Here is a 119,672-nt window from a genome sequence, read left to right as displayed (position 1 = left end):
CCATGGGTGCAGGTGGAAGTGCAGATGAGAAAGATAATGTTTAACATGTTTTTACAGATTTTATGATAACCAATCCCACAGAACAGAAGAATCTACTTTTGTTGGTGTTACAGCCAATTGGTCAAAGTGGATCTATGAAAAAATGTACCACATGATATGAGAATGAAGAATGGAAAAGAATTTGAGCATTGCTGATGCTGACTCTCACTCGTGGAAAACTGAAGGTGGTAAGAAAATCAAGGGGTTTTAATTGTACATGTAAAAAATTGTATCTGAGGACAGATAGAAGTAAAATTTTCTTCACAGAAATGTTTCATGGTGCAGGAGCAGAAAACATCCAATGGCAAAAAGATAGCCTTTTCAATATATGGTGCTGGTTCAACTGGAGGTCAGCATGCAGGAGAATGTGAATTGATCTATTCTTTTTTTTTTTTTTTTTTTTTTTTTTTTTGTCTTTTTTTTTTTATTTGATATAATTTATTTACATTTCAAATGATTTCCCCTTTTCTAGCCCCCCCCCACTCCCCGAAAGTCCCGTAAGCCCCCTTCTCTTCCCCTGTCCTCCCTCCCACCCCTTCCCAGTTCCCCGTTCTGGTTTTGCCAAATACTGTTTCACTGAGTCTTTCCAGAACCAGGGACCACTCCTGCTTTCTTCTTGTATCTCATTTGATGTGTGGATTATGTTTTGGGTATTCCAGTTTTCTAGGTTAATAACCACTTATTAGTGAGTGCATACCATGATTCACCTTTTGAGTCTGGGTTACCTCACTTAGTATGATGTTCTCTAGCTCCATCCATTTGCCTAAGAATTTCATGAATTCATTGTTTCTAATGGCTGAATAGTACTCCATTGTGTAGATATACCACATTTTTTGTATCCACTCTTCTGTTGAGGGATACCTGGGTTCTTTCCAGCATCTGGCAATTATAAATAGGGCTGCTATGAACATAGTAGAGCATGTATCCTTATTACATGGTGGGGAATCCTCTGGGTATATGCCCAGGAGTGGTATAGCAGGATCTTCTGGAAGTGAGGTGCCCAGTTTTCAGAGGAACCGCCAGACTGCTTTCCAGAGTGGTTGTACCAATTTGCAACCCCACCAGCAGTGGAGGAGTGTTCCTCTTTCTCCGCACCCTCTCCAACACCTGCTGTCTCCTGAATTTTTAATCTTAGCCATTCTGACTGGTGTAAGATGAAATCTTAGGGTTGTTTTGATTTGCATTTCCCTAATGACTAATGAAGTGGAGCATTTTTTAAGATGCTTCTCCGCCATCCGAAGTTCTTCAGGTGAGAATTCTTTGTTTAACTCTGTACCCCATTTTTTAATAGGGTTGTTCGGTTTTCTGGAGTCTAACTTCTTGAGTTCTTTATATATATTGGATATTAGCCCTCTATCTGATGTAGGATTGGTGAAGATCTTTTCCCAATTTGTTGGTTGCCGATCTGTCCTCTTGACGGTGTCCTTTGCCTTACAGAAACTCTGTAACCTTATGAGGTCCCATTTGTCAATTCTTGCTCTTAGAGCATACGCCATTGGTGTTCTGTTCAGAAACTTTCTCCCTGTACCGATGTCCTCAAGGGTCTTCCCCAGTTTCTTTTCTATTAGCTTCAGAGTGTCTGGCTTTATGTGGAGGTCCTTGATCCATTTGGATTTGAGCTTAGTACAAGGAGACAAGGATGGATCAATTCGCATTCTTCTGCATGCTGACCTCCAGTTGAACCAGCACCATTTGTTGAAAAGGCTATCTTTTTTCCATTGGATGTTTTCAGCCTCTTTGTCGAGGATCAAGTGGCCATAGGTGTGTGGGTTCATTTCTGGATCTTCAATCCTGTTCCATTGATCCTCCTGCCTGTCACTGTACCAATACCATGCAGTTTTTAACACTATTGCTCTGTAGTATTGCTTGAGGTCAGGGATACTGATTCCCCCAGATTTTCTTTTGTTGCTGAGAATAGTTTTAGCTATCCTGGGTTTTTTGTTGTTCCAGATGAATTTGATAATTGCTCTTTCTAACTCTGTGAAGAATTGAGTTGGGATTTTGATGGGTATTGCATTGAATCTGTATAGTGCTTTAGGCAAAATGGCCATTTTAACTATATTGATTCTACCGATCCATGAGCATGGGAGGTTTTCCCATTTTTTGAGGTCTTCTTCCATTTCCTTCTTCAGAGTCTTGAAGTTCTTGCCATACAGATCTTTCGCATGTTTGGTAAGAGTCACCCCAAGATACTTTATACTGTTTGTGGCTATTGTGAAGGGGGTCATTTCCCTAATTTCTTTCTCAGCCTGCTTATCCTTTGAGTATAGGAAGGCCACTGATTTGCTTGAGTTGATTTTGTAACCTGCCACTTTGCTGAAGTTGTTTATCAGCTGTAGGAGCTCTCTAGTGGAGTTCTTTGGGTCACTTAGGTAGACGATCATGTCGTCTGCAAATAATGATAGTTTGACTTCCTCCTTTCCAATTTGTATCCCTTTGACCTCCTTATGTTGTCGAATTGCCCGAGCTAGTACCTCAAGTACAATATTGAAAAGATAAGGAGAAAGGGGGCAGCCTTGTCTGGTCCCTGATTTCAGTGGGATTGCTTCAAGTTTCTCTCCGTTTAGTTTGATGCTGGCTACCGGTTTGCTGTATATTGCTTTTACTATGTTTAGGTATGGGCCTTGAATTCCTGTTCTCTCCAAGACTTTAAGCATGAAAGGATGCTGAATTTTGTCAAATGCTTTTTCAGCATCCAATGAAATGACCATATGATTTTGTTCTTTGAGTTTGTTTATGTAGTGGATTGTATTGATGGATTTCCGTATATTGAACCAACCCTGCATTCCCGGGATAAAGCCTACTTGATCATGGTGGATGATCGTTTTGATGTGTTCTTGGATTCGGTTGGCAAGAATTTTGTTGAGTATTTTTGCATCGATGTTCATAAGGGAAATTGGTCTGAAGTTCTCTTTCTTTGTTGGATCTTTGTGTGGCTTTGGTATCAGCGTAATTGTGGCTTCGTAGAAGGAATTGGGTAGTGTTCCTTCTGTTTCTATTTTGTGGAATAGTTTGAAGAGTATTGGTGTTAACTCTTCTTTGAAGGTCTGGTAGAATTCTGCACTGAAACCATCTGGTCCTGTGCTTTTTTTGGTTGGAAGACTTTCTATGACTCCTTCTATTTCTTTAGGCTTTATGGGACTATTTAGATGGTCTAGTTGGTCCTGATTTAATTTTGGTATTTGGTATCTGTCAAGGAAATTGTCCATTTCCTCCAGATTCTCCAGTTGTGTTGAGTACAGGCTCTTGTAGTAGGATCTGATGATTTTTTGGATTTCCTCAGTTTCCGTTGTTATGTCTCCCTTTTCATTTCTAAGTTTGTTAATTTGGATACTTTCTCTGTGCCCTTTGGTCAGTCTGGCTAAGGGTTTATCTATCTTGTTGATTTTCTCAAAGAACCAGCTCCTAGTTTTGTTGATTTTTTGTATGGTTCTCTTTGTTTCTACTTGATTGATTTCGGCCCTGAGTTTGATGATTTCCTGCCTTCTACTCCTCCTGGGTGAAATAGCTTCTTTTTGTTCTAGGGCTTTCAGGTGTGTCATTAAGTTGGTGATGTATGCTCTCTCCATTTTCTTTTTGGAGGCACTCAGGGCTATGAGTTTTCCTCTTAGCACTGCTTTCATTGTGTCCCATAGATTTGGGTATGTTGTGTTTTCATTTTCATTGTGTTCTAAAAAGTCTTTAATTTCTTTCTTTATTTCTTCCTTGACCAAGGTGTCATTGAGTAGAGTATTGTTCAATCTCCACGTGTTTGTGGGTTTTCTGTTGTTTCTGTTGCTATTGAAGACCACTTTTATTCCATAGTGATCAGATAGGAGGCATGGGATTAGTTCTATCTTTTTATATTTGTTGAGGTCTGTCTTGTGACCAATTATATGGTCGATTTTGGAGAAGGTACCATGAGGTGCTGAAAAAAAGGTATATTCTTTTGTTTTAGGATAGAATGTTCTATATATATCAGTTAAATCTAATTGGTCCAAAGCTTCAATTAGTTTCATTGTGTCCTTGTTTAGTTTCTGTTTTCCTGATCGGTCCATTGAGGAAAGTGCAGTGTTGAAGTCACCAACAATTATTGTGTTAGGTGCAATGTGTGCTTTGAGTTTTAATAAAGTTTCTTTTATGAAAGAGGGTGCCCTTGCATTTGGAGCATAGATGTTCAGGATTGAGAGTTCTTCTTGTTGTATTTTTCCTTTGACCAGCAAGAAGTGTCCCTCAGAGTCTCTTTTGATGACTTTGGGTTGAAAGTCAATTTTATCTGATATTAAAATGGCTACTCCAGCTTGTTTCCTGAGACCATTTGCTTGTAAAATTGTCTTCCAGCCTTTTACTCTAAGGTAGTGTTTGTCTTTGACCCTTAGGTGTGTTTCCTGTAAGCAGCAAAATGTAGGGTCCTGTTTACGTATCCAGTCAGTTAGTCTGTGTCTTTTTATTGGGGCATTGAGTCCATTGATGTTAAGAGATATTAAGGAATAGTGATTGTTACTTCCTATCATTTTTGACGTTATTTTTTAAATTTGATTGCTTAACTTATTTGGGTTTGATGAAAGGTTACTATCTTGCTTTTTTCAGGGTGGAGTTTCCCTCCTTGTATTGGTGTTGTCCTCCTATTATCCTTTTTAGGGCTGGGTTTGTGGATAGATATTGGGTGAACTTGGTTTTGTCGTGAAATATCTTAGTTTCTCCATCTATGGTGATTGAGAGTTTTGCTGGATATAGTAGTTTTGGTTGGCATTTGTGTTCTCTTAGAGTCTGCATGAGATCTGCCCAGGACCTTCTAGCCTTCATAGTCTCAGGTGAAAAGTCTGCTGTGATTCTGATAGGTCTTCCTTTATATGTTACTTGGCCTTTTTCTCTTACTGCCTTTAGTATTCTTTCTTTGTTTAGAACATTTGGTGTTTTGATTATTATGTGACGGGAAGTATTTCTGTTCTGGTCCAGTCTGTTTGGAGTTCTGTAGGCTTCTTGTATATTCATGGGCATCTCTCTCTTTAGGTTAGGGAAGTTTTCTTCCATAATTTTATTGAAGATATTTGCTGGCCCTTTAAGTTGTAAATCTTCACTCTCATCTATGCCTATAATCCTTAGGTTTGGTCTTCTCATTGTGTCCTGGATTTCCTGGATATTTTGGGTTACAAGCTTTTTGCACTTTGCATTTTCTTTAACTGTTGAGTCCATGGTTTCTATGGAATCTTCAGCATCTGAGATTCTTTCTTCTATCTCTTGTATTCTGTTGTTGATATTTGCATCTCTGTCCCCTGATTTCTTCCCAAGGCTTTCTATCTCCAAAGTTGTCTCCCTTTGAGTTTTCTTAGTTGTTTCTACTTCTGATTTTAGATCCTGGATGGTTTTGCTTAGCTCCTTCCCTTGCATGTTTGTGTTTTCCTGTAATTCTTTAAGAGATTTTTGTGTTTCCTCTTTCATGAGTTCAGCCTGTTGACCAAAGTTCTCCTGTATTTCTTTAAGAGATTTTTGTGTTTCGTCTTTCATGACCTCAGCCTGTTGAGCAAAGTTCTCCTGTATTTCTTTAAGTGTTTTTTGCATTTCCTCCTTGTTGGCTTTTGTATTCTCCTGGATTTCTTTCAATGATTTTTGTGTTTCCCTTGCAAGGGCTTCTAACTTTTGATCCATTTTCTCCTCAATGACCTTCATGTGTTCCTGTACCAGCATCATGACCAGTGATTTTAAATCCAAATCTTGTTTTACTGGTGTGATGGGGTATCCAGGACTTGCTGGTAGAGGAGAATTTGGTTCAGATGTTGCCATATTGCCTTGATTTCTGTTAGTGACGTTTCTGCGTTTGCCTTTTGCCATCTAGCTCTCACTGGTGTTACTTGGTCTTGTCAGTGCTGGACTCACCAGTGCAAGCTGCCCCTTCCCCGTTGGCCTCTGGTGCACAGCTTACACTCTGCACTGCCTATAGACAGGGTGCTGTTTTCCAGGCTGTTCAGATCCCAAAGCAGGCACCTGAAGGCTCCCGCTGGGGCCCGCAGGATTTATCGGAGCACACCGACTTTTCCCAGCTGGCCGCCCGGAAGCCCCCACTAGCCTCTTGAGGGACCTGGAGATGTGGCGGCCACCCAGGCTGATCTGAAGCGGAGAGATTTGAGCTGGGGGCTTCTGCCTGAGGCCTTGCCCCAGATTGTGTCTGTGGACCAGGTGGAACCCGTGTGCACCCCCAGGGAGCTCCGAAGGTGAATGTTGCTGTGACCTCCCCTGTGCTCCGCTCACTCCGCTGGGCAGCCGATTTCCCCAACCGGGCTGGCGCACACTAGGTTAGCCTTGTCGCCTGGGCCCTGAGTCCAGGCAAACGCCTGGGAGGCCAAGGTCCGAGCAAAGTTCCCCTAGGGCTATGTCTGTTATTTGGGTCCGCCAGGTGACCCGGATGGCGGGCGTGCGCGTCCGCGCTCCGCGAAAGCACCGGGAGAGTCTGTTGTGCTAATAACCTCCTGGGCTGGTTGACACACAGATGGCCCACCAAGCCGCCCAGTTCTTGGGGTCAGTCCTGTGCCTTTTGGGGCCTAGACCCCCGTTTTGTTAGCCTCAGGCTACGCTTGTTAGCAGTCTCTGCCCTCCCGAGCACTCTGGCTCCTGTAGGCAAAATGGCGGCGCGTGCACCGGCCGGGGCAAAAAAAAAAACTCCTGGCTGGGTTGGCGCCCCGATGGCCACTCGAACAGCCCAGGGCCTGGGTGCAGGCCAACGCCCGTCTGGCTCAGACCCCTGCGGTGTTGGGCCTAGGATTATGTTTGTGTACCTCAGTCTGACTGATCTCTGGAGCCCGGGAGAATTGATCTATTCTTAGCTCCTTGTACTAAGCTCAACTCCAAGTGTATCAAGGATCTCCACATAAAACCAGACACACTGAAACTAAAAGAAAAGAAAGTAGGGAAAACCCTTGAGGACATGGGCACAGGGGAAAAGTTCCTGAACAGAACACCAATAGTTTATGCTCTAATATCAAGAATTGACAAATGGGATCTCATAAAATTACAAACTTTCTGTAAGGCAAAGGACACTGTCAAAAGGGCAAAATGGCCACCAACAAATTGGGAAAAGATCTTCACAAGTTCCACATCCAATAGAGGGCTAATATCCAATATATACAAAGAACTCAAGATTAAAAACGGGGTACAGATCTAAACAAAGAATTTTCACCTGAAGAAATTCGGATGGACGAGAAGCACCTTAAGAAATGTTTAACATCAGTAGTCATTAGGGAAATGCAAATCAAAACAACCCTGAGATTTCACCTCACACCACTCAGAATGGCTAAGGTTAAAAACTCAGGAGACAGCAGGTGTTGGCGAGGATGTAGAGAAAGAGGAACACTTCTTCACTGCTGGTGGGATTGCAAGAAGGTACAGCTACTCTGGAAATCAGTCTGGTGATTCCTAAGAAAACTGGACATAACATTTCTGGAGGACCCTGCTATACTTCCCCTGAGCATATACCCAGAGGATTCCCCAGCATGCAATAAGGACACATGCTCCACTATGTTCGGTGCATTAGATTGTTAAGAGTGGTTTTGTCTACTTTAGGTCTCAGACACTCCACTTTAAATATGACTATTTATTCATGTTTGTCAATTACTTTTTATTTTAGGATTCAAACCTTTATATTTATAATAGAGTAATTTGTGTAGTGTGCCTAAATGTTCCTCATCATCTAACAGTATGGAGTTTTGCCCCTGAAAAATGCACAGAGAATGGGAAGGCTGTTATCATGAAAGAGTGTGTGGTACATACATTTTTGGTGCCTCTGTGCCCCATCTGGAGATCTTACCCTGCTTGCCAAGTAACTCAATGTTAAATTGTTTCAGAGTCAGAATAAAAGAGGGTGTGAGGTTACCCTGTGGTTAACTCTTTGAAATGGGCAATTTATAGACTACCTTGATAGATCTTTACCTACTGTGGACATGATTAAAGTTGGGTTAACTGTGTTATTTTGTATATTCTAGGAGACAAATTATATAACGTTGAAATAACATCTTAATGTAAGTGGACTTGTGGAGATTGGGAACTGAAGGAGGAGATTATAGCTGATATATACTAAGGTAGTTGGTTTGACTAAGTGTCTCATCTTGCAGCAATAAAAACAAACTAAAATTTTTATTTCTGCTGAAGTACTTACAAAATTATCAAAAACCAAAAAAAAAAAAAAAATTCGCCAACCTCTCCAAGAAACTCAAAAGCAAGAAATTTCTGGAAATGAGGTGTATATTAAGTTGTATTTTTTTTTATGATGGCACTAGTGTGATATGCTCAGTGGTTTGTGAGCATACTGAGTACAAATTGTCACATAGATATACAATAGGTAAAACTAGGTGAACCTATATTTATACCTTAATCAGAAACATCCTAAATTCTTACATGGCCCAGAGATGATTTCCCTCAGGGCAAGACAGTTTCTGAGAGTTTGGGACATATGCATGTTTCAGGAGGTCAAGTTAGGTGTGTAATGGACATACATTATCTGCAATGTTTCTATACTCAACATCTTTGGTGACTATAGCATGGTTGTGATCACTAGTGCCTCATTTGGAGTGAAGGTGGCTTCCCTCAACAACCTCCATTTTCCTTTTGTGGAAAATACCAGGAATCTTTTAACATTAACTTTTTCAATCCATTGTTTTTCTCTATAGGTATGGAGGTTATTTATTCTTAGTATTTGCTTTTACTAATCATTTTACTTATTTACATTTCAAATGTTATCCTCTTATTTTGTTTCCCCCACCCACTCCCCTTTGCCTCTAAAATCCTGGTCCTCCACCCACCCAATCACTCCTACCTCACCCCTCTAGCATTGTGCTTCTCTGGATCGTCAAACCTCCAGATAACCAAGACCCTCCTCTCCCATTGATAACAAAATGAAGCAGTCCTCTGCTACATATGTTATGGGAGCCATGGAATGGCTCATCTTTACTCTTATTAATGGTTTAGTCTATGGAAGCTCTGAGGGTCTGGTTAATTTATACTTTTGTTCTTCCTATGGGGGTTCAATCTCCTTCAGCTCCTTCAGTCCTTCCTATAACCCTTCCATTGTGGTCCCTGGGTTTAGCCCAATGGTTGACTATATTTGTACCTATCTTACTCAGGTGCTAGTAGAGTCTCTCAGAGGATAGCCATTCTATGTCCCATTTATAAGCACATGTGGACCTCAGCAATAGTGTCAGGGTTTGGGGTCTGAAGGTGGAATGGATTGAAAGGTGGGGCTGTCTCTTGATGGCCCTTCCTTCAGGCTTTGCACCCTATTTGTCCCCACATTTCTTTTAGACAGGGACAACTCCTGCTTAAAAAGTTTCAAATGGGTTTTAAATTAGCACAGAATGTAAAAATTTATGCACCCTATATCCATACACACTTAATTCTCCCTGTCTCTATTGAATGCTTGGATCCAATATCCATACTTGTATGTGCACAGTACATGTGGTTTTAACCGCTTTTGGTGCATGTTTGATGGTGAGTTGTTAAGTATGAGATGATTAAACCATTCTTCCATCATTGGAATGAAATTGAAATGAATGTTATCTAAATCTTGTCACTTTGTTCATTTGCTACTCTCTGATATTTTCTTAGTTTTCTGGTCCTTAACATCTATCTTTGCCTCTTTTACTTTTTCCTCTTGCCTCTTAAATATATTTATCTTGTTCTTCAGTTTTAAATATTCATTCTAGTATGTTCTGTAACAAGCATAAAATGCTTTAGCTTGACTTATCAAGGATATTTTATTCCTTCTTTAATTGTGATCAATATTTTGGTTTTATCTTAACCATGTTCTGCAGCCTTTGATCTTGAGAACATAAATTATGTCTTTCTTTTATTTGTGTGTATATATATATATATATATATATATATATATATATATATATATATAATTTTCTATATTCTTTTTTACATTCCAAATGCTTCCCCCTTTCCCATTTCCTCCCTCCCCATATGTCCCATAAGTTCTCTTCACTCCATCCATTCTCCTATCACTCCCCCTCTCTTTTCTCTGTCCTGGTACTCTCCTACAATGCTGGACCAAGCCTTTCCAGGATCAGGGCCCTCTTCTTCCTTCTTCATGGGAATCATTTGATATGCTAATTGTATCTTCAGTATTCAGAGCTTCTGGGATAATTAATATCCACTTATCAATGATTGCATTCCATGTGTATTCTTTTGTGATTGGGTTACCTCGCATAGGATGATATTTTCCAGTTCCAACCATTTGCCTAAAAAAATTCATGAATTCATTGTTTTTAATTGCTGAGTAGTATTTCATTGTGAAAATATACCACATTTCTGTATCCATTCCTCCACTGAGGGACATCTGTGTTCTTTCCAGCTTCTGGCTATTATAAATAAGGCTGCTATGAACATAGTGGAGCATGTGTCCTTATTGCATGCTGGGGAATCCTCTGGGTATATGCCCAGGAGAGGTATAGCAGGGTCCTCTGGAAGTGTCATGTCCAGTTTCCTGAGGAACCACCAGACTGATTTTCATAGTAGTTGTACTCCACTGCTGGTGGGAATTATGTCTTTCTTAGCCCTCTGGGTTTTCATGGTTTCCATTGAAAACTCAAATATTTTGCTGATGGAGCTGTCTTGATATATGACTTGATCCTTGTTTCTGTGTTATCTGTTTTAACTTAAATATGACATGGTAAGTTTCTGATATTTTCTATGAGATGTTCTTCAGGTACTTTTGTTTTTTCAAGTACATCTCTTTCCTAAGGTTTGGGAAGTTTGCTTTTTTTAAAATTTATTTTCTATATTCTTTGTTTACATTCCAAATGCTTTCCCATTTCCTGTTTCCTCCCTCCCCATATGTCCCATAAACTCTCTTCTCTACACCCATTTCCCAATCACCTCCCTCCCATTTCTGTGTCCTGGTTCTCCCCTACAATGCTGAATCAAGCCTTTCCAGGACCAGGGCCTTCTCCTTCCTTCTTCATGGTATTCATTTGATATGCTAATTGTGTCTTGAGTATTCAGAGCTTCTGTGCTAATTACTATCTACTTATCAGTGATTGCATTCCATGTGTATTCTTTTGTGATTGGGTTACATCACTTAGGATAATATTTTCCAGTTCCAACTATTTGCCTAAAAATTTCATGAATTTATTGTTTTTAATTGCTGAGTAGTATTCCATTGTGTAAATATACCACAATTTCTATATCCATTCCTCCTTTGAGGGACATCTGGGTTCTTTCCAGCTTCTGGCTATTGTAAATAAAGCTGCTATGAACATAGTGGAGCATGTGTCCTTATTGCATGTCAGGGAATCCTCTGTGTATATGCCCAGGAGTGATATAGCAGGCTCCTCCGGAAGTGTCATGCCCAGTTTTCTGAGGAACCGCCAGACTGATTTCCACAGTGGTTGTACCATCTTACAATTCCTCCAGCAGTAGAGGAGTGTTCCTCTTTCTCTACATCCTGGCCAACACCTGCTGTCTCCTGAGTTTTTAACCTTCGCCATTCTGACTGGTGTGAGGTGAAATCTCAGGGTTGTTTTGATTTGAATTTCCCTACTGAGTAATGATGTTGAACATTTCTTAAGGTGCTTCTCTGCCATCCAAATTTCTTGAGGTGAAAATTATTTGATTAGCTCTGTACAGTATTTTTTCATAGGGTTATTTGGTTTTCTGGGTTCTAACTTCTTATGTTTTTTGTATATATTGGATATTAGCCCTCTGTCAGATATAGGGTTGGTGAAGCTCTTTTCCCAGTTTGTTGGTTTCTATTTTGTCCTTTTGACAGTGTCCTTTGCTTTACAGAAACTTTGTAATTTTATGAGGCCCCATTTGTAATTTCTTGACCTTAGAGCATAAGCTATTGTTGTTCTGTTCAGGAACGTTTACCCTGTGCCCATGCCCTCAAAGTTCCCCCCACCCCCCGGTTCTTTTCTATTAGTTTCAGTGTGTATGGTTTTCTGTGGAGGTCCTTGATCCACTAGGAGTTGATTTTAGTACAAGGAGATAAGAATGGGTCAATTCACATTCTCCTGCAGGCTGACGTCCAATTGAACCAGCACCATTTGTTGAAAAGGTTCTTTTTATTACTGGATGTTTTCTGCTCCTTTGTAGAAGATCAAGTGACCACAGGTGTGTGCATTCATTTCTGGGTCTTCAATCCTATTCCATTGTTCCACTTGTCTGTCACTGTACCAATACCATGCAGTTTTAAACACTATTGCTCTGTAGTATTGCTTGAGATTTGGCATACTGATCCCCCCAGATGTACTTTTACTGTTGAGAATAGTTTTAGCTATCCTGGGTGTTGGGATATTCCAGATTAATTTGAGAACTGCTCTTTCTAACTCTATAAAGATCTGAGTTGGGATTTTGATGCGAAAACCACACAAAGATCCAACAAAGAAAGAAAACTTCAGGCCAATTTCCCTTATGAATATTGATGCAAAAATAATAAATAAAATTCTTGCCAACCGAATCGAAGAACACATCTACATGATCATCCGCCATGATCAAGTAGGCTTCATCCTAGGGATGCAGGGTTGGTTCAATATACAGAAATCCATCAATGCAATCCACCACATAAACAAACTCAAGGAAAAAAAACACATGATCATTTCATTAGATGCTGTAGAAAGCATTTGAGAAAATTCAGCATCCTTTCATGCTAAAAGTCTTGGAAAGAACAGGAATATTCAAGGCCCATACCTAAACACAGTTAATGCAACATACAGAAAACCAGTAGCCAATATTAAACTAAATGGAGAGAAACTTGAAACAATCCCACTAAAATCAGGGACTAGACAAGGCTTCCCTCTTTGTCCATATGTTTTCAAAGTAGTACTTGAAGTTCTAGCTAGAGCAATTAGACATCATAAGTAGGTCAAAGGGATCCAAATTGGAATGGAAGAAGTCAAACTATCACTATTTGCAGATGATATGATAGTCTAATTAAGTGACCCAAAAATCTCCACCAGAGAACTCCTACAGCTGATAAACAACTTCAGCAAAGTGGCTAGTTATAAAATCAACTCAAGCAAATCAGTAACCTTCCTATACTCAAAGGATAAGCAGGCTGAGAAAGAAGTTAGGGAAATGACACCCTTCACAATAGCCACAAACAATATAAAGTATCTTGGTATAACTCTATCCCAACAAATAAGAGATCTGTATGACAAGAACTTCAGGTCTCTGAAGAAGGAAATCGAAGAAGACCTCAGAAAATGGAAAAATCTTCCATGCTCGTGGATTGGCAGTATTAATATAGTTAATCTTGCCAAAAGCAATCTACAGATTCAATGCCATCGCCATCAACACCCCAACTCAGTTACTTTTGCTTTTAATGAGACCATTTTGTATGATTTGGCCAGGAATTAAGTTCTTTTCTTTGCTGTATGCTGAAAATCAAAGAGTTTGTTCCTCATCTCCTAAAAACCCTTGCAAATCTTGTCCACCCTCTTTATCAAATTGATAACTAAGCATCACTAAATCATTCTATTCTTATTTTTTGTCTTCCTGCCTCCATTGTTTGTTTTCTACATGATCCATTCTGTGAGGCTTTGTACTGAATTTCATATGTAAGTTGATGAAATTGTTATTTATGTTGTCATTCACTTTTGATTCTCTTTGATATCCCTATCTTTTAAATCAATCTCTACATTATCTCTTTATTTTTAATGTTTCAGAAATCAAACTCTATTTTAATATCCTGAGTCAATGTCCTTACTTCTTTCAGCATTTGGTATTTTTGGGGGGGGAGTACTTTAGAAGATATTGTTGTAGAAATTATTAAATTCTGAACTGGGGCTTTCTATCCTGCATGAGATTAGTTAGGTCCCAGATAAAGACTGCACACAACATTTATTTTTACAATAAGCCTTAAACATTACAAGAGCTGGGCAGTTGCATACTGTCAATGCTATTAGAATCTACTTTCCTAACATCCCTGACTTATTATTTATTACTTACTATGTTTCATCTTGGTTTCTATTTACTACAATTGGACAGCCCTCAGAGTAGCCCTCCTAATCTACATTGTCTTCTCTTCTCTCCTTCTACAAGCACTTCTCTCATGGTATTTTTCCAACCCCATCCCCATGAAACCTAAACCTCACTGATGTCCCTTCTCCCCAGCTATTGGCTGTTGGCATCATTTTACCAATTAGAAATAACTTGGGAATGAGTTCACTTAGCATTCATGTCTATATATCTGGGGCAATCAGTCTTAGGGAGCCAATATTATCATTAGAATACAAGCAGGATCAGGCCAACTACCACAAGATATGCTTATGCTATATAAATACTTTGAACATATTTACAGTCATTTTTGATTTTTAAATTGAGTTATATTTCTTTCTTTTATTTGGAGTATTATGAGCTTAATAATTATTGAAGGAGAATTGATTTTGATTTTCCCGATTTCTTGTGTTTTAGCAATCAAATTTGCCCATCTGAATTTACTTCAATGGTGAAGATTTGTTGTTCCTTTAAATCAGTTAAGTTTTCCTCACTTCATTGGGAACATTCTCAGAATTAAGGACAGTCAAGACTTTAGTGGAGTTGAGGTGGTATTTTCCATTGTCAGACTTGTATGGATGGTGTCAGACTGAGGAGGCTCTGAGTTCTCCACTCAGCCATCCTCAGAGATGTCTTTCATGTTTTCAATACCAATTAATATCCATCTGTAAGAACTCTATGAAAATATAGTAGTTGTTGTCTATGAAACAGTCATTAGACATTCTTTAAGTAGCAATTGATTTAGAGAGCAAGACATACTCAATTCTCTTTGTACTTACATGTAAGATATTTTGATTTGATATAAGCAAGAAAAAAGGAAAAATGTAATCAGATGCAATTCACTGAGAGACTAGTGATTAATACAATGTTTCTTTTAGAAAATAAATGAAGAGAATTACATAGAAAGGACATGGTAAAGACAAGAAAAATATAGGGGAAGAAGTGAAAGTTTTAGTTAAAAGAAGACTAAAATCAGAAAGATAGAGTTGTTTAGTCATACAGTATAAAATGATCTCATCTCTCAGAAAGCCAAGTCCAAGAAACCAGGCCTGTATATGTTTCGAGAAATAAGAGAGGTTATCAAGAGAGGTTTATAAAACAAAGTAATCACTTTGTATGTAAAAGTGAAAAAACCTGGAATATTTATTGATATTGTGTATGATATAAAAAAAGAATAAGGGGAAATGAGGATGGGTGGAGATATTAGAAAAGAAAACCACTTGGCCAGAGTATTGGGCTTTCTCACCACTTGAGGAACCTATGGATTATTTTATGCAAAAGTTCTTCTCCAGAAAATATTTCAGGTTGAGTTTCATCAAATTATTCTTTGGGTCAATAATGTTACTGTGATGGGGCCAGCTATGCTGTTGAGAGCCTTATTGAGGTGCCATGCCACCTGGTAGTTTCCTGAGAAACACTAGCTACCTGTGGAGCAACTGAACCAGATCTGCTGAGAAGCCTTGGGGGTGGGGGAAGGAATTTCCCCTGCCTTTATATTTGGAGCTCCTCCTTAAACTTTGTGACCTTGAACAGCAATGTAGTCTTGGTATCCATCTCTTTTTTGCTGCTTTCGCATAGATTCCCAGCTTCCCTTCCAGGTAACCAATTCGATGTAACTGTGGCAGTTACAATATGGCAGTGTGCAGTGATGGGAATATGATTATTTATGCTTTAATGATTTCATTGTTTTGTAAATAACTTATTCAATTTACATTCCTCTCACTAGCTCTGTCCCAGTCAACTCTCCCATAATCCTTCCACTCACTCCCTCTTCTCTTTCTCACCTGAATAGGTGAAGGACCCCTGGCTATCCCCCCACCCCAGCATATCAAATCTTCAAGGCTAGGCATATCCTCTTCCCACCGTTTGTAGAAAAGGATGCCCAGCTGGGATAACATATCCCATGTGCCAGAAACAACTTTTGGGATTGCCATCTCTCCCGTTGTTCCAAAACCATATGAAGACAAAGCTGCACATCTGCTGCAAATGTGTGGGGAGGCCTAGGTCCAGCTCATGTATGTTCTTTGATTGGTGGTTTCGACTTTGAGAGTCACAAGAGTCCAGGTTAGTTGACTCTTTTTGTCTTCCTGTGGAGTTCCTATCCTCTTTGGGTTCTACAATCCTGCCTCCTGTTCTTCTCTTAGAGTCCCCAATCTCCATCCACAGTTTGGCTCTGGGTGTCTGCATCTGTGTGAGTCAGCTGCTGAGTGGGGCCACTCAGAACAGTACATGATCCTGTCTTAAAGTATAACAAATTATCATTGATAGTGTTAGGCACAGATGCTTGATTATGGGATGGTTTTTGTGGGATGATGGAGCATTTTGGGGTATATGCCCAGGAATAGTATAGCTGCATCTTGAGATTGAACTAATTTGATTTCTGTGAAAACATGAAATTGATTTTCTAAGTTGTTGATCAAGTTTGTATTCTCACCAGGAATGGAGGACTGTCCTGTTTGCTCCAAAATCCTTGCCAGCATGTACTATCTCTTAAGTTTTTTTTTTTTTTGATTTAAGTAATTTTGAAGGGTACAATATGGAATCTCAGAGTTGTTTTGATTTGCTATTCCCTGGTGACTAAGAATTATGAACATTTATTAAATTTCTTCTTGGCCATCTGAAATTCCACAGTTGAGAATACTGTTTAGCTCTGCACCCCATTTTTAAATTGGGATATTTGAGTTGTTGTAATGTAGTCTCTTGTCTGACTTTATAAAATTTGGATATTACCCAAATTCAAGCCTATTCCATGTTTTTTTTCTTTATCAGATTCAGTGTTATGGATTTACATTGAGGTCCTTTGTTCACTTTGAGTGGAGTTTTTGCAGTGTAGTAAATAGGAATTTATTTGCATTATTTTACATGCATTGAATCAGTTTGATCAGTACTACAGATGAAAAAGCACTCATTCTTCATTATGATTTTTTTTGCATTTAGTCAGAAATCACAGAAGGGTGTACAGTTTTCTAATTCTCTAGTTTAACTCCATTAATCAATGTGTTTTTTTATGATAATAACATGCTGCATTGATTCCTACAGGTTATGGCTTTTGTGTCTTACTCATTCTAAAGCCTGGTCCAATGAAACTGCCTCTCTCCCTCTGTCCCTTCTCTTCCTCCTGGGATCCATAATTCTTGGCTTTCCTTTTGCCCAGCAACTGTCTTCCACCATCTTAATTGACATAATCAAGAACCAATTAGGGAACCAGATTTTAGTATCAGATGCTCCCAATACAGGTAGAAAATGAGGAGATGGTTAGATGGTCATGAGAATGAATGTAAATCATCAATCTCCGGGGATGTGTGGTTCGGGTGGCTTGAGGCCATGCCAGAAACCTGTGGATAGGGCAGCTCCCAAGAATCTATTGGAATGCCCTTAGTTATGACTCTTAGCTTTGCGATTATAGAACCAGAAGAGGCTATTCCATATAGCCAGGTAGAAAACCCAATGGAGCTATAGGGAAACCAAACCACCCACAAGAATTTACACCCTAAATTTATTCTGATAAAAAATGTAAGCATGGGGGCTGGATCAGAGACTGGGTTTATGGCCAAGAATTAGTTGGCCCAAATAGAGACCCATGTTATAGGGAAGCCATGAAATAGAGAGTATTAATGATACTCTCCTATGCTTGTAGACACGAACCTACTATGGCTGTTCTCTTAGAGACTACTCTGCAGCAGACTCAGACAGATGCAGAGATCTATAGCCAAGCAGTTGATAGAGCTTGGTGACTCTTCTGGAAGAGCTAGGAAGGATTAAATATTCTGAATGGTATAGGTACTCCACAGGGAGACCAATGTGGTCAACGAACCTGAATCCTTGGGGACTCTCAAAGACTGCACTACCAACAAAAGAATAAACAGGCAAGACCTAGACCCCCATGCACACATATATAGCAGAAATGTAGTTCAGTCTACCTGTGGGTTTCAAACAATTAGAGCAAGGGCTATCCCTAAATCTGTTGCTTGCCTGTGGGATTTGTTCTCATAACTCAGCTCTTGTTTTCTGGCCTCAGTGGGAGAAGCACCTAGCCCTAACTCCACAGAGACTTGATGTTCCAGGGTGAGGTAATACCAGGAGAGAAAGCTTCTCCCTTTCAGAGAATAAGAGGAGTGCGGAAGGGTTAGGGACTCTAGATTGGGGGGTGGGAAGTAGGAGTGGGGCAGCAATCAGGATGCAAAGTGAATAAAAAAGGATAACAATAATGCATTTTGAGAGTGATGCCATATGCCTGTCATCCAAGAAATCAATATGCCCACTCCAGAGGATTCCAGGACTGAATCCAGTTGAATTATATAGTAAGTTCTAGACCTCAAACATGAACACAGCAAGAAAAGTTAGCCCTCCAAACCACAGTAAGTAAATCTTTAAAAACAAGTCACAACTAGTCAAAGAAATTGTTAGTAGAATGCTCAGCCATAAATGGAAATTAAAGATTCTACAATGAAACAATGTTGACAATATTATGGAGAAAACTTTAATCAGTAATAGAAATGAAACATATTGTGCTATCTCTGGAAAAATCGACTTTTGATATAAGAGAACATGGACATTACTGAACAATAATTTTCCTTTCACACATAACAATCAAGCATCTATTAAGACAAAAATGATTGACAAAGGAATATTCAAATAAAGTGTAGAAGGTTAAAGCCATAGTCATCTAAATTTTCTTCTAGGGTAAGTTAAAATCTCAGGTATTTTCCATTCATTTTTTAAAGAACATATCAGAACTTGGGAACAAAATCATCCTTCATTTATGGTTCCATCTCTTGATGTAACTTTCAGCACAATAGGCTTTTCTGAAGAAAGAATCGCTTCCTTACTTAATTTCATGGGAATCTGAAATAATTGAAGAAACACATTGGTAAATTAAATGAATTATCAAATTTCACAGTTTTCTAGAAATAATTTATTATGACCAATAGTGACTTCTTCCTATGTTGTTGCATGTCTGTGACCCTAATATTCAGAAGTAAGAGAGAGGAGGAATATAAAGTTAAGTCTTCCTGAGGTACATAGTATGTTCAAAACCCTGGTGAACCACACAGACCTTCTTCCTGTTTTAACAAAATCTATATAAGTGATTAAATATCACTTCAGTATTGAACATCCTGAATTGCTTATATAGAATATGAAAATATGATTCAGTATTACTTTATATGGATAAGATTAAAGTAATGATATTAAAATGGAAAAAAGAAAATATGATTCGGTCTATTTATCCTTTCACATACAAATTAATTACTTATCCTGTAATAGGCCTAGGGAAAAATTGTAGCAGTGTATCTTCTTATTGGAGGTAAATTTTAAATGAAAATTAGAAGTTTGAACTTGGTAAAGCACGTTTTAGGACAAAAAGTATACATTTTAAAAATATGATATAAAGTTAATTTCCATTTAGTAAAACTGGAAAGACAACCATGAGTCAGGTTTGTACATAGTGAGCACTGTTGTCAGACTCTGCTTCCCAACCATACGTTTACCTATCCCATCTGATACATGTGGGTTCATAATATAGGATGGGACCTTGAGAACTATTAAGGTATTAGTCCCCTGTATCTATTTTGAAATTCCAAGATGGTGCTAAAAGAAAAATTACAGTTATTTTAATTAATTTTAAAATGACATTCTTGTTGGTTTGTGGGACAGGGGTGGACTACAACAGACATATTTTGAGACATATTTGTTATAAAACTCATGAAATTAAACTTGCTGGGCATGTCTTCAATTAAGTTAATGACAATATATTCTTTAGTTCTTCCTCTGAGACATTTCAAGCATGTTTCTAAATGGGACAACTTGCTTTAAACTTTACACAGAATGGGGTTGAGGTTCTGTAAGACCAGATGGCTGACTTCAAGCGGACAGTGCCTTTCAGGAACTATAGACAGATACACACATACATTTTCATACAGAGTTAACATGAAACACACGCTAATATCTTTTCCATACTTGCAGCAGCCATATGGGTCAAGGAATTCAGGAGAACATGGCCCACTGAACAAAGCAGAGCTCATGGGAGCTCACAGAGACTGCAGTGGCCCTCTGCATACATGTCATTTTTTGTGTAGATTGGAGTTTTTGTGTGACTTTTAACAATGTGTGTATGTGTGTCTATGAGTCTTTGGCCTTCTTGTGGGATCCATTTCCTCATACTGAGTTACATCATCAAGAACTGTTTATATATAATCTATTGCATCTTTGTATGCTGTGTTTTGTTGCTATCCCTGGGAGATCTGTTCTTTTATGAAGGCAAATGAATCAGCATTGGATCTGGTAGAGTGAGAAAGCAGAACTAGAAAGAGAGGAGTGAGTGGAGGCTATGGTTGAGATGTGCTTTATGAAAGAACAGAAAGGAGTTGGTCACGTATATAGTGTACATAATTATGAAAATATTCTAACATAGTCAATTACAGTGTAAAATACAAATATACTTGTAATGAAGGAAAAACCACCTATTTTCAATGATATTATCTATAGCCATATAAGGGATACTTTCATTAACTATTTGTCATCTTATAACTTACACTTAAACACAGAATAACTGCCTTAAAAATATGTATATGTATATATATGTATATGTACATGTATATATATATGTATATGATATGTATGTGTATGTGTATGTGTATGTGTATGTATCTATGTATCTATGCATCTAAGTATCTATGTATCTATGTATATATATATGTATCTATGTATATGTGTATGTTTATGTGTATATGTATATATGTATATATATACATATATATGTATATGTGTATATGTATATATGTGTACATGTGTTTATGTGTAAATATGTATATATGTATGTATGTATATTTTTGTACATATGTATATACATATGTACATATATTTATATATGTATGTCTGTCACCTATCTGTCTATCTATCTATCTATCTATCTATCTGTCTATCTATCTATCTATCTATGGGATACATATTCCCAAGTTTATGAAAATGCATGTGAATAAAAAATAAAATTACGTCAAAAAAGAATACATTCTGCCTCACCTGTGTTTCCACACAAGGCTGCACAGAAAAGTTCTGCAAGATTTTGACAACAGCAAGCTTCATGTTAATGAGAGCAAACCTCATGCCAATGCAGTTTCTCGGACCATTTCCAAAAGGCATGTATACATAAGGATTGATTCTGTCCTTATTCTCCTTGCTGAACCTGGTGTCAAAATTAAGCAAGAGCATAAATAATAAAACCAGAAGCACACAAGACTGATATATTTGTAGGTTTCAGTTATAGCCCTCAGACAGAGTCATATACAGGAATTCAGTTTATTCACTATTGTAATAGAGGTAGTGTTGATTTATTATGAGATCAATGTGTTCAATAAATGACATCTGTTTAATACCACTAAGCTACAGGGTGTGTGATTGGTTGGTATATAGATTTCACCTACACAGGAAACAGGAATCAGTCAACTCTATTTTACTCTTCTAATGTGTACTATGTGTAACCTGCCTTTGCCAGAGGCAGGACTAATATTACAAGATCTTAGGCATCAAAAACTTTATGAAAAATGAGAGAACAGTACATGCCTAAATTATTTGACTCCTGACTCAGCTACTACTACCTCAAAAATATTTTTCACATAAGTAGCATTATATGGACTGAGCAGATTTCTTTCATGAATTTATATGTATAGCCATACACTTATATACAAGCAATATTGATTTATGCAAAAAATCATTGAACTTGAAAACGTGTGGGTAGAGATATACAGTAACTTTTGGGTGTGAGAAGTGTAAGAAAAAATGTTATACCTAAAATAAAATCTCAAAATCTCCCTCCGGTCCACTTTGCCTCTTCTGCCTGGCCCTTTCTTCTGGGGCAGAGTGTTAGCTTGGGTGCTCCATTAAAGACCTCATATCCTAACCCATCTGAAAGTACCAGCTGCACTCAGAGCAGCTTAGGACCTCCTACACTCAGAATAGAAGGTCCCACTGAACTCAGAGCAATTGAGGACCCACTGCACTCAGATCACTGGAGGATCCACTGCACTCAGAACAGTTGAGGACCAGCTGCACTCAGAGCAGTTGGACAGCAGCTTGACAGCTCCATTGAAGACCCAAGACCCTAAAGGCCTCCTAGGAAATCTACTGAAGCCAGGGTAACAGATCAGAAGCTTCTCTGCCCCTGTGAAAATTTCCCAGTAGGAAGGTCCCACAGGTGGTTTGCTACAGCTAAGGCTGCAGGTCTACTAGGAGATCTTATGCAACCAATGGACAAAAGAGGCAGAATCCAGACAGCCATCCAGACCCACAAACATCAGGGATATCCAGATAGCAAAAGACAAGTGGAGGACCATAAGCAATGTATCTACCAATCCAACCCTATAGAGAATCCCAGAAGGAAAACCCCAACACATGGAAGGTACCTTTACTAAAGAAAAGACAAAGTATTAATCATCTTATAACAACAAATGAGTGAACCACATGCCCTAATGCCATGTATAAAAATAATGGATAACAGGAACTAATCATGTTCTGTCTTTAATATTTTCAATATTAATTGACTCACCTATAAAAAACATAAGCTAACTGAATGGATATACACACAGGATCCAGGATTTTGGTGAATAAAAGAAATAAATCTCAATAACAAAGACAGACAGTACCTCATTTTAAAAGACTGGCAAATGGTCCCAAGAAAAAAAACTGGTATTGTCATCATAATATCCAAGAAAATGGACTTTTAACCAAAAGTTAAAAAAGTTTAATGAAGAAGGACACTTCATATTCATCGAGGGGAAAATCCACAAAGAGAAATTCTCAATTCTGAACATGTATGCCACAAATGCAAGAGCATCCATATATAACTTTGCTAAAACTCAAAACAGACAAACACCAAACAATAGAGGAGGGAGACTTTAACACCCCACTCTTTCCAACATTACTAAAAGGCTAACTTTCTGCAACTTCTAAATGCACACATGTGTAACTCAATGGGTTCCCATATTTTAGACATGATTCCCATATTTCGGCATGTGTCTAAATATTTCTTCTAGCATAAAGGAAAACTTCAAAGAAACATAAACAGAATGACTTTAATAAAACATTAGTTTCATAATCATTGTAATTGTGCTTGCTCTCTCTGACAAGTGCTAACACACATACATGCATACATCATACAAGAATGCCTCAAAAATAGTGTTGATAAACTATAGAAAGTAACCAGAATTTTATAAAAACTGCATAAACTTGTGGTTTTACTGATTTTAAAATACCCACCCATACTTAGAAATGTATACAATGATATCACTCTATTAAAGAAATCTGTATGAAGGTTTTAAGACTCTAAAACAAAATTTCACCATTTAGAAATATCATTTTTGTTAAGCTAAAGTCCTTTTAGCTTTTTAAAATAATAATTATCTCTTTGTAGTAAGAACAATGCAAATTCAAACATATGTTTAAGATAATATAAATTTCCATCTGTGTGATTACTATAAGAGATTTGCTTAAAGAATTATTATTCTGTTTGTGTATCCATTCACAGAGACATCATACCTTTCAGGACAGAATTTCTCAGGCTCTGGCCAGTATTTGGGATCTCGGTGAAGAACAAAGACAGGTACAACTACTTTTGTATTTTGAGGAATGAACACACCATTGATTTCAGCATCTTTCTTACTGAGTCTGGAATTTCTGACACCAACTGGATATAATCTCAGAGTTTCACTTATTACCATGTCCAGATATTCTAAGTCTACCAGGCAATTATAAGTGGCAGGCGCCTGGGAAGAGAAATAAAATATTTGATGATTTGGGATCTGTAATTAACTTTCATATCAGTATATACAGCACTTCTAAGTTTAGAAACTCCTCATTCAACACATATTAAAGAGTGAATTGAATGTTGATATGACATATTCACAAAAGTCATGTGTTTTGACCAGATAAAGTGCCTTTGAAATGCATGTTGAAGGGATTATATAAGTGATTATATTCAGATAAACTTCTTAGACCTCAAGTTATCAGTTTCTCTTCATACCGCTCTTCTTTTCAGTAATAGTGATTATCATATTATACCAATCTTGCTGAAAATAAATTATCTATCAAGGTCATCATAACTTTTTTAGAGAGGTCATTAATGCAGACTAAGGAAATTTAATGCAGACAGTATCAAATCTCTTTGAAACATCTGAATCAAGCCTTTCTAATGGGAACACATTGTGTGTAAAACCTATTATTAAGTTTAATATTACTATGGGTATGATGATTAATGCCATATTAAACTAGAGTAACATATGACATTATAGTGAAATAACTTCAGCAGGATCTTTTCTGTTTGAAATTCACCATGGTAAAATAAGGTAAAAGTGGACAATAATTGACTGTAAAATTCATATTCTTTCTTGTTTTTTTTTAATTTTCTATATTCTTTGTTTACATTCCGAATGCATTCCCCTTTCCCATTTCCTCCCTCCACATCGTTCTCATACGTCCTCTTCCCTCTGCCCATTTTCCAATCACCCCTCCCATTTCTCTGTTCTGGTACTGTCCTACAGTGCTCAATCAAGTAATTTCAGAACCAGGGCCCTCTCCTTCCTTCTTCTTCTTGGGAATCATTTGATATGCTAATTGTGTCTTGAGAATTCAGAGCTTCTGCGCTAATTAATATCCACTTATCAGTGATTGCATTCCATGTGTATTCTTTTGTGATTTGGTTACCTCACTTAGGATGATATTTTCCAGTTCCAACCATGTGCCTAAGAATAACATGAATTAATTGATTTTAATTGCTGAGTAATATTACATTGTGTAAATATACCACATTTTCTGTATCCATTCCTCCATTGAGGGATATCTGGGTTTTTCTAGCTTCTGGCTATTATAAATAAGGCTGTTATGAACATAGTTGAGCATGTGTCCTTATTACATGCTGGAGAATCCTCTGGATATATGCCCAGGAGTGGTATAACAGGGTCTTCCGGAATTTCCATAGTGGTTGTACCATCTTGCAATCCCACCAGAAGTGGAGTAGTGTTCCTCTTTCTCTACATCCTGGCCAACACCTGCTGTCTCCTGAGTTTTTAAGCTTAGCCATTCTGACTGGTGTGAGGTGAAATCTCAGTGTTGTTTTGATTTGCATTTCCCTAATAATTAATGATGTTGAACATTTGTTAAGGGGCTTCTCAGTCATCTAAAGTTCTTCAGGTAAAATTTCTTTGTTTAGCTCCGTACCCCATATTTTAAATAGGGTTATTTGGTTTTCTGGGGTCTAACTTCTTGAATTCTTTGTATATATAGGATATTAGCCCTCTGTCAGATTTAGGGTTGGTGAAGATCCTTTCCCAATTTGTTGGTTGCCATTTTGTCCTTTTGACAGTGTCCTTTGCCTTCCAGAAATTTGTAGTTTTATGAGGTCACATTTGTTGGAGCAGATGGGCAAAATTTATATTCTACTGAAATTTCTGTTCAACTCCATGCAGAGTTGCTGAAACAGTCTTCCTCTTCTTGCTTCATATAGTGTTCTAACAAATCTTTATGTTTCAACATCTCACAGCCTAGATTTGGCTAAAAAGGATGTGTTAATGGAGAGATTAAGGATTAGTAGATTAGATAGGTTTGTGGATATGTACTGCAGGTTTGTTTTCCTGACTCTCTTGATCGATGTGTCTGGGTCCAAGCAACTGTAAGTAGCATTATTTCATTAGAATATCATATTGGGGTATATGCAAACAGCTATATAATGATCATTCAGTGAGTGTGTTAACCAGCAATTAGCATCATACATGATCCCTGCTGTGCTTATTTAGCTTTGAGTAAGTGCCTTTGTCACAAGAAATGCTATGTGGAGTTGCAAGCACTCCTGACTACAAGTTCTTGTCTTGAGTCCCTGCCTTTTCTCTCCTCAGTGAAAGATTGTCATCAAAAAGTGTACACCAGTCAGAATGGCTAAGATTAAAAATTCAGGAGACAGCAGGTGTTGGAGAGGGTGTGGAGAAAGAGGAACACTCCTCCACTGCTGGTGGGGTTGCAAATTGGCACAACCACTCTGGAAATCAGTCTGGCAGTTCCTCCGAAAACTGGGCACCTCACTTCCAGAAGATCCTGCTATACCACTCCTGGGCATATACCCAGAGGATTCCCCACCATGTAATAAGGATACATGCTCTACTATGTTCATAGCAGCCCTATTTATAATTGCCAGATGCTGGAAAGAACCCAGGTATCCCTCAACAGAAGAGTGGATGCAAAAAATGTGGTATATCTACACAATGGAGTACTATTCAACCATTAGAAACAATGAATTCATGAAATTCTTAGGCAAATGGATGGAGCTAGAGAACATCATACTAAGTGAGGTAACCCAGACTCAAAAGGTGAATCATGGTATGCACTCACTAATAAGTGGTTATTAACCTAGAAAACTGGAATACCCAAAACATAATCCACACATCAAATGAGATACAAGAAGAAAGGAGGAGTGGCCCCTGGTTCTGGAAAGACTCAGTGAAACAGTATTCGGCAAAACCAGAACGGGGAAGTGGGAAGGGGTGGGAGGGAGGACAGGGGAAGAGAAGGGGGCTTACGGGACTATCGGGGAGTGGGGGGGGCTAGAAAAGGGGAAATCATTTGAAATGTAAATAAATTATATCGAATAAAAAAATTAAAAAAAAAGTGTAAGCTGAAATGAGTGGTTTCCTCAACATAGGTGGTTTTGGTCATGGTATTTACCACAAGACAGAATGAAGCAAGAAGAGAAGGTGAGTATGAAACTTGATGATGCTTTGTGTACTTCTAACTGATAACTAGACAGTCTCATATTTCAGATATATCATACTCCATTGCAGTCAGTTTTGGGTAGAGATGTGAAGACAGCTTATGTGATATGTTGCTGCATGTGACACTGGAGCTACCACAATGAGGAGGTCAAAAGATTATGTTGAAAGCTACCATAATTTTCATGTGCATATATAATCATGTGATTGGAGAAAGGAGTTATGGGCAGAATTGCTGCTCAGCTTAGATAAGAAAATGCACAATGGCTGGCTTTTGTATTGTGCTATTGTATCCTGTTCTGTCACATTGGGTTCTTATCTCTTAGAGACTTGATAGTTCCTGAAAGCAGAGAGAGAGAGAGAGAGAGAGAGAGAGAGAGAGAGAGAGAGAGAGAGAGAGAGAGAGAGAGAGAGAGAGAGAGAGAATGAATCTGAAGGAGAGGAAGGGAAGGTGGTGGGGTTGTGAGGAGTAGATGAAGGAGAAACTGTGTTAAGAATGCATAATATGAGAGAAGAATCTATTGTCAATCTAAAAACAGACAAAAAAAGAAAAAGGAATATGTGGTAGATTGTTTTATGTCTTCAGATATTTACTGCTCCGTGGTCTCTGAGCTAGGTTTTTATTTAATTTTCATAGTAGCATCTTCTGAGGCTATTTGTTTTTGAAAAATATAATAAATGTCTTTTTTTTTTAAAAAAGGTAAGATTTCATTGCTGATATCCACGCCAAAGCATGCACAGTAGTAATGCAGCTACCAGGTCACTGTGATTCTAGAGGGATGCCTAAGCAATGAAGGGCACTGTTTTTTCATGCAAAGGACAAAGAGTGGCTTTCTAGTACCAAAATAGTGGATCACAATTACTGTAAATCTAGTTTGGGGGCATCTGCTTTTACCATTTTAGTCACCTCGGACTCTAGGCATGCACATGATGGTAAATATGCATTCAGGCAAAGCAGTTATATGCATTAAGTACAAATTTAAAAGTTAAATGATTATACTTTAAGAGTAGATATTTTGTTCATGCATTTAGAGTGTGTCATTTTGGCAAGAAATAATAGATATTAGAGGATCATTAAAATGTACAATGATTAATTTTCTCCTTGTACACTATTGACTTCCACCTCTCATTTCTCTTCTGCACTTAGATTTTCACTATTGATTTTTACAAGAATCAATGTTTATGATATTTATTATCATTTTCAATATATGTGTGGAAGAAATGTTTCTTGTTGAGGTTTGATCTTTTCTGGTTTTCAGATGCTATCTACTTACCTTATTGGGCAGAACTGCATCAATTTCATGCTGAAGTTTCTTCTGGACATCAGGATGAGTGGCCAGTGCATACATAATAAAGGAAAGAACATTGCTTGTGGTATTATGGCCAGCCAAAACAAATGTTATTGATTGGGCCACAATCTCCAGGTCAGAGAGAGCTAAAATAAGATTAGACATAACAGGTATAGTGGATCATGTTAGGAAGATGGCATAGTCAAAACCACCTCTCTGTATAATTTTGAGAAAATATTAATCATGTTTAGGGCACTGTTCTATGAGAGTAAATAGTAAAATGATACTCGAATAAATGTAAAAATACTATACATTGTACTTATCAGAGAAGGGTCGATAATAATCTCTATGCATAATGATAAGCAAGATGACAATGTACCACATACTGAAAATCTGCAAAAAGTAGAATAGGAAAGAACTGGAATTTTGAGCATATCCACAATCAGATGTGAAGCAAATGTAAACTTAAGGTGTGAGATGAGAAAGTGTGATTAAGAGGAAAGTTTATAGCATTCAGTGCCTTCATAAAGAGATTGGAGTGGCCTTATACAAGTAAGTTAACAGTACACCTGAAATCGCTAGAACAGAAACAAGCTAACATACTCAAATTGGCAGAAATTAATCAAATTCAGCATGGAAATCAACTAGATGGAAACAAAGAGAATGATACAAAGAATCAACAGAACTAGGAGCTGCTTCTGTGAGCCAGTCGACAAGATAGATAAACCTTTAGTCACACAAGATAAGGGTCACAGAGACAGTAACCAAATTGCCAAAATCAGAAATGAAAACAGACACATAACTACAGAACTGACAAAATTAAAAAAGATTCATCCTATCCTAGTACAGAGGCCTGTACACAATAAACTGGAAAATCTAGAAGAAAGAGATGATTTCTAGACAAATACCATACACCAAAGTTAAATAAATATCACACAAACAACCTAACCATTCTCATAACTGCTAGGGAAATTGAAAAAGTTATAAAATACCTCCCAATCCCAATAAAGCCCAGGGCCAGATGATTTTAATGTAGAATACCACCACATTTTCAAAGAAGAGATAATACCAACATTCCTCAAACTATTCCACAAAATAGAAACAAAATAAAAACTAATTCATTCAATGGGGTATGGAGCTAAACAGGAAACTCACAATAGAAAAGTCGCAAATAGATGAGGAGCATTTAAAGAAATATTTAAATTCTTTAGATATCAGAGAAGTGTATGTCAAAATGATCCTTAGATTCCACCCCACTCATTCATATTGTCAGTCAATCATAGTCATTCATATTGGAGTGGGTAATGACTAAAAATTCAAATGGCAGCACATGCTGTCATTCCTCCTGTTGCTGGTGGGAGTGTAAACTGGTACTGCCACATTGGAAATAAATCTGGAGGTTTCTCAGAATACTGGAGATAGATCTACTTAAATACCCAGCTATACCATTCCTGGGCATATACCCAAATGATGGTCTACCACATCACAAGGACATGTGCTCCACTATTTTTGGAGCAGCCTTTTTTATAATAGCAAACAGCTGGAAACAATGCAGATGTGTCTTAATCAAAGAATGCATTCAGAAAAGGTGGCACATTTATATATTGGACAATTATTCAGCTACAAAATTTGAGGCCATCATGAATTCTGTAGGCAAATAGAAAGATCTAGAAAATACCATCCTGAGTTAGGTAACTCAGACACAAAAGTACATACATGGTGTGTACTCACTGATAAGTGGATATTAACCAAAAAGTACAGAATACTCACTATACAACTCAGATTGTAAGGAGTTTAACAAGTAGAAAGGCCCTGGTGAGGGTGCTTCAATCCCACTTAGAATGGGATAGAAAATAATCATGGGAGGCTGAGGGAGTGAGGGATCTGAGTGTTATGGATTGCTATCTGCTTTTTCTGCTTCCTCAAAATGGGTGCATGTACTCAGGTGAAATCTTAATTAGTCAGATGAGGCTAGATCCTGTGATTGGAGAGTGAAATGAGGGCATGGAGCTGAAAGCTTTAGAGAGGGGTGATTAAAAACAGGTCAGTTGAAATGACATGATATGGAGAAGGAAACAATATGGAACCAGAAAGAGAAGAAGATAGAGTTCACCCACGTGTTCTGGAGATGTAGATGGGCTCGGTGCTGTTCTTGTGATCCAATCCCCTGGTGAATAAAGGATCCAATCACTGTGTGAGTAAGTGGGTCATTCGGGTTGGATGGAGGAAGAGAGGAAGCAGGAGAGTTAGGTCCTTTTGGAATGGGTACAGCATATTGGTAAGACATATCTTCTAGAATTTCCCAGTATCATGACAGATCCACAAGAAGTCGCCAGTTGGGGGATTAGATTTTAATAAAGTGTATATGACTAGGTTTTAATTGTTGCACCCAGAGACTGAGTTACCATTGTTTCTCAACTAAGTTTGTGTTGTGTTTTCCTTCTTGCGGTATCTTGTCTGGGTTCAAGAGAGAAACGTAGGGCAGCAAAGCTTGCATTTGGCAGAAGTACACCATAAAGGCCATGGTGGATTTAAAACACAGGATTGGCATAGCAGCAACTTGCTTGTGGGAACTTAATGAGCTATGTGGAGAGATTTTGGAGCTCTGAGTCAGAGTCTTCTCGAGATAAAAACAGGGTAGGGCAGACACACAAGTATGGGAACATGACGGTTCTATTTTTGAAATATTTCCACAACAGGAGAAGACACAAGAAGCCAGGTATTTCATAAATAGGCAATAAGCAGTGTAAGGTACATTTGCTCAATCCAGGTGTGCAGATCATGTTCATATCAATTGAGTTTTGTTTTCTTTGTGTTGGCATTTTGGAGTTGGAGGTTTACTTTTATAAAGCTGGCAGGTGTTTACAAGTCTCTAGTATTATCATTTTATGAAGCCAAGGGTATTTGTGCGAGTGATAGCTGGCTTTCTGTAGACTAGCCATAGATGGTGAATGACCTGGGATGATTGGAATGGCTTGGGAGTAGCTGGGTGAGAGGGAATCATGGGGGCCAGTGAGAGCACCAGTGCGTAGCTTTTTCATGTGGATTGGTTTTCTTAAAACTAGATGTTATATCTGTGTGGGATAGGAGATAGGGAGAGGAAAAGGAGTACATGATCAGGTATGGGTGGTAGAGAAAGTAGAGAAGCCAGAAGAACCAATGGAAATATGCAGTTTTGGAAGGTGGTAAGTTAGGGGGGACCCTCTAAAAAATACCAGAGACCTGGGAAGTGAGAGACTCTCAGGACACATTGGAGGTGACCATAACCAAAATGCCTAACAGTGGGGAGAGGGAACTTGAAGTGTCTACCTCCCCTAGAAAGACAGGGCATCAAGTGGTGGTGGGATGGCATTGATAAGTAACAGTCAAAATATTTGACCCAGAATTTCTTCCATCTAAAGAACTGTAGGGACAAAAATGGAGAAGAGTGTGAAGGAAAGACTGTCAAATGACCAACTTTCAATTCATCTCTTGTAAGAGACACCAAGGCATGACACTAATACTGCTGCTATGATGTGCTCATGAATGGGAGACTGGCATGGTTGTCCTCTAAGAGGCTCTACTAGGAGCTGACTGAGACAGATGCAGGTACTTAAACCTAACCATTGGACTGAAGTCAGGGACCACCATGGTTGAATTAGGGGAAGAATTGAAGAAGCTGTAGTGAAGGGTGACTCCATAGAATGGCCATCAGTCTCAACAAACCTGGACCCCAGTGAGACTGATCCACCAACCAGGAGCATACACAAGCTGGTCTGAGGACCCTAGCATATATAAAGCAAGGGACTGCTTGTTCTGGCTTCAGAAACCAGGAGACAGGGAGGGGAAAATGGGTACATGATCAGGTATGGGGGGAGAGCCTTCAGGCCCAGTGAATGGGAAGGCCTGGGATGGGATACATCCTCTTGGAGGCAAGGAGTAAAAGGGATGTTAACGAGGAACTGTGGGAGGGGGCACTCAGTGTGGAAAAACGACTGGAATGTAAATAGATAAAATAATTTTGAAAAAGAAAATCAAAAGCCTTAAAAGAGATTCTCTCATTCAGTTTATCAAGTGGTGCCTGATATCAGAGCAGTAGTGGGAAATGAAAGTACAATCAGGGATGGCTTTACCAGAAAGAAAATCATACTCAGACTATGCCCTTTGGAGAGATTTGACATCTATGTACTGCTGTTGATTATATGTACATGCCCATGTATATGTACATGTACATGTACATGTATATGTGTATGTATATATATACATGTACATACACACATATGTACATGCATATGTATATTCATTTTGTATCACATTAGATGTGGTCTTGTTTTATGTTGCTTTAATCATACACATACACATACATGCCTTCTGTAATTAGAGATTCTATAGAATATTTATCTTACAGAAATGTTGGATTTTTAAAGACTTTCTGTATCTAAGGAAAGACTATGTTTTTCTGTTATTAAGTTTTTCTATGCCACAGAAGATATACATATACATATATCATTTCTAAGTTTCTGAGATAAAAGAGATTCATGAGATTCAATCCTGATTATTGATCCTTTACATGTATTATTTAATTTGACTTGCAAACATTTTATAGAGAATTTTCACCACAGAGATTTGTACATATATTTCTTGAATTTGGTTTTCAAATATTTTATCTAGAAATTCATGCTTATGTTCACTAAGGAGATTCACCAATAGATCACTTTTGATGAGGTTTGTCTATATTTAGCACCAGTATAATATTCCATTTACAAAAAAAGATTCCTTGAAGTTTTCTTTTATTTTTCATTTTCAGAATACTTCGAATAGTATTTATAAAAATCTCTGAAATTCTAACAGAATACATACTGAAATACTGTCAAATTATTTCTATAACTTTTGTTGACCTGAATTTGTTTAAATTATATATTGCATCTTGACATTACTTTGACATGTCATATACATCTTGAAATACTTTTATTTTATTTTAGATTTTTGAGTTTAGTAGAATTTAAAAATTGAAATTATGGAGAGAGCAGCGGTTCCTCTCAGGGCCAGCCTGAAGTGGATACTCTAGCCTGTGGAGAAGGTGGAATCGCCATCTTTGTCCCCAGCCAGATGAGACAGGCCACCCCTGGTACTGAGCTATCCCGAGTGTAAGACCTCAGGGGATGCAGACAGCTGAGCTGCAGGTTGCCCCCTGCACCTAGGAACTGGGAGAGTAGCAGTACCTCTGAGGGACAGCCAGACTTAAGGCCAGTGCCCTGAGGGATCCCTGCTGCCATCCTTGCATTCTGACAGAGCAGACGGGCAGTACCAGGTTCAGTCCACAGAGACAACCCAAGCATAACATTGCTTGGGGAAGAACACACCAGGGCTCCAACTGCACCCAAGAGGAGGGCAGCACATCAGCAATCTGTGGCAGGGGTAACCCAGCCATCCAGTGTTGTTGAATTAGCCTTATAGGCTCAAAGGAGGTTGAAGCGCCAGCCAGTGACTAGACCAACTAACACCAATGAGAACTAGATGGCAAAAGGCAAATGTAGGAATGTTACTAACAGAAATCAAGGCAATATGGCAGCATCTGAACCCAATTCTCCATTAACGGCAAGTCCAGGATACCCAAAACACCAGAAAAACAAGATTTGGATGTAAAAGCACTGGTCATGATGCTGTTACAGGAACACATGAAGGACATAAATAAATCTCTTAGAGAAATTCGGGAGGAAATGGATCAAATCTTAGAAGCCTTTACAAGGGAAACACAAAAATCATTAAAAGAAATTCAGGATAATATGGGTCAAAAGATATAAGCCAATAAGGAAGAAATGCAAAAATCATTTAAAGAAATACAGTAGAAGTTTAGGCAACAGGCTGAGATCATGAAAGAGGAAACACAAAAATCTCTTAAAGAATTACAGGAAAGCACAAACAAGCAAGTGAAGGAGCTGAAAAAACCATCCAGCATCTAAAAACAGAAGTAGAAACAACTAGGAAATCACAAAGGGAGACAACTATGAAGATAGAAAACCTTGGAAATAAATCAGGGGCCATAGATGTAAATATCAATAACAAAATATAAGAGATAGAAGAAAGAATCTCAGATGCTGAGGGTACCATAGAAACCATGGACTCAAGAGTCAAAGAAATGAAAAATGCAAAAAGCTTGTAACCCAAAACATCCAGGAAATCCAGGACCCAATGAGAAGGCCAAACCTAAGGATCATAGGCATAGATGCGAGTGAATATTTACAACTTAAAGAATCAGCAAATATCTTCAACAAAATTATGGAAGAAAACTTCCCTAACCTAAAGAGAGAGAAGCCCATGAATATACAAGAAGCCTACAGAACTCCAAACAGACTGGACCAGAACAGAAACACCTCCCCTCACATAATAATCAAAACCCAAAATATACTAAACAAAGAAAGAATATTAAAGGCAGTAAGAGGAAAAGGCCAAGCAACATATAAAGGAAGATCTATCAGAATCACACCAGACTTCTCATGAGAGACTATGAAAGCTAGAAAATCCTGGGCAGATCTCATGCAGACTCTAAGAGAACACAAATGCCAGCCAAAACTACTATATCCAGCAAAATTGTCAATCACCGTAGATAGAGAAACCAAGATATTCCATGACAAAACAAAGTTTACCCAATATCTATCCACAAACCCAGCCCTACAAAGGATAATAGGAGGAAAACACCAATACAAGGAGGGAAACTTCACCCTGGAAAAAGCAAGATAGTAACCTTCTTTCATCAAACCCAAAAGAAGATAACCAATCAAATATAAAAAACAACATCAAAAATGACAGGAAGTAATAATCACTATTCTTTACTATCTCTTAACATCAATGGACTCAATTCCCCTATAAAAAGACATAGACTAACAGACTGGTTACGTAAATAGGACCCTACATTTTGCTGCATACAGGAAAAACACATCAGTGTCAAAGACAAACACTACCTTAAAATAAAAGGCTGGAAGATGATTTTACACCAAATGGTCTCAGGAAACAAGCCAGAGTAGCCACTATAATATCAGATAAAATTGACTTTCAACCTAAAGTCATCAAAAGAGACACTGAGGGACACTTCTTGCTGGTCAAAGGAAAAACACACCAAGAAGAACTCTCAATCCTGAATATCTATGCTCCAAATGCAAAAGCACTCTCATTCATAAAAGAAACTTTATTAAAGCTCAAAGCACACATTGCACCTAACACAATAATTGTGGGTGACTTCAACTCTCCACTCTCCTCAATGGACCGATCAAGAAAACAGAAACTAAATAGGGACACAGTGAAACTAATTGGAGCTTTGGACCAATTAGATTTAAGAGATATATATAGAACATTTCATCCTAAAGCAAAAGATTATACCTTTTTCTTAGCACCTCATGGAACCTTCTCCAAAATGGATTATATAATTTGTCACAAGACAGTCCTCAATAAATATAAGAAGATCAAATTAATCCCATGCCTCCTATCATATCAGTATAGAGTAAAAGTGGTCTTCAATAGCAACAAAATCAACAGAAAGCCCACATACACATGGAAATTGACCACTACTCTACTCAATGATACCTTGGTCAAGGAAGAAATACAGAAAGAAATCAAAGACTTCTTAGAATTTAATGAAAATGAAGATACAACATACCCAAATCTATGGGACACAACGAAAGCAGTGCTAAGAGGAAAACACTTAGCCCTGAGTGCCTCCAAAAAGAAAATAGAGAGAGCATACACTAGCAGCTTGACGACACACCTGAATGCCCTGGAACAAGAAGAAACTAATTCACCCAGGAGGAGTAGAAGACAGGAAATCATCAAACACAGTGCTGAAATCAATCAAGTAGAAACAAAGAGAATCATACAAAGAATCAACAAAACCAGGAGCTGGTTGTTTGGAAAAATCAACAAGATAGATAAGCCCTTAGCCAGACTAACCAAGGGGCACAGAGACAGTATCCAAATTAACAAAATTAGAAATGAAAAGGGAGATATAACAACAGAAACTGAGGAAATTAAAAAAATCATCAGATCCTACTACAAAAGCCTATACTCAACACATCTGGAGAATCTGGAGGAAATGGATAGTTTTCTAGACAGATATCAAACACCAAAATAAAACAGGATCAAATAGACCATATAAACAGTCCCATAACCCCTAAAGTGATAAAAGGGGTCATAGAAAGTCTCCCAACCAAAAAAAAGTATGGGGCCAGATGGTTTTAGTGCAGAATTCTATCAAACGAATTTTCAACGAAGTCCTAACACCAATACTCTTCAAACTATTCCACAAAATAGAAACAGAAGGAACACTACCCAACTCGTTTTATGAAACCACAATTATGCTTATACCAAACCCACACAAAGATCCAACTAAGAAAGAGAATTTCAGGCCAATTTCCCTTATGAATATCGATGCAAAATACTAAATAAAATTCTTGCCCACCGAATCCAAGAACACATCAAAACGATCATCCACCATGATCAAGTAGGCTTCATCCCAGGGTTGCAGGTACGGTTCAATATAATGAAATCCATAAATGCTATCCATTACATAAACAAACTCAAAGAAAAAAACCACATGATCATTTCATTAGATGCTGAAAAAGCATTTGACAAAATTCAGCATCCTTTCATGCTAAAAGTCTTGGAAAGGACAGGAATTCAAGGCCCATATTTAAACATAGTAAATGCAATATACAGCAAACCGGTAGCCAACATCAAACTAAATGGAGAAAAACTTGAAGCAATCCCACTAAATTCAGGGACTAGACAAGGCTGCCCTTCTCTCCATATCTTTTCAATATAGTTCTTGAAGTCCTAGCTAGGGCAATTAGACAACATAAGGAAGTCAAAGGGATACACATTGGAAAGGAAGAAGTCAAACTATCACTATTTTCAGATGATATGATAGTATACTTAAGTGACCCTAAAAACTCTACTAGAGAACTCCTACAGCTGATGAAGAACATCAGCAAAGTGGCTGGCTACAAAAATCAACGCAAGAAAATCAGTAGACTTCATATATTCAAAGGACAAGCAGACTGAGAAAGAAATTAGGGAAATGACTCCCTTCACAATACCTACAAACAGCATAAAGTATCTTGGGGTGACTCTAACCAAACAAGTGAAAGACCTATATGACAAGAACTTCAGATCTCTGAAGAAGGAAATCGAAGTTCTCATAAAATGGAAAAATCTTCCATGCTTGTGCATTGGCAGGATTAATATAGTTAAAATGGCCATCTTGCCAAAGGCAATCTACAGATTCAATGCTATCCCCATAAAAATCGCAACCCAGTTCTTCATAGAGCTAGAAAGAGCAATCCTCAAAATCATCTGGAATAACAAAAAACCCAGGATAGCTGAAACTATTCTCAACAGTAAAAGAACTTCAGGGGGATTCAGTATCCCAGACTTTAAACTTTACTATAGAGCAATAGTGATAAAAACTGCATGGTATTGGTACAATATCAGGCAAGCGGATCAATGGAATAGGATTGAAGACCAAGAAATGAACCAACACACCCATGGTCACTTGATCTTCGACAAAGGAGCTGAAAGCATCCAGTGGAAAAAAGATAGTCTTTTCAACAAATGGTGCTGGTTCAATTGGAGGTCAGCATGCAGAAGAATGTGAATTGATCCATTCTATCACCTTGTACTAAGTTCAACTCCAAATGGATCAAGGACCTCCACATAAAACCTGACACACTGAAACTAATCGAAAAGAAACTGGGGAAGACTCTGGAGGACATGGGCACAGGGAAAAGTTCCTGAATAGAACACCAATAGCTTTTGAGCTAAGATCAAGAATTGACAAATGGGACCTCATAAAACTACAAAGTTTCTGTAAGGCAAAGGACACTGTCAAAAGGACAAAACATCAACCAACAGATTGGGAAAGGGTCTTCACCAACCCTAAATCTGACAGAGGGCTAATATCTAATATATACAAAGAACTCAAGAAAGTAGAACCCAGAGAACCAAATAACCCCATTAAAAAGTGGTGAACAGAGCTAAACAAAGAATTTTCACATGAAGAACTTCGGAGAGCTAAGAAACACCTTAAGAAATGTTCAACACCATTAATCATTAGGGAAATGCAAATCATAACAACCCTGAGATTTCACCTCACAACAGTCAGAATGGCTAAGGTCAAAAACTCAGGAGACAGCAGGTGTTGGCGAGGATGTGGAGAAAGAGGAACACTCCTCCACTGCTGGTGGAATTGCAAGATGGTGCAACCACTTTGGAAATCAGTCTGGCGGTTCCTCAGAAAACTGGGCATGACACTTCCTTAGGACCCTGTTATACCACTCCTGGGCATATATCCAGAGGATTCTTCAGCATGCAATAATAACACATGTTCCACTATGTTCATAGCAGCCCTATTTGTAGTAGCCAGAAGCTGGAAAGAACCTAGGTGTCCTTCAATGGAGGAATGGATACAAAAAAATGTGGTATATTTACACAATGGAGTACTATTCAGCCATTAGAAACAATGAATTCACGAAATTCTTAGACAAATGGATGGAGCTGGAGAACATCATACTAAGGGAGGTAACCCAGTCTCAAAAGATCAATCTTGGTATGTACTTGCTGATAAGTGGATATTAGCCTAGAAACTTTGAATACCCAAGACATAATCCACAAATTAAATGATGTCCAAAAAGAATGGAGGAGTGGCCCGTGGTTCTGGAAAGACTCAGTGCAAGAGTATAGGGGAATTCCAGAACAGGGAAGTGGGAAGGGGTAGATGGAGGAACAGGGGGAGGGAAGAGGGCTTAAGGGACTTGTGGGGAGTGGGTACCCAGAAAAGGGGAAATCATTTGAAATGTAAATAAAAATATTCCAATAAAAAAAGATACATACAGACACTTTGGTAAGAGCCAGACTACACAGGCATTATAAATAAAAGAAATTCTACTTAATTTCTTTTAATTAAGTAGAATTTAATTTACTTATTTTAATTTCTAAAAAAGAGAAATAAGGAGAGGGCCCTGATCCTGGAAAGGCCTGGTCCAGCATTGTAGGGGAGTACCAGGACAGAGAAAAAGGAGGGAGGTGATTGGAGTATGGGTGTAGAGAAGGCTTATGGGACATATGTGGATGGGGGAACTGGGAAAAGGGAAAGTGTTTTGGAATGTAAACAAAGAATTTAGAAAATTAAAAAAATAAAAGAATCATCATAAAATTGAAATGTCCTTATGAGTTTATGAAAATTTAAAGGTCTGAAAATCATAGCTATAACAGTAAGTAAAAGAAGAAAGATATAACACAACACATACTTATCTTTGGGACCTTGCTTCTATATATAAATGACTCTAAAGACTCCATTGGATAACTCCTTTCATTGACAAAGAAATTTAGCAAAGTTTTAGGATATAAAGTCAGTGTTTAAAAATCAGTAACATTTTAATAAAATGGCAAAAAAGGATAGAAGTCAGAAAACCAGTTTCATTCATAGTTGCTTCACAAATGTCTTGGAATTAATGTAAGATCATGAAAGACTTGTAAAATAACAACTTTAAGTCACTGGAGAAAGAAAGTATGGAAGACACCAGGAAATAGAAATAACTTCCTGAAGATTTGGTGGCATTAATACTGTGAAATGACCTATAAATAAACAACAATATACAGATTCAGGTAAATCTCTTTCAAAATTCAAATGCAAATTTACCAAACTGAATGGAATTCTAGGCAGCAGAGTCTATGATATACATAGCATATCATAGCAAACCTGCATAGGCAGGTTTAAACATCAAACAACCTATGTCCTTCCCAGGTGTTATTAAGTGTGGCTGCTAAAGCACAGGTCTGCCTGGGAAATGATGACAGCCACAAACATGGATGTAACACAGTGTCTGAACTAAAATATAGCAGACATACAAGACAGAAGTAGAGATTTCTGAATTTTGGTCTTGCTTGGTCTGCACAATAATATCAGGGCAGGACCCTCTGCTGATAGAGCTACTTAAAAACAACAGTCTGGGATAAAAAAATAACACTGATTTTCCATAAACTATTATATAGGTGTTTTATTAATAATAATTAGGAGCATCCTTAGCAATTAAAAATAAAATACAAAGGAAACTTAAATTTGTAATAATATAAATGAATCTTTGTGTATATTTATCCACGTATGCTTATAATTTCAAATTGTAAAATTATGCTTTTATGTTACTAAAAAAACATTTTGCAATAGGAAGGATATATTCTACTGGTCAATGTGCAGAGGTCGAGTGGGGGCACAGTTCTGCTTTTATCCAAGAGAAAAAGAAAAGCTACGCTCACAAGAGCTAATATTGGAAGAATTTCAAGTTACTCTGAGCATCCAGCTTGTTTCCTTGGAATGTGGGGCTCCCACAGGAGACCTAATTGCCACACATGAGAGCTAACTTGATAATGGGTGTCACACTAGTATGAGGGTTCTATAAATATCGGCTTCCACATTAATTCTTCTTTCTTTTGTAGGAGTAAGGAGATTGAACAGAATGAAATTAGAGAAATAAGATTAGATTATTGAATGTAGTCTTGAACTAAAAAATATTTTATAACCATAATACTACATTGGTAGACATCTTTATATTTTGATGCAGAATTGAGGTTTTATTTTGTTACATTTGTACATAATTTTATACATGGATATGGGCTTAAGGTTTTCATTGATATAAATCTCTGAATATTGACAATATTAATTTAGTAACAACAAAATTGACGTATATTTTAATCCTTGTATAGGTACTATGCTTATGTAACTCATTTTAAGAATAAAACGTTTAGTCCTAGTCCTTTTAATATCTAATATTATAAACTGTTAAAGATAATTAATACAAATTAATATTCAGACAGTAAAACAAATGGCCATATCAGTCATTTGTCTAGATCATAAGCGAAATATGCATCCTGAATGAATAGATAATAGGTATCTGGAGACAGGCAATGTTTGCTTGTTCAGATATGTTGTGACTAGATGGATGGTTGTCAAAAGCATTAGATATCCACAGAATATGGCATTTAAAATTATTTTATTATTTAAACATCTATTGATTTTGAGACATGTCTGCTCCTGAAAGTACCCCCATTCTACTCCAAAAAATGATGCATATAAGTAACTTTCATGTGCAGTTGCTGCTGTAGTGACTAACTAGCCACTAGTCAAAAATGCCCTAACTTCATCGGCAGTCAGAATGTTATGCAGATAGTCAGTTGCTAAACTTTGCCCAGACAGGATAAGAAAGTCCTTCATAATTCTTGCTTCACTTAAGGTCTGTCAGAAACGTTGGGTTCAGAAGGCTAAAGGTGGATGTTTCAATGTTATAGAGGCAATATTTGGGACATCCAGGAAGCCAGCTTTCTCTGTCAGCTCCAGCACTTTCTATATATTCAAGTAATACTTATCCTTTCTCAGGTTTTGATGGGGTTGAAGACTAGGAAAGACAAAAAATTAAACTTATGTTGTTTAGCATTAGGAAGATACTTAGGCATAAGATATTTTTAAGTTAATTTAAAAATTAGAATGTAAAATGGTTTAGATGCCAAACTCTAAACTCCCCAGTATAATTAATTGAGTACTTTTGTTCTGAGTTGCCAGACATAAACAGAGTGGACTATTTGAATGTAACTCTTATTTATTTCATGTTTCATAATTGTTCATTCTGTATGTTGTTGATTATTAAAGAGAAAGAGCCTTCTTGCTTAAAGAAAAATGAGAATTTTTGAGGTGTGGTTTTTTTTTGCTATATATTCCAATGCTAACTACTGCTCCCCAAGGCCTGGTCGCTTCTAGGGATGAGAGAAGCTGTACATACAATTTCTCCTTGACCCTTAATTTAAAACTAATGGTTAAATAAAGATGCTGACAGTCAATTGCTGAGTAGAAGTGCCAACATTGGGTTAGGGTTCCCAAGCTTGGGTTCTGAGGAGAACCACAAGGGGAAACAAGGTGGTAAGAGGAGGAATCTACTCTGGAGTACAGTTCAATAGACTCAGGATAGCAAACATGAATCAACAGTGGTGGAATGGCATAGCAGAGATAGTTAGGCCTCAACTGATTGGACAAAAGTCAGCAGGAAAAGTTCTTGTGTGTGCCTCTCTCAAGGAAGTGAAGGTCAGTAAAAACTTGAGACAAAGAAGTGTCACAAATTTTCTCTACATACAAGCCTTTCTAACCGTTGACTCCTATTGACTCTCCCTCTATACATCATGTGTGTTCCATGGATACACATGTTTTACCTCAGTATGTGAGTCTGTCTTAGCAAAACTCTACCTGAGATTATATCAGCTAATATCACTCTGCCAATTTGCCAGAGTCTTCCGAAGTATCAAGAAGTCACCAGCATACCAGTAGAAGTTTTTTGGTGTGTTTCTGTCTATGGAGTCATGACAAATGGAGCTCAACAATTCATGTAAGTTGAAGCAATACTTTCATTAAGGAACAATCCTTCATTACACATCCTTTCACAGGTCTGGTTAACAAAATATCCTTTCACTTTTGTGCACTTCAGGAAAACACTCCTTCATGTGTTTTCCCCAGCAAAACACTATCAGAAATCTGGTGTTCCAAAGAACCCAGAAGTTTCTACTTTAGACATATGCCCAGCACTAGGTCAAATTGAGACTCATTATAAATATTATGGTTGGGTGGTTTTTATCTAGTAACTGAACAAGAAATGGCACAGCAGAATCCCAATGTGAGATTAAATGTTTTCTACTACACATCACTATTTGGTATATTCTCACATTACTCCTCATCCTACTGTAGGGATATTTATGGATATCTAGACTCACCTCTGTCCTATTCCCAAAAGCATAGATGTCCATCAACTGATAAACTAAGATGAAAATACAATACTATACATTGTACATTATAATATCTGTCTTATGAAAACTGAGATTGTAATATTTGATGTAAAATGAGATATGAATGAAGCTTGAAATATTTATTATGCCTTTGATAATATAAACTCAAACAGCAAATTACACTTGACATTCTTTCTCATATATGTATGTTAGCTTTGTTTTTTGGTATGTGTACTTAAATAGGTGTACAACCCAGAAATCTCCTAACTGGTCCTTCGACAGTTTATGGGAAGGAGGACAAATGTATAAGGGCTATAACTGACAAAAGCAACATAATGATACAGAAAATTTTTGGAGCTGGGTAAAACAAAATCATAAAAAATACCACATGTGGTTTATATATATAAATAAAAGCAGTTTAAACTGACTTACCTTTTTACATAGGGACAAAGGCTCTCCTGGACATTCATTCACAAAGGAAGGCTGTGGCCAATAATAGGTAACCTTTTTTTAAAATTTCTGGTTTGCAGGCTCAAAACACTACAGTCTATCACCATTGTCCTTTGTCACACTCCAAAATTGGCAGTACGATTCTATTGCTGAAAGCACTGTATACTGATATTGCATATTAGCATGTAATATTTAATTACATACTAATTAATTATACTAATTAACATAAAGAAATCAAGCTTTTCTGGAAAGTGGAAATTGTATATATACTAGTGAGCTTTCATAATAAAGGATGGTTCTATACTTCCTTGTTGGTAGTGATCAATAGTGTTACCTAGCTGTAAATCATGTGAGGGAAAATAATAACTTGCCTTCTTCCATGATATGTTACTGGTGTAACAGTGACATAATGTTAGGGAAGAACTCAGTCTTTGTCTTTGACCCTATGGGAGAGCCTAGCACTTTTATAGACACAATAATAGACAGTTCCAAATTTTTTCCTTTATTTCTTCCATGTTAATACACCTCTTATCCTTCATTAGAGAACCTTCTTTTTAAAGACAGCTGACAATAGCACAGGGACCCTGAACTGATCAGTATGCATAGAATTGGAAGTCACATGATGCTTAGAAAACTCATTGGGACATTTGCATCACAGTCCCTCCAGCAATAGCTCAATAGCCTAGAGCTTATCCAGGAATAAAGAGAAATTTTGTAGATATCAGAGGTGGTGTATGTCTGCAGCACTTTCTCAAGAAGACAGGATCCTTAGAAACAAGAACTCACAGGAGGTGGGAAGAATATAGGATTCCTGTGCAAGATCATGGCAGACAAAATTCCAGCATGAAAGGGGAGAGATTTTAGTGTGCCACACATAAATGAAAAGTTGATGGAAAGAGATAGATGTTGAGAAATGAAGACCCTTTTTATCCTGAGGAATTAAACCCAGAGATTTTACCCAGTACTGCATTTTCACTCCCATAAATTGTCCTTTATTCATAGTGTACAAGCAGGTGTAAGTGGAGTTGGTAAGATTTGAAAAAAAAGGATATATACTTGGAAAAAATTATGGGAAGATTCAGGATGAAATTTGGGATTGATTTAATCATAACTGTTTATATGCTTGTATAAAATTCCCAAATTTCTTTAGAATACATAGATTTTGAAAATACAAATTTGTGGATGGAATCATAATTGAATTACATGTTCACATCTATATTGATCAAAATATAAGGGATTTTACAGCTATAAATTAAAACAGGCAAACAAGATAGTTATGTAATAAAAGTATGTTTTAATTTATAATCATCAGCTACAATGTATCTACCATTTCAATTGGGATGGTAGTTGTAGACTGTGTATTTTTTCATAATATTGAGAGTATGGGAAATATCTCTGTACATTCTCGTTACTGGTGTTATAAATTAAATTTTTTTCTGTAATTTATAACTTCTGCATCTAATATTTTATAATGCACATTCTAGAATTCCATGGAAAGGACAAATTCATCAAACTCAGAGAACACACCTGATAGAAATAATAATTTAAAAGATAAATTTGCAAAGATGTAAAATCTGTGAGGAAAACAGTAGATATGGCAGAAGGAAACAAGTAAGAAAGAAGTACTATTTGTAAACTGAGCACTACCTTGAAATATAGAATAAGTGATACATTTTGACAATCATGATTATATAGTCACTGTAGTGCTAAAGTATGGAAAAAAATAAAAACAAAAGTAAAAGCAAACCCAAAACTTCCACACCATTTAAATATTAAAGCCAGTGCCACTGGATAAAAGAATGAAGATAAAATTTAACAATCACAGTGTTCCTTTCATCTTTAGTATACTAGATCACTGCAAAAGAAAAAAAATAAAGGTTCCAACTCTCTTACATTGTCAAGTACTTATGCCACCTAAAACCACTGTACATCCTGATTAAATGCCACAGAAGCAGATTTCCTGGAGATGTTTCTAATTCAATGGCTCTGCATGAGGCTGAGAAACAGCATTTGGCTATGCAGTAAATGCATACATCATAAATGAATTTTTGGATAAGAAAGTCATGCTTACAAATGGCTTTAAGATTAATATAAATGTAATACTATTTAAGTATGACTTTCCCTCTAACTCTTCCCATGTCACATTTGCACTTACTTCTAAATCCATGGCCTCCGATTCATTGAGCATCATTGCAACATGCACACAAATGTATAATCATAAACATATTACCTAATGAATTCCCTCAGTGTTATCTGCATGTATTTCTGTCTAGGGCTGATATCTAGATATTGAAAAGCTATCCAAGGGGCTCATTCTTGGGGAAAACTCATTATCTCTGTACCTTGCTATCTAGAGATGAGTTCTCCAGAGATTTCCCTCCCCTATTAGGGACATCAAACTTTATTTTTAACTAATCAGGTCTTTTTTAGGTAACCAGGTTTATGAAACTTCATGCAGGTAGATTCTACCATATATAGAAGGCTCCGTAATCTTAAGAATATGAGCATTCTTATACTGTTGGTTTTAGAAAGTTCCTGAGGCTGCTGCATATAAGATCACATGTCTGGGCTTTTCTGAAACTTAGTAGACTGCCATCTATACTTGAATATCTCTTTATATGTTAAGAAATATCCCCTTATTCTGTGCATATCTTTAATATCCTAATGTATCTTTAGTTACCTGTATGGGAATCATCCACATTTTTGGAAACTTTGCAGTTTATCATCAGCTGAAGAAAATCTACTGGGTTCTGAAAGTAGACAGAAATATCAAATGGAGATATGTGTTTTGGGAGCTTAAAATGGAAATTTAACAATGAACTTAAACAGTATTATGAGGCTATAAATTATTTAATGTAAGAATATAGCTACTGTTGTCTGAATCACTGGTAAATAAAAATACTCATTACATTTTGGAGAACTAGATGTGTACTCTGGTCTAGTATCATGCTGCCATGCCCAACACCTTTTTTTCTCATGGCTTTCTATGATTATGAGCATCTCTAGTTGATGAGCACAAGACTCTGCATGGATGATTAAAGTTCCTTCTCCTGTCATAGAAACTTATTTAGAAAGAAATTCTGCATACAGAATATGTCAATCTCTCATTTCCTTGACATGTTCTTAACCCACATCCCATAATTGTTAATGGCTGTTTGTGACTCTCTTAGAATTCCTGGACTTTATATGATTACCTAAAGATGCTCCAAACCTCAGACTACTAGAAAAACACTGGTGACATCTCAGGCACAATACTGACTCCCAGACATCCTTCTGCTATAATTTTTTTCTGCCAATATGCCTTGTCCAGTATATAGGCTGCATTAGGCAAAACTTGGTTATACAATTGGCAATCCCTATGGTCAAACATTACTGCCCAAGTTCTAGGCAAGCCACAACTAAAACTGAATAGACTAAATTCATCAACTATCTCATAGGGTCTTCTCTGGGGAATGTGTGGCTTTTGACATCATTGCCTTTGAATTGAAAGAAATTTTCACATATTTACCTCTTGGGTATTTTCAAGCCGATATTTTTCGGTCTTCTCTACAAAGTTTTTAAAAAATGTTATAGCATCACTTGGAAATATAGAAATATTTAGTTTATTATATATTCGGTAAAGAAATGGAAAGAGTGCTGTAAAAAAAGAAAAAATATGATGAATATACACAGTCATTTTATTTAATAATGTAAGAATTCAATAATTTTGGTGAAATAAAACTACAGGAAATATTGTGGTAGAAATGAATATAATTATAACATATAGTCTATCATTCTTAAGAGTAATTGAATTTTAAATAAATCACACACTAAGAATTCAGCTCCAGATAGATTCATGGTGGACTTTTGTGAAATTTTAACAGAAAACTTATGTCGACTTTCACATGAATTTCCAAAATGTAGAAAATTAGTTTAAAGTGGAAAATTGTATCTGGGAGCTCCTCCAGTCCTCTTTCTAAAATGAGAACATTTTTTTTTTGGAAAGAATCCTGTATAGAAACATGACTTAAATGTGCCATACATCATCTTATCAGCAAAACATTACCACCTGAATGCAGAAACATGAAATTAATCTTGTTATATAGCAAGATGCATGCTATCTGGTAAGACATGAGAGAGAAAAAATCAAATTACACAGAGTTGGAGTATTAAAAAACTTCAGGGAAAAGAGTATTTTTCATAATTAACGTTCTCAGATAATTAGCAATAGCATAGAATTCCCTTAATTTTATGAAAAATTGTCAATAGAAACTAAGAAGTAACCCAGAAATTGAGGTTCGAAGGATTTATTACTTTCGGGAAAAGGGCTATCGAAGTTTGCTTGCTCTATCTTCACTTCTATTCAGCTATTAGAATCACAAAACAAGAGTTTGAGGCCAAGAAACAATAGTTTGAGAGAAGATTTTATTATTATACCGAATTTGCATAAAAATTAAGAAACAATTGCAGTGTTGGTGAAGAATTGCATACCCTTATACATGCTATCTATGTATGCTATCATGAAGCACCATCCCTCTCTGGGATTGAGGAAAATTTTGATAGTGGGTCAGATATGTCAAGGATTGTATTATCCCTACCACTATTATACCATTTTTGGTCAAAAATCTTCCCCAACACACTTAATACAATATTATCCCATATACTTTTGCACTCATATCTAATACAACAAACAATGCCAATGTGAAGTTTTTAGCAAGAAAACAGTATTTAGAAAATTCTTAAAGTGGTCTCCTCTGTTCTACATCCTCTAGTTCACTATAATTTATTATTCATTGGGGCCTGTAGCCATCTGGTTCAACCCAGAAATACCAGCTATAAATGCAGTCACAAAGGCCAGCAGGGACTATCATGCTAGGCAACACGAGTGACAAACAGATGGATAAAGCCTAGAGTAAGAATACACTCAAGAAAATCTAGGAGAATATGGTACCACTGGAACTCACCTATTCTACTACAGGAACCTCTGGACATTATAACGTACATTAACAGAAAGAAAACAACCTTAAATCCAATCTTATGAAGATGATACAAGCCTTTAAAGAGGAAATAAATGAATCCCATAAAGATATACAGGAAAATAAAACTGGTGAAGGAAATGAGTGAAATTGTCCATGCCCTAACAAAATGGAAATAGAAGCAATAAAGAAAACACAAACTGAGGGAATCCTGGATAGAGAAAGCCTACCAAGAGAACAGGGATACAGTTAGAACCATCACAAACAGAATACAGGGGATGGAACAGACACATTCTGCCATAGAAGATACAATAGAAGAAATTGATACACCAGCCAAAGAAAACGTTAAATCCAAAAAAAAAATAATAATAAAAGAAATTCTGACACAAAACATCCAGGAAATCTGTAATATTATGGAAATAGATAATCTAACGGCAAAAAGAAGAGAAGAAGGATATTTCCTATCTGAAAACACCACAAAATATCTTCCACAAAATCACAGAAGAAAATTTCCCTAACTTAAAGTAAAGATTGTATGTTTATTACATACAAGAAACTTACAAAACACTAAATGAATTGAACCAGAAAAGAAAATTCCTCATGTCACATAATAATGAAAATACTGAATACACAGAACAAAGAAAGTATTGAAAGCTGCAAGCTTGATTAAAGGCCAGCAAACATAAAAAAGACAGACCAATCAGAATAAGAATTGACTTCTCAACAATGATTCTAAAAGCCAGAAGGGCCTGGACAGATGTCAAGAAGACTCCAAGAGAAGACAGATATTAGCTCAGATTACTATACTTATAAAGCCTTTCAATCACCATAGATCTAGCACCCAATACATTCCACAACAAAACCAAAATTGAACAATATCTTTCCAGTAGTTTAGCCCTGTGGTAAATACCAGGAGGAAAATTCCAAGCAGACAAGTTTAACTACACTCAAGAAAACACAAAATTAATAATTCCACACTAGCAAAACTAAAAGAAGAGAATCATTTTTTACATGCACACACACACACACACACACAAACACACACATACTATTAACAGAAAAATAACAGGAATTAACAATCATTGGTTATTTATATCTTTTAATATCAATGGATTCAATTCACCAATAAAAAGACAGAGGCTTACCGACAGTTGTGAAAACAGGACTTATCATTTTGTTGTCAACAAGAAGCACACTTAGGCCAAAACAATAGACACTAACTGCATAAATGGCTGGAAAAGTATTTCCAAGCAAACAAACCCAAGAAACCAGCTTTAGTAGCTATTCTAATATCAAATAAAATAGGCTTTCAGTCAAAATTAATAAAAAGAGACAGGGAAAGTCACTTCATACTCATCAAAGGAAAGATATATACTAGGATGATTTCTCAATTCTCTCTATGTGCCAAATACAAGGGTATCCATGTTCATAAAAGAAACATTACTAAACCTTAAATCACACAATGAAGCCCACACATTGATAGTGGGAGACTTCAACATGCTACTCTCATCAATGTACAGGTCATCAAAACAGAAGATAAATAGAGACACAATGAAAATAACATAGTAGAAATCAAAGGGAGCTAACAGACATCTACATAACATTTCATCCAAGCAGAAAAGAATATCATTTCTACCCAACACCTCAAGGAATCTTCTCCAAAATTGAGCATATACTCATTTAAAGGAAGCATAGAAAGATTCAAGAAGATTAAAGTAACATTTTATTTATCATAATAGGACTATGGATTAAAACTGGACTTCATGAACAACAGAAAGCCTATAAACTCATGGGGTCTGAAGATCTCTCTACTCAATGATCACTAGTTCAAAGTAGAAATAAATCAAAGGTCTTCTAGAATTCAATGAAAATGAAGGTACATCATACCCAAGCAATGAATGCAGTGATAAGGGGAAATCCCATGGCACTATGTGCCTTCATAAAGAAATATGTGAGATCTCATACCAGGAATTTAACAACACACCTGAAAGTACCAAATCAAAGAAGCAAACACACTTAAGATGGCAGGAAGTAGGCAAACTTAGAACTGAAATCAATTAGAAACAAAGAGAAGAATACAATGAATCAATGAAATTAAGAGCTGGTTCTTTGAGAAAATCAACAAGATAAAAATTCTCTTATTTAAACTTACTATAAGGCAAAAAGATTGTGTTGAAATTAAGAAAATCAGAAATGAAAAGGAAGACATAATATCAGGCACTGAGGAAAATTCAAAAAATCATTAGGTCTTGCTTCAAAAGTCTGTATTAAACAAAATTGGAAAATGTAAATAAAATGGATGATTTAAGAAATAGATATCACCTACCAATATTAAATCAAGATCAGTTAAACTATTTAATTAGTCCTATAACACCTATGGAAAAGAAGCTGTCATTAAAAGTCTCCCAATTGAAAATGCCCTGGAACAGATGGCTTTAGTGCAGAGTTTACTGGACTTTCAAAGAAGACTTAATGTCAAGACTCCACAAACTATTCCATGAAATATGTAAAAGGAATATTGTCAGACTCATCCTTTGTGTCCACAGGCACCATGATATCTATACCATAAAAAGAGCCAACAAATAAAGACAAATTCAGGCCAAATTTTGCTATGAACATTGTTGCAAAAATACTCAACAAAATATCCACAAATCAAATTCAAGGATATATCATTTACCATGATCAAGTATGCTTCATCCCAATGCTTCAGAAGTAGCACAATACACAAAACTTTTCAATGTAATCTACCATATAAACAAACCGAGAGAAAATACATGGTGTTTATCATCTAATTAGATTGTAAAATACCATTTGACAAAATCCAGTACCATTTTATGGTAAAAGTCTTGGAGAGATCAGGGACTCAAGTTAAATACATAAACATAATAAAGAGAATATACAGCAATCCAAAAGCTAACATCAAATTAAATTGAGAGAAATTTAAAGCAATTCCACTAAATCAGGGGAAAGGCAAGTCTGCCCACTTCTCCATATCTCTTCAATATAATACTTGAAGTTCTAGATAGAGCAAAAAGATAATTTAATAGATTGAGGGCTGCATTGCATTGTGATTATCTTTTACATCTAGAGCTTTTTCTCCTTTATGCACTATCCAAGGTCAATACAGGATATCAGCCCAATTTCTCAATTTTCAAATCTTATATAATTTCTAATTTTTGAAAATCCTTCAGGTGAGAATTCTTTGTTTAACACTGTACCCCATTTTTTAATAGGGTTGTTTGGTTTTCTGGAGTCTAATTTCTTGAGTTCTTTATATATATTGCATATTAGCCCTCTATCTGATGTAGGATTGGTGAAGACCTTTTCCCAATTTGTTGGTTGCCGATTTGTCTTCTTGATGGTGTCCTTTGCCATACAGAAACTTTGTAATTTTATGAGGTCCCATTTGTCAATTCTTGATCTTAGAGCATATGCTATTGGTGTTCTGTTCATAAACTTTCTCCCTGTACCGATGTCCTCAAGGGTCTTCCCCAGATTCTTTTCTATTAGCTTCAGAGTGACGGGCTTTATGTGGAGGTCCTTGATCCCTTTGGATTTGAGCTTAGTACAAGGAGACAAGGATGAATCAATTCGCATTCTTCTGCATGCTGACCTCCAGTTAAACCAGCACCATTTGTTGAAAAGACTATCTTTCATCCATTGGATGTTTTCAGGCTCTTTGTCGAGGATCAAGTGGCCATAGGTGTGTGGGTTCATTTCTGGATCTTCAATCCTGTTCCATTGATCCTCCTGCCTGTCACTGTACCAATACCATGCAGTTTTTAAACACTATTGCTCTGTAGTATTGCTTGAGGTCAGGGATACTGATTCCCCCAGACTTTCTTTTGTTGCTGAGAATAGTTTTAGCTATCCTGGGTTTTTTGTTGTTCCCGATGAATTTGAGAATTGCTCTTTCTAACTCTGTGAAGAATTGAGTTGGGATTTTGATGGGTATTGCATTGAATCTGTATATTGCTTTTGGCAAAATGGCCATTTTAACTATATTGATTCTACCGATCCATGAGCATGGGAAGTTTTCCCATTTTTTGAGGTCTTCTTCCATTTCCTTCTTCAGAGTCTTGAAGTTCTTGTCATACAGATCTTTCACATGTTTGGTAAGAGTCACCCCAAGATACTTCATACTGTTTGTGGCTATTGTGAAGGGTGTCATTTCCCTAATTTCTTTCTCAGCCTGCTTATCCTTTGAGTATAGGAAGGCCACTGATTTGCTTGAGTTGATTTTATAACCTGCCACTTTGCTGAAGTTGTTTATCAGCTGTAGGAGCTCTCTAGTGGAAAATCATTGTATATCCTTTCTCACTTTTAGTAACATAGACTGTCCTGGTGTATAGGATCTCTGATTCTAATTTTTCTGAAAGATGGATCTGTTCTGTATGACGTAAGTACATACTTTACCTCTCTTTTTCTGTTTCTCTTAAACCTTAATGCCCAGATCTTCCTCACAGTTTTTCATTTTATCATATGTTTCTCAAATGTTTTTGCATCTCCATTTCCCTCTTAGTAACACTATCTCAATTAGGCCCATCATGGATTAATTTTTTCTTTACCCTGTCTTTTTCTACCTACCGTAGCTATCAGATCATTATAAAGAGAACTTAAACTTTTTTCTACATTATCTTTTTGAAATTTAAAGAACTAATGACCTTTTTTTCAATCAACCACTACTGTACTGTCATTGAATATTTACTAATTGATAGAAATTTTATTCTTCAAAGGCTGATCACCTTCCAGAGGATCTCTGGGGTGAGAGCTTGGAGCACTGAACTCATGCCTCCAGAAGAAAACATCACCACAACTGTGCTACATCCTATGCTTTCCTGAACAGTGAGAAAATCTCCAATGTAGAGAGAAAATGACATGAATTAACAAAAATTATAATAAAATGTAAACATTTATATAACTACACATTGGCATTTCTCAATTTTAAGCATAATTTATCAATTCTTCCTCCATGTTACAGTACCACAAATAAACAAAATGTACAAAATACAACTTAGCAATCAAAGTGTTTATAAATATGTTTGGAGAATTCAAAGAATATCTTTTGATTTAATCCCAAAAGAACACGAAAAGTTGAAAGAAATGAATACAACAATTTAGAATATTAACATGGAATTTGTTAAAGAAATATAAAGAAGGAAAGCAAAGGGAAATTATGACTGAAAAAATCATCAAGACATATACACACTTCAGCAGAAAGTCTCTGAATTATAGGGGATCATATAGAAGACAGAATTTCAGAGCATGAAGGGAAATCAGAGTTGTAGGACCATTACATCATGAATATTAATAAATTTGTTAAACTGTTCAATGGAACATGTAAGTTTTGGGGAGACAAATAACTAAATGAGTTTCAGAATAGAACTATGACACAGATTCTATGTCAAATGGAGAGAATATTCTCTCATAGTCTCAATAAAATTACAAAAAAGAAATTCCCAAACTGAAGGAAAGAAATGTCCATTCAAATTTTAAAATGCCAAGTGTACACACATACTTATAAAATGGATAAAGAATACCACACAGATAAGACTCATTTCACATTAAAGTTAAAGTGGTGAATAGACAAAATAAAAAAAGTGTACTAGAAGGTAATGTACAGAGCCATATTGGGGAGTCATACCACATGGTAGGAACTTGACACTAGACAAGGACAATCCCTGACTTCAGGCAGGAATCTGCCATTAAGGTATAATAGGTAAGTAGGTTAAGGCAGGAATTTTTATCCTTGGGTGGAGTGCTAAGATTGTACTTGAAGATGGTCAAGGCTAACTTCTCCCAGCTAGCCAGGATCCTGCTCCACCTAGAGTGGAGTGAAGGTGAAGCTCATTGTTCCTCCAGGTCTACAAATTCCTGAATTAAGCAGGTGACCTACCCAGCTGCTGGAGCAGTCAAGACAAGGACCTCCAGGAGAAGCTAGACAACTTCCACTGGAACTCAACCCAGAGTCTGGGGGGAACGGTTTGCCCAAATTGTTAAAAGGTCTGACCGACATTAAAATTTCGGCCTCGATCGGTAAAATATTGTCCTGGCCCTTCTTTCTTTTTGCTCCTTCCCCATCTATCCCTCAGCTTCTCTTCCAGTAATCCAGTTTGTAATAGCTGCAGGCAGCTATGGAATACAACAAGGTACAAGAGGAAGGACTCACTCATATATAAAGAAAATTCATCAGCGTGACTTCTGTCTTCTCAATGGTAAACAAGAAACTTTGAAAGATATATCTCATGTTTAAAACATAAGTACAGTTGAAAAGTATTAATATATAAAAACCTTATTTATTACAATTAAAGGAAGAGCCAAAACTGTATGTTAGTTCAGCCTAATGAATTGTCCAATGAACTACAATGAAGCCTGCATGTATTATACAATGGAAAGAACAATTTGAATGGAAGAAAAAGGTGTATGCAACTAAGAGTCTGAGGGGAAAGAGTTTGAAAACTGCTTAGGCAATTGTTAAAAAGAGGACCTAAACAAGGCCCGAATGTACAATTCAGTAAAGTGATAAGAACCAGTTCATGCTTTTCAATAAGAAATCTAAAAATCATTTCGATTCCTTTAGCAAAGGACACAGATTAAGACTGAAAGTAGTGATGCATCCTTAACCTCAGTAGTCAGGAACCTCATGGAGGTAGATCATTATGAGTTTCATCCATCTGGTGTACATAGCAAGTAACAGACCAGTCAAAGTCATGAGCCTGTCTACAAACAAACAAACAATACACAGACTAGCAGATTCGATTAGAAATTATAATTTGTCATGCTGATTTCAAGAAATATATCCAACCATCAAATATCAACATAGGAAATGAGCATGCATTACTATTCTCATATACCAAAACTAATCACCAGCATATAGACTACTTTATGCATTTAAGGGAACTATGATCCATGTAACCTTGCAACTTTTAATGTATATGTAGCAATATGCAAACTTCATTTCATAAAGCAATTACTAGATATAGTGTCACAGAATAACTTCTGCCACAAAATAGTGACTTCTATACATACTCTTTAAATTAATATACTATCCAGAACAAAATTTCCAAACACTGAAAGTAAATGATATTTATTTAGGTTTCTTTCAAGTTATAGTGAAATGATTAATATATGTAAATATAAAAATATATTTTTTATTTACTGAAAAGGGAAGTAAAAACACTTTATGACAAAATTAAAGATGTACATGGAAAATTCTGTATTTTACCAGAAATATTTTCCATGTAAATCTTCAATTTTATATGAAACTGCTTATAATTCCACCTTCAATTAACTTAGAATTATCTTTATGCCTATCATTTTATCTGTATAATTTCCATAATCTTTAATTTTAACATGTTTTTCTATATATTCCTTCAATTTTATCAGAAATATTTTCCATGTAAATCTTCAAGTTTATGAGAAAATGTAAAAAATATAAATCATGACATTGATGGCTCAATGACAAAAGTCACATGACCATAAAATAAAAGCACCCCCAAACAGGAACCTGTGTAGCAATGATGGATAACCACATGTAATATGAAAGTATAAAGGAGGAACGGAAACAGATTATACAGCAGTGAAAATCAGAAGGTGGGAGAATCAATTGTTTACAGATATGCTGTGAAGAATTTTGTACATTGTATGCTAGTTACAATAAGAATAAGATCTTGATAGTTGAAAAATAAACTACATACTCATAGAGAAGACTAATGGATTGAAAATGTCACGTCTAAAAAGCTTCCTGACATTATTCAAAAAAGGATCCTGGGGATTGTTGAGGGAATCCACCTTTACTCCAAATGAAGTGCTTATGATCACATCCAAGCTGTAGGGACCAAAAATGCTGCAAAGAAAGATAAGGGGTTTAATATGTGACCAACATAGCTCCTGAATTTGTCTGCAATTCAGGACAATATGTCTGTAGTGGCAAATTGTCTGCAGTATAATTAGTACAGCCTGAGTTTACTACTGTGGAATCTTCAAAATTCAAAGTGATTTTGCTCCCCACATAATTTCCAGAAAATCATCCGTCTTCAGTTTAATTAAATAGATATAGACAAGATTTGGTGTTTTTTGGTGTTTTTCTAAGACCCTCAGTAAAACATGAATTTTAGATTGTCCAAAGTTATAGCCTGTAAAATTCATGCCATAATAATGATTTTTGATGAACCTCATACATTCTCCCACAGTTCTTAATTTTAACAGCTGTAGCTTACCTCACTTTTCATCTTTCTTTCTAAAGTATATAATTTGTCTTCTAAAATAAGAGACAGCAACAGCTAATCTAATTTTGTTTTATGTTTGCAAGAGGGAGATTCTCCCAAGTTGATCTGGGAAGTGTTTCTTGATACAAGGTTCATAGTAGGATAACATCATATTGCTTCCCTTTTCTATGTCTAGAATAATTTGGAGTACTGAAAAAGTAGGGGAGGTCTCCAGAAGTGACAGAGCCCACAGCCAATACGTGCATCATTACTTACTCTCTCATGGCAATAGACTTGCCTTTCTCTACTTCCATACTCATATTTTTCACCAGCAAATCTCCATAGTGTTGGATGATGGGGAACATCTAAGTACAAAATACAATACATTATATTGGTAATTGTCAACATCTGAGTTTCCCAAATAACAAGAGTTTTGAAAAGAGTTACATTTTTACAGAGGTGTAAAACGAACCTCCCCTGAATCAAATAAACACCAAAAAAAAAAAAAAAAAAAAAAAAAAAAAAGGGAAAAGGGAAAACAATATCATATAGCACAAAGCAAAAAAAAAGACTATTTTTAGCAATGTTATGCACAAAAGAACATGTCTTTGAAGAATATATTACTTCTCCCTCTTCTCAGAAACAGTTGATATTATCTTTAACAAAACATCCTTTATTTTCTTACCTCCTTCAGTTTTCCACTGGTGAAAGTTGGAGAAACCAATGACCGAATTCTTTTCCATTCTTCATTCTCACTTCTAAAGAGACCCTTTTTCATAAATCCAGAAGGGCCAAGAGGCTTCAATACCAAGAAAAATAGATTTTTGCTTTCATTATTTTGGTTATCTTGGCAGTTGTAAAATATTTATAAAATAGACAATATTCCTTAATATTTTTAGTAATTCTCTTCTAATTGGCATAGTTTTTGCAAGTCTCTCAATAAAGTTCCTCAAGCTGGGACTGGACCAGTGGCTTAGTGGCTAAGAGCACTTGCTAATCTTTCAGAAGTTCCTGGTTCAATACTTAGCATACTAGTCTGGTGGTTCACAACTAGCAGTAATTCCAGGTCTTGGTATCTGAGGCCCTCTTATGGTCTCTGTGACCATTTTCACAAATGTCATCCACATACATATACTCAGGCACACACATGTGATGAATGAATTAAATATGCAAAATACCTCAAAGTACAAGAAATATATGTAGGTGTATTTGATACTGTATTAACCTGTCCTATTACAATCTTCACATCAGTATAATTTACTCATAAGGAAAACTTCCCTTTAAAGTGAATAGACAGGAAGGAGATTGAAATATAGTTTCCAATTCAGTGTAGAAAAAATGGAGTCTTAGTAAGGACTCTCTGGTTATTTCTGTGATACAGAACATGGGTAAAAGCAACTTGGTTTGAGAGGGTTTATTTAAGCTTACACGTTCAGATCACATTCCATTAATGAGAGAATTCAAGGCAAAAACTCAAGGCAATAATGGAAGTCAGGAACTGAAGCAGAATCTCTGCATAAATGTCACTTACTGGATTGCTCACCTGCTTTTATATACAACCCAGGACTAACTGCCCAAGGATGGTGGCAATAGTGAGTTTTATTGTCAGTCAGTAATTAAGAAAATGCCCCAACGTCTATGTAGAAATGAGCTGATAGAGGCATTTTTTTCAATTGAGGATTCTTTCTAACTATGTCTAGGTTTATGTCATGGTGCCAAAAAACAACCAGCATTGTAAAAGCAACTCTCCAGTGTAAATGTGACTTTTATTTACCAGATGGTAATGGTTCTCTTGGAGATTTACTACTGAATGAGCTCACCCTTTCTATCTCTATCTGAACTCAGGTCTGGCTGTTTCAACTCATATGCTTTGGCTCAAGCTCCTATTCAAGCTTCCTAATTCAAATGGGCTTTTCTCAGCTTCTCACTGAATTGCTCTGGTTGGCTTCAAACTAACTTTGGAAATTTGTTGTAATTTTCTGTCTATTTTTTATTCTCTGGATTAAAATGTCCCTGCTGACCTTCACTCCTCGAACTGTACAAACTGATTGGAACTCATGAACAAACTCAACTGAACCCAATTGAACTTCACTAACTGAACTGTGATCTGTAGTGTGAATTATTTAAAAAATAAATAAATCCCACACTACTGCCAGCAAGGCACTGGCAGATAGCTGACCTGGCCTCTTCTCATCTCTGCAGTCTCTTTGCTCACATTTCCAGCCATGTGCTCCATGTGGTTATCAGTCATAAATACCTGTAACCTTGTAAAATCAAAACTCTCGAGGCTTGTAATTTATCGTTTAGATTTATATTAGTAAATTCTCAAACCACAAAATGCCTGTACAATGAACTCAAAACTCATGTGATACAAACACAAGGTACTCATGTAGATTGGGCAAATGCACACTAGTTATTTTTTAATTATCTACCAAAGTAATCCCCAATAAATATGGCTCCCTGCACATTGTGGTTCTCACTCTACTTTCTCTCCTATAGATTCCATCTTGTCTTCTCCTCTCAATCTTTTCTGTCTCTCTGTACCTGTCTCTAAAATTCTCAGCCTGCTTTTCTTTTCCACCTCCTAAGCACAGGATCTTGCCTTATATTGTGCCTGCTTTCACCTGTCCATAGACAGAAATCTACATTCCCCCTTTCTGTCCAACTAAAGTCCCTTTTCTATCAGATATAAGTTGAGCACAATGGACATTGTTTTGTTATTTATAAAGTATAAGTTACACCTAACACCCAGTCTATCTTTTTGTCAATTAAAAAACCAATCTGTCATCTATCTTAACTTGAAAAAGCTTTTAATTTTATATCTGTTATGTCTCAGTTTAGTTTGTAGAGTATCTGAAAACAGTATATATATATATATATTCTCAATGCTAAATAGCCTGGGTTGGCTATGAGACTATAACAAGTTCTTAATCCTTCCAGAAATCTAAGAACAATCAATATTAAATGAAAATATAGGTAGTCTAACATAGCTGCCGGAACTGAGACAAATTAGAGAGACAGTTGTTTATCTAAACAGCCCCAGAGTGTCTGGAAGACGGCTCATCATTCTTTAGCCTTCTGGCCTAGGATCATCTGACAGACCTTTGTAATGCAGAATTTTGAAGCACTGATAATTCTTTCTTTGCAGAGCTGATCAGTAGATTATTCTACATAATGTGTCCTTTTCCTGGAAAGTATTTTGCCTGGAGATTAAATAGGCAATCTCTGTCCCATTCGCACATAACCACAATATACAACCTCACTTGGAATTAGAGATATTTAGCTGTTTCTTTGAATCCACAAATGGGGAACTGTTAGGAGTTGATATATCCCAACAATAAATGGACAAATAACATCAAACTTCACAGTCTGTGAATTTCTGATCATTTTTAAAACCATCTGTCTTTGTAAAGTAATCTGGACTGTTGTTCATTATCTGCTCTCTGCTATTTATAAATAAAATATATTGTAAGCACCTTAGGAATTAACTCAGAGCCAAGAATTGGTCTTGTCTTTAACTCAAAGGCTTAATCATCTCAGATCAGTTCATAGTAACAGTTATAGAAGATCTGAGTCTAAGCCTTGTATTCTTAAATGTGTTGCATAGGCAAAATGCCTATATGAAAGTAAGAATATTAATCCCAATTTTATACCAATAAGAGATGTATATCAATGTAAACCTTAAATTTGATCAAAATAAATTCTTTACAAAAGGAAAGAAATTATGACTTAAATTTTGTAACTATTATAAACATTTCTACCAATTGAGATTATGGCTATGTAATCAATTTTACCTATTTACTCCTTGTTCAAATTATTATCATTTCTAAATTCGTCAATTAGACAACTTAGAATAACCACTTCCATCCCCCAAGCCCAGGGGCTGATGTATCTTCATATATTCTTCCCGCTGAATATGGGCATTGAGATATCTTTGAAGGCTGGAATGGTAGGCCCTGATGATTTCTGTGTCCTGAATGGATCCAGTTGAAAGCCCTGAGATCAGGAGTTCCAGCAGGACAATTCAGCATGTCTGACAATGAGACTCAACAAAGCTGTATATTCTCTAATATACAAATCTCAATACAAAATTTTGCTATCATTAAGATATATGTGTAGAATTTATTAGTCTGTGTATGGTGTTCAGACTAGTTCACAGACTTAGAGCAACCATCTTGCTTCTTATCACAGCAGATCTCAGAGCCCACTTTCTTTTTTTCAAGGTTCCTGTGCTTGAGTCATCAAAAGACCCAATGCTGCACTAATCACCAAGAGTAAATTCCTAAGTCATAGGCTAAGAATAATACATTTCTATTAGATTCTAGTGTTCCACATTGGTTTGAAACCTGTAGTGTGAAATATTTCAAAAAACAATGCATGCTACTGTCAGCAAGACACTGGCAGACATCCTGGCCTATTCTCAATCCAACTAACAGTCTTAACCCTAATGCTAACGCTAACCCCAATCCTAACCCTAACCCTAAGGCTAACCCTAAGCCTAACCCTAATGCTAACCATGACCATAACCATAACTTAAAATAACTTACAGATTAAGGTGCTAGTTACTGCAATAAACAAATTGTGCTGCCTTTTGATTTTTTTATTCGATATATTTTTTATTTACATTTCAAATGATTTCCCGTTTCCTAGCCCCACCACTCCTAGAAAGTCCCGTAAACCTCCTTCTCTCCCCCTGTCCTCCCATCCACCCCTTCCAACTTCCCCGTTCTGGTTTTGCTGAATACTGCTTCATTGAGTCTTTCCAGAACAAGGGGCCACTATTCCTTTCTTCTTGTACCTCATTTGATGTGTAGATTATGTTTTGGGTAATCCAGGTTTCTAGGTTAATATCCACTTATTAGTGAGTGCATAGCATGACTCATCTTTTGTGTCTGGGTTACCTCACTTAGTATGATGTTCTCTAGGTCCATCCATTTGCCTAAGAATTTCATGAATTCATTGTTTCTAATGGCTGAATAGTACTCCATTGTGTAGATGTACCACATTTTTTGCATCCACTCTTCTGTTGAGGGATACCTGGGTTCTTTCCAGCATCTGGCAATTATAAATAGGGCTGCTATGAACATAGTAGAGCATGTATCCTTATTACATGGTGGGGAATCCTCTGGGTATATTCCCAGGAGTGGTATAGCAGGATCTTCTGGAAGTGAGGTGCCCAGTTTTCAGAGGAACCGCTGGACTGATTTCCAGAGTGGTTGTACCAATTTGCAACCCCACCAGCAGTGGAGGAGTGTTCCTCTTTCTCCACCCCCTCTCCAATACCTGCTATCTCCTGAATTTTTAATCTTAGCCATTCTGACTGGTGTAAGGTGAAATCTCAGGGTTGTTTTGATTTGCATTTCCCTAATGACTAATGAAGTTGAGCATTTTTTAAGATGCTTCTCTGCCATCCGATGTTCTTCAGGTGAGAATTCTTTGTTTAACTCTGTACCCCATTTTTTAATAGGGTTGTTTGGTTTTCTGGAGTCTAACTTTTTGAGTTCTTTATATATATTGGATATTATCCCTCTATCTGATGTAGGATTGGTGAAGATCTTTTCCCAATTTGTTGTTTGCCGATTTGTCCTCTTGATGGTGTCCTTTGCCTTACAGAAACTCTGTAATTTTATGAGGTATCTGTCAGGGAACTTGTCCATTTCCTCCAGATTCTCCAGTTGTGTTGAGTACAGGCTCTTGTAGTAGGATCTGATGGTTTTTTGGATTTCCTCAGTTTCCGTTGTTATATCTCCCTTTTCAGTTCTAAGTTTGTTAATTTGGATACTTTCCCTGTGCCCTTTGGTCAGTCTTGCTTAGGGTTTATCTATCTTGTTGATTTTCTCAAAGAACCAGCTCCTGGTTTTGTTGATTCTTTGTATGGTTCTCTTTGTTTCTACTTGATTGATTTCAGCTCTGAGTTTGATGATTTCCTGCCTTCTACTCCTCCTGGGTGAAATAGCTTCTTTTTGTTCCAGGGCCTTCAGGTGTGTCATTAAGCTGGTAATGTATGCTCTCTCCATTTTCTTTTTGCAGGCACTCAGGGCTATGAGTTTTCCTCTTAGCACTGGTTTCATTGTGTCCCATAGATTTGGGTATGTTGTGTCTTCATTTTCATTGTGTTCTAAAAAGTCTTTAATTTCTTTCTTTATTTCTTCCTTGACCAAGGTATCATTGAGTAGATTATTGTTCAATTTCCACGTGTATATGGGCCAATTATATGGTCGATTTTGGAAAAGGTACTATGAGGTGCTGAGAAAAAGGTATATTCTTTTGCTTTAGGATAGAATGTTCTATATATATCTGTTAAATCTAATTGGTCCAAAGCTTCAATTAGTTTCATTATGTCCCTGTTTAGTTTCTGTTTTCCTGATCGGTCCATTGAGGAAAGTGCAGTGTTGAAGTCACCCACAATTATTGTGTTAGGTGCAATGTTTGCTTTGAGCTTTAATAAAGTTTCTTTTACGAATGAGGGTGCCCTTGCATTTAGAGCATAGATGTTCAGGATTGAGAGTTCTTGTTGCATTTTTCCTTTGACCAGCAAGAAGTGTCCCTCAGAGTCTCTTTTGATGATTTGGGTTGAAAGTCAATATTATCTGATATTAAAATGGCTACTCCAGCTTGTTTCCTGAGTCCATTTGCTTGTTAAATTGTCTTCCAGCCTTTTACTCTAAGGTAGTGTTTGTCTTTGACCCTTAGGTGTGTTTCCTGTAAGCAGCAAAATGTAGGTCCTGTTTACGTATCCAGTCAGTTAGTCTATGTCTTTTTATTGGGGCATTGAGTCCATTGATGTTAAGAGATATTAAGGAATAGTGATTGTTACTTCCTGTCATTTTTGACATTATTTTTTAAATTTGATTGGTTAACTTCTTTTGGGTTTGATGAAAGGTTACTATCTTGCTTTTTCCAGGGTGAAGTTTCCCTCCTTGTATTGGTGTTTTCCTCCTATTATCCTTTGTAGGGCTGGGTTTGTGGATAGATATTGGGTAAACTTGGTTTTGTCATGGAATATCTTAGTTTCTCCATCTACGGTGATTGAGAGTTTTGCTGGATATAGTAGTTTTGGCTGGCATTTGTGTTCTCTTAGAGTCTGCATGAGATCAGCCCAGGATCTTCTAGCCTTCATAGTCTCAGGTGAAAAGTCTGCTGTGATTCTGATAGGTCTTCCTTTATATGTTACTTGGCCTTTTTCTCTTACTGCCTTTAATATTCTTTCTTTGTTCAGTACATTTGGTGTTTTGATTATTATGTGACAGGAAGTATTTATGTTCTGGTCTAGTCTGTTTGGAGTTCTGTAGGCTTCTTGTATATTCATGGGCATCTCTCCCTTTAGGTTAGGGAAGTTTTCTTCCATAATTTTGTTGAAGATATTTGCTGGCCCTTTAAGCTGTAAATCTTCACTCTCATCTATGCCTATAATCCTTAGGTTTGGTCTTCTCATTGTGTCCTGGATTTCCTGGATATTTTGGGTTACAAGCTTTTTGCATTTTGCATTTTCTTTAACTGTTGAGTCCATGGTTTCTATGGTGTCTTCAGCGTCTGTGATTCTTTCTTCTATCTCTTGTATTCTGTTGTTGATATTTGCATCTATGTCCACTGATTTCTTCCCAAGGCTTTCTATCTCCAAAGTTGTCTCCTTTTGAGTTTTCTTAGTTGTTTCTACTTCTGATTTTAGATCCTGGATTGTTTTGCTTAGCTCCTTCACTTGCTTGTTTGTGCTCTCCTGTAATTCTTTAAGAGATTTTTGTGTTTCCTCTTTCATGACCGCAGCCTGTTGACCAAATTCTCCTGTATTTCTTTAAGTGTTTTTTTGTGTTTCCTCATTATTGGCTTTTGTATTCTCCTGGATTTCTTTCAATGATTTTTGTGTTTCCCTTGCAAGGGCTTCTAACTTTTAATCCATTTTCTCCTGAATTTCTTTAAGTATGTCCTTCATGTGTTCCTGTACCAGCATCATGACCAGTGATTTTAAATCCAAATCTTGTTTTACTGGTGTGATGGGGTATCCAGGACATGCTGGTAAAGGAGAATTGGGTTCAGATGTTGCCATATTGCCTTGATTTCTGTTAGTGACGTTCCTGCGTCTGCCTTTTGCCATCTAGTTCTCACTGGTGTTAGTTGGTGTTGTCAATGCTGTACTCACCAGTCCAAGCTGCCCCTTCCCAGGTGGCCTCTGGTGCACAGCTTACCTCCTGCACTGCCTGGAGACAGGGTGTTGTTGTCCAGGCTGTTCAGACCCCGAAGCAGACACCTGAAGGCTCCTGCTGGTGCCTGCTGGATTCATCGGAACACACCGACTTCTCCCCGCTGGCCGCATGGAAGCCCCAGTTGCCTCTTTCAGGACCTGGAGATGTGGTGTTGCTGCTCAGGCTGATCTGGATCCGGTAGTGTAGAGGTCCTAGGGCTACTGCCAGAGGCCTCAGGACTGAAGCCTAAGCTCTGTGCCACAGGGAATGAGCTGTGCTGTGAGCTCCCAGACTGCCTCTGGGCGCACACCAGGTCCTCTGCACTTCCTGGAGACCGAGTGCTGTTGCCCAGGCTGTTCAGATCCCAAAGCAGGTGCCTGAAGGCTCCTGCTGGGGCCCGCTGGATTCACCAGAGCAGACCGACCTCTCCCGCTGGCCGCCCGGAAGCCCCACCTGCCTCTTTCAGGACCTGGAGATGTGATGCTGCTGCTCAGGCCGATCTGGATCCGGAAGCGGAGAGGTCCGAGGGCTACCACCAGAGGCCTCAGGACTGGAGGCCTTTTGATTTTAAACTAAGATTTTGTGATGTTTTCCTTCAGGTAGCAACTCATCTGTGCTCCCGAGAACAGACTGGCCCATTCACTGGTGCTTTTCAAGTGGTAGTATGGATTGCTGTTGTAAAATTTCCCACTACAGCCCTCCACTACTGATTCAATATTCTCTGCTCTTAAGTAGCCTATCATTCCTGTCTGTTCTCATAAGAATTCAGTGTATCCAATCTCTGACTCATTCTGTCAAGTCTTTCTCTATTCATCACATTCTCTTTCCATCAAAGAGAGGTTAATTTCAACATGACTGTTTCCTTCTACAAACTAACATCATCTATACTGTTAGAGAATAAAGTTGTGTACTAAGGGCAAGTCTGTATTCCAGAAAAATGTTATAGTTGTACTATACAGATGTGTCACACAGATCTAGAATGTCTTTGAATGTGAGCCCTTGCTAGTGCAGCTATTTTCTGAATTAAAATTCCTCTAAAATCACAATGATACACATAAGACATGATATTGCCAAACTTTTCCAAAGATAAGTTTTGTACTTACCAGGGTATAGAGCATGAGTTATTTTAAAAGGAAGGAATGATCTTGTAATTATTAAATTATCAGAGTACTTAAGGACTAGATAGTATTAGTTTAAACATTAGGTGAATATTATGGAAATATATTTTCTTGACTATTTATATTGAAAAATAAGGAAAAGAGAATTATAAGTTTATTTTTCCAATGGAAAATTTCTTCCATAATATGCACCTGTCATTGATTTTAACCTGGAATATACCAATATTTCCTGATGATATAAATACATGTTAATATTAAGAGGGAAAGAGGGATCTTCCCTGCTCTCTGTGCCCTCTGGGGCAAGCCAAGCTGTCCTGTGTTTTATAAATTTGCTTACAAGGTGCCTTCATTCTAATTGAATTCTTGAAACTCTTAATTTCTTTATTTCTATCCTGACCCAGAGATTATTGTGTATAGAATTTTTCAATTTCCAGAAGTATTTTGGCTTCCTGGTTTTTATATTGTTGGAATCCAGCTTACTCTGTGGTGGTCTCATAAAATAAAAGACATTATTTCAATTTTTTAATATCTGTTGTAGTTTTCTCTATCACTGAGTCTATGGTAAATTTTGGAGGAGGATCCATAATGTGCTAAGAAGAAGGTATATTCTTTTGTGTTTGGGTAAAGTATTCTATAGATGTCTGTTAGGAACATTTGATTCATAATGCTCATTAGTTTCATTATTTCTTTGTTTAGTTTTTTCTGGATGTCCTGTCAGTTTGTGAGGGTGGGGTTTTTAAGTCTTCCACTATAAATTGGTGCGGTTTGGTCTACTATTTAAGCTATATTTCATTGAGAAATGTGGATGCCCTTGTGGTTTTGGCATAGATATTCAGAATAGAGATATCATCTTCATAGTATTTTTTTTTGTGTATAAAGTGTCCTTCTCTGTCTCTTTTGATTAATTTTGGTTGAAAGTCTATTTTGTTAGAGAAATTTCTAATTTTATTAGAATAAATATTTAATTTCTTTATTGATAGATAATAATATATTAATTATTGGATAAGTCAAGCTTACTTCTTCGGTCCATTTGCTTGCAAAACCTTTTTCCAGCCCTTTACTCTGAGGTAGTATCTGTCTTTACTGCTGAGGTGTGTTTCTTGCAAGAAGCAGAGTAATAGATCCTGTTTTGAATCCATTCTGTTAGCCTGTGCCTTTTAATGTGGAACTGAATCTATTGATATTGAGAGCTATTACTGACCTGTGATTGCGATTTCATGTTCTGTTGTTGGTGGTGGTGTTGGTTGTGGTGTTGGTGGGTTAGTGTTGGTGGTGATGGTGGTGGTGGTGGTAGTATTTTTGTGTGTGTATGTGTGTGTCTATGTGTATATATATGTTTGTGTTTGTGCTTTCCTTCCTTTTGGTCATATAGAAGTACTTATTTCCTTAGTTTTCTTATATGTAAGTATTTTTCTTGTGTAGGAGTTTTCCTTCAATCATTTTCCATAGGGTTTGGTTTATGTATAGATAATGTTTGAATTTAGATTTGTCTTGAAATATCTTGTTTTCTCCATCTCTGGTGATTGAGTTTTTTTGGGAACAGTAGTCTCTGATTTGGTACATGTGGTAAATTAGAGATTGCAAGGTATATGACCAGGTCCTTATAACCTTTCCTGTCTCTGTTGTGAAGTTAGGTGCAATTCTGACTCTCTAACAAGCCATTTGTGAGTTACCTGGCCATCTCCCTTGCCACTTTTAATGCTTGTTCTTTGTTCCATAGATTTTGTGTTTTATTATATGCTAGGAGGATTTTCTTTTCTGATCCTGTTCAATTGGTGTTAAAAACTTCTTGTATGTTTAGAGACATTTCTTCTTTATATTGGGAACATTATCTTCTATGATTCTGTTGAGAATACTTTTTTGGGGGCTTGGAGGTGGTACTTTCCACCTTCTTCTATTTCTATTATTCTCAGAATAGGCCTTTTCATGATATCTCAGATTTCCTGGATGTTTTGTGACAAGAATTTTTTAGTTTTAGCATTTTATTTGACTGATGCTTCATTTTCTTCTATTGTATCTTGCATACCCAAGATTCTCTCTTTTATATCCTGTATTCTCTTGGTTATGTTCTTCCTGTTTTCTTTCCTAGGTTTTCCATCTCCAAGATTTTCTGTTTGTGTTTTCTTTATTGCTTGCATTTCTACTTTCAGGTCTTACACAGTTTTATTTATTTTCTTTACCTGTTGAATTGTATTTTCTTGTGATCTTTAATGGGTTCATTTGATTTCCCACCGAAGACATCTATTTTGTTTGGTTTGTATTTTCCTATATTTCCTAAAGGCTTTTATTCATTTCCTCTTTAAATGCTTCTATCATCTTTATAATATTAGGGTTAAGTCATTTTATGTTTTTTGGTGGCTAAGATATCCAAGGCTTGTTGCAGTCGGGTAACTGTACTTTGGAGATGTCATATTGCCCTGGCTACTGTTGATCGTGTCCTTTCATTGCTCTTTAGCTATCTGGATGGTTTTGGTCCCTAGATGTTCTTGTTTTAGTAGGTATAAGGAGAGGGGTGAACCTCAATGTTTCTGGTGTTGAATGCCTATAATGGGGATCCTTTGACTGTATGTTTCTTGACCTGTAGTTTCGTACAATTCAGGAAGCTCATGTCTAGTGACAGTGGGTGGAGTGTTGGTAGGAAAATATAGGTTTCCCTAGCATAGTAGACTGCTCTAGGCATCTTGGCTTAGTCAGAGGTCTCCGAGAGCAGGTGCAATACCTGGATGAAGGGAATCTAACTTGTGTGATTCAGAAGTCTGATGAAGGTGGAGGAGAGGTAGTAGTAGAGTGAAGATTCCCTTGGGATAGCAGGTTGATTAGGGCAGCTTGTCTTGATCCAGATTTCAGAGCAGGCAGAAAAGATGGTATGGCAAGGCAAGCTAATCTGTGTAGTTCAGTGGTCTCTAGTCTGTTGGAGATTTAGGAAGGCGGTGGGAGAATGGAGGTCCCTCTGTTTTGGTGGGCTTCTCAGGGCATCTTGGTTTGGCTGAAACATCTCTGAGAACAGGAAATATGGGTGGAGGGAGGGATGCTTAACCATATACTTCAGTAATCTTATGAATTTGGAGGAGAGTTGCCAAGAGAATGGACGTCCCCCTGGGATATTAGGCCAATCAGTATAGTATTAATAATTAATTAATTAATCCCAGTGAGGGTTTTGCTACAAACCTCCGTGATTTATGTTCTTGAATGAGGGACAAACACACAGCCTTTATGTTTTAATATCTTCCATGCAGCACAAGAGCTGGGCCGCTGCTTAGCCTCCATGCTGCTAGAGTCTGCCCCTTCAGAGAATTCCAAGGTACTACTTATCAAATTTTATGTTCTGTGTTGCCTTCCCTTGACACAGTTAAGCAGCCCTCTGTGTTGCATACTTCATTGTCCTTTGCATGCTGTGTCTCTTTGCTATGCACTCTTCCAAGGCATAGAGGCTGGGTCTAGAACAGACATTTTAATACTACCGATGGTCTCCCAGCCATCGGGCAAGAGCTCACTTTTAAAAATTAATTGGAAATCCCAGGATGTAAAACACATACTGTTCCTTCAAGATTAGAAGGGGTAAAGGGAGAATTGGTTTAGCAGCCAAGCAAACTGCATGGGTTCACAACTAGGATAGGAGATTTTGGTTGTTTGGCAGGTATGATTATAGGGTTTGTGGCTTAAGGCTATATCACATCCAGGGTGGCCTAGTGAAATGCATGGTGGGCTAGTTATTCAACTGGATGCTCTCTCAGATTCTAGGCTATTGTGGAACATTTAGGTCAGGATGCTGTGACCTCCTTGCATCCACAGGATGGCAGACCACAGAGGGCAAGCCTAAATAAGACAGTAATGGAGGAATTTATGGAAATCTAACAAGTCAGTTCTTTGCAAGCAACCAGATTTTTTCTTTTTAAATTGAATATCATCTTCATTTACATTGCCATAGGTAAAACCTTTCCCTATTTCCCCCCTCCCCAAAGACCCCCAACCCCTCCTGCCAACCCCTGTCTCCATCTATATACCCCTCCACCTGATCTGCTCCCACCCCCCCTCGATTTTCCTTTGTTGGGAACTCTATTGAGCCTTTATCTGACCAAGTACCACCCCTCCCACTGATGCCCAACAAGGCATTCCTCTGCCACATTTTTGGCTGGAACCATGTGTACCCCTTTTTGAAGGTTTAGTCCCTGGGAGTTCTGGGGTTTCTGGGTGGCTTAGATGATTGTACTTCCCATGGGGATGTAACTCCCTGAATGCTTGGGGATTCTGGAATAGTTTAGAGTGGCATTCAATCATAAATTAGCCTGAAAACAAGCTCATACAGAATATAGAAGTGAATTTACCTGAAGTTAAATAAATAGGAAAGGATGTTAATTCCAGATATATAAAGAAAAAGGAATGTACTTATATATGCACAGATACTAATCTCCATATAAGGGTATAAAAAATAGGAGATTGCATTTTTTCAAGATAAAAAGGGGAATAAGTGGTAATTATTTAAATGTTTTGAAGTATATGTGGAAGAATAAATAGGCCTTTGCTCTCAAATGTAGGAAAAAGACATGGAGATAGAACCCCCATTTCAACAAACAGTAATAATTGTTTAAATTTGTTTTAATTTCTTTGAGTTTTTTTAAATTGAAGGTGGTTATAAGTTTGTTGGTATTAGTGCCATTACTAATCCTCTGGGAGAGGTGTCAGAGTAGAGCATGATCTAAGAAAAAGTAGAATGCACAATTGAACCAATAAATATTGGGTTGCAGGGCTAAGTACATGCTATTTTGGGAGAAAGGCTCTGTACTTCTGTTTACAGGAAAGGAGAATATGCCTTGGGCCCTTCCAACATAGTATACATTTGAAATGATAGATAATGGCCCAGTGAAGATCTTGACTTTAGACAGGAAATAAAATTTCAAGATGCCCAAACAGGACATGTAACATAAATTGATGATCCCTCTAGACATAAACATCCCTGAAACTAGCTTAAACATAAAAATGTCTCTCTCCAAAATTTTAGCTAAACTTAGTCTTAAATCTTGTTGTTTACTGAATCCATAAAATTCATCATACTATCCTTCATGTGGTATGAATGAAGATTCATGAATGAAGTTGGTTATTAATCAAACTAACTCATGAAAAGATAGTTGTCTTTTACCTGCACAAAATAGGAGCAAAAATTCATCCATATTCCATCTGTGCATCTTGTACAATCTGTATGAATATCTCTATTATCCTAAAAACTTGAATGTAAGATTCTGATATTGCAGAATGTAACACCAAGGTGTAGAACTTACAAGATTTACCCTTGGGAATGCTAAATGACCTGCAGTAACAGCACCCTGCCTTATCTGATGCTGTTTCTGGAGGCGTACTCCCAGAACAGCTTCAGGAATTCCTGTTGATTCCTGATCAACTCAGTTCATCCAGTCTTTCAGACAGATCCTGTCAGGTCGTCAGTTAAGCCCCAAATATTCTAAGCATATGGAGACTGGATGACAAATTCATAAGTTAGGTTTTTTAAGTCTAACTACTTTTTGTATTTTTCTTACCCCTCCCAACCCCTTAAAATTATCACCCCAATTCAGCGAGAAGTTCTAGAGATTTTTCTTGTTGATCTCTTGGATTTGGGTGTCTGGGTACGGTTATTTTATAAATTAAAGTTAAGATGTCATTTAAAAGGATAATTTAGAAAAGTTCATGATTTTGGACAGGGAGGAAAATAAATAGGCAGCTTAATTGCAAGGATTTCTATCTTCCTTTCCTCTTTTCTATCCTTTCTTATGTAATGATAGGGGGTTAAAAAGGCAATACAGTAATAACATAAGAAACTAGGAGAGGTGAGGCGCTACCATCTTTGCTCCTGTGACTGTGTAGAGGGACAGACAGATACATAAGGTTCACCTAAGTAGAAGATCACTTGGGACATGCACAGCCAGGGCTCTATCTGCACCCAGGAGTTTGGCAATACAATAGCCTTTTAGGGAGGCAGTTAGAGGGAGTCCCACTTTTATAGGTGAGGCGCCACCATCTTTGCTCCTGTGGCTCTCTAGAGGTGCAGACAGGTACGCAGGGATCACCAGAGTAGAAGAGTGCTTGGGACAGGGCCCACCAGATTCTCACCTGCAACCAGGAGCTGGGAAGGACCCCCACAGATGTCTGTGCACCTAGTCTACTAGGGGATATCTGCTCTGCATTGAGTTCTGTGATTAAAGGTGAGGCCAACATCTTCTCTCCTGCAACTGAGTGGGCCGTTGCAGCCAGGAATGCAGAGAACACCTGAGTGAAAGATCACTTGGGACTTGGTCTGCCAGGGCCCGACCTGCACCCAGGATCTGGGCAGTCCCACAGCAATCTGTGCCAGGAGAAAGCCAGTCATACAGGGGTGCTGACATAGGCTTGCAGGCACACAGGAGGGTCAAGCACCAGCCAGTGACAGCAGGACCAACTAACACCAGAGATAACATATGGCAAAAGGCAAGTGTAGGAATGTTACTAACAGAAATCAAAGTATTATGGCACCATCAGAACCCAATTCTCCCACAACAGCACATCCTGGATAGCCCAATACACCAGAAGAGTCAAATGTGGTTTAAAAATTATGATGGAGGGCTTCAAGAAGGACATAAATATCCCTTAAGGAAATACAGGAGAACACAAGTAAACAGGGAGAAGGATTAAGGTCAAGACACAACAAAATAGGTGAAGAAATTGAACAAAGCTATCCAGGATTTAAAGATGGAGGTAGAACCAATAAAATAATCACAAATGGATATGACTTGAGTCATAGAAAACCTAGAAAAGAATTCAGGAGTCATGGATCCAAGCATCAACAACAAAATACAAGAGATAGAAGAGAGAATCCCAGATGCAGAAAACTTCATAGAAAGCATTGATACTACAGTCAAAGAATATGAAAAATGCAAAAATCTCCTGACCCAAAACATCCAAGAATTCCAGGACTAAATGAGAAGACCAAACCTAAGCATTATAGGTATAGAATATGGTGAAGTTTTCCAACTTAAAGGTCCAGTAAATGTCTTCAACAAAGGTATAGAAGAAAACTTCCCTAACCTAAGGAAAGAGATGACCATGATCATGCAAGAAGTCTGCAGAACTCCAAATAGATATGACCAGAACAGAAATTCCTCCCATTAGATAACAAAAGACCAAATATAATAAACAAAGAAAGAATATTAAAAGCAGTGTGGGAAAAAGGTCAAGAACCATATAAAGGTAGACCTATCAGAATTACACTGGATTTCTCAACAGAGACTATGAAAGCCCGAAGAGCCTGTGCAAATGTCATACAGACCCTAAGGGAACACAAATGCCAACCCAGACTGCTATATCCAGCAAATATCTCAATTACCATAGATGGAGAAACCAAGGTATTTCATGACAAAAAAAAAAAACTTATACAGTATCTTTCCACAAATCCAGACCTTCAAAGGATAATGAATGGAAACCACGAACATAAGGAGGGAAACTACAGATCAGAAAAAAAACCCACAAGAAATTAATCTTATTTCAGCAAACCCAAAAGAAGATAACTATACAAACATAGAAATTACATAAAAATAGCAGGGAACAGCAATCATTATTCTTTAATATCTTTTAATGTCAATGGACTCAATTCCCCAATAAAAAGACATAGACTAAGAGACTGTATACATAAACAGGTTCCAATATTTTGATGAATACAGAAAACACACTTCAGTGTCAAATACAAACAGTACCTCAGAGTGAAAGGCTGGAAAAGAGTTTTCTAAACAAATGGTCCCAGGAAATAAGCTGAAGTAGCCATTCTGATTTCCAATAAAATAGACTTTCAACCAACAGTCATCAAAAAAGACACAGAAGGACACTTTATACTCATCAAACGAAAAATCTACCTGGAAGAAATCTCAATTCTAAACATCTATGCTGCAAATAAAAGGGCACCCTCATTCATAAAAGAAACTTTACTAAAGCTTAAAGCACACATAACACCTCACACAATAATTGAGGGTGACTTCAACACCACATTCTCCTCAATGGACAGATCAGTGAAACACAAATTAAACAGAGAAACAGTGAAACTAAAAGATGGTTTGGACCAAATGGATTTAATAAATATCTAAAGAACATTTCATCCTAAATCAAACGAATATACCTTCTTCTCAGCACCTCATGTTATCATCTCCAAAATTTATCATATAACTTGTCACAAAACAGACCTCAAAAGGTATAAGATTGAACTAATTCCATGCTTTCTATCAAATCACTATGGAGTAAGGGTGGTCTTCAATAGCAACAAAAACAACAGAAAGCCCACATACACATGGACACCGAACAATGCTCTACTCAATGATATCTTGGTCAAGGAAGAAATAAGGAAAGAAATCAAAACCTTTTTAGAATTTAATGAAAATGAAGGCATAGCATATCCAAATTTATGGGACCCAATGAAGCAGTGCTAAGAGCAAAACTAATAGCTCTGAGTGCCTCCAAAAAGAAGTTGGAGAGAGCATACATTTGCAGCCTAACAGAAAACATGAGAGCTTTAGAACAGAAAGAATCTAACACACCCAAAAGGAATAAAAGGCAGGAAATCATCAAACTCAGGGCTGAAATCAACCAAATAGAACCAAAAAGAACTATACAAAGAATTAATAAAACCAGCAGATGGTTCTTTGTGAAAATCAACAAGATAGATAAACCTTTAGCCAGACTAACCAGAGGGCACAGAGACAGTATCAAAATTAACAAAATCAGAAATGAAAAGGGAGAAATAACAGCAGAAACTGAGGAAATTAAAAAAAAATCATCAGATCCTACTACAAAAGCCTATATTCAACAAAACTGGAATATTTGGATGAAATGGACAATTTCCTAGACAGATACAAACTACCAAAATTTAATCAGGATCAGATAGAACATCTAAATGGTCTCATAACTCCTAAAGTAATAAAAGTGGTCATTGATAGTTTCCCAATCAAACAAAACAAAACAAAACAAAACAAAACAAAACAAAACAAAAAAACAAAATAAACCCCAAAGAACTAAATAGTTTTAGTGCAGAATTCTATCAGCCCTTCAAAGAAGAAATAACACCAATAGTCTTCAAACTATTCCACAAAATGGAAACAGAAGGAAGAGTACCCAACTCGTTCTATGAAGCCACAACTTCACTGATATTAAAATCACACAAAGATCTAACAAAGAAAGCAAACGTTAGACCAATTTCCCTTATGAATGTCAATGGAAAAATAGTCAATAAAATTCTTGCCAACTGAATACAAGAACACATTGAAACGATCATTGACCATGATCAAGTTGGATTCATCCCAGGGATGCAGGGATGGTTCAATATACAGAAATCCATCAATGTAATCCACTACATAAAGAAACTTAATGAAGAAACCATGTAATCATTTTATTAGATGCTGAAAAAGCAGTTGAAAAAGTTCTGTATTTTTTTTTCATCTTAAATGTTTTGGAAAGATCAGGAATGTAAGGCCCATATCTAAACACAGTAAAAGCAATACAGAGCAAAGCAGTAGCCAACATCAAACTAAATGGAGAGAAACTTGAAGCAATTGCACTGAAATCATGGACTAGACAAGGCTGCATGCTCTCTATATTTATTCAATATAGTATTTGAAGTGCTAGCTAGAGCAATTAGACAACAAATGGAGGTCAAAGGGATATAAATAGGAAAGGAAGAAGTCAAATTATCACGATTTGCAGATGATGTAATAGTACACTTAAGCAGCCCCCCCCCAAAAAAAAAACCTCTACCAGAGAACTCCTACAGCTGTAACCAACACCAGTACAGTGGCTGGACATAAAATTAACTCAAGCAAATCAGTATCCATCCTATTCTCAAAGGATAAACAGGCTGAGAAGAAATCAGGGAAATGACACCCTTCACAATAACCACAAACAATATAGAGCATCTTGGTGTGACTCTAACCGAACAAGTAAAGATCTCTATGACAAGAACTTCAGGCCTTTGAAGAAAGAAATCAAAGAAGATGTCAGAAGATGGAAAAATCTTCCATGCTCTTTGATTGACAGGATTAATATAGTAAAAATTACCATCTTGCCAAAAGCAATAGACAGATTCAATGCAATTCCCATAAAAATCCCTAACTTAATTCTTCATATAGTTAGAAAGAACAAATCTCAAATTCATCTGGAATAACAAAAATCCCAGGATAGCTAAAACTATTCTCAATAGTAAAAGAACTTTGGGGGAAACAGTACCCTGGAACTCAAGGAGTACTACAGAGAAATAGTGTTAAAAACTGTATGGTATTGGTACAGTAACAGGCAGGCAGATCAATGGAATAGAATTGAAGACCCAGAAATGAACCCACACACCTATGGACACTTAATCTTGACAAAGGAGCTAAAAACCATCCTGTGGAAAAAAAGGTAGCCTATTCGACAAATGGTGCTGGTTCAATTGGAGGTCAGCATGCAGAAAAATGCAATTTGATCAATTCTTATCTCCATGTACTAAACCTCACTCCAAGTGGATCAAGGACCTCCACACAAAACCAAACATACTGAAACTACTTGAAAAGAAACTATGGAAGATCGTTGAGCACATGGGCAGAGGGGAACATTTCCTGAATAGGACACCAATAGCTTATGCTCTAAAATTAAAAATTGACAAATGGGACCTCATAAAATTACAAAGTTTCTGTAAGGCAAAGGACACTGTCCAAAGGACAAAACTGGAGCCAACAAATTGAGAAAAAATCTTTACCAATTTTACATTCATCAGAGTGTTAATATCCAAGATATACAAATAACTCAAGGAGATAGACTCCAGAGAGCCAAATAACCCTACTAAAAGTGGTGTACAGAGCAAAAGAAAAAAAATTCACCTGAGGAATATCGAATGCTGAGAAGCAACTAAAGAAATGTTCAACACTCCTAGTCATCAGGGAAATGTAATAAAAAGAACCCTGAGATTTCACCTCACACCAGTCAGAATGTTTAAGATCAAAAACTCCAGAGTAAACAGTTGCTGGCAAGCATGTGGAGAAAGAGGAGTATTTCTCACTGCTGGTGGGGTTACAAGGTGGTACAACCAATCTTGAAATCAGTCAGGTGGTTCCTCAGAAAACTGGGCATGTTACTATCAGAGGACCGTGTTATACCACTCCTGGGCATGTACCCAGAGGATTACCCAGCATTTAATAAGGACACATGCTCCACTATTTTGATAACAGCCCTATATATAATAGCTAGAAACTGGAAAGAACCCAGATGTCCCTTAACAGAGGAATGGATACAGAAAATGTGGCATATGTACTCTGTGGAATACTACTCAGCTATGAAAAACAATGAATTCATAAAATTCTTAGAAAAATGGGTGGAACTGGAGAATGTCATCCTGAGTGATGTAACCCAATCACAAAAGAACACATATGGTATGCACTCACTGATAAACAGATATTAGCCCAGAAGCTCCGAATACCCAAGAAACAAGTCACATATCAAATGATGCCCAAGAAAAAGGAAGAAGAGGACACTGGTCCTGGAAAGTCTCAATGCAGCAGTGAAGGGAAATACCAGGACAGGGAAGCAGGAATGGGTTGATTGGGAAACAGGGGGAGGGAAGAAGGCTTATGGGACGTTGGGGGAGGGGGGTTCCAGGAAAGGGGAAATCTTTTGAAAAGTAAATAAATAATATATCCAATAAAACATTTAAAAAAGAAATTAGATATATGGGGATGGATTACTCTATTTACACTTAAAATTTTTATAGACATAATCTTACATTGGTAAAAATGTATATTTTGACAGAGAATTGAAATTATATTTTCTTGCATTGATACTGAGTGTTTAAGATTTCCACTGGCACAAATTTTTGTATAGTGATACAAAAATAAAATTAATTTTGCTACTCTTAGGTAAGTATTTTACCTTTGCAACTTGATAAGTTAACAAGGCTTAGACCCAGTCTTTCCAATAGCTGCTATTACAAACTCTTTAGGAAGACTAAGTAATTCAAGTTAAAGATTAGACCGTAAACTCAAAGTAATAATAGATACTGATTTAATTACAATAAAGTATTTTCATGATTATTTGAATAGTAAACAGGTAAAATTAATCAAATTTAAACAACTCAGTCATACTATATATAGATAGTTGGTTTTCAAATACATCAGAGATCCACAGAATGTCACTTAAAATCATTTCATTATTAATATATCTTTTAACCAGAGACATTTCTACTTCTGACTGTACCCCCATAACACTTCAAAAGAGATATTGAGCATTAGTACCTCCAATTGAAGTCCCTTCAATTGTGGCAAGATAGTCACTGGTTAAGAAATAACTTAATTTTATCTACACACAAAATACTGTCCATGAGGGACAAATGGATGTAGGATAGTTGATGGCATCCAACTGACAGGGTATTCTTGTCCTTCATAATTCCTCTTTCACTTACAGTCTGTCATATTGTTCTGGGCCAGAAGGCTGATGACAGATGCTCCAACATTATAAAGAACATTGTAAACTGTCCAGGAAGTCATTTGTCTCCACAACCTGAATAAGATTTGGAAGCTATGTTCTTGTGCTTCAGACATATTAAGGTAATATTTAATTCCATCTAAGATCTCTCAGGGTGTTAAGGATTATTTATAGTCTCATAATTGTGCTTAAGTTGTCTAACATGGAGAAATATGATTTACATTTGAAAGGATGGCTTTCACATATTAATGCAAGGCAAAATTCAAACATGATTGAGGTACAAAATTGTAAACTCTTTAAGTTATGATAGATGATAAAATACTAATCAAAATTACCAAATATGATTGACTAGATATTATAAATATATATCTTACCTTATAATTTATATAATTGTTATAGTTATATTGAATATATAACTGAGGGAAAAGAGCCTTGGACCAAAAGGGGGAAATACAGCTGCTGTGCAATAAATGCTAACTATGTTCCTAAAAAACTATTTGCATGAGAGGGTTTGCACATAGTTTGGGGATCCTGCCCCCAGTTGGTTCTGATTGGTAAACAAAGATGTCAGACAACAGTAGTTGGGGAGGACAGACAGAAGTGTGTTTTGGGATTTTCCTGAGCTTAGGGCCATGAGAAATGAGAGATATACCATGCTCCTCTGTGGAGACAAGGAGAAAAACCAATGCCTGAGAAGAGAGAGTTATAGCAGCTATATTAAAGATTCGGGAGAGTACATTCCAGAGGGCTGCCCATCCGAGTCTAGAGCAGGCGAAATAGAAAATAGAATTTAGTAAATGATAACTTGGTATTGTCTATGAATGGTAGATTCTAGCAGCATGGAGGCTAGAGTGCTGCCCAGCTATTGTGCTATGTAAGGCATATTAAAATATAGTGGCTGTATGGGTGCCCTTCATTTGGAAACACAAACCATCAAGTCAGTAAAAAAATCTCCAATGAGATATTAATTAAACATTAATACTTTACAGTGAAAGACATGCTAAGTGGGCATTTCATAACATTAAATGCCTCCATAAAGAAATTAGAAAGTTTTCAATCAGCAATTTAATAGTATACCTGGAAGCTCCAGAAAAAAGGAGCAAGCAAACCAAACAGGAAAAGCAGGCAGGAAATAATAAAAATTAGAGCTTAAATCAATCAATTAGAAACAAAAAAAAAGCAATACAAAGAACTAAGAGAGGGTTCTTTGAGAAAATTGAAGAGATGGATGAACACTTAGCCAAAATTATGGAGAGAAAGACAGTATCCAAGTAATCAAAATCAGTATTGAAAAGGAAGATATAACAACTGATTTTGAGGAATTTTAACGAATCATTAGGTCTTACTTCAAAATCCTGTATTCAAAAATTGGAAAATATTAATGAAATTGATCATTTTCTAGACGTACATTCCTTACCAAAGATAAATCAAGATCAGGTAAATCAATTTAGTGATTTCCCAGAAAACTGGAAATAGTTGTGACTCAAGACTCCTGGCATATAGCTAAAAATTCTTTAACATCTCACAAAGACACCTGTTCAACTATGTTTCATAACAACTTTATTCAAAATAGCCAGAAAATGGAAACAACGTATATATTTCTCAACTGAAGTATGGGTAAAGAAAATGTGTTACATCTACACAATAATATACTATTCATCTATTAAATACCAAGACATCATGAATTTTGCAAGAAAATGGATGGAACTTGAGAATATCATCATAAATAAGGTAATACAGTCCCAAATGAACAAACCTAGTGTAGCCACTTATAATTCCATATTAGCCCTAAAATGCAGGAATCATGCTACATTCCATACACCCAAAGAAACTAAACAAGAAGAACAGTCCGAGTTAGGAAACTTGAACCTGACTTATAAGTAGGACTAAATTAGTCATAAGAGGCAGATGTAGAGAAGAATCTGGGAGGGAGGGGTATGTGGTTAGAAATGGGGGATTTATGATCAGGTATGGAGAAGGACTGGAGAGATGGTTAGATGGCCATAAAAATGAATGGAAATCTACAAATGACAGGAGTGAGAAGTTGAGGGGCATCTCCAGGATGGAACAAAGATCTGGGATAAGGGTGGTCTTAACTGTGACTCACTACATTGGAGATATGGAAACTGAAGAGTTCACTTCCTGTAGCCAGGAAGGAATCCTGGTGAAGCAAGAGAGACACCAACCCACCCCCCAAAATTTCAACCCTAAGTTATCCTAACAAGAAAGCATGTGAGATGGAGTAGAGCCTAAAAGAATGGCCTAGTAATAGTGGGACCAACTTGAGATCTGTCCTATGGGCAAGCAATATTAATGCACTATTAATAAATTTATGTATTAATGCACTATTAAAGAACTATTAATTAACACACTTAATGATAATCTGCCAGCCTTGCAGACAGAAGCTAGTTGTCCTCTGAGAAACTCTACCCAGCAGCTGACTCAGATACATAGAGATTACCTACAGCCAAATAGTGGATAGAGCTTGGGGACTTTTATGGAAGAGTTGGAGGAAGGGTTCCCTGCCAAGAAGGGGATAGGAACTCCACAGGAAAATAAACAAAGGCAACTAACCTGTCCCTTCAGTGTTCTCAGAGTATGAAATACCAACCAAATACATACATGGGCTGGACCAAGGTCTCCCCATACATATGCAGGAGATGTGCAATTGTTCTTTGTGTGGATCCCAAACAACTGGAAGTTGGGCTATTTTAAAGCTGTTTCCTGTACATGGGATATGTTCTACAAGATGGTCTGTCTCATCTCTACTCACTGGGAGAGGAAGCATCAAGCCTCCCTGAGACTTGAATGCCAAACTGGTGAGATGCTTGGGGTCACCCGCTCAGAGGAGAAGGCTCAGGTTGGGGGAATGAATGTGTGAGGAGGTGAGCAGTACTGAGCAGGATGTAAAGTGAATAGGTAAAAAATATTGGAAATTATTCATTTACATGATTAACAACTCCATCAAATTATACCTTAATCCAACAACATGCTTTGTTGAGAAAAGATTTTCCCATTAAGAAATGATTTTAGACTTTAGAACTCGGCCTCCCACCAGTCAGGAGAGGTGCATCCATCTTGGTTCCGGACTCCGGGGATCGGACAGACTGAGGTACACAAACATAATCCGAGGCCAACACCGCGGTGGTCTGAGCCCGACGGGCGTTGGCCTGCACCCAGGCCCTGGGCGGGTCGGGGGGCCATCGGGGTGCCAACCCAGTCAGGAGGTTTTTTGCCCAGGCCTGCGAGCGCGCCACCGCCATTTTGCCTGCAGGACGACAGAGAGCTCAGGCGGGCAGACCTGTAACAGGCATAGCCTAAGGCTAACAAAGCGGGGGTCCAGGCCCCAAAAGGCACAGGACTGACCCCAAGAACTGGGCGGCTTGGTGGGCCATCTGTGAGTCAACCCGCCCAGGTGATTGTTAGCAAAGCAGACTCTCCCGGCGCTTTCAGGGAGCGCGGGCGCGCACGCCCGCCATCCTAGTGACCTGGCAGACCCAATTAACAGTCATAGCCCTAGGGGAACTTTGCTCGGACCTTGGCCTCCCAGGCTTTTGCCTGGACTCAGGGACTGGGCGGCCAGGCTAACCTTGTGTGCGACAGCCCGGTTGGCGGATCGGCTGCCCAGCGGAGTGAGCGGAACACAGGGGAGGTCACAGTAGCATACACCTTCGGCACTCCCTGGGGGTGCACACAGGCTCCATCTGGTCCACAGACACAATCTGGGGCAAGGCCTCAGGCAGAAGCCCTTAGCTCTACTCTCTCCGCTTCCGGATCCAGAACAGTCTGGGCGGCAGCATTACATCTACAAGTCCTGCAAGTGGCTAGCTGGGCTTCCGGGCGGCCAGCTGGGAGAAGTCAGTGTGCTCCAGTGAATCCAGCGGGCCCCAGCGGGAGCCTTCGGGTGCCTGCTTTGGGATCTGAACAGCCTGGGCAGCAGCACACTGTCTACAAGCAGTGCAGGAGGTAAGCTGTGCACCAGAGGCCAACTGGGAAGGGGCAGCTTGCACTGGTGAGTCCAGCACTGACAAGATAAACTAACACCAGTGAGAACTAGATGGCAAAAGGCAAACGCAGGAACGTCACTAACAGAAATCAAGGCAATATGGCAACATCTGAACCCAATTCTCCTCTACCAACATGTCCTGGATACCCCATCACACCAGTAAAACAAGATTTGGATTTAAAATCACTGGTCATGATGCTGGTACAGGAACACATGAAGGACATACATAAAGAAATTCAGGAGAAAATGGATCAAAAGTTAGAAGCCCTTGCAAGGGAAACACAAAAATCATTGAAAGAAATCCAGGAGAATACAAAAGCCAACAAGGAGGAAATGCAAAAAACACTTAAAGAAATACAGGAGAACTTTGGTCAACAGGCTGAGGTCATGAAAGACGAAACGCAAAAATCTCTTAAAGAAATACAGGAGAACTTTGGTCAACAGGCTGAGGTCATGAAAGACGAAACACAAAAATCTCTTAAAGAATTACAGGAAAACACAAACATGCAAGTGAAGGAGCTAAGCAAAACCATCCAGGATCTAAAATCAGAAGTAGAAACAACTAAGAAAACTCAAAGGGAGACAACATTGGAGATAGAAAGCCTTGGGAAGAAATCAGGGGACAGAGATGCAAATATCAACAACAGAATACAAGAGATAGAAGAAAGAATCTCAGATGCTGAAGATTCCATAGAAACCATGGACTCAACAGTTAAAGAAAATGCAAAATGCAAAAAGCTTGTAATCCAAAATATCCAGGAAGTCCAGGACACAATGAGAAGACCAAACCTAAGGATAATAGGCATAGATGAGAGTGAAGATTTACAACTTAAAGGGCCAGCAAACATCTTCAATAAAATTATGGAAGAAAACTTCCCTAACCTAAAGAGAGAGATGCCCATGAATATACAAGAAGCCTACAGAACTCCAAACAGACTGGACCAGAACAGAAATACTTCCCATCACATAATAATCAAAACACCAAATGTTCTAAACAAAGAAAGAATACTAAAGGCAGTAAGAGAAAAAGGCCAAGTAACGTATAAAGGAAGACCTATCAGAATCACAGCAGACTTTTCACCTGAGACTATGAAGGCTAGAAGGTCCTGGGCTGATCTCATGCAGACTCTAAGAGAACACAAATGCCAACCAAAACTACTATATCCAGCAAAACTCTCATTCACCATAGATGGAGAAACTAAGATATTTCATGACAAAACCAAGTTTACCCAATATCTATCCACAAACCCGGCCCTAAAAAGGATAATAGGAGGACAACACCAATACAAGGAGGGAAACTTCACCCTGGAAAAAACAAGATAGTAACCCTTCATCAAACCCAAAAGAAGTTAAGCATTCAAATTTAAAAAATAACGTCAAAAATGATAGGAAGTAACAATCACTATTTCTTAATATCTCTTAACATCAATGGACTTAATGCCCCAATAAAAAGACACAGACTAACTGAATGGATACGTAAACAGGACCCTACATTTTGCTGCTTACAGGAAACACACCTCAGGGTCAAAGACAAACACTACCTTAGAGTAAAAGGCTGGAAGACAATTTTACAAGCAAATGGTCTCAGGAAACAAGCTGGAGTAGCCATTTTAATATCAGATAAAATTGACTTTCAACCCAAAGTCATCAAAAGAGACCCTGAGGGACACTTCTTGCTTGTCAAAGGAAAAATACAAAAAGAAGAACTGTCAATCCTGAACATCTATGCCCCAAATGCAAGGGCACCCTCTTTCGTAAAAGAAACTTTATTAAAACTAAAAGCACACATTGCACCTAACACAATAATTGTGGGTGACTTCAACACTGCACTTTCCTCAATGGACCGATCAGGAAAACAGAAACTAAACAGGGACACAATGAAACTAATTGAAGCTTTGGACCAATTAGATTTAACAGATATATATAGAACATTCTATCCTAAAACAAAAGAATATACCTTTTTCTCAGCACCTCATGCTACCTTCTCCAAAATCGACCATATAATTGGTCACAAAACAGACCTCAACAAATATAAGAAGATCGAACTAATCCCATGCCTCCTATCTGATCACTATGGAGTAAAAGTGGTCTTCAATAGCAACAGAAACAACAGAAAGCCCACATACACATGGAAAGTGAACAATACTCTACTCAATGATACCTTGGTCAAGGGAGAAATAAAGAAAGAAATTAAAGACTTTTTAGAACACAATGAAAATGAAAACACAACATACCCAAATCTATGGGACACAATGAAAGCAGTGCTAAGAGGAAAACTCATAGCCCTGAGTGCCTCCAAAAAGAAAATGGAGAGAGCGTACATTACCAGCTTAATGACACACCTGAAAGCCCTAGAACAAAAAGAAGCTATTTCGCCCAGGAGGAGTAGAAGGCAGGAAATCATCAAACTCAGGGCCGAAATCAATCAAGTAGAAACAAAGAGAACCATACAAAAAATCAACAATACCAGGAGCTGGTTCTTTGAGAAAATCAACAAGATAGATAAACCCTTAGCCAGACTGACCAAAGGGCACAGAGAAAGTATCCAAATTAACAAACTTAGAAATGAAAAGAGAGATATAACAACGGAAACTGAGGAAATCCAAAAAATCATCAGATCCTACTACAAGAGCCTATACTCAACACAACTGGAGAATCTGGAGGAAATGGACAATTTCCTTGACAGATACCAAATACCAAAATTAACTCAGGACCAACTAGAACATCTAAACAGTCCCATAATGCCTAAAGAAATAGAAGGAGTCATAGAAAGTCTTCCAACCAAAAAAAGCACAGGACCAGATGGCTTCAGTGCAGAATTCTACCAGACCTTCAAAGAAGAGTTAACACCAATACTCTTCAAACTATTCCACAAAATAGAAACAGAAGGAACACTACCCAATTCCTTCTACGAAGCCACAATTACACTGATACCAAAGCCACACAAAGATCCAACAAAGAAAGAGAACTTCAGACCAATTTCCCTTATGAACATCGATGCAAAAATACTCAATAAAATTCTTGCCAACCGAATCCAAGAACACATCAAAACGATCATCCACCATGATCAAGTAGGCTTTATCCCGGGAATGCAGGGTTGGTTCAATATACGGAAATCCATCAATACAATCCACTACATAAACAAACTCAAAGAACAAAACCACATGGTCATTTCATTGGATGCTGAAAAAGCATTTGACAAAATTCAGCATCCCTTCATGCTTAAAGTCTTGGAGAGAACAGGAATTCAAGGCCCATACCTAAACATAGTAAAAGCAATATACAGCAAACCGGTAGCCAGCATCAAACTAAATGGAGAGAAACTTGAAGCAATCCCACTGAAATCAGGGACCAGACAAGGCTGCCCCCTTTCTCCTTATCTTTTCAATATTGTACTTGAGGTACTAGCTCGGGCAATTCGACAACATAAGGAGGTCAAAGGGATACAAATTGGAAAGGAAGAAGTCAAACTATCATTATTTGCAGACGACATGATCGTCTACCTAAGTGACCCAAAGAACTCCACTAGAGAGCTCCTACAGCTGATAAACAACTTCAGCAAAGTGGCAGGTTATAAAATCAACTCAAGCAAATCAGTGGCCTTCCTATACTCAAAGGATAAGCAGGCTGCGAAAGAAATTAGGGAAATGACCCCCTTCACAATAGCCACAAACAGTATAAAGTATCTTGGGGTGACTCTTACCAAACATGTGAAAGATCTGTATGACAAGAACTTCAAGACTCTGAAGAAGGAAATGGAAGAAGACCTCAAAAAATGGGAAAACCTCCCATGCTCATGGATCGGTAGAATCAATATAGTTAAAATGGCCATTTTGCCTAAAGCACTATACAGATTCAATGCAATACCCATCAAAATCCCAACTCAATTCTTCACAGAGTTAGAAAGAGCAATTATCAAATTCATCTGGAACAACAAAAAACCCAGGATAGCTAAAACTATTCTCAGCAACAAAAGGAAATCTGGGGGAATCAGTATCCCTGACCTCAAGCAATACTACAGAGCAATAGTGTTAAAAACTGCATGGTATTGGTACAGTGACAGGCAGGAGGATCAATGGAACAGGATTGAAGATCCAGAAATGAACCCACACACCTATGGCCACTTGATCCTCGACAAAGAGGCTGAAAACATCCAATGGAAAAAAGATAGCCTTTTCAACAAATGGTGCTGGTTCAACTGGAGGTCAGCATGCAGAAGAATGCGAATTGATCCATCCTTGTCTCCTTGTACTAAGCTCAAATCCAAATGGATCAAGGACCTCCACATAAAGCCAGACACTCTGAAGCTAATAGAAAAGAAACTGGGGAAGACCCTTGAGGACATCGGTACAGGGAGAAAGTTTCTGAACAGAACACCAATAGCGTATGCTCTAAGAGCAAGAATTGACAAATGGGACCTCATAAAATTACAAAGTTTCTGTAAGGCAAAGGACACCATCAAGAGGACAAATCGGCAACCAACAAATTGGGAAAAGATCTTCACCAATCCTACATCAGATAGAGGGCTAATATCCAATATATATAAAGAACTCAAGAAGTTAGACTCCAGAAAACCAAACAACCCTATTAAAAAATGGGGTACAGAGTTAAACAAAGAATTCTCGCCTGAAGAACTTCGGATGGCGGAGAAGCATCTTAAAAAATGCTCAACTTCATTAGTCATTAGGGAAATGCAAATCAAAACAACCCTAAGATTTCATCTTACACCAGTCAGAATGGCTAAGATTAAAAATTCAGGAGACAGCAGGTGTTGGAGAGGGTGTGGAGAAAGAGGAACACTCCTCCACTGCTGGTGGGGTTGCACATTGGTACAACCACTCTGGAAATCAGTCTGGCGGTTCCTCCGAAAACTGGGCACCTTACTTCCAGAAGATCCTGCTATACCACTCCTGGGCATATACCCAGAAGACTCCCCACCATGTAATAAGGATACATGTTCTACTATGTTCATAGCAGCCCTATTTGTAATTGCCAGATGCTGGAAAGAACCCAGGTATCCCTCAACAGAAGAGTTGATGCAAAAAATGTGGTATATCTACACAATGGAGTACTATTCAGCCATTAGAAACAATGAATTCATGAAATTCTTAGGCAAATGGATGGAGCTAGAGAATATCATACTAAGTGAGGTAACTCAGACTCAAAAGGTGAATCATGGTATGCACTCACTAATAAGTGGATATTAACCTAGAAAACTGGAATACCCAAAACATAATCCACACATCAAATGAGGTACAAGAAGAAAGGAGGAGTGGCCCCTGGTTCTGGAAAGACTCAGTGAAACAGTATTCAGCAAAACCAGAACCGGGAAGTGGGAAGGGGTGGGTGGGAGGACAGGGGAAGAGAAGGGGGCTTGCGGGACTTTCGGGGAGTGGGGGGGCTAGAAAAGGGGAAATCATTTGAAATGTAAATAAATTATATCGAATAAAAAATAGTGTGAAAAAAAAAGAAATGATTTTAAACTGTCTATACTCACATTTTACTATAACTTATTGTGGTGTCTATTGCATTGATAAAAAAAAAAAAAAAACTAGAGGCAGCCTGCACAGGTGAGACCAGCCCTACAGATTGCATGATCCAGCTGGGGACTTCTGGGAAGAGCCTTCCAATATCCATCTTCAGATTAGGAACACCTTCGGCCACAGCTCACCAATTCCAAGCAGTATAGGAAGCCAGCTATATACCCAGAAGCCAGGGAGGAAGAGACAGCCAGCACAGCCTACATTCAGAGATGATTGGGGCCACAGAACTACGTACCCAAATACTAATACAAGAGAGTGGGTCTCGGCTGACATCTTTGCTTTTCTGACTGTGCAACACATTGGTAGGCAGGGATCACCAGTTTAGAGGACTCCACCTGCACCCAGTAATTCGGCAGCACCACAGCAATTTGTGCCAGAGGAAAGCAGCTCACCCAGGGTTGCTGAGATAGGCCCGCAGGCACACAGGAAGGGCAAGCTCCAACCAGTGACAGCAGGCCCAACTAACACCAGAGATAACCAGATGGCAAAAGGCAAATGTGGGAACAGTGCTAACAAAAATCACGGCAATATGGCACCATCCGAGCCCAATTCTCCCATAAGAGCAAGTCCTGGCTCCCCCAACTCACCAGGAAAGCAAGATTTGGATTTAAATTCACAGCTCCTGATGCTGATGGAGGGCTTCATGGAAGGCTTCAAGAAGGACATGAATAACTCCCTTTAAGAAACACAGGAGAGGGCTGGAGAGATGGCTCAGTGGTTAAGAGCACTGACTGCTCTTCCAGAGGTCATGAGTTCAAATCCCAGCAACAACATGGTGGCTCACAACCATCTGTAATGAGATCAGATGCACTCTTCTGGAGTATGAAGATAGCTACAGTGTACTCATCACATATATAAAATAAATACAAATCTTAAAAAAAAAAAACACAGGAGAACACAAGTAAACAGGGAGAAGCCCTTGAAGAAGTAAGGGAAAACACAACCAAATAGGTGAAGGAATTAAACAAAGCCATCCAGGATCTAAAGAAGGAGGTAGAAACAATAATGAAATCACAAAGGGAGACAACGCAGGACACAGATAACCTAGGAAAGAAGTCAGGAGTCATGGATGTAAGCATCAACAACAAAATACAAGAGATAGAAGAAAGAATCTCAGATGCAGAAGATACCACAGAATGCATTGATACAATAGTCAAAGAAAATGAAAAATGCAAAAATCTCCTGACCCAAAATATCCAGGAAATCCATGACAAAATGAGAAGACAAAAACTAAGTATTATGGGCATAGAAGAGAGTAAAGATTTCCATCTTAAAGGGCCAGTAAATATTATCAACAAAAATTATAGAAGAAAACTTCCCTAACCTAAAGAAAGAGATGCCCATCAATATACAGGAAACATACAGAAATCCAAATAGATTTGACCAAAAAATAAATTCATCCTCTCACATAATAATTAAAACACCAAATGAAATAAACAAAGAAAGAACATTAAAAGCAGTAAGGTAAAATGTCAAGTAACATATAAAGGTAGACCTATGAGGAATTACTCTGGATTTATCACCAGAGACTATGAAAGCCAGAAGAGACTGGGCAGAATTCATGCAGACCCTAAGGGAACAGAAATGCCAACCCAAACTGCTATATCCAGCAAATCTCTCAATTACCATAAAGGGAGAAACTAAATTTTTCATGACAAAAACAAACTTACACAGTATATTTCCAAAAATCCATCCCTTCAAAGGATAATGAATGGAAAACAGCAACAAAGGGAGGGAAACTACACACAAGAAAAAGCAAGAAAGTAATCTTCTTTCCACAATTCCAAAAGAATATAACCATACAAACATAAAAATTACATCAAAAATAGCAGGAAGCAACAATCACTATTTCTTAATATCTCTTAACATCAATAGAGTCAATTCCCCAATTAAAAAAAAACAGAATAAAAGACTTGATTCATAAACAAGTCCCAACATTTTATTGCATACAGGAAAAACATCTCAGTGTCAAAGACAAACACTACCTAATAGCAAAAGCCTGGAAAACAGTTCTCCAATTAAATGGTCCCAGGAAAGAAGCTGGAGTAGCAATTCTAATATCCAATAAGCTAGACTTTGAACCTAAAGTCATCAAAAATATACAGAAGGACACTTTATCAAAGGAAAAACCTATCAGGAAGAACTCTAAATTTTGAACATCTATGCCCCAAATACAAGGGCACTTGTATTCGGAAAGGAAACCTTACTAAAATTTAAAGCACACATCACACCCCACCCAATAACAGTGGGGGACTTAAACACCCCACTCTTCTCAGTGGACAGCTCAGGGAAACACAAACTAAACCAAGTCACAATGAAAATATCAGAATTTTTGGACCAAATATATTTAATAGATATCTGTAGAACATTTCATTCAAAATCAAAATAATATACCTTCTTCTCAGCACCTCCTGGTACCTTCTCCAAAATTGACCATATAATTTGTCACAAAACAGACCTCAACAGATATAAGATGATTGAAATAAATCCATGCCTCCTATCAGATCACTGTGGAAAACGGGTGGTCTTCAATAGCAACAAAAACAAAAGCCCACATACACATGGAAGCTGAACAATACTTAATGATACCTTGGTCAAGGAAGAAATAAGGAAAGAAATAAAAGACTTTTAGAATTTAATGAAAATGAAGGCACAACATACCCAAATTTATGGGACACAATGAATACAGTGCTAAGAGGAAAATTCATAGCTCTGCATGCCTACAAAAAGAAGCTGGAGAGAGCATACACTAGCAGTTCAACAGAACACCTTAAAGCTTTAGAACAAAAAGACACTAGTACACCCAAGAGGAATAGAAGGCAGGAAATAATCAAACTCAGGGTTGAATTCAACCAAGTAGAAACAAGAACTAGAGAAAGAATCAACAAAAGCATGAGCTGGTTCTTTGAGAAAATCAACAAGATAGCGAAACCTTTAGCCAGAATAACCAGGGGGCACAGAGACAGTATAAAAATTAACAAAATCACAAATGAAAATGGTGAAATAACAACAGAAACTGAGGTATCCTACTACAAAAACCTATACTCAATAAAATTGGAAAATCTGGATGAAATGGAAAATTTCCTAGATAGATACCAACTATCAAATTTAATCAGGATCAGGTAGACCATCTAAACGGTCCAATAACCCTTAAAGAAATAGATCATTGACAGTCTCCCAACCAAAAAAAGCAGAGGACCAGATGGCTTCAGTGCAGAATTCTATCATACATTCAAAGGAGACCTAATGCCAATACTCTTCAGACTATTCCACAAAATAGAAACAGAAGGTGTATTACCCAGCTCATTTTATGAAGCCAGAATTTCACTGATACCAAAACCACACAAAGATCCAACAAAAAAGAGAACCTTAGACCAATTTCCCTTATGAATATCGATGCAAAAATACACAATAAAATTCTTGCCAACAGAATCCAAGAACACATCAAAATGATTATTCACCATGATCAAGTAGGGTTCATCCCAGGGATGCAGGGATGGTTCATTATATGGAAATCCACCAATGTAATCAACTACATAATCAAACTCAAAGAAAAAACCCCACATGGTCTTTTCATTAGATACTGAAAAAACATTTGATAAAATTCAGCATCACTTCATGTTAAAAGTCTTGGAAAGAACAGGAATTCAAGGCCCATACCGAAACATAATAAAAGCAATATACAGCAAGCCAGTAGACAATATCAAATAATGGAGAGAAACTTGAAGCAATCCCTCTAAAATCAGGGACTAGACAAGGCTGTCCTCTCTCTCCATATTTATTAAATATAGTACTTGAAATTCTAACCAGAGCAATTAGACAAAATAAGGAGGTAAAACTGATACAAGTTGGAAAGGAAGAAGTCAAACTATCACTATTTGCAGATGATAGGATAGTATACTTAAGCAACCTAAAAAATAACTCCACCAGAGAACTCCTACAGCTGTTAAAAAAAACTTCAGCAAAGTTGCTGGACATAAAATTAACTGAAGCAAATCAGTAGTTTTTCTATCCTCAAAGGATAAACAGACTGAGAAAGAATTTAGGGAAATGACACCCTTCACAGTAGCCACAAACTATATAAAGTATCTTGGTGTGACTCTAAGCAAACAAGTGAAAGATCTGTATGACAGGAACTTCAAGTCTTTGAAGAAAGAAATCGAAGAAGACCTCAGAAGATGGAAAAATCTTCCATGCTTTTGGATTGGCAGGAAAAATACAGTGAAAATGGTCATCTTCCCAAAGGCAATCTACAGATTCAATGCAATCCCCATCAAAATCCCAAACAATTCTTCATAGACTTAGAAAGAGCAACTCACAAAATCATCTGGAATACCAAAAAAACCCAGCATAGCTAAAACTATCCTTAACAGTAATAGAATTGGGGTAATCAATATCCCAGACCTCAAGCAGCAGTACAGTGCAATTTCTTTAAAAACTGCATGATATTGGTACAGTGACAGGCAAGTATATCAATGGAATAGAATTGAAGACCCAGAAATGAACACACAGAATTATGGTCCCTTGATCTTTGACAAGGGAGCTACAACCATCCAGTGGAAAAAAGATAGCCTTTTCAACAAATGGTGCTGGTTCAACTGGAGGTCAGCATGCCGAAGAATGCAAATTGATTCATTCTTATTTCCTTGTACTAAGCTCAAGTCCAAGTGGATCCAGAACCTCCACATAAAACCAGATACACTGAAACTAATAGAAAAGAAACTGGGGAAGACCCTTGAGGACATGGACACATGGGAAAATTTCTTGAACAGAACACCAGTAGCTTATGCTCTAAGATCAAGAATTGATAAATGGGACGTCATAAAATTACAAAGTTTCTGTAATGCAAAGGATATTGTCAAAAGGAAAAAAACAGCAACCAACAAATTGGGAAATGTTCTTTACCAACACTTCATCCAACAGAGGGCTTATATCCAAGATATACAAAGAACTCAAGAAGGTAGATTCCAGAGAGCCAAATATCTCCTTTAAAAATGGGGTACAGGGCTAAACAAAGAATTTTCATCTGAGAAATATCGAATGACTGAGAAGCACCTAAAGAAATCTTTAACATCCGTAGTCATCAGGGAAATGCAAATCAAAACAAACCTGAGATTTCACCTCACACAAGTCAGAATGGCTAAGATCAAAAACTCAAGAGAAAACAGGTGCTGGCGAGGATGTGGAGAAAGAGGAACACTCCTCTGCTGCTAGTGGGGTTGCAAGCTTGTACAACCACTCTGGAAATCATTCTAGCAGTTCTTCAGAAAACTGGCAATGATACTTCTGAAGTAGCCCACTATACCACTCCTCTGCATACATACAAAAGATTCCCCAGCATGTAATATGGATACATGCTCCACTATGTTCATAGCAGCTCTATTCATAATAGCCTGAAGCTGGAAAGAACACAGATATTCTCAACCGAGGAATGGATACAGAAAATGTGGTATATATACACAATGGAGTACTATTTGGCCATTAGAAGCAATGAATTCTTGCAATTCTTCGACAAATGGATGGAGCTGGAGAACATCATCTTATGTGAGGTAACCTAATCTCATAAGATCACTCATGGAATGCACTCACTGATAAATGGATATTAGCCTAGAAGCATGGAATACCCAAGACACAATTCACATATCAAATGATGCCCAAAAAAGAAGGAAGGAGTGGCCCCTGGCCCTGGAAAGGCTCAGTGCAGCAGTATAGGGGTATATTATGACAGGGAAGTGGGAAGGGATGGATTGGGGAACAGGGGTAGGTAAGAGGGCTTATGGGACTTTCAGGGAGGAGGGATTCAGGAAAGGGAAAATCATTTGTAATGTAAATAAAGAATTAATCGAATAAAAAAAGAGGACTGATGCCATCAGCTACCCTGTATTTACATCTAATAAATAAATCTTTAAAAAATAAAAAATTAAATTAGAATCTTGAAACTAATAAAAGAATAGAATAAAAAGCAGGAGGGACAACAAAAGAAAAAGTACGTATATAAGTTCTGATAAATTGGCATGTTCTAATATATTCTCTTATTATCAAATAAAGGGAAAAAGAGAAAAAAACTCAATTAAAAGGCATACTGATTTTAATGGTAAATGGAATCAATTTTTATATTCAAGTATGTCATAAAGTGTGTTGAATATAGAAGGATTATTTACAAAAATTAAGGGAAGTCGTAATTGACCAAACTACTTCACAACCAGTGTATAACCAATTACACCCAAGACCCTAAGAACAATGTGGAAGATAGGGTGGAAAGACTTTTAGAGGCAAAGGAATTCCATGAAAGTCTTGACTCTGGGCATGATATTGCTATTGCACCCATGAATTAACGATTGCTGTGCATATTCCTCTAGATCTGTAGAATATCAATACAATTAGAAATTCATCATTGAATGTAAAATGGATCTTGGTGCCACCACTTCTTCCTGAGTATATAATGGTAGTTGTATGAGCAGTTTTTCCTCCATCTACATCTGTCCCACAGGGGTACAACAGTTGCAGAGCCCATAAGAGGGCACTGGATACAATGACACTGAAATTACAGACATGTTTTATGTATCATATGTCTACGGGGAATTGAACCCTGCTATGATACCTACGAAACACAACAAATACTATTATAAAAATGTTAATAAAACTATAATAGTAGCATTAAAAGATTGGTAGTAATCATATATATACATATATGTATATATATGGTGTATATATAGTTGTAATCAATAGCTGACTAGTTGGACTCAAGGCCTGCTCAAAGTAGAAAAATGCTTACTGGTACTGGAAACCTAGCTAAATATGTGTGGCCATTGAGGATTCTAGAAGTGATCCTATTACTATCACCCTACCAGAGCAGTATGCTATGTAACTGTCTTCAAATTTTTTCATCATATCAACAGAAAAGTATAGATCTCAATCCTTGTCAAGAAGTTTCTTTGAAATGTAAAGTGACAATTATGGAAAAGCACAGCTAGTCATTATGGAGAGGACTAATTTTCACACTGCTCTCCTACCTTATTGATACCCTCATAACAGAGTTGCTGCACCTAAAGCTAATAGAACATTGAAGATGTATGGCCAGAATTTTAAAAGCCAGATTATCAGGCAGTTTTTTTTTATGAGATTATACCTTCTAGCTATACCAGGGAAGCTACAAAATGAAAAATCCACATCATTGCCTAAACAAGACCTGAATACTTTCATCAAATGGTGATGTAGGGAAATGTTAAACTCCTAGATGAAGAGCCAGAGAGGGAGAATCAGTCTTCTCCTGAGATTCATCCATGATTGATTGTTGAATGTTGAGTAATCATCTCTAGAAATATACACATGCTGGCAACACTGAACAGTATAATCAAGTTGTACTTATGTATTATCATCTATATTTATGTATAACTAATTAAAGAGTCATACAAGTTTCATTCAGATACTTGAAAAATAAAGGCAGGCTGATTTACATGAGTCTTTGATAAGCATGATCTACTGAGTGAATTACATATTAGCTAGGGCATATATTGGCACTTGTTCAAAAAAAGGAAAAAGAAAGGAAGATAAGTGTGTGGATTTGGAAGAGAGTTTATGTTGAAATATGAGGAGAGTGAGCAGGAAATAATAAATGATATAAATGCAATTTAATTAAAATTTACAAATTGTCATGCTAAACTCTTTATATAAAAAGGTATGTATTTGAATGATGTTAACATGTTTTAGATAAATACTTAGCTCTGTCATCACAGAAAACTGTGAATTCTGGGTTTGAATATATGCACTGACACTAATAAAGAATAACATTATTGCTGTGTAGTATTGCTTTATGTCAGGGATACTGATTCCCCCAGAATTTCTTTTGTTGCTGAGAATAGTTATAGCTATCCAGGGTTTTTTGTTATTCCAGATGAATTTGTTAATTGCTCTTTCTAACTCTGTGAAGAATTGAGTTGGGATTTTGATGGGTATTGCATTGAATCTGTATACTGCTTTTGGCAAAATGGCCATTTTAACTATATTGATCCTGCCAATCCATGAGCATGGGAGGTTTTCCCATTTTTTGTGGTCTTCTTCCATTTCCTTCTTCATAGTCTTGAAGTTCTTGTCATACAGATCTTTCACATGTTTGGTAAGAGTCACCCCAAGATACTTTATTCTGTTTGTGGCTATTGTGAAGGGGGTCATTTCCCGAATTTCTTTCTCAGCCTGCTTATCCTTTGAGTATAGGAAGGCCACTGATTTGCTTGTGTTGATTTTATAACCTGCCACTTTGCTGAAGTTGTTTATCAGCTGTAGGAGTTCTCTAGTGGAGTTTATTGGGTCACTTAGGTAGACTATCATGTCATCTGCAAATAATGATAGTTTGACTTCTTCCTTTCCAAGTTGTATCCCTTTGACCTCCTTATGTTGTCGAATTGCCCGAGCTAGTACCTCAAGTACAATATTGAAACGATAAGGAGAGAGGGGGCAGCCCTGTCTAGTCCCTGATTTTAGTGGGATTGCTTCAAGTTTCTCTCCATTTAGTTTGATGCTGGCTACTGGTTTGCTGTATATTGCTTTTACTATGTTTAGGTATGGGCCTTGAATTCCTGTTCTTTCCAAGACTTTAAGCATGAAAGGATGCTGAATTTTGTCAAATGCTTTTTCAGCATCCAATGAAATGACCATGTGGTTTTTTTCTTTGAGTTTGTTTATGTAGTGGATTGCATTGATGGATTTCCGTATATTGAACCAACCCTGCATTCCCGGGATAAAGCCTACTTGATCATTGTGGATGATCATTTTGATGTGTTCTTGGATTCGGTTGGCAAGAATTTTATTGAGTATTTTTGCATCGATGTTCATAAGGGAAATTGGTCTGAAGTTCTCTTTCTTTGTTGGATCTTTGTGTGGTTTTGGTATCAGTGTAATTGTGGCTTCGTAGAAGGAATTGGGTAGTGTTCCTTCTCTTTCTATTTTGTGGAATAGTTTGAAGAGTATTGGTGTTAAGTCTTCTTTGAAGGTCTGATAGAATTCTGCACTGAAACCATCTGGTCCTGTGCTTTTTTTGGTTGGAAGACTTTCTATGACTCCTTCTATTTCTTTAGGAGTTATGGGACTGTTAGATGATCTATTTGGTCCTGATTTAATTTTGGTATTTGTTATCTGTCAAGGAAATTGTCCATTTCCTCCAGATGTGAAGAAGGAAATGGAAGAAGACCTCAAAAAATGGGAAAACCTCCCATGCTCATGGATCGGCAGGATCAATATAGTTAAAATGGCCATTTTACCAAAAGTAATATACAGATTCAATGCAATACCCATCAAAATCCCAACTCAATTCTTCACAGAGTTAGAAAGAGCAATTAACAAATTCATCTGGAATAACAAAAAACCCAGGATAGCTAAAACTATTCTCAGCAACAAAAGAAATTCTGGGGGAATCAGTATCCCTGACCTCAAGCAATACTACAGAGCAATAGTGTTAAAAACTGCATGGTATTAGTACAGTGACAGGCAGGCGGATCAATGGAACAGAATTGAAGATCCAGAAATGAATCCACACACGTATGGCCACTTGATCCTCGACAAAGGGGCTGAAAACATCCAATGGAAAAAAGATAGCCTTTTCGACAAATGGTGCTGGTTCAACGGGAGGTCAGCATGCAGAAGAATGCGAATTGATCCATCCTTGTCTCCTTGTACTAAGCTCAAATCCAAATGGATCAACAACCTCCACATAAAGCCAGACACTCTGAATCTATTAGAAAAGAAACTGGGGAAGACCCTTGAAGACATCGGTACAGGGAGAAAGTTTCTGAACAGAACACCCATAGCATATGCTCTAAGATCAAAAATTGACAAATGGGACCTCATAAAATTACAAAGTTTCTGTAAGGCAAAGGACACCATCAAAAGGACAAATCGGCAACCAACAAATTGGGAAAAGATCTTCACCAATCCTACATCAGATAGCGGGCTAATATCCAATATATATAAAGAACTCAAGAAGTTAGACTCCAGAAAACCAAAAAACCCTATTAAAAATGGGGTACAGAGTTAAACAAAGAATTCTCACCTAAGAACTTCAGATGGCGGAGAAGCATCTTTAAAAATGCTCAACTTCATTAGTCATTAGCTAAATGCAAATCAAAACAACCCTGAGATTTCACCTTACACCAGTCAGAATGGCTAAGATTAAAAATTCAGGAGACAGCAGGTGTTGGAGAGGATGTGGAGAAAGAAGAACACTCCTTCACTGCTGGTGGGGTTGCAAATTGGTACAACCACCCTGGAAATCAGTCTGGCGGTTCCTCCGAAAACTTGGCACCTCACTTCCAGAAGATCCTGCTATACCACTCCTGGGCATATACCCAGAGGATTCCCCACCATGTAATAAGGATACATGCTCTACTATGTCCATAGCAGCCCTATTTACAATTGCCAGATGCTGGAAAGAACCCAGGTATCCCTCAACAGAAGAGTGGATGCAAAAAATGTGGTATATCTACACAATGGAGTACTATTCAGCCATTAAAAACAATGAATTCATGAAATTCTTAGACAAATGGATGGAGCTAGAGAACATACTAAGTGAGGTAACCCAGACTCAAAAACTGAATCATATATATTGGATATTAGCCCTCTATCTGATGTAGGATTGGTGAAGATCATTTCCCAATTTGTTGGTTGCCGATCTGTATCTTAAAAAATGCTCAACTTCATTAGTCATTAGGGAAATGCAAATCAAAACAACCCTAAGATTTCATCTTATACCAGTCAGAATGGCTAAGATTAAAAATTCAGGAGACAGCAGGTGTTGGAGAGGGTGTGGAGAAAGAGGAACACTCCTCCATTGCTGGTGGGGTTGCAAACTGGTACAACCACTCTGGAAATCAGTCTGGCGGTTCCTCCGAAAACTGGGCACCTCACTTCCAGAAGATCCTGCTATACCACTCCTGGGCATATATCCAGAGGATTCCCCACCATGTAATAAGGATACATGCTCTACTATGTTCATAGCAGCCCTATTTATAATTGCCAGATGCTGGAAAGAACCCAGGTATCCCTCAACAGAAGAGTGGATGCAAAAAATGTGGTATATCTACACAATGGAGTACTATTCAGCCATTAGAAACAATGAATTCATGAAATTCTTAGGCAAATGGATGGAGCTAGAGAACATCATACTAAGTGAGGTAACCCAGACTCAAAAGGTGAATCATGGTATGCACTCACTAATAAGTGGTTATTAACCTAGAAAACTGGAATACCCAAAACATAATCCACACATCAAATGAGATACAAGAAGAAAGGAGGAGTGGCCCCTGGTTCTGGAAAGACTCAGTGAAACAGTATTCGGCAAAACCAGAACGGGGAAGTGGGAAGGGGTGGGAGGGAGGACAGGGGAAGAGAAGGGGGCTTACGGGACTATCGGGGAGTGGGGGGGGCTAGAAAAGGGGAAATCATTTGAAATGTAAATAAATTATATCGAATAAAAAAAAAGCTGAATCATGGTATGCACTCACTAATAAGTGGATATTAACCCAGAAAACTGGAATACCCAAAACATAATCCACATATCAACTGAGGTACAAGAATAAAGGAGGAGTGGCCCCTTGTTCTGGAAAGACTCAGTGAAGCAGTATTCGGCAAAACCAGAACCGGGAAGTGGGATGGTGTGGGTGGGAGGACAGGGGGAGACAGGGGGGCTTATGGGACTTTTGGGTAGTCGGGGGCTAGAAAAGGGGAAATCATTTGAAATGTAAATATATATATATATAAAGAATTCTGCACTGAACCCATCTGGTCCTGTGCTTTTTTTGGTTGGAAGACTTTCTTTCTATGACTCCTTCTATTTCTTTAGGCGTTATGGGACTGTTTAGATGATCTATTTCGTCCTGACTTCTAAAATAACTACATATCTATACATGTACACACATATGTATATGTGTATGTGCATATGTATATGATATATATGTATCTGTATATATGTGTATATTTGTGCAGTATTTCCTAGTCTATGTATATGTATGTACATGTGTATGTGTATGTGCATGCGCATGCGTATGCACATGTGCATGTGTATGTGTATGTGTATGTGTATGTGTATGTGTATGTATATGTATGTATGCATATGTATGTATGTATATATATACATACATAGACTAGGAAAAACTGAAGGAGATCAGAAAAACAGTAGCCTTAACCTTAGTTATTATTGCCAGTTTTCCTTGGGGAATAGGTGAAATGAAAATAAGGAGATAGTAGCGACCTGTCTTTGGCCTTCGGCAGCAAAGCTGCTAAAATCAGCTCCTGACTTCTGCTCTGTGATCTTGTTTGCTTATCTTCTCTGCTGATAAGTGTCACATCTTCACTTCTACCTGATTAGATAGTAAGTTCAGTCCTCTTTAACCATTAGCTAGAGGCTATAGGTGCAAACAAATTAAAGGAGATTTTTATATATTTCTGATGATTTTTCCTTCAGGAAGGATGAGCTATCTTGCTCCCCAACACAAAGCACAAGGCACATAGCACTCTGAACATTGTTGGAAAATTATGGTGAAATCATAAGAATTTCAAAATAAAATGTTTGGATTTTTTGTTTGGTGGTGCTGTAGCATGAAACATGAGCAAATAAATGTGCTCCAGGGCAACATTACCAACTTTTCATAGTCAAATATTGAAATGAATGCTCACATTTTAAAAATTTGCATTCTCAGATTATAATTACAATATTTTTTGCAAGTACTCCTTCTTTCTCTTTTTCATATTCATTAGGTTTTGCAATAAATGTTTCTCCATGCATATATGCATAGGCATATAATAGTCTATATAATATTATATATATATATATATATATATATATATATGTATGTATGTATGTATAATATTAGTGGTAGTATATATATTGCTAGATAAAAAGATAAAAATCTGTCCAGTATGCACAATGTTTACATTTTGAAAACAAAATACCTACAGGTCGGTTTGTGAAGATTGAATAACATTCTTTCACTAACACCTTCTTGATCATGTCTGGATCTGTGATGACCAGGACAGGGGTCATCCCGTCATGGAGCCTGTATTGGGAAAACAGAGATGATAACACTGGTTTGATCCACAACTATGAAATGAATCTTGACTTCTGTAAGAACAATTGTTCTTCACTAATGAGCCATCTCTACAGCCCCAATACCATTAACAACTGACAAGTGGTAAAATTTGCAAGGAATTTTTCCTTTGGGAACATTAGAAATGTAGAACAGTTCAGTATCATTGAAGAAGAACAGATTCTCTCCTCTCCCTTTTACCCTCTCCACTTGTGGTAAACTGAGTGCAGGAGCTGGCACCGGCTGGGGGTCATGAGATCAGAAAATCTTGCCCCAGTGGTGTATGTATAAGAGAGGTGGAAGGCTAACATTTTCACATAACTCTCAGGTCCAATACAGGATTCTAAATTGGCCCAACCTGACAGTGACTCCTCCAGGAACTGGTGGAGTGCATGATTGGGCCAGTTCTACATATTAAAAAAAAACCCAGGATCTCCATGACACTAGATAATGACAGAATATTTGAGAGATGTCCCAGTGAGGTTCCAGATATGATAGTATAGCAGAAGCCAGAGGACTAGGACCATACCAACAATTCATTACAATGAACATTTAAAAGCAAAGAAGTGTAGACAAAATTTTATCTTGTGGCACACTCTCTGACACATAAATGCTTCCACAATGAGATTTTATTTTATTTTTTTTTCTGTTGAGGGTAGGTCACAAGGGTTGACGGTGGGTATGAGGAGAGAGGGTACTGAGTTGAATTGGGGTATATGATATGGCAAGAAATTAAGAAGGAACCAATAAAAATTTAAATCCAACACAGATTGCACAGTGTCATGGAACACATTGTTCTTAGTGATCATGCCAATGCAACTGGCCTTGTGATTACTACTGAGATTTCTGAGGATGAATAAATTAAATGAAGAATTAGAATCTCTTCTACCTTGCTTGTGTCATGAAGAACATTGATGTTACTTCTTCTCAGACCGTAACCAAATTACAAGCACCTCTCATAAGGAGGTTCTGCTGCTGTTCGCTCAGTTATCACACAAAATAATTAATGAAACATGCCTAAAGACAATAATATGATTTAACACACACTATACCTGTACTTTAAAGTTAGTTGTATGTGTTATGAGAAAATATCCATATACATTCCTGTTAAATAGTCATTGTCTTATAATGAATGCAATAAAAAGAAAAGGAAAAGAAATTTCAGCTAAGTGTGATGCCACAGACTTTTAAGACAAGTAGCCAGGAGGTAGTCATGGAAAATAGTGATATCTGGGCTATAGAAATGTATAGTTCTACCTTGGATATGTGGAGATCTAGTCTCAAAAAAATAACGAGAGAAAGCTCAGGATGCATCAACCCTATGGAAAATATTACAGGCAAGTCAAGAATCCTGAGATTGAGAGAAATGGTCTTTCCCAGGGAAGAACACATCAACTGATTACACAATTCCATGTAGTTAGACCATAATACATATATATGATTAAGACTGACTGAGCATGTTGTGATTATAAATATAAATTCATTTGCATGTACAAATTATATATTTGAAGGGAGAAAAGGGAAGGGAGGAAGGAAGCAATTATAACCTCCATCAAAAATGAAGTAATAACAGTAAAAAACCACACTGTATAAGTATGTAAACTAAACAAAAGTAATAACTATAAATATTGCCATTTTCAGCAGGCCTGGTACTTTGTCTGGACATCACAACAGTATAGGCATAATGTTTTCATACATTGTGTTAAGTTTACCATCAGTTATTCAAATGCTTACTTTTCTGACCTCATAACTCGTCTCAATGCAGAAATGTTACTGCCATGTTTATTCCCAAGGATCTCCCTCTCAAGTTTGTGTAAACAATTCTTATCATTTCTTCTCTGACTTGTCAAAAATGCTAACCACCTAATGGCTGGGCAGAATGTAGAATAGATCAGGATAACTACCAGGCATAGAATGGAGAGAGTGAGAAAGAATTCACTTTTCTGATTAACTGACAGGATGGAGGAATCAGAGCCATGGAGAAGTGGTCAAAGAGCCAGATTAATAATAATATGCAAGTGTCATGGGATGTAAGTGGGAGGAAGTCAGATCCACATAGGAGAAAAGGGTAGATCATTTAACTGCTCAGCTAATGAGGTATAGATGTGAATAAATGCCCTTTGTTGTGTGTATTTATTGGAGAATATCATAAGGTAAAGAAGTACAGCTCTCCAATTAATTCACCATGTACATTTATATTATGTATAATTAATTTACATAATAGGGGTGGCCCAGTTTAAGGGGCATAGGTGATCTAACCCAGGGTAAGAGCATGAGAAAGCTGGTCATGACAATCCTGCTGTACAATGAATGAAATGGTGGGGTGTGGATGCCCCCCTCACCATCTGTAACAGTCAAGAGAACTAGCTGGGGGGTCCTGAGAACAGATGAGCTGGCCCTGTTTCTCAATGGACACAGAGCTCAGAAGAACAGACCTTTGTAGGCCAAATCTGCTTGTGCACTGTGTGAAATTTATCCTTGTGTTATTCAAATGCCAAGTTCTCCGTCTTCATATCTTATTTCAATCTGGACATGGCATTGTAAGGCGTATGTCAATAATTTCATGACTCAAATTTTTGTCTTACCATATTTTCTCTGCCATGTCAATAAAAGCTGATCACCCATTTTGTGTGTAGAAAGAGAGAGAGAGAGAGAGGAAGACACATTCAGACTGAACTTTGAGGAGAAAGGAGGGAGTTCATGAGAGTTCAGCAGAAGCATGGAAGTTTCTAAATTAAAGTATTATGCAGATTTTGGCTGGAAGGTATCCAGATTTGTTTAAGGGAATGAATACGATAGATCAATTGACTTCCCAGGAATTGAGGTGGAGCTTTAAAATAAATCTTGGTCTTTTTGTTTCATTATTGGGTAACTAGCTTGGATAAATAAAAATAGCCATCATATTAATTTACACCGTACATTTATTTGGATTCTGGAAATGTGGATGTGAGTGAGCCATCTCATGGAATGAAAGAAGTAAATCTGATCCTGCGCCTTGTTGATGGTACCATTGGGTGGCAGGGATATAGCAATGCTGGTAAGCTCACCCTTGCAGTGTGGATAAGGGATAGCCAGTGGGATAACTAGCTCTCTTACTACCCAGGCCTAGATCCAGGGCTCTGAGATGCCCCACCTCTAAATCTACATCATCTGCTAATGACTCAGACACGTGAATTGGCCAGTCCTTTTTCAAGGTTTCAGAATTTCCTTGACACTTGGTAACAACAAAATAAATGAGGATCCAATACTGATGGTGTCACACAAGCCAGAGCTCTCAAACCAGACCAATGACTCATTGCAGTGAACATTTATAAGTAAAGATGTGAGGACAGAGGGATATAGTGTGGGACACGGAGAAACATACTGTAGTTTCCACAATGAGATGTTTTCTATACTTTATTTTTTGACATTGTTGTCAGCACCATCATTATTGTCATCAGTAGTGGTGAATTGCCTGTGTGTGTGTGTGTGTGTGTGTGTGTGTGCATGTGTGTGTGTGTGTGTGTGTGTGTGTGTGCATGCATGTGTGTGTGTGTGTGTGTGTATGTGTGTTTGTGGTTATTTTGTAGGGAGTTTAGGTTGCAAGGATGAGAGGTAGATATGAGGGGATAGTAAGATGAGTAGTAGTGGGATGGCCTATGTGAAACTCATAAGTAATCAATAGAAAGATTTAAAAACACAAAGAAAAAGAAAAAGAAATCCTGTCTTTGAGAATACTGGAAATATTTTTAGTAACTGCTTTTCTGGTGTGCAAGTGAGGGCAAGAGATATTCTTTTAAATTTATAATCATATTTTACTTGTGTCTAAATTAATATATTTTACATAACTAAAAAAGTCCTAATTAATAACAAATAGAGCCAAGAACCTTTATATGACAGTGAGTAAAAATAAGGCTATGTGGTTAGATCATTAAATGATGCAGAAAAATCATGACCTGCAATATTCTAATTCAGACTGTGAATTACAACATACTTATGGAACTGTTGGCAGGGCAGTCTTTCACACACTTTAATATAGGTCAATGCATCCCAAGATACTCTAGGCTGACAGAGTCTTCAGTCAGGTTGGTTTCACATCTTAACAAAACCACATATTAGACATTTCCAAACTACTTACGTCCACATATCACCATACTTTTTCCGGAATTCTACGTCACATTTCCACACACCCTGGGAAAACAAATTAAATAGATCATTGTTTTTATACACATTGTCCCTAAGTGAGAAACCAATGACCCAGTCACCAGGAAATTCGGCTCATTTTTTAACATTCCTAACTTGCAAATAATTGAAATCCTACAGTATTCTCTGAGACATGCCAGGAATTTAAACATATTCATCATTTTGTTTCTGAGTATTGTACATTCCCAAATTTTTCTTCTCTAATAAAAGTACAGTGCCAACTGCTTTACTCTATGTCAGTTTATTTGGTTATGCTTTGACTGTGTAATCCTGAAACACACTAGTCTTTCACATTTTGATGCATGACAACATCAAGAATCAGGGAGATTGACAGGAGTTTTCAAATCTCTTTGCTTCTCACTGCTTACTGCTCTTTCACTCACCCTATGATTTCTTTGGGATTTTTATGGCCTCAGTAAATTGAAGACAATATCGATGCCTATAGCATATTAGATTTATACTAGAAATGAAGTAGAGGCAAATGATTTTCCTTTCTGGTGCCTCTGTTAAACATCAAAAGATCAGGAGTTCTTCCCTGACATAAGGGAAACAATGTCAAAAGCTTGATCTCAACTGTTATCAATGAACCCTGGGTTGGGGGAGGAATCAATGTAGTCATTAAGTGATTATTCTGACTTTTTTGAGACAAAATCCTATGTACCTCAGCCTGACTCAATCTCTGTGTATATAAAGCTGAACTTGAATTTCTAATCGTCTTAACTGTTGGTATTATAGATGTGTGGCATCATCCTATAATTGGTATGATGCTGGGTCTAGCCTAGGGATTAGTCTGTTCCAGGCAATCAATATACATAAGGCATTTACTTCTTCAGCCACTGTTAATTTCAACTGCATGAAACTATGAGCCTGGCAGATGTTAAAACCTGTTTTGTAGAGTACTCCCCAAGGGCTTAGAGCTATTCTGAACCAAGGCATGCTCAGAGACCCTAAAGAAAGGAGAAAGAGAACATTACATTTGTGTCCTTGTACATAAGCAGACTTCCTAAGTTGTAGTCTAGGGATTAAGACAGTGCATTACAAAAGTGAAAGTTGTAGTTACAAAGGGATCTGACTTTTTCCTGAGCTGTCAGAATGGCAGATGTGTCTGAACTTTCTTAGACTGTTTTCCAAACTTGTCTGATTTAACTCTGTGGTGACTTTGGTCATTTTCCCCTACATGTAGCATGTAAGAAGGTATGATGCTCAACAAATTTCCAACATAAGTCCTTATTTTATGGAAGACAACCTGTTCAGAGCTATGTTCCTTCTATATTTCTCTTCCATGATTCTTTCCCTAATCTTCTCATCATCTTGCCCTTTGGGAATCCTCATTCTTCTACTTGACTTATGTGCTGCTCAATGTGGGTCCTGAGATTAATAGAAATATTATTTGTAAAATGTCAGACTGGAGGATCTGTAAAATAGAAAGGGTGGTAGAATCACTGAGAGAAAGATGGTCCCCTCACTTTTAATGTGTGAGGTCAATGTTTGTTTTGAGCTTTCGCAAAGTTTGTTTTATGAATATGTGACCCCTTGCATTGGGGAATAGATTTTCAGAAATGATTCTTCGTCTGTGTGGATTTTTCCTTTGATGAATATGAAGTTCCTTCTCCATCTATTTTGGTTGACAGTCTATTTCATTGGATATTCAAATGGTGACTCTATCTTTTTTTCATGCCACCATTTGCTTGGAATTTTTCCTAGCAATTTACTTGGAAGTAGTGTCTGTTTTTGTCAGTGTGGTGTGTTTCTTGTATGCAATAAAAATGCTGGATCCTCTTTACATATCCAGTCTGTTAACCTGTGTCTTTTTATTGTGGAATTGAGTCTATTGATGTTGAGATACATTAAAGACCAATGATTCTTAGTTCCTGTTATTTTTATTTTGGGAGGTAATATTGTGTGTGTTTATGTGTGTGTGTGTGTGTGTGTTCATGATTTTCTTTTGTGTTTGTTGTGAGATTATTACTTTGTTGTCTTTTCTTGCCTGTATTTTATGTAATGAATTTTTCCCCTCTAGTATCCTCTGTAGAGCTGGATTAGTAGCAAGATACTGTTTAAATTTGTTTTTGTCATGGAATACTTTGGTTTGCCAACTTCAGTGACAGATAATTTTGTTGGGTATAGTAGCCTGGGCTGGCCATTGTGTTCTCTTATGCTCTGTGCAACACATGTACAGGGTCTTCTGTTTTTTAATCACCCCTGTTGAGAAGTTTGGTGTAATTTTGATAGGTCTGCCTTCATATGATACTTTGTCTTTTCCCCATACAGCTTTTAATATTGTTTTTTTGTTCTGTAGATTTAGTCTTATAGTTAATATGTGAGGGAAAGATTTTCTTTTCTGTTTCAGTGTAGTTGGTGATTTGTGGTCTTTTTGTATGTTTATGGCCATCTCTTTTTTAGGTTAGGGAAGTTTTTTTATGATTTAATTGAAGATGTTTTCTGGGCCTGTAACTCTGAATTTTACCCTATTTTATTACTATTATTCAGATGTTTGATCTTTTCATCGTACTATGAATTTCCAAGATGTTTTGTATGAGTATGAGGAGCCTTTTACACTTTATATTTTCTTTGAACAGTGTGTCTATCTTTTAAGGTATATTCTATTCCTGAGATTCTCTTGTCCATCTCTTGTATTCAGCTGGTTGTGCTTGCATTGTAGTTCCTTATTTCTTTCCTAATTTTTACATTTCCATGGTTCCGGGGTTTCCTACATTTGTGATTACTTTATTGTTATTATTTCCAGTTTAGGTCTTGGAATTTTTTGATCAATTTTTTCTCTTGGTTGAAGATGTTTTCCTATATGTATTTAAGGGATTTATTTGTTTTTTCTATAAGTACTTCTAACTGTTTGCCTGTGTTTTCCTATATTTCTTTGAGAGAGTTATTTACAACTCCTTAAAGGTCTCTATCATTTTCATGAGAGGGAATTTTAGTTATGAATCTTGCTTATCAGGTGTGTTAGGGTAATTTGGGCTGGCTGTGGTTGGAGAACTGCCTTCTGATGATGTTGAATTACATTGGCTTCTGTTGCTTATGTTCTTGTGCTTGCTTTTTGTCATCTGGCTGTCTCTGGTATTAACTGACCTGGGTATCTCTGAGTGGATTCAGCCTCCTTGGAAATAGGTAAACACCTGTAACATGGTTTTGAGCAGGTCTCCTTGGAGGAAGGCAGTGCTTTCTCTTGTTTCGTACAGTCTGTTCTGTCTCTGGTCACAGGAGGCCTACTGTGTCCTTGATTTGCCTCTCTTCCTTTTTTCCCTGGTTAGGGGAGACTTCCTGTATCACTGGTTAGGGTGAACCTCCTGAGAGACAGCCAGACTTTGGTGTATTAGGGCAGGGCTTGTCTCAGTTTCAGGAGGAGATACAGATTGGTGGGCAGATGGGGCTCCCACAGAGGAGATAGATACACTCTATGCCTTCACTGACTCTTGAAAGGTAGCTCTCCTTGGCATATATTCTGCAGATATTTTAATTCAGATTTGTCAACATTACTTTCTAATCATTTTATCCTTTTTATGACATATACAATCCCCACAGCAAGTACTGTGTTTCTTAGTGAAAGTCCATCTGGAATGGCTGATGTTATACTTGAAGAATACTTTATACTACTTCATCCTACTTTGTATGTTTCAGTTATGTCTTCTGAAAGCATAGACTCTTTTGCATTCCTTTATCCTCTAAACATTTACTCTGACAGTTTACTTACCCTACATGTTGCTCATATCCTTCCTGGAAGCTTTTAAAATTTACTGAGGATGAAGAGATACCTCACTTGTCTCAGCATGTCCAGCAACAACTTCAGAACCAGGAGATTTTCTGTATTTTCTTCAAAATCTTCAAGCACTAGACTTTCTCCTTTCTTGGAAAAAGTCAAGCAGTATATCCAGCTTCCCATTATTCCATTCAGATGTTTGGTGTGTCTTCTCAGTTTACACAAGCTACAGCCTCAGTCAAGTCTCCATCATATCTCTGCTATGCTTCAGTCTCAATTTTAGTTCGCTAATGTTGTGTGCAGTTTAAGGCTATCAGATTTTCTCTGGGACCAGCTGAGCTACCAGCCCCCAACTGACTTCCCTTTTGTTTTTACCAGCTGTAGCTCTGGGAGGTGATAATTCTACCAGCTCCTACCTGGCTTCCTTGAATCCATGGACAACACACACACACATACACACACACACACACACACACACACAAATGCCTATGCACAAGCATATGTACACACACAGACACACACACACACACACACACACACACACACACACAGTTTATTCCTTTCCATTTTTTTATTCTATATAATTTTTATTTATATTTCAAATGATTTACCCTTTTCTTCCTTTCCAATTCATCTACCTGGCACAACTGCTGGGTGCTGATGTCTTTCACCTGGCAAAGTGTGCCCTTTTCAATTCATTGTCTCCATCTCTTCGCCTACCCTAAACTTCAGTGGCTATTCCCAACCAACCTCTGTGAAGTGGCCACAGACACCAGCTCCCCTTGAGACCTCATACAGTTGTTATGTTCTTTCTCCAAATATGCTAGAAACCCCCCTCTCCTTCTTTGAATCTGCCTTTTCATCCTGATATGTGGAAAATATGCCTGCATTTTTTCCCAGAAATTGGCCCCTGGCTTCTCTTACTGACAAATAATGAAACAGTTGAGGAGAACAGGACCATCTGAATTTCCCTCCTTCAGTCTAGAGATCAGGTATGGCAAATTGTCCTGATCATGTAACCTATCTGCCTACTGCTTGTTATGGTGCAAATCCCCAAGGCTTACAATCTTATAGTAGATAGATGTTACAGACATATCATTTCTTGACAGTCACACATGTGACATATATCTGGATTACCCCACATGTTTATCCAAATGACTAGAAATGCTGGTAAGCATTAGTTAACTAATTGCCTAGAATCATTTTCTATAGCAAGACATTGCTAATGTTAAAAACAATTAACATTCCTGATTGCACTTTGGTTCCTTTAAAATTTTGTGCCATCTTTAGTATTATACATATAATTGGCCTCTCTTACATTCCCCAAAGGCCAAAAATTCTAAGTGGGTCTTTTAAAGTGTTTCTTGGAAAGAAAAGGAATTGTACATATACCTGCCTACTCCTAAAAATCTTCTCAATTTTAATTCATTTACATTTTTTGAGATTTGATCGACAAAGATTAACTGCTGCAGAGAATTTATGGCAGATATGCTCCAGATATAGAGGTGTTTATAGAAAGATCTTTCTATAGGGAAACAGTGTGGTCCTGACTCTGTGCTTAGGTAGGGAATTAGATATATTTGAGTTTTCCCAGATGCAGCTCATGAAGCAGCTTGGGTATCAAAGCACCTTTTCAGACATTCCTATTATTCCTCTTCTGTACTATGCATGCCAGAAACTGGGAATGCAGATGATGATAAGTTTGAAGTCTGGTTGGTCATACTCCCAACTTGATGATAGGTTAAATGTCTCACTGCAGATAAAAAATTGTGTGCTCTATGAGACAAGGCAGCCTGTTACTTACATTCAATTAATTTTTAGCAATTCTGGCATTACTTTCTGCTACTTCCATGGAAGGTGATGAAGTCTACTGGGCCTATGAATCTGACATCCACTTTGACACATAGACACTTAAGAAGGCTACTTACTAATGATATGATATTTACTGAGCAATGCTGATGTTTCAGTGCTCTATCTGCACTGAAATATCATGAATTAGTTGCATTTTCATTGTTATATCAGTATGGATGTTCTCATTTGAGTGAGTGGTAAGGACCATTATTTTAGTATCCATGTGGGATTAAGGATAGAGTTTTTCAAACATCACCAACTTATTCCTCACCTGAGTTTTCTAGTTTCTGATCAATTCCAATTATCCATTGGATAGACAATGCCCAAAACATGGTGAGATTTCTATGCTTTGGTTCAGAATAAAATTCTCCTTAAATGGCATACTCCATGGTTCAACAGTATTCCTTGTCTCTTAGTAGATAGATGATCCTAGATGTGCTCACCTCATCTGATTAAAGATAACTTCTTAGAACCAGCCCATTGGATATTTCCTATTATACCATAGTCAATGGAATGGGTGAAAAGGACCTTAGGCTGTTAGATGTACACCTGGATAATGAGATGATCTATTTAAACAAGGACAAACCATGCCATAGACATCATTTTATATTTTACCTTACCTATTCTATCAACCCTCCATATATTGAAGTGAGTGAGAATCTCCCTATGCAAGAGAGTGAGGGACACTTAAAAATTACTTGGGTCAGTTTTATTATTTCTGTGAAAATTTCTCTGATCATTCAGGCCTTATTTTACTTCAACACCCTTCTTTTGATATGGTTCCTGTGCACCTTAATGGCACATTAAGTATGGTGATTTTGATTAACACATTCTCTGTGAACTACATTAGGATTTTACTAAAAAGTATTTCTAGATCACATTTTAACCATAACTTTTGCAGTACTAATAACAGTCAAACCAGAGGCTGCTGTCAGAATGGCCCTTGTCCTGCAAGTGTATACTGCCCATTTGTGTGTGTGTGTGTGTGTGTTAAAACAAAATTACTTTATTTGTCAAATACTAACAAAAATAATATCTCAAATATGAGCATCATAACAATTTTGCAACTTTCTTGTATATATACTTTACATCCGTGTTTCTAGGTTTTCAGTACTTAAAGTTCCACAGCTGCATCTTTTTTTTCTTTTTTTTTTTAATTTTTTTATTCGGTATATTTTTTATTTACATTTCAAATGATTTCCTCTTTCCTAGCCCCCCCCCCCCATTCCCAGAAAGTCCCGTAAGCCCCCTTCTCTCCTCCTGTCCTCCCACCCACCCCTTCCCACTTCCCCGTTCTGGTTTTGCCGAATACTGTTTCATTGAGTCTTTCCAGAACAAGGGGCCACTCTTCCTTTCTTCTTGTACCTCATTTGATGTGTAGATTATGTTTTGGGTAATCCAGGTTTCTAGGTTAATATCCACTTATTAGTGAGTGCATACCATGATTCAGCTTTTGAGTCTGGGTTATCTCACTTAGTATGATGCTCTCTAGGTCCATCCATTTGCCTAAGAATTTCATGAATTCATTGTTTCTAATGGCTGAATAGTACTCCATTGTGTAGATATACCACATTTTTTGCATCCACTCTTCTGTTGAGGGATACCTGGGTTCTTTCCAGCATCTGGCAATTATAAATAGGGCTGCTATGAACATAGTAGAGCATGTATCCTTATTACATGGTGGGGAATCCTCTGGGTATATGCCCAGGAGTGGTATAGCAGGATCTTCTGGAAGTGAGGTGCCCATACTGCCCGTTTTGTTAACCAGCTTTTTTATAATAGCTCTGTAGCTTCGTCATCAGAAGAAGAAATGTATAAACCCCAGAATTTAAATGTTTTAAACATTGGGTGGTTTACCTAGGAGATTCTAGGATATCAGTTACAATTACTGTTATGTTGGCTTTGGATACCTTTATGTTTCTCTTCGAAGTAATGAGGGGGCAAGTGAGAATTGAAATGGGGTAGAAGTATATATCATTTGCAGTCAATATAGCATCAGGATAATGTTAGACTTCCTAAACATCAATCAAATTGTTAAAAACCTGTGCCAAGTTCGATGCACATTCAATTTCTCTTTAGATGTTACTAAAGATATATTACACAGTCTGTAAACATGTAACATCTTTGTCATCTCTGTATATTTGTTGAGTAGCATCATCAAATTTCTTATGTTGGAATGCTTTGATAGTATTAGGAGGCCTTTTCTAGTGTAAGGGACATCTGGGGCTTTTAAATATTTAGGTACAAATTACTCATCTGGCTATAACATCTAAAAATTGTGGTACTATTTGATCCATACTGGTAAAAAGTTCTTCCAGACAACATAGTCAAAGTCCAAACAGAAGAGTCTGTACAGAAAATACAAACAGTTCCCGTTATTTCCAGGAACAGATTTCACAAGGCTCTGTCTCAATCTGGCGCTATGTCCTCTAAGCAGTCAAGGATGAAATTTCTGGGATTCAAAACTTTCTTTCAGTCCATGGTTATCCCAACAAGTGTATTTCAAATACATAAAGAAGTTATCAAAAATGTTGGGGGAAGTTATTGCTTTTTAAAGTGAGGTCTAAAAGTGTGGAATTCTTTGGACCTTAAACCCTCATTTTAGAAGAATCATGATCTATTCAAGATCTAACGTTGGTCTGTTGTTAAAAATAATATGCCAGAACTCCATCTTTAGAAAGCATACACAAAATGTTTATGTAAATAAACATTTCAAAATTGTCTGTATGTGTGTACATGTACATGTATTTGTATATATGCATGCATTTACACATATTACACACTACACACACTACAACTAAGTATTTTCATATTTGTGAAATCATGCTTTTATTAATAATTTTGTATAAATTTGCTTCTGTTTTGAGAAACAAAACTCATGATATGGTTAAACATCTGTGGTTCATAGGAATTATCTAGTCTCCCATATTCCAGTTTCTTAGAGCTATACACAGGGTCCTATTTTGTAGTGAAAAGGAGTAAAGCCAAATCTTCATTTAGGTGTCAAAGCCTTGGCTGCTATGTTGGAAATGAGAACACGGTTAAAGAGTTCTGTTAAGAATTCAAGTACGTGCATATTCCTCAAAAGAACTAATATGACTCTTGATAGCAATGTGCCAGAGCTACTCAACAAGTAGAGTAAATAATGTTACTGAAATCTAATTCAAATTGGTTGGGTGCCACTCAGTGGACTTATATATATGATCCTTTTAATAATGATTAGGAATAATTGTAATTTTCAGGAATCTGTACTGAAAAAGAAACCCAAGTCTTTTATTTTTGCACAATTTACACATCACCATTTTGGCAGCAGGCCTTGGTGTGTCCAGATCGAGGGTTACCCCTTGACCTGACAAAAACCTGTAGTCACCAACTCAAGTCAATAAATTCCAGGGATATCCTGGCAGTGATGTTGGTGTAGCAGAAACAATTTTAAAAGCTGAAAACTTTAGCATTTCATTGCAATGGCTACTTGTACTGGTGAACTGACACAGGGTTTCTTAACATGCATGAAAATGACAGTCACTGAAGCAAAGTAAGGAGCTTAACATCACTCACCCTCCTGTAGAAAAGCATTGTCCCAATAAAAGGCAGAGGCTTGGGGCCAGGAATCCCTAGCTTTTTAAAATGTCCATGAGTAGAAGTTCCATAACTAAAATATGAAGGAGAAAACCAGGTCACGGGCATGCTAACACATACACATATATGAATACACAGATTCATATGCACATGTATAGGTATTGATATATGTACATATATATTCACACAGGTACTAATTTATGTATATCGTTGACTCAATATATATGAGTATATTAGTGTGTATATATATTTCTGTGCGTATATATTCTTGGATGCAAATATTGGCAGTTACTAGAATATATTCAGTGAGGACACAGGCGTGCAGAACTTAACATAAACTCTTAGAGCAATAATACCCTTCACATCCCAGCTTAGCATAGACTTTTTAGGTTAATATTTGATGTTTCTAATTCTAGAGTTAATAAGTAATACAACTTTATAAGCTAGAGCTTGAATGTTACTAAGTGTCTCACATACTTAGAAAGTAAGCACAGATAACCACTATGAGTAACCTGAATGCAAGATTCACAAGATCCCTTGTGAATGTTATATAAGCAGTGAACGTTGAGACATTAGAGGAACTTTCTGAGTTGTAATATCTCACAGTCTGCAAACTGTTCAGAGATGCAAACATGTAGTTATTGGGAAGGAGAGCAGCCTCAGCAGTTAAGAATATTTGCTGCTCTTTCAGCGGTACCAGGTTCTGTACCACACACACACACTCACACACACACACACACACACACACACACACACTCCAACTCACAGCATGTTATAATCCCAGTACCTGGGAATCAAGTACCTTTTTCTGACATTCATATTTATCACACATCTATCTAGGCAAAACAATAATGTGTATGAATTTAAAGATACAGTAGTTGGAAGTCACCATTTGTTCAGATATGGTGGTTTGTTGCTACAGATGCCTTTGAACCATTCATGCCCATGGAAGCAATATTTAAAACAAATTACTGTCATAGCATCATAAACTTTAGTCTCTCCAAGGTATCCTTGGTGACATGGTCATCAGATGTTTTCTTCCATTTTCCCAAGAATAGTTGAACACCACCATGAGTTACCCAAATGATATTATTACTACATAAGTCATCATATATCTGTCTTATTTCTTCCAAGGCTTTCTGTACTGAGTACACTACCTAAATGCCCTTAATTAACTGACATTGTAACCCAGCCATCTATATTGAAAACACTTTCTGGACAGACAGGCTACAGGCAGAATAATCTTTAACATCTCAGGTGTAGACATTGTGAGTTCTATATCTTAAAAAATTGCTATACTAATGTGACAAATTACAGACCAATAACACAAAACCATCAAGATAAATAGTTGAATAACCATTTCGAGCTCGGTCTTCAGTCTCACAACACTGGCTCCTAAACAAGAGTTGAGACAGTATGGCTGAAAAGATCAGTGAGATAAATGATTTAGTTTACAGTAGATTTCTTTTATCATCTCTGGCAGTATGAGTTTTCATTGGATGATAACTTTTGTTTTCCAAAAGGGAATAAGGGCCTAAGAATCATCCCAACTATTGGAATACAAAGAGGAGTCTGAGCGTTTACTCACAGGTAGAGCAGCACGAGGATAGTTGACAACATTGCCCATGTTTCCATGGAAAAGTTTGGAACCAGGTCCATTGCTTTTATTTCAACAAATCTATTCTCTGACTTTTCCTAGCAGGTAAGGCCTTGATTTCCCCTTCTGCATCCAGCTGTATATCTGTGCTGCAAATCAGTAGTATTTATGTGCTAGGGCAGTAGGTGGAACAATCAATATTGTCAGTTCAACAATGAACTTTGTATTCTAAGTACTGAAGCATGAATTTACTCTTTACTTGTTGGTTAACAATTGTTCATTAAAACTGACATTTTAACTTTTTTCTAGGTATTTTCTGCAGGTTTTGTACATATTTATTAACTAAATCTATGCTCTCAGTAGACCAAAGATTATGAATATTTTAAATAAAAATTATAGTAATGTAATTGATGCTAAATTTCCATTCTGTATTTATGTAGTCTCCTTCATTGTAAAGTTCATTAAATATTCGTACACAAGCTCCATTTGTAAATGTTTATGCACATAAACCTTCCATATCTCTGGAACACTTTAAATACCTTAAAATGTGAAGTATCACATTTCATAACAAAATTTGACAAAATGCCACCATAAATAAATATATAAATTCATCCTCAGATAAACTACAATGTCTCATGCATTTCTTTCTTTTTTCTGGTTTTTTTTTTTGTTTTTTTTTCCAGACAGGGTTTCTCTGTGTAGCTCTGGCTGTCCTGGAACTCACTCTGTAGACAAGCCTGGCCTCAAACCCAGAAATTTGCATGCCTCTGCCTCCCAAGTACTGGGATTAAAGGCATAAGCCACCACCACCTGGCTCATGCATTTCTTTCTTGTTTTTTTTCTTAATTTTCTTTTTTGTACATATTCTTCTTACACTATGCCATTATTAATGGATATTGCTCACTATTGCATTGCAATCCCAGTGTCTTGATACACAGACAGCATTCAAAACAACAATAAGCATACCATAGAAATAAATCTTTCTTTAAAAAAAATAAAAATGTGATTTTGTGAACCTATTTTATTTTAATATTTTTATACTGTTATTTTCTTTCATTTCCATAGTAATCTACATACTGTGCATCCCCCATAGCTGAGGAAGTATGACATACTATAGTTTGTACTTCTGAAAAAGCATCACATTCACACTCTACTTGTACCTCCAGTGAATCCATCAAATGAGGCATTTTTAACAACATAATCAGCATTATTACTAATTACAGAGATTATAAAACACCACTCACCAATTCTTCCCATTTTTACTTGCATGCATCTGGTGCTTGGTTTTTCAGCACTGACTAGAGTAAAGGGTATGTATCCTTGGTGCAGCATAATCACTTCTTAGTCATTTTGCTGGGTTTTTTTATTCCAAATTTTTGTTATTGTAATAGTGGTGGTGATGGATATTTTTTGTTAGTTACTATTACCAGATCATGTAAAATTTCTACTATATTTTGTACAGTGAAAAAAGTTTTTCTTCTGAGACTCATTAGATAAGTCATAGATTTCCTCATAAAGTTCCATAGAACATGCTTCTATCCATAAATTGAAGACAAATGAAGAAATCTTCTGAATTAATAATTCATAGTGTGTAGTTTGACTTTCCGATGTTCCTTGTTCAGATTTTGCCTGACATGAAGTGAAAAAAAAAACAATTTTTTCATGAGTACCTATTCCAAGAACATACCTAAGGCATGTAAAGAATAATGAATCCCTGTAGAAATGTAACAGGAAACTACTGGCAGAGAAGAATTATCCTTGAACCAAAGAACAATTGGGAACCTTGAAAATACTCTGCAAGAAGAATAGGCGTGTTATCCCATGAAATCTTAATGCGTGCCCATTTCCCAGGTCTCTGGAATGTCCAAGAGATGCCCCCATATCTGATTTCCCATCTCTTTCCCCATGCTCTCCCTACACTTGATCTGCCTACTCCTTATCCCTTTTCCTGCTGCTCTTAAGGTCAACCAGTTGAGTTCCCAAGCCCTAAGTTTCTGCTTGCTATGTTCCCATGCAGTTATGCAGTCATGTGGTCTGCCCTAACCTCTTCATACTTCACATTACAGGTACACAATGTAGCAACAACTCCAGACATGTGCAGACATTGGTGACCACCACGTGAAACCACTATACCCAGTTTCCTGACTGGGAAAATCCAATAATAACAAGCATAACCCTACCCCATATTCCATTTTCCTGGCCACTGCTCTGCCTTTATCCTTGAAGGATTTTGGTGGCTGAGACAATTAGATGACTGCAACTATCAGGGACCACCAGCTCTACCTCCTTCGCTGGAGGCCTGCTCCTTTTGGGTGCAATAGTGAAAAAGTAGAAGTGGTTCATTCCAGCTGTTGTGCCTGTCCCAGCAGACTGGCTGTCCATGAACTGGAAGGCAATGGCAGACCCGTTTATATCTCATGGAGATTCTATCTCTGAACTCCACAATCTCTTTATCCAGCTCACCAGGTTCCCACTGGTGAGTTGTACCATGCCAACCCATTGCTTCAAATCCCCCACAGCCTTTGTGGAGCACCTCAGGAAAATCCATGCTTGGCTGCCATACCTTTCTCTCTTGAACCCAAACAGGGCACCATTTGAAGATAGACACAATACAAACAGTTCAGAAACAATGGTAACTCAATTTCTGGGCACAACAACTAAAACCTAATACTGTAAGCCTTATTAAAACCTGACCCCTCTGGTGTATAATTCCTGCTGATCCTCCATGATAAGAGGATTCTGTAGTAGTTACATTGTACCCCTCTGTTGACCCAGATTCAGAAAAGCCTTACTCTCTCCTGCTTCCTGTATTCTTTCATCCAACCCAGAAGTCCTACCTACTAGTCTAGTGGTTGGCTTTATTATTAATTTGGGGATTTGTTCAAAAGAAGAGCTCCAGGCCTACCCAGGACAACTAGCAGGCTGAAGCATTTAGACTCAACTACATTTGCCTGCATCCCTGGAATCCTAGAGCCACTATGGGCAACCAAATCTATTTGCAATATCAGAGGCCTATTGATATCAGGAACTAGCAGCTCTACCTATTGAGGCTTTCTTTTACTGTCTATTATAATGCTAAATGTTGGCCCCCAAACCTTTAAGTCTGCAAATAGATCCTGTGATCCTGTCTCCAATATAGAAATGCAGACACCTAATAGCTAAGCAAAAGAGACATAAGTGGGTTTAGGTTTCACAATCTTGGGGAATAGTGGGATGAAGAGAATAAAGAAGGTGTGGGAGAAGGTAGGAGAAGCTGGCATTGGTTAGGGGTCAAGATTCTATGGCCCCCAGAAATGCCCAGTTGGAGTTTAGTTCAACCCAGAGAGAACATGGTAAACAGTACATAATAACTTACTTTTATGGACAAAAAGTAGATTCTAATAGCATGGAGAGTAGGCTGCTGCCCAACTAACATGTTTCTTAAGGCTTACTATAAGTGATCAAAATCATATATTGAAAAGGAAGATACAATAACTGATATTAAGGAAATTCAAAAAAGTCATTAGGTCTTACTTCAAAAGCCTGTATTCAAAAAATTGGAAACTATTAATGAAATTGATCATTTTCTAGAAATATATTGCTTACCAAAGATAAATCAAGATCAGGTAGGTCATTTTGGTGATTCTTCAGAAAACTGGGAGCAGTTGTGACTCAAGATTCCTGGGCATATAGCCAAAACATTCTTTAATATACCACAAAGACACTGTTCAACTATGTTCGTAACAAATGAAAATTATCACAAAAAGGAAACAACTGAGATATTTCTCAGCTGAAGAATGGGTTAAAATGTGGTACATCTGTACAATGAAATACTATTTAGCTATTAAATACCAAGACATCATAAATTTTGCATGCAAATGGTTGGAACTTGAGAATATCATCCTGAATAAGGTAACCCAGTTACATAGTATTTAATCATTTA

General features: G+C 37.4%; 1 protein-coding gene across 1 annotated transcript; it reads right to left on the bottom strand.

Moving 5' to 3' along the window:
* Positions 1–18,756: 18,756 nt before the first annotated feature.
* Positions 18,757–115,812, bottom strand: LOC127672485 (cytochrome P450 3A13-like). Its single transcript, XM_052167628.1, has 13 exons — positions 115,742–115,812; positions 114,133–114,226; positions 104,944–104,996; positions 100,697–100,796; positions 57,133–57,246; positions 56,724–56,812; positions 55,938–56,086; positions 46,794–46,921; positions 45,966–46,035; positions 28,031–28,191; positions 23,539–23,765; positions 21,028–21,190; positions 18,757–18,852 (listed from the first exon to the last, which is right to left on the bottom strand). Exons 1-13 carry the CDS (start codon positions 115,810–115,812, stop codon positions 18,757–18,759), a joined length of 1,515 nt encoding a protein of 504 aa, XP_052023588.1.
* Between the last annotated feature and the right edge of the window lie 3,860 nt (positions 115,813–119,672).

Source organism: Apodemus sylvaticus, chromosome 22 (genome assembly GCF_947179515.1).
Source record: "Apodemus sylvaticus chromosome 22, mApoSyl1.1, whole genome shotgun sequence".
In the NCBI taxonomy this organism is placed as follows: domain Eukaryota; kingdom Metazoa; phylum Chordata; class Mammalia; order Rodentia; family Muridae; genus Apodemus; species Apodemus sylvaticus.
The sequence above is the reverse complement of the archived record's forward strand: the minus strand, read 5'-3'. Positions and strand labels throughout refer to the sequence as shown.

Excerpts from the sequence above, each read along its gene's own strand:
- LOC127672485 (XM_052167628.1), bottom strand. The coding sequence starts at position 115,812 with ATGGACCTGGTTCCAAACTTTTCCATGGAAACATGGGCAATGTTGTCA. Across the intron at positions 100,797-104,943 it reads AAGTATGGTGATATGTGGAC|GCTCCATGACGGGATGACCC; the intron begins GTAAGTAGTTTG and ends TTCCCAATACAG. Across the intron at positions 57,247-100,696 it reads CAATCTTCACAAACCGACCT|CCTCTTGGCCCTTCTGGATT; the intron begins GTAGGTATTTTG and ends TTGGTATTGAAG.